Here is a 144,179-nt window from a genome sequence, read left to right on the forward strand (position 1 = left end):
GCCAAGTGAGGCTGGCAGCAGAGGACAGACCGCGGATACGCTGTTAGAACCATCTAGCTAGGTGCCACCTGGTTCTACCTCTACTACACGCTGTGACCACTGCTGCTGGGCCCTTCTCTGTTTTCAAAGATAGTTCTGGGCTGTGCCTGCCTCTCCCATCCTCTCTTGTATTAAAAATCCTACTTAGAGCTTCCAATTGGCTACATGACCGTGTGTTGGCTGTTACGGGATGAGTAGAGGAAATGGGTAGTCTCCTTCTCTTCCACGGTGGGGAGGAGGGCTCTGTCTCCCTCAAAGACCCACACCATGGGGAAAAATTCCAAAAAAAGAAGAGTTAAGGTCTGCGCAGACATGAATAAAAAAGTAAGACAAGCAAATGGACACTACAAAGTAGCAATGTGTGATTACTTGTATAAAACCCTAGGCGGTAGGAAAAAGATCAATAAGTATATACAATTGAGGAAAAATTCAAAATATATCAAAATATGTTGCTAATAATGGCACCTGGGTGGCTCAGTCAATTAGCATCCGACTCTTGATTTCGGCTCAGGTCATGATCTCAGGGTCGTGAGATGGAGCCCCACAGAGGGAGTCTGCTTCTCCCTCTCCCTCTGCTCCTCTTCCTGTTCTCTCTCTCAAATAAATAAATAAATAAAAATCTTTAAAAAATATGTTGCTAATAAACAAAACTGGGGGGCGCCTGGGTGCCTCAGTTGGTTAAGTGACTGCCTTCAGCTCAGGTCATGATCTCAGTCAGGGTCCTGAGATCGGGCCCCGCGTTGGGCTCCCTGCTCGGCAGAGAGCCTGCTTCTCCCTCTCCCACTCCCCCTGCTTGTGTTCCCTCTCTCGCTGTCTCTCTCTGTCAAATAAATAAAGAAATATCAAAATCCACAGGAGAGTTTCTAGAATACTCTCCATCTTTGTTACAATGTAGACAGAATAATTTAGAAATAAACACGTTGGTTTATGACTGGGTGATTTAGTATAGATATTTATTATTACAGAGGAAAATTTTCACCAAGGAGTGGGGAACTCAGTACCACCAAAGGCAACTCAATCATATTGGCCCAGTTTTGGTTTTTGTTTTGTTTTTTTTTTTAAAGATTATACTCTTAAACCCTAGACCTCGAGATAATTCGCATGTGCTTGGGTACAAGTGTGGAAAAAGCTATGGATCCCTTGACATTTTCTAACAGATTTGGAGGATGGGGGGTGGGGAAGCGGATGGTGAACGTCTGTTTCCTCCCTCCCCAGAAGTCTAAGTCAGTCATCTCAGCCAGGCACAGGCAGGTTAGAGGGTGGGAAGCTGTTGACTACTAAACTGGTCCCTAAAACCTCCAGCAGACTGGTAGTTAGAAATGGGCTGGGGGTAGAGGAAAGGGAGAGAGAATACTTCTGATGCCAGCATCGACTTCCCACCTTCCCGCCACTTCCCACCCCAGAAGGGAGGCATTGGTGGCTAACTGCGCCTGGCGCCCAGGGAGCGACATCTGGGGTCACTGATGTTTGGCCATTCCTCTGCCCAGTTCCTTTACTTTGTGTGCTTGGGTCAATTTCTTCTCTGTTGCCCATAAATATTTACAGCTCCTACATGCCCTTGCAAATTGGATTAATCTTAGCATATTTCTGGGACAGAGATGCCCCTGTCCAGCCTTAGTCCTGAGGAATAGGCTGAAGAATTTTTTTTTTTTTTATGTCTTTATACTGAGTTCAAGGAGAGAAAGAGAAGAAGGGAGAGAGATGGAAAGCAAATATTAAAAATTTCAAAATGTAAGCCAAATGTCAAAGGAGATAAGAGCTCAACATCTGGGGAACAAACTCGGGCAAACGGGTCTTGTGAAAGGATGGTGTCAGTCAGTACCCAGGTCAGGTTGTGAAGAGATCGGGTGAGTCCAAAAATAGATTGTAGCATAATCTCAGTTCTGGAGAATGATGTCAATTAATTTAAACCTTCTTCCGCAGGTACGGGAATGAAGGAGATGCCTTGCAGTCTTTACAACATTCAGGAAGTGAAACCCCAGATAAAGAAGTTTCTAAGCGAGGTTATTAGTGTAGATGATTACCATAATCATTCAAGTTTTATTTAGATTCATATGGTATCTTTGGTAAAGGAATTTTAAAGCAGCTGAACTGCCAGGCACTCCTTCCTTGCAAATTTTAAACTGCCTGAGGTTTCTGTCTTTTCAGATATTCACCATTTTCTGTTAAAAAAATGCCTTCCCTGAAATGTTGCCTGTTAAGGAAATTTATCTTTTCCTTCAGTCTTCGCAGGAATGCAGGCGATTAGCCACGGAGCCCTTCTCTGTCTAGCACCAGGCATCAGTCTCCCAGCCACACGGAGGCCATTTGAATGGAACCACAGAATAATCTTCAGGAGAAAAAGCAAGCTCACGCAAGTAGCGGAGGCCCATTGTGCAGAGTTAAACACGCTGGATGGAGTCTGATTGGTGGCGGGGAGGTGTGGTGTTAATGACAATGGGGGGCAGTGGTTGTGGCAGAGAGATTGGTATCCGTCTCCCCTGAGCCTTGGTAATTAGTGTTCCCTGTTACATCCTAATTAAAGACCCCGGGTGTTTTAAAAACGTTAAGTATTTTTGTTTTGTTGGCAGGAGAAGACTTTAAACCCTTTAAACCTAAAAAATAAAAAAAATAAATACAAGAAACCCCTTTAAACCTAAACATTATGGGGAACTCCAATATTTAAAACAAACAATAATACCTAAAATTTATATAGCACTTTTCATGTACCAAGTTTTATATATTGATTTATTTAATCCTTGTAATACCCTGTAAAAATATTATTGTCATCCTTATTTACAGGTGAGGAAACTGAGGCACAGAAAATGTAAGTGACTTGTCCAAGATCCCGTGGTGGTAATTAGTAGGGCTGTGAGTTGAACTTGGACAGTCCGCTTCGTGCTTATGTGGGAGTGGAGGACTCTCTGGGCTCTGGCCTCATCCCTCTCCTTCTGTTCTACGGAATTCCTTGGGCTCTATGAAACACAGCTCCAAAAGCTGCTCACACAGAAAACTGTCAAGAGTAGGGAACTCTCTTCTTTTAGGGATGAGGAAATTGAAACCTGGAGAGGTAAAGTGACTTTCCTAAGATCTCACAGCCAACAAAACAGTCGCTCACAGCCTCTTCTTCATGTTAGAGATTCACCAGATTTTCTCCTTATAGGCACACTTTGTGTATTTCCTATTGAGAAAAAATGCCTTGAGGGCATGTGAGAGTATCCTGGAGAGAGTTTAGATGGATGAAGGAACCCGATGAGCATCAAAATGATCAAAGAGCAGCTTGGGGAAAAAAATCCAAATTAATTAAATTGTGTCTTTCCTTTCCTCCTACTTATATGAAGCTCAGAATAAGATGAGGGAAAATGAGACCCAAGTCATAAATTGTCATCATTCATTTACTCAACAAATAATGACTGAGAGCCTATTATGTGTCATGGACTGATCACATGCGGGCACATACCATGTGTCACCTACTAGGTGCAGGGACACAGTGGAGAATAAGCCAAGTTCCTGCCCTCTTAGAACTCACGTTCTAGGATTGGTGGGAAGACCAATTGATTTTGCATGGAGATGGTATTTAGAGGGCTTAGAGCCAGTCTGCACCTTGGCCAGCTGTCTCATGACTGTGGGCCATCAGTCACTGGAAGACCAAGTGACAGGATGGATGGCCTAGAGAAAATCCATCACTATTTCTCAGATGTTCTTGTCTTCCTCATGGTGAACCATTAGGGGATTTGTTTAAAAGATTTTGACCTTAACAATTTTAAGCTCTGTGGCTCATTTCATATTTGTATAGTGAGTACATGTAACATCCCTTATTTCCATGGAAGCATATAGAAATCTTTCAGGACCTGATAGCATCTTTTTCTGTCTACTAACTCATTAGGCGATGGCCTATTCCCATGGATGAAAAATACAATACCTTGAAATGTTTAAACCATTTCTAGAGCTTGTGGATGATAGAAACTTTAATAACAGAAATGTGATGGTTAGTAATGTTACATTTTTATGTGGACTAAATGATAGTATATATATAACTATGCGATCATTCAACAAATATTTATTGAACAATTTTGTGTTAATTTGGAAGCTTTTGATTGCAAGTAACTGAAGCTCAAGGCAGCTTAAAATAAAGATCATTTGTTGGTTATATAACTAACAAAGGATTATTTCAAGCTTCAGGATGGGCTGATCAGGGCTTTGTTTCTTTATTATTATTTTTTTATTTAAAGGTTTTATTTATTTATTTGACAGAGCAAGAGAGCACAAGCAGGGGGAGCAGAGGAGTGAGAGGAAGAAGCAGGCTCTGCACTGAGCAGAGACCCCGATGCAGGGCTTGATTCTCAGCACCCTGAAATCATGACCTGAGCTGAAGGCAGACGCTTAACGGACTGAGCCACCCAGGGGCCCCAGGGCTCTGTTTCTTTAAACTTCTCTCAGCGCTGGCTCTCCTCTGGGTACTGCCTTTATTCTCAGACTGGTTCTCCTTCTCATAGAAAAATGGCTGTTTTATTTTAAGGCTCATATCTGCACACCACTGTGTCTAGAGTAAGAAAGCATTTCTCTCCTAACCAGCAAATGAAAGTCTGGGCTTCACCCATTAGACTAACTTGGGTCACGTGCTTTCTCTAAACTAACCACAGTGGGTAGGAAATTTGTGTTATACCAATTGGTCTAGGCTATTTAGGGTCTGCCCCTGGAGTTGGAGGAGAGGTGGACAATTCCATACAAATCGTACAGCTGCTACCCAACAGAGATGTAGATGCTGTGGGGCAACTCAATTTTGCTTCAACCTACCATTTGCCATGCACTGTGCTAGGCTTTGAGGGGATCACTGTGGACCATCCCGTCTAGCCGAATACCCATAAACAGATCTTAAAAACATTCATAGCACAACTTTGGGATTCTTAAAATATGAGGTAGGGCAAAACTCCAAATTACTCTCCTGATATTTCTAGAACGACTGCCTAGTCTCCAGTGCACAGTGAAGGAATTGAATCAGGAGTCAGAGGGCTTGTTCATTTACATCCCCAACAAGTAGATTTTGTGTATGAAACCCAGAATTAGAGGAGGCACAACCAGTAGGTTCACTATGGGGATTTATAATCTTCCTATTAGACTCCCCTTTAGATTTTCAGTTGGAAGCAATTAAGCTCCCATACTAGAAAGAATATATTTAAATGCTTAGGTAAATTGAACTAAAATAATTGATTTAGGTGATTACATTGTGCACTGAACCCAAGTCGTAAGCAGGATGGTGTATGGGAAAGAGGAGAAGGAAAGTTGTCTGGAAATATTCTCAGTAACAAGTTGTGTCTGCTGAGTTTGCTGGCTTAGCAGCCTGCACGTGTGACAGGATGATCACTGGTGGATCCTCCATGACATTAAGGCTGGAAGTAGGGATAAGAGCGAATGGAGGCATCCTGAAAATTCCATTGCTCATACTCGGGGGTATGCAAGTTCTATCTACTCACTAGGAACGAATTGTATCCTTCCCTGAAGCATGCTGTATCCCTGAAAATCTTTAAATTGCTGTCTGAGTAACACTTGTGAGCTGCATTTTATAGATTTCTAAATTACATGATGCTATAGCACCAACAGTGATCTTTGTCTTATTCACAGTTTTAGCAAAGACTGACAGAAAGCACATGAAGTTGGCTCTAGGATGATCATATCAAGCCTTATTCAGTGAAGCTCAGTACAGTCCAGTCTCTGCCTTTAGTCTACTATTCCATTCACTATCACTGCCATGACATGCACCAGTCGTTCATTGCCTTATGTTGAGATCCTTGGTCAACTTCGAGAGAACTGCAAAAATGTGAAAAATTAGGTATTGAGGTTGAAAGAGAAGAATCAAGTTTATGCTGTGTACATTTCATTACGCTTAGTTTAGAACAAATTGTACCTTTCCCCAATGAACCATAATGATAAAATAGGTAACGTGGAACAACGTTTCCTTTTCTCTCTGTCTGCCATGACATCGGGAGTGGGTAGGTGATAGTGGACCTTAGATGACTCAGTTGAGCTAGAAGGTGAAATCTTCTTACAGAGGGCAATAGGGTGTATTTCACTGCGAGGGTCAGATCCTATAAATCCTTTAGTTAAGAGAACAATGGATGGCCTCAGAGGCACAGAGGGATAGCATTCTGCCTATTAAATGTGGTTCTGCATTAATCTAGAAATTCTTTGTTGATAACCAAATGTGTAGCAACCACATTTAAATTTCAGAACACTGCAATCAGATGTGTTTACATAAAGAAGAAAAAAAAGTGACCCAAAAGCTATTAAGTGGAGCCTTTAAAGTCACGGGTAGGTGCTATTTCAAAACAAACATGTCAACTCTATCCCAGTTAAAGCAGCTAGAATCCTCTAGTCTCTTCGGGAGTTGTACTTGGAATATGAAATAGGAACTTTGTTTAGGGTTCTCCAGGCGTGATGTTTTACAAAATTTTTGCAAATACTATTTTCAATGCAGTCGCGTTTGAACAGGGCAGCGGGGGAAGCCAAGTTAGGTTAACAGATTGACCATAGAAAATTCAAGAGGGTCCTTTGCAAGGTGCGAGGGAGTCTGTGGCTTTACCATGTGGTTGTGTGGCTCCCCCGAGTTGCTCTGCCTGTTTTGCAGGGGTTTGTGGTCTGTTCACCGACACACCTCGGTGGCTGCAGGGCTGAGGCTGGCTCTTCTCCGGGCTCAGCCCGCTTGGCACGCTCTCAGCTCTGGGAAGTCCACGCTGTTTTACAAAGAGCAGGTGGGCGAGAAAGCTCAACACTGCAGGGCACATCGTGCAGCTGTGAGAGGTGGAATTCCCCTCAAAAGGATCGGCACTGCTTTGAACATAAATTCGTCATTAAAATGGAAGGATCTCTGAAGCGGTAGACGAACACAGGGCTTGATTGGTTTCGAATTAACTCTTTGTACTCATCTTTCATTCATCCTTTAAGAGAATGTCTCTGCTTCTTCCAGAGAGGTAACGCAAATAATCCTTGACATCCTTTCAAGGAGGAGAGTGCAACGTTGGAGCACTTAGGCGGCATCTGCTTTCCATTCCCCCGCGTCTTGCGGGGCTCCCGCGGGCGCGCGGGCGCGGCAGGGACGGCCCCGGGCTGCCATTCCAGCCCCCTGCTTGACTGCACGTGCACTATTTCGACAATGCTCAGGGCTGTGCTTCTCCCTGGAAGGAGGGCCGAGGCATCTGCTGCGGGCCACAGCAAGGTGGGGGTGTTGATGGTTGCTCCTCCTTCCTTCTTGCTTTCCCCCTTCTCCCCCCCCCCCCTTTCCAGGTCCCTGCTCTTCCCCGGGCTCTCTTCCTCCCTCCCCACTCCCGGGGGGGTAAGAATGGCCTTGCTTCTGTTCTTCTTGCTACTAACGGTAAAGCCTGTTCTCTCTGCTGGGGAGAGCATCTGATAACACCGTTTTCTCCGAGAGAGTCTATTTATATATCTGTTAAAAGTGTCTTTCACCCACGAATCCCATAAACAATTAAATGCAGAGCAGGCTAGCCCGTGGAAACCTTTCTGGCTACTTAAGTGAAGTTTCCTAATCCTTTTCTGCAGCAACCCGGACCCAAGCGCTGGGGCCCATTCATCTGCGGTGGCTCCTGAAGCACTTTGATCTCGGGCCTTCATTACAGCTCATTTCAGCATTAAGGATGATCTGAATTCATGAGCTCTTCCCTTTCTAATAAGTGCCATTCATATCCATCCTCAGGAGCCACCCCAGCTCACAGAAAACTGGTTCAAACCACGCGCAAGAGAATAATGGACCAGCTTCAAACACCAGTGAGAAACGGGGGTTTTATTAGCCAAATGAACCTTTGAATGAGAGGCTTCATTAGACAGGGGAGTCTCATTTTCAGGGCGCTGTTAAATCCACCAATTGCCACTCTGCGATTAGTAAGTGTGAGTCTTTCACTTTTTTCAGGTGGGAATCCCGAGGTGGGGAAGAGGCGGCGCCCAACTGTATCCAAGCAGGGCTAGAGTTGATTTGGGGTTCATTCGGCTTCATAGATTTTGAAAACCAGGGATGCTTTTACATGGCTTCCCTGTTTGATTTGTCTGGAGTGAATTGTGCCACTCCTAAAAAGAACTTACTCTTTTTTCAATTTTCTTTAAAAAAAAAAAAAAGAAAGGGAGAAATTTAATTTGGATTCAGATAATACCCTTATAACTTCTAAAGCTGTCGAGCAAAAAGAGGAACAGGTAATTAGAAGATGACAGGAGCCAGCACAGAGCCAAATGGAGGAAAAGACAGGCACACAGTAAGGTGGCAAAAGCCACCACCTAATCCATCAACAGCCTTCGCTATAATTATGTGTTGCTCTGGCTTTAGACTGGTGAAAGCACAAAGGAGGCACTATTAAAGTCTTAATTCCTGCCAGAGAAAGCTCATCCTGTGTAACAGCACGCAGTGTGCGCCAAAGGGGTACCACAATTAGCGGGGGGGGCGAATTTTAATTTAGCACTTAGTAGGAGCATTCCGCAACACGGCCAAAACAAAGGGGAAAGAGTAGGTAGCCTTCGGTTGAAAGGTCCCTTCGAGCTCCTAAGCAGCATTCCCTGCTCCTGCTCTATTGGTTCATTTTCTCCCCACCTCCCTCTCTTCTGGACCCTTCCCCTGCCCCCCACCCCAACCCTCGTCCCCTGCGCCCCTGCGCCTCCCATCCAGGCCTTATGAATGTGGCTTTCATGAAAGGTGGCTGAGGGGGCACCACAGGCCAAGCCTTCCTCCTTTGGCAGAGGGAGGCACGGTGTGGCAACAAGCTTGCTGAGGTAACCTTGAGAAAAACAGGTCGAAGGGGATGGAACCTCCACGCACTACCCGGTGTGCCCGGCTCCACGGTGGTTTCGGTGGGTCAGCCCTTCAGCCTCTCTCCAGGGGACCTCCCGATTCCAATGGCCGCCCCCGCCCGTCACCTTCCCTCCTGTCAGTACACGGTGAGAGAGCTCACAGTCAAATTAGTGGCAGGAAGAGGAGCCTTGCGAGCCCCTTCACTGAGCCTTTCAATTAAGGCTTCTGATTAGATCCTAGATTCCCTTACCACATAAAAAAGAGTGCGGGTTCTCTCACAGGAGCGGTTGTTTCTCCCCGCTGTGGCCCAGCCTGATGTTTTTAATTTTGCCCGGGCTGCAGAAGCGAGTGCTTCCACGGCTGCAGGAGCCGACACAGAGCAGCCAGGATGCCCCTTCCGCCCGGGGCCCTGCCCCTCCGTCAGGCCTCAGGAGCACAACTGACCTTGAATGCCTCAGGAGCCCCCCCTCCCCCCCACGGAGTTGAAAATCCAGGTACAACATTGACTCCCCCCAAGCTTCACTATCAATAGCCTCCTGTTGACTGGAAGTCTTGCCGATAATAGTCGATTAACACATATTTTGTATGTCATACATATTACCTATTGCTATATACACAGAGTATATACTCTTACAATAAAGTAAGCTAGAGGACAGAAAATGTAAAAAAAAATCATAAGGAAAACATATTTATAGTACTGTGCTGTGTTTATCAAACAAAATCTGTGTGTGAGTGGATGGCACAGTTCAAAGCCCTGTTTGTTGTGCAAGGATCAGCTGCGGCATGATCCCCACACATTCTGTCTCTGCGCGTGAATCAGGGTCATTCAGCCAGGCCCCCTCAGACAGAGCCATCTCTTGGTCAGAGTTCGCCCTCACTTCTGCCCCATGAAGACTGGGAGCAGCCAGTCGGGCCAAGACTTACACGTCTTTGTCCTACTATTAGTTAAGGGTGCAAATAATTTCTTTCTTTTCTTTCTTTCTTTTTTTTTTTTTTTTTAACAACTGGTTTAAAGAAAGAATACTAAGACATTTGTGTATCTTTGGTGACAATCACTAGAACAAGCTGTTACTTCTCCTTCTCTCTGTGTAAGTCTTGCCATGAGACTTCTTTGCTTCTGGGACATTCTCTGGCTAAATTCGTGTGTCTGTAGTCCTTGCAGGGCAGATACGTTAGAAATAGGGTTGTCACAGGGGCCAAATATTAGACCAAAACTGTGGAGTGCAAACTAGTGAATTTGACCCTGAATAGAAAGTCAGTGTTAGTAACCTAGTTTTTTTTTTTCTTTTTTTTTTTTAAAGATTTTTATTTATTTGACAGAGAGAGAGATAGCCAGAGAGGGAACACAAGCATGGGGAGTGGGAGAGGGAGAAGCAGGCTCCCGGGCGAGCAGGGAGCCTGATGCGGGGCTCGATCCCAGGACCCTGGGATCATGACCTGAGCCGAAGGCAGACGCTTAACGACCGAGCCACCCAGGCGCCCCAGTAACCTAGCTTTTTAACTGTTGCTCCGAGGCCTGAATACTTCGGTTTGACTCCACACAGTTTATATTCATGAAGAATTACCAGAACCTTTTCTGTGTTTGCTATGTAGACCCGTTACACTAAACCTGAATGATTAATTCTTTAAATTGACCACAGTGCGCTAAGAGGGTTTATGAGCAAAGGAACCAGTATACTCAGATCTTTGTAACTCATGATGCTGGAGAAGTTGGAAGGACCACTTTGTCCAGTTCCCTCTGGTTCCACCACAAATAGAAAGACAATTGCAATTTGCCATTCATTTCTTCCCCGTGTTTGACTTTTATGGGCCAAATATACTAAGTTCGGGACATAGGGAGGGCAGGTATTATTATTATCATTTTAGAGACCAGAAAGCTGAAACGTAGAGTGAATCCACTTAGCCAGGGTTGTATAAATGAACTTACACCTGAGATCTCCTGACTACCAGCTCTGCATTCAGCAAACTTCCCTGAAAATGCTGGCTTTCATGTCCTTTTTTTTAGATTTTATTTATTTATTTTGAGAGAGAGAGAGCATGCTTGAGCAGTGGGAGGAGCAGAGGGAGAGGGAGAAAAGCAGACTCCCCACTGAGCGCCGAGCCCGACAAAGGGCTCCGTCTCAACAGTCCATGAGATCATGACCTAGTCGGGCGCTTAACAGACTGAGCCACCCAGGCGCCCCCAGCTTTCACCCTCTTAAAAGCGCAGGTGAGTCACTGCACCTCTCTGAGGTCTCAGTTTCCTCACCTATAAAAAGGGGGCATAATGGCACCACCTCAGGGCTGTCGTGAGAGTTAAAAGAGAGGTGTGTGAACTTGTTAGAACAGTCAGTCTCATAATACATAGTGAATACCCAATAAATGTACTTGTATTATTTTGATCATTATTACTGCTATTGATGAAAAAACCGAGGATCAGATCACACAATTAAAGAGTTAGGACCACGGCCCAAACCATTGTTTTTCTTTTGTTTTGTTTTGTTTTTGCAGCTTTTGAGCCCCTTCCCTAGAAGGGGATTTCTTTTTCTTATTTCTTTTTCAGCTAGAATTGTGAATTTCCTCTGAGATTGTTGTTATTCAGTTTGGTCAGTTTCCTAGGAATATACATGTTTTAAAGCAGGATTAGTTTGCAGAAGCAGCCAGATGGAGAGCGGGTAGAAGGACTCATCCTAATACTGATTCAAACATAAATTTTAACGTGGCCGAATGCCTCCAAGTACAAGGGCTCTGTTTAGTTGGGTACCAAGTAGTTCCAACAAGTATTTTTCCTCAGGGGCACCCAGCCTGATGCAACTTCAATTGCTCTAAAATGCTATACCATTTGGAAACGAGTGAGCAGTCAGATTTGCCAACAAACATGTCTGCAATTCTAAATCCATCATTCTAGCAGCACTCGTAAAACAAGGTCCAGATTTATTTTCCACTTGCTGTTTGTTCTGCTCATTAATTATATTCATATCTGCTTCTTTGAAGTGATTGAGACTATTGGGAAATGTAAAAGAAAGCTGTATTGATTTCAGTCTTAATATCATTCCATCTCTATTTCCTTCATCTCTGAGCACTCAGGCATGTTGAGTGACATGTGGTGGCGGGTGTAGTATGTCGGGCACAGAGTAGGGCATTATCAACAGAGGCCAGGCTCTCCAGATCCGCAGTCTCTTTGGTGTGAGGGTTTAGATTTAGAACGTCTGGATTGTATTCTATGAAAATCTCCACAGCCTTTCCTTTCAAAATCAATTTCAGTTGGCAAAAAGGGGGGGTGGTGGTGGTGAGTCACTTTGAAATCACATAGCTTATTATGATCATCGTTTTTTAAAAGCTTATTACTCTAATTTTTCTCCCAAGGGAGTTGAGTTGATTTATAACCCCACCCTCCTTATCTCAACATGTGGCTGAGTTCAGAAGGGAATTAAAATTGGGGGATTTCTTTCCCTCCAGGAAAAACTGATAGAACACACCCCAACCTCATTTTCAAGTTCAGTGGGAACTTTTTTAGCCTCTTGACTTGACTTTAAAAATGCCTATGCAGCAACTAAGCTCCTACCTCACCCCCAAATTGACATATTTGCCCTGGATACTTTGGAAGCAAGGCCTACCTGGGAACAGTCTTCACAACCGTGGAGTGTAGACTCAACAACACTGTGATATAGACTGGGTCAAATGTAACTTCTTTGAGGACAGGGATTCTTATCTGATTTGTCCATTGTTGTATCCCAAGCACTTAGAACAGTGCCTGTTTCATAGCAGATGCTCAGTAAACACTTGTGAAGTGAATGAATGAGGAAGTAAATAGAGAGTGATAGCTGGGAGCCAGGGCTTTAGGGTCAAACAGACAGACCTGGGTTCAGATTGCAACCTGTTGCTCATGAGCTTGGTGACCTTGCTTAGCCTGCTTAGCTTCAGCATCACCATCTGTAAATGGGCATAAGCATAGTGCCCCCTGCTCAGACTGTTGGGAGGCCATGCCTGGAGAAGCGTCGATGGGCTTCTGAAGATGTAAATGCTCCATACTTGCTTCATATTCTTATTCTTGCGAATCCTCCAGAACAGGGTCTGAAGGTCCCCCTTGAGTCAAGGTATTTGGGGCTCATGAAGCACCATCTGTCTTCCCAAACTGTGCCTCACATTAACATGTAGGAAGTAACCCTCACCCTGTCCCGCCTTCGTCGGCCTTTCGGCGATGGTGGGAGCGGCTCCTCTGTGTCCCTGACCAGGGCTCCCATCACTCAAGGGCTAAGGGTCTAGGTCATGCCATCCCAGGCACGGCAAAGAGAGGAAGAAACTGTTTTAAGCTTGGATGACTGATGGCCTGGGATTATTATTCTTCAGCTTCCAGGACACAGTGCTCCTATTATTTCCAGAGAGCTTTCATTTATTTTTTCAATGTTGAAAGCTCAGGCCAGTACAGTGGTCTGAAACCTCATGGCAGCATATATATGAGACGATCATATTCCATTCTTGGTTCCCCTAAACAGGGTGCTACTGTTGCAAAAAGGAAGTTCCAGAGGTAACTATTCCCCTGTGACTCGAATGTGGTCAGCGGAACTGTCTTATGCAAAGTAGGCTTTGAAAAGGTGTTTGCTGGCTGCCAACACAGGAGCTGCCATTCCCAGCCGGCTGGTTTGCCCATCCTGGCCCGCATCCTGTCTCTCACCAGTGCCACCGCGTGATATGCCGGACGAGGCTTTCCTTTAGCTCCCTTTCCCTGAAACAAAAGAAGCATCCTTCTCCCACCTCTTTGGCCCTTGCAGAAGGGAAGGCGGGTGGGGGGGTGGGGACCCGAGGGAGCGCACACGTGAGTTGGTGGGACGGGATCGGGGACGCAACACGCCTAACAAGGGGGCAAGGGGTTTCCTAAATGAGTGAAGAGGGCAGAACATGAGGCCGAAACACGGAGGGAGGGGCAGAGACTGGGGCAAACTGCAAAGTGAATGTCTTGCCCCAAGGGGACAACTCAATTTCACCTCATTGTCGTGTGTGGGAATTTAGGCCTAGTGTGGCCAGATCTTTTGATTTTTAAAGAGAAGCCAATAATCCACTTTTTTTTTTCTATGAAAACTCTGAAACGGTAAACATCCACAACATTTTTATTATTATTTGTAAGTGGTATGCCTCAGAAAGAAAACCCGTATCTTGGACTTGAGATTTCTCTGAGATGCACATTCATTCTACAGTCATTTGCTGAGTACCTCGGTGTGCCTGGCACTCTTAGGAGCCAGCTGGTCTAAAATGCAAAAGACATGCTTCGTGTTTTCAGCTACCTTGTTAAAAGAAGGAGAGAGATGCAGAAATTGATATAATGCAGAAAACATGCTGGAGTGGAGAGTGTAATGATAAAGATCAACGGGCCGGGAAAGGAAGGGGCCATCTCAGATTCTGAGGTAGGAGGTTGTCAGAAATCACGAGGGGGTTTGTACTTGCCAGAGAGATGGCGGGGGCTGGTGGTGGTGGTGATTAAGGGCAGTCACGGCCGAGGGAAGAGCATTACCAAAGGCATGCAGGGGAGACCCTGCAGATCACACCTGGGAAGCCATGAGTGGGCTTGTCGGGCAGATGGCAGGTGAGGAGGCTGGCTTGGACCAGTGTGGTCGGTCTGACTTTTCTGGGTCTCAGGTTGGTCCAAAGATGGCAGAACACACTTCCACTCACCTCCAACACTCACGGCGGCACGGCAGCAGCCTGGAGGGCTGTTGGGGAACCCACATGGATATGTGTGCCTTTGGCCGTGTCCAGCCCACGTCTGTAGCCATTCTGTCTCTCTACTCACCATCTGCATTTCTCATCCCATTGTAACTGTATCCATTCAGCATCTGCACGCTTCAACACCCACCCATACCCCGTATCTGTTCAGAGTTGTGTATGCAAGCTGGATGGCAGCAATACTGATATGCTAAAATTCTAATATTAGGTAATTGGTTATCTTCCTCCAAAGTTTTCTTTTTAATACACATCTGCAAATTCATATGGATGTATTTAATAATCTTTGAATATGATGCCATTGTACTCGTCCTGTCTAATACGTTTGTTGTTCGTTTTTTCAGCGTCTTGCCTTTATCCTCTTACCTGAGTTGCACAGGTCACTATATGAAATGAACATATATGCATTGCCTTTTTCCTTACCAACTGTAACTACAGGACGGGGCAGCATGATGATTAAGAATCTAACTGGTGCCTGGGTTCAAATCCCAACTCCACATCTGATGTTGTGACAGCACAGGGTGGCTACTTTACTGTAATGGGTCGAATTGGGTCCCCTTCCCCCAAAATCTTTGTAATGAAGCTCTAATCCCTAGTACCTAAGAATGTGACTGTATTTGGAGGTGGGGCCTGTAAAGAGGGTGATTAACTTAAAATGAGGCCAGTAGGGTGGGCCCTAATCCAGTGTGACTGGTGTGTCCTTATCAAAGGGGGAAATTTGGACACACAAAGGGACATCAGGGAGGGGGCTGCACAGAGGAAAGCCCACGTGAGGACACAGAGAGAAGGTGGCTATGTGCAAGGCGAGAAAAGAGGCTTCAGGAGAAACCGACCCTGCTTGCACTTTGATCTTGTTCTTGCTCTTCCAGCCTCCAGAAATGTGAGAATATAAAATTTTGTTGTTTCTGCCACCTGGTCTGTGGTATTTTGTTATGGCAAACTAATATGTTTACCTCTCTGTGTCTGTTTACCATGTAAACACCCAGGGTTTTTCTAAAGATTAAAAGTGCTAACATAAGGAAAACACTTAGATGTATATAAGCATTAGCCACTGTTAATAGTAATGTTATTATTTCTAATGGCCCAAAGTCAAAGAAAAGAACCGTATAATAAAATTCTATCTTCTGCTGGTCCATATGCTTCTCCGGCTCTATATTTGAAATAGGCAGTTTTTGTAGGTGGATGAAGTAGATCAGTTGAAAAGGGCTAAGAAACATTTTAGCACACGGACATTGGTGAGTCTGGCATATTTTTTTACTTCTTTGTATTAACTGCGCTGTGTAATTCTAGAATTTACTCTCAAATTGGTTAGACTAGATTTCCTCTCTAGATTGAAGTAATAATAATCTCATTTGCCCCAACTCCGAAGCCCTTTGAAGTTAAACATTGAGAGAGAGGATGGCGGGCCCACTCAGCAGAGATTAGATCTTGTTTTAAACCCTAGCTGCTCTGAGAATAATTTCCTTAATTAATATTCACAAGATATCCTACACTTGAGACTGTATTTTCATGTAACCTACTTGCATGTAATTGTTCTTTGCTAAGGCTCTTCACTGCGTTTGTATCTTCCTTTTGTGTCAGTATTCAACAAAATCATTTCCATCTAAAAGCAGTGCTGAAGGGGGTGGGAGGTTGGTTGGGTCTCCCTTCTGCGTGAAAGCTAGCACACATGGGCTTTCATCTCATTTCTAAAGTTAATATTGTTTTGTGCTTATTCCTATTCTTAACTGGATACACATGGCTCCCAGACCCCGTCTCCCTTCTGGACTCAAGGCCTGGACGTTTTCAGGTGCTGCTCTCTTGTCCTCTCAGAGCACATGGCCAAGCCTTTATCAAAGCACCCTACAGCCTCCGCTGGCCCAGGGGCCTTAAAGCCTCCAAGGAGCCACATCTACGATCAGTAACAACTTCGGAGGTTATCAATGCCCATCTGTGTCAGGCAATCAAATATCCTCAACTGAAGGAACTTCACGTTATTTAAGAGTCGGCTTGCTCAAAGATCCGTGAAAAGGAGCTAAAATGACTTGGAAAGAAATCTTTCTGCATGTCTAATTTCAAAGCCTTGCAAGTATTGCATACATCTCTGAGTAAATTGAAAAATTAAAAGTCTACCTTTTAAATACATTTTTTTAAAAGGTTAAATAAATTTGCTCACTGCTTAAGATCTCCAACCAGTGACTTTTCTACATTTGCAAGCAAATGCGTCTTAGAGTAAAAGAGCACCCCCACCCCCACCCCTCAACACACACACACTCACTGGCAAAAATATTTTTTGCTTGTTTTGTTTTCGCAGCTGTTTGTTGTATATAATTTTTAAAATAGTTGATGATTCTGCCATCAAACAATCAATGGCTGAGCTGTTAGGACAAATGAACATTTACTGTTACAAAGGTGCAAAATACTTGAACACTTAAACATATAATGTGTATGTTATTATATATATTAAATATAGTATATTCTATATGTGTATTCATATTCATCTATCTATCTTTCTATCTATCTACATATAGATTCAGTAACTGCAAGACCAAATTTCTTTGGTGTGATAGATTAGAAAGTCTTACATGGGGAGGGTACCAAGTACTTTCAAGAATTTTTGCTTGTCTTGCAATTTCCTTATTGCTCTGTTCAACCTCAGCATAATATCTGCTAATAATTCTCTCTTTGAAATCATCACCCATCTGTGATTTTGCCAGCCTTAGGGACGTGACCTATGAACTGTTTCTGTGTCCGGCTGCAGGTCACTACTGTCTAAATTTGCATCATGAAGCCCGAGCCCCTTCCCTGTGACAGGACGACTCACCTGCGTGGCCATTGAAGTAATTGCCCCACCATTTTCACACCTGTCCAGGTAAGCCTTCAGACATTGTGTTGAAGACAGTTCACAAAATAAGAAAATACAGGTGACTGAAATGTATGGACATTGTTTGCTCAGCCTCACTCAACTGAGATTCAATATGTCACCAATCAGATTGCCATCATTAAGAAGTTTGATAGCGCTGCGTGGTGGTGATTCTGAGGAGATGGGCACTCTCCTACATTGCTGGGGAGTCGCTGGTACACCTCCAGTGGAAAGCAATTTGGCGACATCATTAGAGTGATAATTACTTACATATTTTGACCAGCAGTTGGTCTTGTAAGTATATTCTCACATGAGCTACATGATGTTTTTAGATTATTTATTGTAGCATTATTTGTGATAGAGAGGTTGGAATGTTCAAGAATAAGGGACCAGTCGAATAACCTGTGGGGCATCTGGGCCAAGGGGCTATAATGCAGCTACAGAAGGGAATGAAGAAGTTCTTTTCTAATCTAGAGGATCTCGAAGGTATTCTTACAAGGGGGGAAAAAAGCAAGAGGAGAAGTGTCCACTATTTATGTGAAAAAGATGAACGTGTGGGGGTGAATGGGGGTACAGAATATAAATACACAATTGCTTGTATAGACAGAGTATTGCTGGAAGGATTCTCAAGGAACTATTTACTCTCATTCCTGGGGGGTGAGGGATGGTGCTGGGTGGCTTTGGGACAAGAATGGAAAGAGACTCTCACCACATACACTTTTGTAACTTCTGGATTTTGAAATATATAAAAGTATTCCCTACCAAAAACAGTAATTGAAATAAAAATAAAACCATAAAAATCATGCTTGTGTGTTCATTTCTCTGATGTACAAATTACTCGAAGTGTGGTAAAACTAGAGAAATTAGAGGAGAAAAATCAAAATTATTAAAGGCCTTGGTTCAATGGCTCTAGGAATTGGGATCAGTTAGCTCCTTTTTTTTTTTTTTAAGATTTTATTTATTTGAGAACGAGAGAGAGAGAGAGAGAGAGAGCACGAGCAAGGGAGAGGGGCAGAGGGAGAGGGAGAAGCAGGTTCCCCACTGAGCAGGGAGCTCAATGCAAGACTCTATCCCAGGACCCCAGGCTCATGACCTGAGCCGAAAGCAGATGCCCAACAAACTGAGCCACCAAGGTGCCCAGGATCATTTAGCTTCTGAAAGAATAGGCCAGAGGCAGATTTTCTGACAGTCCTTAAATATCAGTAAGTAAGCTGGAGGACAAAAAGTTGCTGTGCTCCTGTGCTAGGTGGTAACATTAAAGTTTCAAATGAGAAAAACATAGCTCTGAAATTCCAAGTGAATTGGAGTTACCAGAGCATCACTTGCAGATTCTCTAAAGGAAAACAAAAAACAAAGAATTGGCTCTATAGTTCTTGAACCCCTTCAGCCAGATTGTGACCCAAAAGGGGTTAGAGTATGTGGGAGAGGACCAGGAAGTATTTGTAAGGAAGTTTCCCTTCAAGGGAGCTGTGGGTACACTGTGATCCTCACTCCGTCCAAGACTGGGGTGCTCTTTCCTTCACTGGATTTTAGGAGGGGTTACCAGGGGACTGGTCAGAGGACCTGGAGATGAAAGACAGGCTGGGCTTGGGTCTCGTCCTTGGGCAGATGTAGAGGACAGGGGAAGTGAAGGGCTTTGATGGCAGACTCGGAGAGTAAAGCTCAGTTGGGAATGGGCTACACATCTGATTTCTTGGAGTAAAGGATGCATGGATGTTTCCCAGGGACCAGATGTGGGCCATGTCTGAGAGGAGAACACACTAGAGCCTCTCTAGTCCTGCACAAGAGGACCCCAGCTGCAGGTCCACAAGGGGAAGGCTGCCAAAGGGGCTGCAAGAGGCAGGGTCCCAGGAAAGAGAATCTTGGAAAGGGTAAGTGTCAATCATCTGCTAATGGCAGAGAGCACAAAGCCAGCAATCAAAGGACCATTCCACTCACTTTCCTGGCCTGTCTTGCCTCCCATTACAGAGTTGGGGTTAGCATAAGTGGCGAGAAGTAGGGGAGCAAGCGATCAGGGTGGTGGGCAGAAGCTGCCCACATTCCCCTTTCCTCCAGGAAGACAGAATCCAACTACACCTCAAGGAGAAGGAGGAGGAGGAACAGTCTGCTCTTCAATTGAAAATTGAAGAGTTGATTATCATTCTATTTGCTGATTTGAGCAAACAGATTGGTTTATTATCCCAGAATGAGCAGAAAAGCCATAGGGCCTGCTGAGTGTTCATCAAGTGGCAGAAGAATAAGTTTGAAGGAGACTAGATTACAGGAGACAGAACTTTTTATTTATTTGGGAGAGAGAGAGAGAGAGAGAGAGCATGGGGGGGTATATGGTCAGAGGGAGAAGCAGACTCCCCGCCAAGCAAGGAGCCCGATGCAGGGCTCGATCCTGGGACCCAGGACTATATGACCTGAGCTGAAGGCAGTCGCCTAACCCACTGAGCCACCCAGGCGCCCTTAGACAGAACTTTTAAAGGAGAGACAAGAATAAAGTTAAGTTTTGGTCCCCTACCACATATCCAGTGCATTGGTGAGATTTATTTTCATAAAACCAATAGAACTGAATGTAAAGTGTAGTCAAGGATAGGGAAGCAGATTGGACACCATGGAGAACTTTCTTGCTCTAAAATTAGCAAGATATGAATTTGCTTGCTGTGGAAAATTGTGATACCTTTCTATTTTTTTAAGACACAACTTTACCACTACAATTTTCTTTTCTTTTCTCTTTTTTTTGTCTTCTTCTTCCCCTTCTCCTCCTCCTTCGTCTTCAATTCTCTTTTTAACAAGGTTAAAAAAAAGTAACTTAAGAAGAATTTAAAGTGAAAATTAGAACAAGTAGATGAAAATTTGGCCTAACCTGTGAAGATGGGACGTAAATGAAGTTTGGAAAATATTATTCTTAACAAGTTTTGTGAAGAAGTCAGAAAGCAAAATGCTTTGGAGTGCTACTCCAAATTAGCATTCAGAGGAAGTCTGTAGAATTCTCCTTAGCTAAAGTTTTTGCATGATTAGTTAAAAATAATCCATAGATTTATGACATTTTTCTATATGATCATTCCAATCAGTTGGGTCTAGTGGCAGGCTCGGGAAGAAGCAGTGTAGGACTCAAAATAAATAAATAAATAAAAAGGCAAAAAAAATAAAACAAAATAAAAAGAGAGAAGTGAAAGAACAGAAGGTAGGAAGGAAAGGAAAGGAAAGGAGAAAGAAAGATAGGTTCCAAGCAATGGAATATAGATTATGAGCAATTTGGGCCCTTAATTTCATCTTGATGGCTCTGATATCTCATAAGACACTTCGATTTGCACTCTTGGTTTAAAATATTAATTAAACTCTTCTGACTTCATAATTCTGGGCCTGTAATACATAGGCATTATTCAGTTTTCCCCATTATACATTTAAATGTACAGACACTATGATTTTATTTAGCTAATTTCAAGATTAAAGATTTCCTTAATTATAGTCTTCCATTAGTTCTTTGTAGTTGCTAAAACTGCACGCTTTATAGCTTAAGGGAAAATTTCTACTATTTGAGTCCTTGTTAAAAGTAAACCATGGGCTTCTGCTCCCAGGAAGATAGAGCAGGCACATTTCTCCCTATTCCTCCTACTAAGTACAGCTAAAAACCCTGGCATTATATATAAAGCAAACATAAGAAGACTCTGAAGGGTAGAGACAAGAGGGCAATCCAACTAATGAGTTCAGGACCCTAGGAACAATACAGTGGTGAGTTCCCTGGGTTTTCTTTTTTTTGCTTCATATATCCTAGTCCTGGAACTGAAGAAGTTGACAACTGGAAACACCAATGCATATAGATGGAAAAAAAAAAAGTCCCAACAAAAGTTGGCTCCCTCTAAGTGGTGGACCAGAAATGGGGCAATGTAGCAAAACAGAAAACCTTTAAGCAATAACTGCCCTACTCCAGCCAAAGACTACAGGAAAAAAATTGTGGCCCCACGCTCTCTAATAATAGTCTAGGCTGAATGGAGCCTAGATGTCCACTCTCACCGGCTTTAATGAGGTACCCCAACCCCTGCACCAAGATGGTGCCAGAGAAGGCCAAGTAGGGAGTCAGGACTTTCACCACCGCCCCACAAGGCCAATAACCCCAGTGGTGTCAGTGGATGGAGGACACATGAAGAACAGTAGGAGGCATTCCTACTCCTCCCAGTCCAGGGATCAGTGGAGGCCCAGTGGGGAACACAGTTCTTACCACTGCCCAGCAGTAATGAGGAACACCCCCATCTCAGGTGTCAAAAGAGGCCAAGAGGAGAGCTTGGATGTCTACTCCCTCCTGGTTGTAATAAGGCAATGCTCTTTCCTTTTTCCCCTACCAGAGTGGTATCACAGGCAGTTATAACTGAGGTTTAAATAAGATCCAGAGTCTCATAACATAATACCCTAAGGGTCTAGGTTTTAATAGAAAATCATTCACCATAGCAAGAACCAAGAGACTTCAAACTGAGTAATAAAAGAAAATCAATAGATGACAGCACTGAGATGGCAGAGATAGTAGACTCATCTGACAAAGTTTTTAAAGGAGCCATCATAAAAATGCCTTACCAAGCAATTATACGCATGCTTAAGACAAATAAAAAATAGGACAGTCTCCACAAAGAAATAGAAAATATAAACGTGAACAAAATGGAAATTCAGAAATGAAAAATACAATAGCCAATAATAATAATCAAAGCCAAAGGATAGGCTTGACAGCAGAATGGAGGGGACAGAGGAAAGAATCAGTGAACTTAAAGATTAAACAATAGAAAGAATATAATCTGAACAACGTAGGAAAAATAGACTGAAAAATAAAAAAAGAACAGAATCTCAAGGACCTGTAGAACTATAAATAAAACTCTAATATTCCTGTCATCAGTGTTCCAGAAGGAGAAGAGCAAGAGGTACCCAGGAAGATAGAGCAGGCACATTTCTCCCTATTCCTCCCACATGAGTCCGAATTTTGAGTATTGAAAAAGACTCCGAAAAAAAAAAATCATGAAAACTTGCCAAATTTGGTATAAGACATACATCTGTAGATTCAAGAAGCTGAGAGAATCTCAACTAGAATCCCCAAAGAAATCTACATCAAGACACATCATAGTCAAACTTCTGAAAACAAAGCAAAGAAAAAACCTTGTAAACAGCAAGAGAAAAACAAAACCTTTTCCATGCAGGGAAAACAATTCCAATGACAGCAGGTTTCTTATCAGAAACCATGGAAAGCAGAAGAAACAAAGGATGATATAATAAAAGAATCTTGGGGGCACCTGGGTGGCTCAGTCGGTTAAGCATCCAACTCTTGATAAATCTTAATAAATGGAGAGACATACTGTATTCAGAGATTGGAAGACTCAGTATGGTAAAGATGTCAGTTGTCCCCAAACTGATATACAGGTTTAATGCAATTCCTATCAAAATCCCAGCAAGATTCTTTGTAAATATAGACAAGGTTATTCTAAAATTTATATGGTAAGGCAAAGGAAGCAGAATTCTAAAACAATTTTGGTGAAAAGCATAATATAATAGGAGGAATCAGTCTACCTACTTTAAGCCTTGTTATAGAGCTACAATAACGAGCGCCGTGTGGTACTGGCATAGAGATGAGCCACACAGATAAATGAACAGAACAGAGCACCCGGAAATAGACCTCCAACTGATTTTTGACAAAAGCGCACAAGCAATCCAATGGAGGCAGAACAGCCTTTTCAACAAATGAAGCTGGAGCATTCGGACATGCATAGGAAAAAAACAAATAAACAAAACCTCAACCTAAGTTGCATGTCTCTTACAAACATTAGTGCTTGAAAATGGATCACAGATAAATATAGAACAAAAGATTATAAAACCTTTAGAACATAGTAAGAGAAAATCACTGGGGATCTAGGGCTAGGGAGAGAGTTCTCAGACTTAACACCAGAAGTATGATCCAGAAAAGGAAAAAAATTGGTAAGCTGGATTTCATTAAAATTTAAAACTTCACTCTGTGAAAAAGCCATTAAGAGAATAAAAAGATAAACTAAAGACTGGGAGAAAACTATTTGCAAAAGACATATCCAACAAAAGACTAGCATCTAGAATATATCATGAACTCTCAAAATTCAACAGTGAAGAAACAATCCATTTAGAAAATGGCCAGGGCGCCTGGGTGGCTCAGTTGGTTAAGCGACTGCCTTCGGCTCAGGTCATGATCCTGGAGTCCCGGATCGGGTCCCGCATTGGGCTCCCTGCTCAGCGGGGAGTCTGCTTCTCCCTCTGACCCCCCCCCCCTCATGCTCTCTCTATCTCATTCTCTCTCTCAAATAAATAAATGAAATCTTAAAAAAAAAAAAAAAAGAAAATGGCCAAAAGATGTGACAAGCCATTTTACTGACGAGGATATATGGATGGGAAATAAGCACAAAAAAGCATGTTCAACATCACTTGTCATTAGGAAAATGCAAATTTAGACTACAGCAATATATTACTACATACCTATCAGAATGAAGAAAATAAAAAATAGAGACAACACCAAATGCTGATGAGGATGTGAAGAAACTGGATCACTCATACACTGCTGGTAGAAATGTAAATGGTACAGCCACTCTGGAAAATAGTTTGGCAGTTTCTTTTAAAAAAAACAAACAAACATGAAACTACCATATGATCTAGCAGTTGCAGTTCTGGGCATTTATCCCAGAGAAGTGAAGAGTTGTGTTCACACAAAAACCTGTACATGAATGTTTATAGCAGTTTCATTTGTAAAAGCCCCAAACTGGAAGTAACTCAGATGTCCTCCAACAGATAAATAGTTTAACCAACGGTGGTCCATCCGTACCATGGGGCACCATTCAGCAATAAAAAAGGAACAATCTATCGATACATGCAACAACTTGGATGAATCTCTAGGGAATTATGCTAAGTGAAAAAAAGCCAATCCCCAAATGTTACATACTATTTGATTCCATTTACATGACACTTTTGAAATGACAAAATTGTACAAATGGAATGCAGTGGTTGCCGGGGGCTAATGTGAAAAGGAAGTGAACGTACTATAAAAGGGCCACATGAGGGATCCTTGTGGATATGGAAATGTTCTGTCCCTCCACAGGAACGGTATTGATAATGTCAATATCCTGGTCATGGTATTGTACTATAGTTTTGCAAGATGTTACCACTGGGGGAAACTGGGTAAAGGGTTCATAGGATCTTTCAGTATTATTTCCTATAAATGAACATGAATCTACGATTATCTCAGATAAAAAGCTTAGTTAAAAAGTCAAATGTATTATAACATATATGCATGGTGTATCAGCCCCCAATCCGCTGGTGGGTTACACACCGAGTTTTGACAGAGATTACCTCTGGGAAGGTAGATGAGTGAATCTGAGGGTCAGGTGGGGATGAAGAGAGGCCTCTTTCCACTTCACTCCCTTAGGAATTGTGTGAAAATAAATTCTTAACATGAGCATGTACTGCTTTTATAATAAAAGGGAACAAGTTAATAAAATTTTTAAAAAGTAAACCACATTCACTTATTATTACTTAAAGAGGGTCTTTTCCACACTTTTCCATGTTAAAGAAAAAAAAAGTTTTTTGGCAGAGACAGCCCTGGTATTTAGGAAATGCATTAAGTTCAGTCTTTTACAGAAGGAAAACCACGAACCTAGTCTTTCTAAAGAGAAACTCACGCCAAAACCGTTAGCTCACAAGATCCCTGCATCATGAAATGTAATTGTATTCTACAAAGTGCTTCTCAAATATTTCAACACAGTCTCTGACCCAAAGTGCCAGAGGTGATTTAGGATATGTCAGGGTCCTTTCTCTTGATCACTCATGGCAGTGGAGGGTGCAATCAGCATACCAAGATCCCCACATATTGCAGTACCAAGGGCCTGGGTGCCCAGCTGTCTCTGAGAAAACCCTAATCATTGGGAACAGCCCAGCTGAGGGACAGGAAAGGAAGCTGGGACAGTCATCCTGGTCCTTAGCAACCAGGAGACCCTGACTGCTCTTTTGTAAAGAAAAGTTCCCACCCCATGTTGGCCAACCCCTTTTGGGTGTAGGCAACGTGGTAAAACATAGAACAACTTCATTTACCAATAAGAGTCACATCGTATTCTGTCTTTTTTTTTTTTTATTTAAGATTTTTATTTATTTATTTGAGAGAGAGAGAATGAGAAAGAGAGAGCACATGAGAGTGGGGAGGGTCAGAGGGAGAAGCAGACCCCCCGCTGAGCAGGGAGCCCGATGCGGGACTCGATCCAGGGACTCCAGGATCATGACCTGAGCCGAAGGCAGTCGCTTAACCAACTGAGTCACCCAGGCGCCCTCGTATTCTGTCTTTATCCTGTAGACCACTATCTGTCATGGTTCTCCACTTGATTCACAGTGTTGTGAAAAGGAATGAGGCAATGGGTTCATGGCAGCAGGTTTGGGGTTTCCACATCTTCTGAATATTTGTGAGAAAGCGCAAATGGGAAGATGTTTGGGAAGCTCCAGAGAACATCTTTAAGTGGACAGAAACAGACTTTTGTCTGCTGGAATTACTTTGAAGCCATAGGTTATTTTAACATGCTCTTTCCCCACAGATTTGGAATCAGACCGTGGAATGCTTACGTGCAGTTAGTGACTAAAAAGCTGACCTGGCAAACGTGGGTATCACCAAAGGATAGTTGGACCATGACAAGGACACATCGTAGGTGGTGATGTCATCCTGTTGACCCAGGAGAAATGAAGAACTAGATTATATGAAGCCTATTCTCAGATTGCTTTATTCCAATGGACTCCAAATAATAATTAAAGTTACTGGTTACTGGGGCACCTGGGTGGCTCAGTTGTTAAGCGTCTGCCTTCGGCTCAGGTCATGGTCCCACGGTCCTGGGATCGAGCCCCACCTCGGGCTCCCTGCTCGGCAGGAAGCCTGCTTCTCCCTCTCCCACTCCCCCTGCTTGTGTTCCCTCTCTTGCTGTGTCTCTCTCTGTCAAATAAATGAATAAAATCTTAAAAAAAAAAAAAAGTTACTGGTTACTGAACATCTACTGTGTGCCCAGCACTTTCCTGGTACCTAATTCTCCCCAAATCACATAAGGCCAGAGTCATAGGAGATTTACAGATAAAGAGACAAAGTCTCAGAAAGATGACATAACTTGTCAACATCATACAGGTGACGAGTACAAGTCAGGATTTGGATCAGACCCAGGCCAGTCTGATACCAGAGCCCACATCCTTTTTATTCTTGAATGCCACCATCCACGCCACTGCGGTGGGGTTTTGGGAGGTTTCGCTATCACATCACTGATAGAACGTCACCAATATCCTTCAATCTTTCCTCACTTAGGAAAGTAAACAGCTGGGACAGCCATGTCCTTAAAGTGGAAAACCCTGACTCCTATGTCCCCCATTTTGATGGGCCTCCTTTTCTTGTGCTCTACTGGTGAAAACCCTCTCCCCACATCATAGAATATTTGACTGGAAAAAGCCTTAGAGATCATTGGTTTCTTGGTAGAAACAGGCCTGGTAGAAAACTGGTAAACCTAATATAATACTTACCTTACAAACTTTTGATAAGAAACTGAAGTCAGAGAGGTAACTGATGTCCTCAAAACCATGCAGCTAGCTAATGCTAAACAAGACACGGCTCAGACATAGTGAACCCAAACACCAAGTGAGATTATGATTGACTGTGGTGCTGTGGAGAAAATCCCTCCACAGAATAACATTCAATGACATCTTTAACCACTAGATCCTTCCTCCCACCTTTCTGTGTATTAGTTTGAATGTCAAAGGGAAAAATACTTTGTTACTCACACTTGACAATTTAGCAAGCACTTTTTTACACATCGTCCTACTTAATCATTAGACACTGCTATTAGGTAGAGTAAATGATATTTTCTTTTACACATGAGTCAACCAACGCTAGTGAGATTAAGTAATTTGCTTGAGGTAACAGAGCTACCAAATAGGAGAGCCAAGACCCAGAGTTATCTCTAGTACTGAGCTGCAAAGTAGTAATTTTTGAGATTGCTTTCAACATATCCTTTGTTCCTAATATTTGATTATGAAAACTTAAATATTTAAAATTAACATTTTTCTTATTATAAAAGTAATAGATATTTATGGTAGAAAATCTAGAAAATATAATAAGGCAAAATAAAAATCACATCCTATCTCATTATCCAAAGATTTCACTGTTACAATTTGGTGTAAATCTTTCCAGTCATTTCTCCATGCCTGTATATGCTAAGACAAAACAAAGCAAAGGTAAAATGGAATCATGTTGTATGTACTATTCTATGTACTGTTTCCTCCTCTCTAGCATTATATAGTAAACATCACTCCATCTGTTTCAATATTCTACCTCATATTCAAAAAGGTCACCATATTCTAGAGTATGAATGCATCGTAGCTTTATCAAGGCAATACCCTATTGTAAAACAATAGTTATTTGCAGTTCAGGTTTTTTTGTTTGGCAATTATAAGCAAAGCTGTGGTTAACAATCATTGTAACTAAATCTTTGCACACATCCCTGATACTTTTCTTTGAAAATAAATTCCTAGAATTAGAATTTCTTGGTCAAAGGGTTTGCGAAATCTTAAAGCTTTTAAGATGTATTTGGATAGTCCAAATTAAAAGTTAAGGTTAATTTGGCATGGGATCTGCTTTAGCAAATTTTTAGAGTACCTCCAAACTTTCACTAATGGCAATATCTGGATTTTAAGGCTAATTTTCTGAGCCAGACGATAAAAGATTCACAAGACTGTTCCTATTGTTTTGCTCTTTAGTGAGGACTCTAAAAAATTCAAACCTGCAGAAGAAAATCAGAACTGAGGCACACAAAGCTACAGCTTGAGATGTACTGGTCACCAACGGACGTAGCTCCACCCCCCCACCCCATGGTCCCTCCTCTAGTGTTCACGCCTTTGTGTCATCCTTTTCCTCGAGAGCTGGCATGGCCCTAGACTTGCTCTTAACCAATAGAATGTGGCAAAGGTGATGGGGTGCCATGCATGGGATTGAATTATGTTATCGCAGACTCCCTCTTGGCGGACCAGACCTAGAGACCCTCGTTGTGGCTTTCACGAAGTAAGTGGGCACGCTGAAGAAGCCTGTGTAGCTACGAACTACCTGCGGGTAGCTCTAGGATCTAAGGATGGCCTCCAGCTGACAACTAGCAAAATACTGAGCCCTCGGTTTTACGGCCACAAAGAAGTGGATTCTGCCAACAGCCTGAGTGAGCTTTGAGGTGGACATTCCCCCAGTCAAGCCTCCAGATGCAAATGCAGCTCAGTGGACACCTTGATTGCAGCCTCGGAAGACTCTGAACTTCACCCAGGTAAGTCACGCCCAGACTCCTGACCCATAGAAACTAGAGAGAATAAATGTATGTTGTTTTATACCACTAAATCTGTGGTTATTTTATACCCAGCCACAGATAACTAACTTACCCACCTACGCTGAAACCAGTGAGCTTCTATGACTTTGACTTTCACCCCTTCAGCCCATTCTCAGCCGGGCCTTGAATCCCCTCCAAAGTAGCCCCTGTCCCGCAAAGTACAGTATTTTCTGTGTGGGCTGATCCTGGGTATGATGATCTTCCAATCCAGTTCCCAGCCACCCCGGGCTCTGCTCCATACTGGAGGGGACCGACCGTGCAGGAGGCACTCTCCAGCCTCCCACCTCAAGGGCCTTGTAGCTGGGATAGGCTAATGGCGGCACTGACTAGAGACTGGAAGGTGGAAGGAGAAGCCCCTGTCTCCCCATGCTGTCTGTGTCTAGCCGGGGCTGGGTCTCCTTGGCGGCCCCCGCTCCTCAGGATAGGCCCTCTCTGGTTCTGCCCTCTGTCGGCTGCCCCTGCTCTTGGGCTCTGGGAATGCCCCCTCCCGAATTTGTTTCTCCAGCCCGTGAGTTGTAGCGGCTCCCATCTGTTGCTAATTTCTGGCTTTGCTTTTCTTCTTATTTGGCTTCTAAAGTCCTTTGACACCTGTGAAACCCATTCTCTGCATTAAATTCCCTTTGCTAGAACACTTCAAGTGGTTCCTATTTTCTGTGCAGACCCTGGGGATCCACACCCCACACCCCTGACCCCAAGCCTCCTTCTGTCCCGCACCAGAAGCATCAGCAAAATCCCTTGTGTCAGTGCCACCAACACTGCATGTGCTGCGTCACCAAGTGGTTGGTCTATGCCACGTCCTGGCTATGCGTTCTCAGGTGCTCTCGGCAGGCGCCGGGGAAACAACAGTGAATGGAACAGGGCCTCTGTCCTTGGGCAAGCGCAATCACAGAACTATAAATAATTAGATCAACGTGCTGAAGACTACAAGAGAAGTATATTCAAAGTGGGATGGGAGAAGAGATTTGGGTGGTAGAGGAGGTGGTTGGGAGGGAGATGGAAAGGGGTTCCTTTCAGAGGGAATGGCCTGTGCAAAGTTGTGGAAGCCTAAAAGAGCACAGCGGGATCTGTTATGAGGGTGGGTAGTCATGGGATCTAGCGAACAGGATTGTTTTCACTCAATACAAATTTTCCGTCCCCAAAATACCATGTAGAATTCTACCAATCTACAATTTTCCATCTGGTACCAAAGGAAAGAATCTCGTTTTGCCAGTTCATGACACTTTCTTCTTTCTTCCTAGGCTTCTTCGTAAAATATTTTCAGGTTGACAGTGTCTCTGGAACTCAGCAGTGTCCCGTGGAGAGGTCTCTGAAGGCTGTAGGGGCAGGCAGCTTGGTGTGGTAGAAATGGACGGTGGCCAAGCAGTGTGTGAGCAAGACAGACGTGCTTAGACTGGCAGGCCCACCGCTCTTTAGCTGTGTGATTTGGGGTAAATTGCTTTACTTGTCTGAGCCTCCTTCTATATAGGTATAATACCTACCCAGGGGAACAGGGGAATTATCTTGTAACGGACATTTGCTGCTTAATCTGTACCAGGCACTGTGCTAGAGTTTATTATTCATTATCTCATTTTATCCTCAGATAATCCTATGAACGAGGAACTACTCTTAGCTTGAGTTTAGAGATTTAGCGATTTAAACTTAACTTCTCTGAGCCTCGGTGTTTTTACATGTTTAGTTAAGAGAGGCTCAGAGAAGTTAAGGAATTTGTCCAAGATCACACAGCAGTTAATAGGCATAAACCTGAAAATCCATTAACCGTTACTTGAATACCACCCCACGACAAAGCATTGGCCCTTGTGTCTCGTTTGAACGGAAGGCGCAGGAATTTCTGTTCTTCCCCTTCCCACTCCCAGAGAGTGGGTACAGTGCAGTGTTATTTAATGGAATTCTCACAGCAGGAGGAACACGTTGTTATGTATGTTCTCCAGATGTCAAAACGGGGGCCTAACGCGCGTGTCCCTATCACTGGGACGTGTCAAGGCTGAGGCATGAACCTGGGGCTCAGGTTAAGCAGAAGTCCCCTGCAGACGGCATCATCATCTCCTAGTCTCGCCTCTCTGAACCGCCACAAATAAGACCCGTATTCCGCAGCGCAGCCTGAGGGCCAGGCAGAAGCTTGGTGGTGTCCCAGCCAAACACCCTTAACTTCCAACCCTTCCCCGCGGGGCTCAGGGGGTGGTGCTTTACCTGTGCTTTCTTCTCTCCTACCCTGGGATTTAGCTCTCGGAGCGAGCGGGCCGGACGCAGGGCCAGCTGCACGCCTCTGGGCTACCATCAAAGAGTTAAGGGCAGGCCTGTCTGCACAAGTGCTTGCCCGCAGAGCGTGCGACATGTCGCGCACACACACGCATACACACCACACACGCTCTCATAGGCCACGTAGAATAAACACACACACCACACACGCTCTCATAGGCCACATCGAATATACACACACCACATGTAACCCGCACCACACATGCTCATACACACCACACAGAGCCCACACCACACATGCTCTTATATGCCACGTAGAATATACACACACACCACACACTCATACACACCCCACATAACCCACACCACACATGCTCATATACACCACATGTAAGACATACACACCCACACTCACATATATCATATATAATACATACGCCACAGGTACTTGTATATACTACATAGAACACACCACACCCCCTACCCTTGCATCACACATGCAAACCACACACATAAATATATCACACACACCCTAAATACCACACACACCACATACACATAGCCCACACACCCTACAGAAACATACACCAAATCTCACACACTTCATCATGTATGTATGTCTCATACACATAAATATGCTACACACACACCTTACACACATAAGTGCAACACACTACAGCACATTATCATCCCTCATACCCTTAGACACACATGTTCACACACACATGTATTCTTCATATACATGTCTATAACACACAACACACACACATGCACCATATACTACCTCACACTTTCACATAGCACACACATGCCACACTTCACACTCTCACGTCACACATGCCACATACATATGTTCACACACTACCACATTCACACACACCACTGATAGTTATACACATCACACCAGACCACATACGCACAACACTACAATCATATCACACCTGTACCAACATATAGCACACGTCACACACATACCCCTTCACCACATACCATATATGCCACACACAAACCACACACACACACAGAAGTTTGAGTTCGTTCACATCTAGGCTTCAGCCTCAACCTTAGGGTACCCAGTCCTTCTGAGGAAAAGCCACAGACAGACCCCCGGCTCCCGGTGTTCTTTTTCTCTTCCTGGCATCATTATAGCCTTGTTGCTGGATAAATTACAGAGTTGAAGAAACAGAAATTCAACTCCCACCCACCATCGCCCTCAAGTATCGACATCGTGGATCTACTTGTGAACTTCAAAATCCAAGGTGCGACACGCTCTGTCACCGCGCGGCGGCGCTCTGGCAGCGAGCCGGGTTCCGTCCTGCGCTGTGCTGAGAATCTGGTGCGCCTCTGCGCTCTGCTCTGCTCTCCAGCGTCCACCCCGAGCGTGTCACCATGGGGGGGACCGATGGGTGTGCAGTGCTTGCATCTGGAGCACACGCAGCCCTGGGGCGGGCGGGGGTGTCAGCGTGGAAGGGGAGGCGGGCTCCCCTCGGGGAGGGCAGAGAATTCTTCCCGCGGGCTTACTTCCCGCTTTGGTCCCACGGGGAAATTTTGCCTGCCAGGCAACCAAAGGGCCAAGGCATTACGGGAACCACGCTGTTCAGGCTTTTTGGGGTGATTTTTAGGATTGTTCGGCTTTTGCAATGGTGGGCAACGAGAAGGCCTCTCCTGATCTTGGTGCTGGCTTGTCTGATTAATGTCGTCCACATAGTCATGACTTGGGTCTTATTCAACCTCGGGCGCTCCTTCCCCTGCGGGTGTGCTGCCTGAGGGTGCTTCACTCTCAGAAGGCCGTGTATAAACCATATACACCTACCTGTTTCAACAGCAGGTTGGAAGTGCCTGAGGTGGGCAGGACAAATGCTGTCACCCGTGGCCAGCCAGCGAGATGCCGCAGGAGGTCCCGGACAAAGACCCGTCCGCCGACCCCCGGGGCTGGGCCTGCTGTGACAGCACACAGTCCCCCTGCCGCTCTCCTGGGTTCTCTGTGCCAAACCTTCTCCGAGAGACCTTCCAAACTTGCCTAGGTCTGTCTCGCCACAGATTCAGGGAGGGCAGCGGGGGGAAGGTTGCCCTTTCTGCACAGCTCTGGGGGGTGCGTGCTGCCAAATGGGAGGCCAAATGTGGAGCCAAAGTGGGAGAACCGAGCTGCATGGTGTAACGATTTGTTATGTTTGGTTCAGCACTTCAAAGGCGATTAGCTTTCATTCGGGGCCAAGTCAAGACGCTCTAGATAATGCTTACAGCCGCGGCTTCTAGATTTGCCACACACGTGAAGTGGGTGGTCATGGCACCCTTCGGGCTGTTGAGGGAAACGTGAAGTGGCCTGAGGAGAGATGCAGGGTAGGGATGGGGCGCAGAAGTTTTTGGCAGGTGGCAAAAACTGGAGAGCAGCCTCTGAGCTGGCCTCGGGGCCAGTGACGGACTGATGTTAGTGCCACGTAGCAGGGTGGGCTGGGTAAAATTCGGGCCTGCAGGGGTGCGGTGGTGTTGGTAGTGACCTGCCCTTCCCTGAGACGAGGCGCCTCCTTGATAAGCTGTTTTCATTTCATTTCAATTCACGATTTCTCCTGACCCACCTCCGTCAGCCTTAACGTCAAGTCTCAGTCCCATGGCCAGCTATTTGACGCGTGTCCATCTCGAACACAGGGAGTTGGGGGCCCACAGTGAGGAGGCAGCCAGATAAGTGTTCCAGGGTGAAGGTAGCCAGACCGCTCCTAAATGTCTTGCGAAGGAGCTCGGCCAGAAACTCGTAGGAGAAGGTTCCTGCAGCGCAGCCTGGCCTGTGGTCACATTTCTGAACGCAGCCTCCCAAGAATTGTAGGGTGGGCTGAATAATCCTGCTTCCTGAGGGCGTGTATGTACCATGCATCCCCTGATTTCAAGGAAAAGCTCAGGAAATATGTGGTCCGAGGAGAAAGGAGCCTCAATAGGGTTTTTGTTGTTGTTATTTTGCAAGGATCTTGAAGTGAATGCCCACAAACTGCCCACACGATGAATAGCAGCATTCATTTCCCAGGGCAGTGAGGCCAGAGCTGGGCCTGCTGGGAGATCCCGCCTTCCTTCGGCCTCGGGCTACCTTCAGCTCCACCGCCACTTTTCCCTGATGCGGGGGCCCGGGGATGGCGGGAACTGGAGGGGAGGAGCAGATACCAGGAGCTTCTTCCCCCCCCCTTCCCCCCCCATGCGGGCTCTGACACTGCCTCCTTTTGGCCTTGGGCCATTTGCCTGGCTACTTCACCTCAGTTTCTCTATCTATAAAATGGGGATAATGGTGTTTACTTACTTACCTCATGAGTATTATGGGAATTAATTACTGTTTGTAAAGTGCTTTGAAGATGAAAAGTGTGAGGTGGCATCATCATTATTATTACGAAATATCTTCCACTGCTACCGACCAGGTTCTACCGGATTCAAGAGAACATCTCAGTTCGAGTTCTAAGTGAGACCCTCACAGCCCCCCCCCCCCGCGCCCCGACAGGCACATACGTGCGCATGCACGCGCGTGCACACGGCCCCAGGGGACTATCTATATGTGGAGAACAAACCACTTTCACCTAGAAAGTGGTCCTTCCTGTTTACGGAGTGACAGTAGTTAGGAAATTTGGTGGTGAGAAGGGGAGAGTGGCCGGTGGCCCAGATATACAACGTGATCTGTTACGTTCATGATTAAGCAGGAGCAGAGCCAGCCATCTCCACTTCAACCCTGTGCTCATGATAGACAACACAGATGTTAATGCTACTTTCGTATGGAGGATTCTTGTCTTTGTTCTTGTGGAACGAGAAACGTGGCACGTTGGATATGCAAAATCTATCTGCTACTTTGACCTTCACTAAGATGAAGTGCCGCTGCCAAACTGCCTTTCATCAGGGACCACGGAAAACAGAACATTTTCAGAATTTCAAAGTCTCCTAAAATACATTAGATCATCCCCCTCTTTTCCAATGAGTGTAATCTGACTTTTGGGGATATTTAGAGGCAGAAAATGAAGTTTTGTCAAATTGCCTTTTATTTGGGTTCTGGTATTGTCCCTTGGCTGACTGTGGGAATTTTTCTCATTCTGGATATCTATATCTGGTCGAACAATGGTTTGTGTAGCAGGTTATGCTTGTTAATGGGGCTGAATTATGTGGGGATGTCGGGGGCAAGATTATAAGAGAAAAAAGGGTCTAAACTGGGGGAAGAAATATTGTATTAGAGTCTAAATCTGACCACTACCGATGATCTCTTTAAAAGTTCTAAGTTTCTAATGTAGTGTATACAAAATATATGTAAATTTAATTTTACTATGAAAAGAAAAATAGGCAACATCCCAAACTCCAGAAGATACCATTTATGATTATGCTGTTTGTTTATATAATAATCTAGGTACCTCTTTTCCTAGTAGAGTAATTATACCTAGGAAGCCAGGAGGTAACTATGTGAATTACCCCACAGGGCAGGAACACCGGGTAGGGAACCAGCCAACTCAAATTATTTATGCAAATGGAGTGTACAAAGTCTTTGCATTTCATGGCAGATTGTGTTCTTGAAATGGGGGTTGAAAATCCAAAAGCTGTAATTCAAATGTGATTTTTAAAGAGAAACAATGGTGTGATGGGAACTTATGTCCCTACTTACAGGTGTAATGGCCAATTTGGTTTCTTCATTACAAAAGTAATTCATTGTCATTATTTTATAAATTAATTTAGAAAAAAGAAAAGATACTTTACATTTAAAGCATCCATAATTCTCCTTCCCAGAGGTAGCCACTGTTCCTGTCTCGTACCACTACTCTTCCAGAACTTAGGTGTATATAAAAAAAATACTGAACACAAGTTTTATACACTTCTAACATTTCCCTACATCAACAAAATATATTTATTTTAGTGTTGTTTGGTAGGATTACAAATAAGGGTGCAACATATCATCATATGCTTATTGGATATATATATATACACATACACACACATATATACATATATATGTTTACGTGTTTTTTTCTGATTTGAGCTTTGAGCTTTGTTCCAAGCCCATATTTTTCAAATGGGAAGTTCATTTTATTATTATTATCACTAATTTGTTAGATATTTTTTAAAAATGAAAACATGAACATATTTTCCAAATATTTTTCCAATTTGTCATTTTCACTTATAATTTTGTTTATAGCATTTCATTTTATTTTGACTTCAGAGAGAGAAAGGTTTAAATTTTGTATCATCACATCTATAAATCTTTCCCTTTATGATTTTGGCCTTGGTGTCATGCTTAGAAAACTTACTATACTCTAAAATTATGTAAATATTCACTAATAGCTTAGCCTAGAAGAATGTGTGTGTTTAGTTTTGCTGGAATTATTTGTGTATATCTTGTGGGGAGATTAGAGATATTTGGTTATTTTTGGTAGACAGAGTTCTAGGAATGTCTTTCTGTTCTGCTGGGTTTTTTCCCCTCATTTCCATTTTTCTTTCCTTCTTCTTCTGAGTAGGCAAAAAGCAGAGAGTTTAATTATTTGGCTATCTGTGACCTTTCTGGGGCTTTCTTGGACTTCCATTTCATTAGTGCACACTCCTTCCTTTTTATAACAATGATGGTATAAAAATTACATCTGTCTTTTTAAAAAGATTTTATTTATTTATTTGAGAGAGAGACTCTGAGCATGTGTGCATGAGCTGGGGGAGGGGCAGAGGGAGAGGGAGAGAGAATCTCAAGCAGATCTCCCGCTGAGCGAGGAGCCTCAGGTGGGGCTCTATCTCCTGACCCTGAGATCATGACCTGAACAGAAACCAAGAGTCTGATGCTTAAATAAGTCAGCCACCCAGGCCCCCCCAAATTATATCTGTCTTGGGGCTGCACAACCCATTCCCTATTTGCAGAGAATTTTCACCATCTGATCCCTCTGCATGTTGCGTGCCACATCAAAAGCCTTCAAAGTCTCTTCTAACACTCAAACTTAAGACTTGATTTGAATCCTGAATCCATAAAATAGAAACACTTCCTACCCTTGGCCATATCTAATGCTCAGTAGCCCCTCACAGAGCACCACTCTGTCCCCAACTCTGGATTCCAGTCTTGGCTCCTACTTCCCAGCCATGAGATGTGGAGTACCTTCATTTAATCCCTCTGAACCTCAGTTTCCTCATCTGTAAAATGGCATTAATAATAACCTTCCTTGGCTAGTTCACAACATTACTCTAAGGATCAAATGAGATTATGGTTGTAAAAGTGCTTAGTAAGCTGTAAAGCAATATACAAACATAAGATGTTATTATTTCCCTTTTATTTGACATTATAAAGGATTAAATATGATATGTGACTATAAAGTAATAAGAATCATTTTTTTAAAGTAACATGCCAGACTATAAACCCCCAAAGAAGTGCAATCCCTTCAGGAGGCCTCATAGGAAGCCTCAAATTAATTTCTATGCTGTTAACCATGCTCAGAAGGTGTTCTTAACTTCCTTCGTCTTTGGGACCATCATGGACATTCTCCCTTGGTATGACATTTTCTGTCCATTCACCTACTTCACCCTTCCCCTCCACCCTCCTCTTTTCCTTGAACTTCCTACTCAGAGGACCTGAAGGGAGATGGAAGCAATGAGAGAGAGCGAGATCTCAGGGAATGGGGATGAACGGAAGGTAAGACTAGGCTACATGACCAGACTGAAACTGGCTGCCAGAGTGAGTCTTCTGGGGTTCATCTCAGGAAAAAGACTGGCTTATACACATTTATGTGGTGTTTGTTGCAGATCTACCTTTAGGGTATCGGCGAATACTCTGTTGATAGGAATCATCAGGAAGTGAATCTTAATCTCTGCTGAAGTCTGTCTGTTCAGTCTCATTAGGTAGCATCTGGAGAATTGTAGCAGCTGCACTGGACTAAAAGTAAATAAACCTGAGTTCTGGTTCTGGCTCTGCAATAACTGAGTGACTGGGTGATATTGGACACTCAGTTTTAGTTTCCTAATTCTCCAAATAAGAACACTGAAGGTCCTTAAGGTCCCTTCCACCTTGAAAATAATAGGATTTCGGCAGCCTTCCTCATCATGGTTTTATGGAGGTGCAGACCATTTCCTACCTTTGCAAATTTGGGCAAGTTGTTTAACCTGTCTGAGTCTTGGTTTTCTAATCTTTAAAATGGGGAAAGTACCTACATCTTATAGGATGTGTCAGTGTGGGTTCATCACTTGTAATAAATGTACTACTGAGGTAGTGGATATTGATAATAGGCAGGTTATGCATACATGGGGGCCGGGGGTGTATGGGATAGCTCTATAACTTCCTCTCAGTTTTGCTTTGCTACTCTAAAAACTAGTCTCAAAAATAAAGTCTTAAAAAAAAAAAAATCAGAGCTAGGAAATGATCTGTACCTCCGTGGTGGTAAAAACTACGATAAGGAAGGCCTTTGAAATCCTAGCTCTATATGGACCCCTGTGTTAGTACAGAAAGTCTTAATTGTTACTTTAAAATTTATTTCATTTACATTAAAGGATGTAAAAAGCTGAGAAAATAACATTGTCTCTATTTGCAGATGTGTGTTATAGAAAACTCCAAAGAATCTACAAAATAACTCCTAGAATTAGTGAGTTCAACAAAGGTTCCCGGTCAAAATAAAAAAGTCAATTGTTTTTCTGTATTCTATCAAGGGAGAATTGAATTTAAAAATAAAAAGTATATACAGCGTTTACAAAACAGGTATAAATATATCAAAATATGTACAGGATCTGTATGTTAAAAACTTCAAAACAATGATGAAATAAATCAATGAAGATAGGCGTAAATGGAGGGATATTTCATCTCAAGGGTTGGAAGGCATAATGTTAAGATGCCAGTTCTCCCCAGTGTAATCCGAATCAAAATCCTAGAAAAGTTTTTTTATAGATATCAAAAAGCTGATACACACATATGGGAAGACAAAGGACTCAGATTAGCTAAAATAACTTTGAAGAAAATGAACAGAGTTGGAGGAATCCCATTACCCAATTTTAAAACTTACTTTAACACCAGTAGCTAAGACAGTGTGGGCATAGACACATAGACCAATAGAACAGAAGAGAGGGACGAGAAATAACTGATCCACATAAATATAGTCAACTTGTTTTACAAAGGTGCAAAAGCAATTCAATGGAGAAAGGATAGTCTTTCAACAAATGGTGCCAGAACATTTAGGCATTCATATGCAGCAAAAATAACCTCAATCTATAACTTACATAGTACACAAACACTCAACTACATTATTCAAAATGTATCATAGATCTAAATGTAAAACTGTAAAACTTCTAGAAAAAAAAATAGAAGAAAATCAGTGTGACCTTGGGCTAGACAGTTTTTAGCTATAACACCGAGAGCACAATTCACACACACACACACACACAAACTTGGTAAACTGAACTTAATCAAAATTTAAAACTTTTGCACTATGAAAGACACTGTTGAGAATGAAAACACAAGCCACACACTGGGAGAAATTATTTGCAAATAACATTTCTAATAAGGACTTGTAGCCCTAATATATAAAGAACTCTTAAAACTCAACAATAAGAAAACAATCCAATTAAAAAATGGTCAAAGATCTGAAGAGACACAACACTAAAGAAGATGTACAAATGGCAAATAAGTTTATGAAAAGATGCTAAATATCACTGGAAAATGCAAAATCAAACAACAAGATACCACTACACATCTATTAGAATGTCTAAAATCTAAATAATTGGCAATATCAAATGCTGAGGAAAAGTGCAGAGCAACAGGGACTCCCATTCATTGCTTGTGGGAATGCAAAATAGAGCACCACTTTGGAAGACAGTTGGCAGTTTCTTATAAAGTTAAACATAGACTTACCATCTGACTCAACAGTAACTCTCCTAGGCATTTATCTAACTGATCTGAAAACTATGTCCACACCAAACTTCCATGCAAATGTTTATAGCAGCTTTATTCATAACTGCCCAAAACTGGAAGTAACTAGAGGTCCTGCAATAGGTGAGTGGAGGAAAAAACTGTGGTATGTCCATACAATGGAATACTACCCAGCAATAAAAAAGAATAAAGATATCATTCCACACACCAACATGAGTGAATCATAAATGTATTTTACAGGTGAAAGAAACCAGGCCATAAAGGCTACATACCAAATGATTCAATTCATATGATATTCTGGAAAAGGCCAAAATTGTAGGGATGTCTTTAGACCAGTGGTTGTGAAGAAAAGTATTCTACTAGGAGAAGCACTGGAAATTTTTTAGGGTGATCAAACTAATCTCTGTGGTACTGTGGTGGTATATACATGATTCTACAAATCTGTCAAAACCCGGAGAACTTTGAAATAATAGTGAACCTTCATATATGCAACTTATAAAAAATTAAGGGGCCAAAGATCTCAGAATAGAATGTAGATACTGACACAAGAATTAATCTGTACTACAAATATATGACATAACCTTACCGACGAGGATGGAGAGAAAAAGGTCTTGATCTAAGTAACTTTGGAAAATGGTGTTTTCACAGGAAACTGTAAGATAAAAGATAAAGGGAACTGAACATAAACACTGCATTCTAGTTGGTAAAGTTGTTTCTCATGGGATTTGTTTTAACAATTCTGAAACTGCCATCTCTGTTTACTGGAACTGAATAAATAAATAAATGGATAACAGATAGTGAAAGCCAGGTTTCTTATGATTGGAGAGGGAGGTGACAGATAAGCAAGGAGGGAAAGCTAGAATGAACCACGTGGTAATGGATTAAAATTGGAGACATTAATATGAACTCATATGTTAGTTCAATATAGATACAGATGAACAGGTACAGGACTAATTATAGATTTGTGTACACATGTGGATTAGTATACACACATACATTTCCTAGCTCTGTCTGCTAAAAAGGACTGGAATGCCACCACAGTAACAATGAACACACCTACTGCCCAGATCTTGGTTTCTGATATTGTTCTCTAATAAAAGGAACCCGGGATCCCAGGAGAAATGGCTAATTGTAGGGCTGAGACAGGAAATACACAAGATGAACCTGGGACATCTTTCAGTGGCAGGAAGTAAGAAACTGCTAAAAAAACCAAAGGATGGAGGCATGTCAGAGAGACACAGGGGCCAACTTGAAAGAGCACTCACTAGCCACAACTGCAACACTGGGAACAATAAAATAAATAACGTGGTGTTGGATTATAGCTCCAAGGTCAAAACAAATAGCCTCGAATCCCATACTGATATGAATAAATGACCAAACAAGTACATGAAAACAATGAATCATGGATCACCATATCAAAAACTAATGATGTATTTTATGGTGATTAACATAACATAATAAAATAAAATTTTTTAAAAACCAAGTAAATAAATGAAGAAGAGACAAATCTCTCATACAGAAATATTCCCGGGGCGCCTGGGTGGCTCAGTTGGTTAAGCGACTGCCTTCGGCTCAGGTCATGATCCTGGAGTCCCGGGATCGAGTCCCACATCAGGCTCCCTGCTCAGTGGGGAGTCTGCTTCTCCCTCTGACCCTCCTCCCTCTCATGCTCTCTGTTTCTCATTCTCTCTCTTGCAAATAAATAAAATCTTAAAAAAAAAAATTAAAAAAAAAAAAAGGAAATATTCCCAGTAATTTACATAGCTTCCTGTCCCTCCAGGTGGTGGAGTTCAACTCCATCCCCTTGAGTGCGCTGTGCTTAGAGACTTGCTTCCAAAGAGAAGGATAGGAAAAGAAGGGAAAAGTCACTTTCCAGGGAAGAAACTTGGCCAATACTACTTCAACCAGGTCATCAAAATTACTATTATCAGTGATAAGTCATGTTGATAGCAGGCACTCCTAATATGAGGTGTGATGAAAATGGGACTTCACCTCCAGAGTCTTCCTCCCCAGACCCACAGTCTTAACCTGACCGTGAAAAAAAAATCAGACAGATCCAAGTTTGGGAGGCATTCTACAAAATGCCTGACCGTACTCCTTTGATGCCAAGGCTGTGAAAAACAAGAAAGGTCTGAGAAACTGTCTCAGTCAAGAGGAGAACAAGGAGACACTACAACTAAATGTAAAAGTGCTACCTTGATGGACTCCTGGTACAGAGAAAGGACATTAGGGAAAAATAGCGAAATCTGCATAAAGTGTGGAGTTTAGTTAATAGTGATGTCTTGAGGTTGTTTGAGCAGTTGTAGCAAAGGTTCCGTAGCCATGTCAGTGTGAGCGATAGAGGAAATGGGCGCAGAGTGTATGGAAATTCTCTGTAGTATCTTTGCAACTTTTCTGTAAACTAGCCTAAAATAAAACATTTATTTAAATTTAAAAACATATTGAAGGAAAATATTAATCGTATAGGATATATTATAAAGAAGCATGTATAGAGTGATCTTCATTTCATATAACTAAAATACATGAGTGTGTGCTGAGGAAACCAGATGTGTGTGTATCCAGAGATGTGACTTTTATTTCTCCTTTCTGCTTGTCTGTATTTTTTAAATGCTGTACTTTACAGCAAACAGGTATACTTAAATAATTTAAAAAGCTGTACTCAAATCAATCAGCAGGAGACCGTGATACCGAGCAGTGGGAAGAGGTGAGATGGGTTCCCCCTGAGAGAACAGACGCTGTGTTTGTAGACAAGCATCTTTAGTCTGACTCTGGAGACAATAATTTTTTTAGACACTAATCCCTGAGTCTCCATGATCATCATTTCTGAGTCACAGTGAAGACTGGTTCCATCTTTCATTTTCCTACCTTAAGAAAATTGAGACTAAGTGACTCAAGCAAGGCCACATGGTTGGTTAGCGTGCTAAGCCATCCAGATGTGTTTTATTTGTACTATACGGTGTTTCAAAACTATTTGAATACGAATGCCTTTAGGTGATGCCTCTTCTCTCTGTTTTGACTACAGGAAGCTCAGTTCACAGGATGTTTCTTTAACTGCCTGGCCCCTGGAGGAGTTCATGGGCAAACCCTTGATTTAGGTAAAGCAACAGAAATGAAGAACTGTGTATAGGATTCGGAGTTCTGAGAATAAATGAGGAAAAAGCAACTTCTTTTTTAATTCAAGGAGAGGATAAAAGGGAAGTTCTTATCCTCGTGGGTTAATTTCTGACTAGAACTGGAATAAAGATCCAGCAGGCCGTGTGCATGTCACCACCACTGTGAGCGGAGCCCCTGGAATTGTGCAGTGCACAGACTGTGTAGCCATATGCAGCAGCTCTGACTCTCCCCCCTCCCTGTCAAACTATAAAAATAGTGCATTTTATAATGTGGTTTAACGCCCTATTTTAATAAGGTGTGGTTTGGAAGAACATCTCAATTCAACACTCCACTCAGTCATCATCATCATCATGACCTCATAATATTTATTGAACATTTACTATGTGTCAGACTCGATGTTGACTCATTTGTTCCTTCTACTGGCCTCAACCAGAAGTTCTAATGTCATCCCCATTTTACAGATGAGAAAATGGAGACTTGGAGAAATGAAGTAATTTACCCAGGATCATGCTGTGGAGCAGGGATCTGAATCCAGTCAGTCTGACTCCCACCCACCTTCTTAACCACCAAACCATATGACTTTTCACAAATCTCTGCTTCTTCTCTTCTTCCATGGACAGCACAATATAAGGTTCCAACTCCATAGTGTGGAACCCTTTCCAAGGTGCAGTACGTTTGTGAAGATATTAGAGTTAATGATTTTGTTTCATTTAGAAATAATTACTAGTAATTTTAATCTATGCAACTCTGATTTTTCTGTATCAATAAATTATTACTTATATTATCACTAATAATTTCTTCATTCCTTTACTTAGGTGAAAGTAACTGTATTTTGACCTCTCATTTTTACTCTGTATTAAATTTTGCTTTTCAAATTACGTTATTTTCTTGATTGTTTCCGATAGATGCAATATTTTAATATTTGTCATGCATACTTTTTGTATAATGGTTTATGATAGAGGTCAGTGTTTAGAATTTCATATCATCATAGTAGTCTCTTTTGTATTCAGAACTGATGCAGATATTCTTAAGCTGTTAGGAATCTAGCAACACTTTGGTTATTTGGATACTAATTATATTAAAATCTATTAGCTAATTTTCCTATTTAATCTCCTCCTGCAATGGGCAACATAACCAAATGGATTTCCAAGGAGGACATATTGAAGCCCAGATGGTTTTTTGGTCTCTCTCAGGGAAGTCAAGTGCTTAGGGAAAACTAGAGAATTACAGTATTTGAAAGGAGGGAAAAGGGAGGTGTGTCCAAGAAAACAGTGTCAAAGCTGTTGAATTCGGTGCCGAAAGCAGAAAGTCTGCAAAAGTTTCCCTGGGTCAAAATCAAGGCCAAGAATTTTGCTGATGGCTGTATTTATATCACCTTTTGAATGTGCAGGACAGAAGCTGCTACCAGAAATAAACCTTTGCTTCTCAAGTTATCAAACACGAAGACCTTTCCTCTCCTCATTAAACACATCCTCCATGAATGAGCTGAACATATTCCACAACTTCTAATAACTCTCAGATCTGCATCTCCAGGTGAGGGCTCTCTCTGGAAACCCAAACCTGTGTCCTGTGGTTCACCATATCCTTCATTTGGATGCTTTACTGGAACCTCAAATTCTTCCAACACTAAGCTGTCATCACCAGCCCCTCCCCCCACCCATGTGTTGATAACAATCAGAATAACAACCGCAACTCAATTCTACCTCTTGTATTTCCAATTTAAGGCCTGGAAAATCCAACCAGCCAACCAAATTAGCCCTCTCCTTCCATCTACAAATATAGCCAATTACCAATTCATAAAGATTCTATTTCCTCAGTATCTCTCACATCTGTCTCTGTCTCTTACTCCCAGGGCCATCTTATGTGCCCATCCTCCTTCCTCCACTATGGGCACCTTGACAACAGACAGTGTCTAATCCAGAGCTGAAACAGTTAATGGGCCCCTCATGCCCATCACCCAGATAGTGCCCAACAAAACGTCTGTTTGTTGTTGGAAAGAAGGAGAAATGAATGCCCTGCTACAGAATTAGTATTATGGAAAATGTGCTTGGTTTTGGTCATTTGAATCCAAAGTGGAGCGATTTTGTTTTCTTTTGTTCTGACCCTCCCATCTAAAGGTTTAAAAGACCTTTGGAACATTTCTTGGATTTATCTGAAAGAATTTTCCCTAAACTTTAAGACTATGTGAAAGTTAAATTTCAAGCACGCACACTTATTTTTAAGCCAGTTGAGTCATCTGTGCTTCTGGGAGAGGCAATTTGTATCTATCTCTTCTGACTCCAGGCTTGGGCCTTTAGGTGTGGTGTTTCTCTAACAGCCTTCCTCAACCAGTTTGGCAATGGAATTAAACCCTAATTGTTGTAAAGTATCCATTGTATAAATTGAATTAACTTCTCTTCTGTGCATCTTCCAGAATGGCACTAGCTCTCTGCCATCCTTGGAAGGACTGAGAAAACAGTCACTCAAATCATTTTCTGTTTTGTGGTTCACAAGAAGAACCCCGGTGGAGAAAAGCTTTAGTGTCTCAAAAGAGGCCTGAGGAAAAATTTCTCATTAGAGACCCTCATAGATGGAGATTCTCTACATAATAGGTCAGTCTCACCTTTCCCTTGCCAGCTCATTCATTCACTGCCTCTTGCCCCGAAAAGCCAGAAAACCCCACTAAGCAGTGGATCCGATGCCAGAAAAATACTCTTGCACTTTATCATCTAAGTCCTTTTTAAACATTCCACCAATATTTAACCTTAAGACTGGAAATTTAGGGGAAAAAAATGCAACCTTTGCTTCATTTGGAAACTCTCTTTGCTAGGAAGTAGGCTGGCGTGGAAGGAATGGGCATCAGGGAAAGCTGTGTTTTCTTTTGCTTCTCTTTGGGGAGGAATGGTTAGGAGCTGTGATGGCAGACATGAAAATAAGCCCAGGCCTTACAGCTGGCATCCTTTGAAAGGCCTTTCCTTGACCTCTGTTCCCTAGGAAGAGGAAGGTTGCTAACAGGAACATCACAAGGTTCCATCGATGAAATGTCTCTCCAACCAAACCATGTATGATGACAACTAGTGGGTGGAAAAATTTTCCCCAAATCAGGACTGGCTATCCGCCCTCCAAATTACTTCACAGCATGCCAAAAGGTTATCTGTGAGGAACTAGGAAAGGAAGTGTATTTGAAAACATCACTGGGACTTGTATACAACATCTTAAGGTGTTTGATCTTTTTATGAACTGTTGACAGCTTTTTTGCCATTGAAGTCTATGTGAGAGTTGCCAGCCAAGCAAAAGGAGGGAGCAGGGCCAGAGTGCCCTGAGAGCTGGTTAGATCACAAGATGTGAGACAGCCAGAGAGAGGGAATAACCCAGAATTCCAAGAAAAGCTTCAGCATCTCTATTTGTAGTTTCAACAAGACCTATTCTGGCCACCCAAATGCATCCCTTTTCACTTCCAGGATCATATGCATTCATTCAAGGATCCATGCAAATGGTAATTCCCAGAGCACCCAGAGAAGTATGTAGTGGCTGAGGATTATTAATAATCACTCCAGTGCACAAAAACAGTAAATCGATCAGTCCATCACCAAGCAAACTCACTTGAGTTTCTTAATGCCATGACAATTGCTTAACTGGGATAGTAACTCTGCTTAATTGGGATACATTTACCACTACTTTGGCTAGGGTGTCTTTCCCCAACTCTTGGTGAGTCTGTCTGTCTGCACTTCATAATGTTCTCCTACTCCTCCCCATGTAGGAGGGAAGGGTTCTGGGTTGCAGCGCCTGCCTGAGACTCCATCACTGTTAGGAGATTAACAAGTCATGAGTTGGAGGCCCTTAGCTTAAAAATGCACGTGTAGTATTCCTGCTCAGTACTGACTCTAGTATATACTAGGTACTTATAAGTCAATAATAATACCAAGTTACCCTCATTCTTATGGACAAAAGAATCTTTACCCAAACCTTCTCCATCACTCCTACTCTTAATCTTGGTTTCTATCCCCTCCTCATTGCTCCCTTTATATATATAATCTTTCCAACACAGGCTTTGCATTTCTCCTGCAGCTCAGCTCACAGCTTATAACACACAGCTCTTCCCCACACCTCTCTCCTTAGCTCTTTCCAAAAACTGACCTTGTGTCATCATGGTTATCTGGGTTGTGTTCCCATTAGTGACCCATTTTATATGAGCAGCCATAGACATTGATGTAAATACCCAGCTCCTTTTCACCGGTGTCTCCTGGTCACTATCTCCATCACCCAGTGCCCGTCTACCATCCAGGCCATATCATGGCAAGATGATTCCATTTGTGCTATAAATCCCTACAGTCTCAGGAGGATCCAGAGCTCTAAAATCATAATAGTCATACTGATATTACAGACAGCCGAAGAATAGCACAGAGTAAATAAATGACTTTTCTGGAGGCTCTAGTCCATCAGACATTCACATTTTGGGGAAGGGGACAACGAGTCCTACATTTCCAAGCCTGTGTTGCAACCACCTGACCACACTCAACAACCATAGGGTTTCTTAGAAAAGCCTGATTTCCTTCCAAAACAATCTGCTTAAAACAAAACAAAACAAAAAACAAAACAAAACAAACAACAACCCCCAAAACAACTTAATTATTTCTTTTGCTTCATTCAGTAGGCCTCAAATTATGTTTGTTTTTTTTAATAAGTTTGACTCATTTTCATATTAAATTGCTTGATCATTTCTTTTAAGTTAGTAAGGAGTTTCTGTGCTTTGAAGTACAGTTTTTGGTTTTTTGTTCCCCTTCAGGGTATGACAAACTATTACATTGTCTTGAGAATTGAGGATAAACTGGATCAGAGAAGGAGAACAAGTGGAGCTCAGAAACATGATTTCTAAATAACAATTCCCATGTGAGTGCTCCTACAGCATTTCCCTTTTACTCATGTTTTTGTGTTGGTGTTTTTGTTGTGGTCTAGACTGGGACAAAAAATGAAATACTAGATCCAGATGTGAAATATATCTTTTGAAACTGATGTAGGCACACACACACACACACACACATCTAGTCAAAGGGCAATAGGGCCTAAATGTTTCTGTAAAGACCCCCAGATAAGACAAGGAGTAGTGAAGGGACCTCATCTTTACGGATCTCACAAACAGCTTTTTTAAAAAAGTACATCTTCTCTATTACACAAACGATGACATTGGTAGATTTTTAGTTTTAAGTTATTTCATTGTAGATCTTAATTTCCATGGTTTGAGAGAGAGAGTGTGTCATGGGGAGAGAGGCAACAACTTTAGGGTTGGCAGATCTGAGCTCAGGCCTGACATTAAGCTGTTGACCTTCAACAAGTAATTTTTCTTCCCTGATTTTCAATTTCTCCCTGAAGCAGAAAGAGCAAAACCTACTTGACATGGTAACCGAGTATTAAATGAGATTATGTACATAGCACAGAGTGCTGGACCCATCTAGGCCCAGCGCTCATAAGCAAATGAGCTCCTCCAGGCCACCCCATTCCTAGAGAGCACTCACAAGGTTGTGGCTACTGTCTCTGGTCAAGTGCACAATGGTGCCCCCTGCTGCCAAGGCAGCTGACCCAAAGGCAGGAAGTTTCAGATTTAGCAGGGCTTACTACTAAACATCTCATCAATAATACAGTCTATATCATTATATAATACTCTGTACTCCTTGGATACTTAATGTACAAAAGTGTCCACTGGATGACTAGATCTAGTTGGCCGAGGTGGACAACCAATGCATAGTCTCCTACTAGACTATAAACCCCATGGGGCAGGCACTGTATGTTCTCCTCAACTACTCCATCTCCAGAACTCAGCACAATTCCCCGGCCGTGTAGATACTCAGTAAATATTTTGTGGAATGACTGAATTAATGAGCCCAGCCATGACCTAAGAAGAAGTCATGACTTGAACTTTTAAAGGGTTTCCCCATGAAAAAATGACAAAATTATCTGGAAAATTCATTCCCCTAAATTTTAGTAGGATCAGAGAAAGCGATTGTTAGTGACCTTGCTACCCTGAATATAGCCGTTGCTCTTTTTTTCCACCCAGTGTCATTGAGTAGACCTGGGTTTCTAACTTCATGTTGAGGCAAGCTATGAATTACAACCTCTTTGGTTTTTACCTTCTTTCCAAACCCAATCAATACTATCTTACTTTTTGATTCGTGTGAGAAAAGAACAGTAGAAGTAGCTGTCAGATGAAACACGTTCTAAAATGGTCACCATCAGAGGACATTTATTGAAATCCTTGGCATGAAAGGATCAGTACTGAGGAACACTCGTGGTTCTTGGGCTTCTGAGTGGCTGGAGGGTTTTCAGTCCTGAACAAGAGAACCATGTCAGAGGGCACTGGCAAGAACTGATATTTTTAAAATGTTCCCTACTGTACCATCAGCCAGGATGGGTGTAACTGAGTCAGAGGCCAGAAGAGCCAGAGGAAAGGGAAGGAAGCAGGGTGTGTTAGCCACATGACTAAAGTGATAGGGCATATGTTCTTAAGCAGGAAAAGACGTGTAGGCTGAACAAAAATGTAAACACTGGTGGTGTTTGGAGTATTCAGGAGGGCTGGGAATAAAAAACTCTGTGAGTCTGGTGAAAAGAGGGTGGCTTTGATGTGGAACAGATTTTCAACTGTAGCAGAGTTGCCATCTCTTGTGGTTGCCAGAGAATATTTAAAGGAAAACGAAGAGGGTGTTCTTTGCTTAGGGGTGGCTCGTGAGGGGAAGAACCCTAAGTGTTTTCAGGTTGAAGGAGAAGACACTGTTAAGAATCGAATGGATACAACACATCTGGTTAGTAGCCACCAGATGCTGCCAGGCTGTTTTGGCAACTACTGGACCTCTAGTTTGATGACCGGCAACCTCTGTGGTGGTGGATACAGCTGAGGAGTCTGGAAGATGCCTCTCACCAGCTGAAAACCGGGTTGCTGGTGGGCTTCCCTAACCAGTGCATTATTCTCCCTCTGGGTCTCATATTGGGTCTTCACAGCTGCAAAGGAAGGGCAGGTAGCCTCCTAGAGCAGATCATCTCTGGGGGGAATGAGGAAAGAAGCATGACCTTGCTGCAGAAAGCTAGAAAACATCTGTAGGAAGTTCCTTCTGGGGCTCACCTCACAGCTACCTGAGCAGGGCCATATTCAAGCTGTGTGAACGTAGGAAGAGTCCTACACTAAGATTGAGGGGGCCTGGATTTTATTGCAGCTCACTTACTATCTTTGTAACCTTAGGCAGATCATTAGATCTTTCTGTACCTCAGTTTCCACATGGAGGATAGAACTAGATCATTACTATGGACTCTTAGGTTTCAAACCTCCATGATTCCATGGTTCATAGCAAAGTCAAAGGTTAAGTTCCACTCTTGCTTCCCTGTGTAATTTTGGGCAAGTTTTTACTCTACCCAGAGTCTCAGGTTCCCCATCTGTAAAACTGAGTAAATCATACTAGTTTTACAATATTTTGAAAACTTACAGAGGAAGGGTATTATGCAAATGTTAAGTACCATCAAAGCCTTAAAGGCAATTACAGTTACTTAACTTTTTAACATCATGTTTGTGACTGAAAATGAGTCCCTGGTCATTTTACTTGAATAAACATTATTTGTTTTTAACTTGCTACAATTTTGACCTGCTTGCTCAAATCCATTCTTGTCAGTTTGAGTTGATTTGTATGTCCCCTTTACTTCCTCTTGTAAACTCTTCTGTCCTGATTCCATCTTCTGTAGAGGAGCTCGTGGAGCCATAGTTTGAGTCAGGACCTGGTATTCCAGAGACTTGGCTTCTAGATCTGGCTCTGCCATTACAAAGCTGTGTGTCCCCGAGCGACTCATGTCATCTATTTGAGCCTAGTGTACTGGTCTCCAAAAGACAAGGAGATTAGGCCAAGTCATTTCAATGGTCCCTCCCAGCACCAGTGTATAACTTTAGAAAATGCTTAAGGCAATGGAGAAAAGGATGAGGCACAAATCATATATATGGAGTCCTCAATCCTATAAACCCATCAGAGTTGAATTTCTACAATGACCAAAATCATGGTGCTTAGAGTAACTTACTATACAATCCTTGGTGGCAGTGTTAAAGCCTTAATTCCTGAAATATTATTAGTATACTGCTGTGATAATTATATTTGTGGGGTTCGAATTCCAGCTATGAGACTACACACTGCTCTTACTGTGGAAATGCTATGAGGAGGAAAAAAGGAATGGAAGTCTTGAGATTTATACATGTCATTTTGAAGTTTGGATTCAGGCTTACTTGTATTTAAAGCAAATAAGTTGTACTTAAAATGGAAAACAACCTTGTTTATCTTTGAATGTCTGTGGTGGAGAGTAGCTTTAGTTGGTTTGCCCTTTCAGGAGCCATCTCCCCCCATCTGTAGGGTTGGTTTGTGCTCTCAGCCACTCACTGGCTTTTGTGTCTTTCACAAGTTCTGCCATGTACCAAACACTGGCTTGGAGGTTTCCTTTGGGTTTTCTAGAGTTGTTCTTACTAGTGAGGCAGAAAGACCTCTCTTCCCGGTTTACATTTTTAGCCATTGATTGGAGTTCTTGTATGTGGTTTTCTTTTCTTGGACGAAGTATCCCTATATATGCTCTATATTTGCTGGAAGTGTTAAACTACTTCCCCAAAACATGCATCGCCAGTTTCCCTGCAACAGGCAGCCAAGGCTGCTCTGGGCCTTCTCTGGGCCTTCACATAAAATACACTGTTCAGTGATCTCTCCAAGGTTGGCCATAAAGTCTCCATGATGCCCAGTCAAAGATTTCAGAGGTGTCTCTGGTGTTCGCCTCCCTCCTCTTTCTTCCTGCTTCCCTGCTTATACTGCCAGGAAAAGGTCTTGTTACCTCTTAATCTAGTGTCAAATCCTACATGAAAAAGGACCTCCCCCACTCCTGAATTTCATTCCAGGGGTTCTATCCAGTGACTCAGTAATTTGTTTGATGTTTTCTTCTTAACTGATTTTCTCTTTTGGACAATCAGGATGCTGAAGAAGGAAGGTCTCAGGTGTTCTTGAGAGAGAAGAGATTTCTTTGGTTCATGACTAAAAGTATCCATCACCTAAAACTCAGTGCTCAAAGTTGAAATCACAGTGTTTTAGAGCATTGACGTAAGTCTGGCATTCGATTGCACCACCTCAAGAGTAAAAGTTCAGAGGACATGGTGAATTGTTAAATTGTTGGGATCATAAAAACTATTTTCACCAAATTTAACAGAATTGGATGGGGGGATGGGTTAGCCTGGTGATGGGTATTAAAGAGGGCACGTACTGCATGGAGCACTGGGTGTTATACGCAAACAATGAATCATGGAACACTACATCAAAAACTAATGATGTAATGTATGGTGATTAACATAACATAATAAAAAAAATTTAACAGAATTGGAATATAGAACACTGGCAGTTGGAGGAAAGTGGACAATTGTATTGCTTAGGACTTTTTTGGTGTTAAATGACAGAGACTCCATACTTAGAGAACTTAAGCAAAGAAGTGGTCATTATAGACTCCCAGAACCAAATCACAGGCAGGTAACCATGGAGCTGCCCTCAGTGTCACTCAGACCCAGTGACCTGAACACCCCAGGAATCTGTCTTCTCCTCCCTTCTCTCATCTTGGCTTCTGCTTCAGGCTGGCCCCTTGCTCACCAACTCTTTCACATGTTAGGGATATAAGGACAGGCAGCTCTGGGGCCACATCCTTACAGCTAGAGTTCCAAATGGAAAGATACCTTTCCCTGCCAGCTGCTGTATGGAAAATCTCAGAGAAAGGCTTGGGTTGGCCGGACTCCGTTCATATGCTCATCACTAGCTCATCCCTGTGGTCAGGTGGGTGGAGCACTCTGAGTATCTGCCACACCAGAATTATAAGACAAGTGGTTGTGGGGTGCTGGGGAGAGTGGAGCAGTTCACCAAGGCAGGAGTATGGGCAGGGCAGGTGCTGCTACTGAAGAAGGAGGAAAGGGTTCTGGGAAGCCCCAGAAACAGTTACACAGAGAAGCAAGAGTGGAACTTAGCCTATGACCTTGCTGTGAACCATAGAATCATAGAAGGTTTGAAATGTAAGAGTCCATAGTAATTATCTGGTTCCATCCTCCAAGCATGAAAACCAAGGTGCAGAAGGTCTAAGGCTAAGGCCACAAACAGCAGGTACCATTACAGAGGGTCAAAGACTATTTGCAGTGTTCCTCTATAGCTTGGGCTTAATTTCTGGCTAAATTTTTCTTTTTTTTTTTTAAGATTTTATTTATTTATTTGTCAGAGAGAGAGAGAGAGATTAAGCGCACAATCAGGGGAGCGGCAGGCAGAGGGAGAAGCAGGCTCCCCGCTGAGCAGGGAGCCTGATTCGGGACTTGATCCCAGGACCCTGGGATCATGACCTGAGCCGAAGGCAGACGCTTAACCAACTGAGCCACCCAGGCATCCCTCCAGCTAAATTTTTCATCTAAAGTACATATTTGGTAGGTTTGAGCTTTGCTGATTTCCAGTGGGGCAGAAGAGTAAAATAGACAATACAGTAGTTGGCAATTTACTGGACATTTGTCTACAATTATTTCACCTGTAGAGAGATGGCTATTATCTGGAAACAGGATTGATTTAACTAATAAAATCTCAGAATCTTAAATTAAAAAACAATAGAAATATAAGTGAATCATTTAGAAAATGTAAGCTGAAGAATTTAAATTACATAATAATAAAAAAACCTTTATTAACACTGATATTACTTCAGTAATTTAGATTTATTTCTTAGTTATCCTTTATGAAATGATTAAAGGGGTGTTTGATGGCTCAGTTGGTTAAGTGTCTGCTTTTGGCTCAGGGGTCCTGGGGTCAAGTCCCACATGGGGCTCCCTGCTCATCTGGGAGTCTGCTTCTCCCTCTGCCCTTCCACCCTGCTGCTAGTGCTGTCTCTCTTGCTTTCTCTCTCTCAAGTAAATAAATAATAACTTAAAAAAAGAAAAAGAAAAAGAAAAACAAGTGTCCCTAGTAAATAATTAAGCTTAAAAGTTGTATTTTCTGTGTTTTGTTTGTTTGTTTGTTTTTAAACAAGATTATTTCTAACTTACAGACTCTGTTTTCATGACTGGGTTTCATATAACTTATTTGGTTTTATCAAATAAGCTAAAATGCTGAACACATATGTTTTTGAGATTCTAAGAGTCTTACCTCTAAATATTAGACATTCAGGCTCATTATTTGAATACTTGGAGCTAGACAGAACTTTACATTCTAGTTTAAATTCTGATCTACCACTTAATAGCTCTGTAACCTTGGGCAATATTACCAAGTTCTTGTCTATAATATGGACATAATAAGAGCTATCTCTTAACAATAATGGGAAACTCAGTGAGATCAGCTGTGAAAAAGTGCCTGTTATGTATTAGGCCTCAATAAATTTTACTTTTTTCCTCCTTTCTCCTTTAATTAAGCAAAGAGTTAAGTTTGAGAAAAGCTAATCTCTTACCTCAGACACTAGCCAAAGTTTGAGTTAATGTATGAAGACACCATCTAATGTCTTTTGTATGAAGATAGTAAGTAAATTATAATCTTAAGAAGTATACTGACCCTTTTTAATAGTGCACTGAATTTGCTCAAAATAAATCAACTGTCTATAAAGTTATCACAAAACATTAATAATAATGAAATAATATGCAACATCTCAACACTGAAAATGTAACAAGTATGGGCAAATGTAGGTACTGATATTAGTGTTATTATTAATGACAATAGTAATGTTAAGGCCACAAAGCAAGTCTCAATAAATTCTGGAAAATTTAAATCATATCAAGCATCTTTTATGACCACAATGGTATGAAATTAGAAATTACTTACAAGAAGAAAACAGGTAAAACCACAAAAACATGAAAATGAAAAAACACGCTACTGAACAAGCAATGGGCCATTGAATAAGTCAAAGGAGAAATTAAAAAAAAAACAAAGCAATCTAGAGGCAAATGAAAATAGTAATACAACATACCAAAATCAATGGGGTGCAGCAAAAGCAACACTTAGAGGGAAGTTCATAGCAATACAGGCCTACCTAAAGAAGCAAGAATAATCTCAAATAAAAAATCTAATTTTACACCCAATGGAACTAGAAAAAGAAGAATAAACAAAGCTCAAAATTGGTAGAATGAAGGAAATAATAAAGATCAGAGCAGAAATACATGAGTTAGAGACTAAAAAGACAATAGAAAAGACCAATGAAACTAACAACTGGCCCTGTGAAGAAATAAACAATATCAACAAACTCTTAGCTAGACTAACCAAGAAAGAGAGAAGACTCAAATAAATAAAATTAGAAATGAAAGAGAAGTTACAACTGCTACAACTGCAGAAATGCAAAGGATCGTAAGAGACTACTATCAACAATTAAACACCAACAAACTGGACAACCTAGAAGAAATGAATAAATTTCTAGAAATAAGAATCTTCTAAGACATCTTCCAGATTCATGAAGAAATAGAAAATCTGAATAGGCCAATGTCTAGGAACGGATTAAAATAATAATCAAAAAGCTCCCAACAAACAAAAGTCCAGAATTAGCTTCACTGGTGAATTCCACCAAACATTCAAAGATTTTTGATACCTATCATTCTCAAACCCTTCCAAAAAACTGAAGAGGAAAAGATTTCAAGCACATTTTATGAAGCCAGCATTACACTGATACCCAAACCAGACAAGGATATCACAAAAAAAGAAAGTTACAGGCCAATATCTCTGATGAAGATAGATGCAAAAGTCCTCAACAAAATTTTAGCAAACCAAATCCAATACATAAGAAGGATCACACATCACAATCAAGTGGGATTTATTCCAGGGTTGCAAGTATGATTCAACATCTACAAATTAATCAACATGATACATCACATTAATAAATGAAATATAAAATGATATGATCATCTCAATAGATGCAGAAAAAAGCATTTGACAAAATTCAACATCCATTTATGATAAAAACAAAGTAAGTATAAAGGGGATATATCTCAACATAATAAAGGCCATATATTACAATCCTACAGGAAACATAATCAATGGAGAAAAGCTGAAAGCTTTTCCTCTAAGAACGGGAACAAGACAAGGATGCACACTCTTACCACTTTTATTCAACATAGTATTGGAAGTCGCAGCCATAGCAATTAGGCAAGAAAAAGAAATAAAAGGCATTCAAATCAGAAAAGAAGAAGTAAAACTGTCACTATTTGCACATGACATGATACTATAAATAGAAAATCCTAAAGAACAACCAAAAGACTGTAACAATTAATAAATGAATTTAGTGATGTTGCTAGACACAATATCACTATACAGAAATTGGTGGCATTTCTATACAGAAATAACAGAACAGCAGGAAGAAAAATTAAGAAAACAATCCCATTTGGGCGCCTGGGTGGCTCAGTTGGTTAAGCGACTGCCTTCGGCTCAGGTCATGATCCTGGAGTCCCGGGATCGAGTCCCGCATCGGGCTCCCTGCTCGGCAGGGAGTCTGCTTCTCCCTCTGACCCTCCTCCCTCTCATGCTCTCTGTCTCTCATTCTCTCTGTCTCAAATAAATAAATAAAATCTTTAAAAAAAAAAAGAAAACAATCCCATTTACAATTGTATCAAAAGAATAAAATACCTAGAAACAAATTTAGTCTAGCAGGTGAAAGATATGCTCATTGAAAGCTATAAGACACCAACAAAAGAAATTGTAGAAGACACAAATAAATGGAAAGATACTCTATTCCCTTAGGTTGGAAGAATTAATATTGTTAAAATGTCTATACTATCCAAAGAAATCTGCAAATTCAATGCAATACCTACTAAAATTCCAATGGCATATGTCAGAAAACTAGAGCAAATAATTTTAAAGTTTGTATGGAACCACAGAAGATCCTGAATAGGCAAAGTAATCTTCAGAAAGAACAAAGTTGGAGGTATCATGCTCCTGATTTCAAACTATACTATAAAGCTATAGTAATCAAAACATTATGATATTGGTACAAAAACAGACTCACAGATCAATGAGACAGAATTGAGAGTCCAGAAATAAACTGACATACATATGAACAATTCATTTATGACAAAAGAGTCAAGAACATACAACGGTTTTGGGAAAAGTGGACAGCCACGTGCAAAAGAATAAAAGTAGACCACTATTTTATACCATATACAAAAACTAACTCAAAAGGAATTAAAGTCTCAAATGTAAAACCTGAAAACATAAAATTCCTAGAAGAAAATATAGGTGGTGAAGTCATTGACATTGGTCTTAGTGATGTCTTTGTGGCTCTGACTACAAAAGTAAGGGAAACAAAATAAAAAATAAGCAAATGAGACTAAACCAAACTAAAAAGCTTCTTCACAAAAAGGAAACCATCATCAAAATGAAAAGAGAACCTACTGAATGGGAAAAGATATATGTTAATCATATACCTGTTAAGGGATTAATATCAAAAATATATAAAGAATTCACACAATTCAACAACAAAACAAAGAACCCAATTAAAAAAAATGGAAAGAGGATCTGAACAGACATTTCTCCAAAGAAGATATACACATGGCCAACAGACACATGAAAAGATGTTCAGTATCATTAATTATTAGGGAAAAGCAAATCAAAATCACAATGAGATATGATTAACACCAGTTAGAATGGCTATTATCAAAAAGATAAGAAATAACAAGTGTTGGAAAGGATGTAGAGAAAAGTACACTGTTGTGGAATGTAAACTGGTGCAGCCAATATGGAAAATAGTATGGAGATTCCTAAAAAAATTAAGAATAGAACTACCATGACCCAGCCATTCCACTTCTGGGTATTTATTCAGAGTACAAAAACACTAATTTGAAAAGGTATATGCACCCTTATGTTCATTGCAGCATTATTTAGGAGAGCAAAGATATGGAAATAGCCTAAATGTATATCAATAGCTGAATGGATAAAGAAGAAGTGGTATATATGTATACAATGGAATATTACTCAGCCATAAAAAAGAGTGAAATCTTGCCATTTGTGACAACATGGATTGACCTTGAGGGTATTATGCTAAGTGAAATAAGGTCAGATGGAGAAAGACAAATACTGTATGATTTCACTCATATGTGAAATCTAAAAAAAAAACCCAAACAAATAAACAAACAAAATAATACAAAAACAAACTCATCGATAGAGAGACAGATTAGTGGTGACCAGAGGGGAAGGGGGTTGGGAGGTGGGTAAAATGGCAGAAGGGGTCAACTGCATGGCGATGGATGGTAACTACCTTGTGGGGATCACTTTGTAGTGTAAACAGATGTCGAATTATAAAGCTGTACACCTGAAATTTATAAAATAAAAAAATACCGTTAAAAGGAAAGAGTCAAACAGAAAGAAGGTGTAGCAGGTTTCAAGTTGTAAACTATCCTAATTCTACATGCAGAGAAACAGAAGGTGGAAACACACAGGATGTGAAACATTGGAACAGGCAACCATCCCATTTATAGGTCAGGTTGCTCAGGGCAACTTCCTGAGCCTGTCTTTGCTGAGGTGCTTCTGGTGATAATAAAACGTTCCCTGGGGTGTCTGAGGGGCACTCAGGTGAGGTTCTGGGTTGCAGATGCAAACAGGCTTACAGAGTTCAGGAGAGCCTGGTCTAGAGCATCATCAGCTGCAGTTGCTCGCGGCGGCCAGCCTTGAGGGCGGTCACTGCATGGCTCCGGGGATTACACACTAAAAATGACCACTGCTGCTTACTGTGCAGGGCCCCCAGCCAGAGGTGGTCTCTGCCCCTGCAGGGTGGATTGTAAACACATCCTTGATGATCCTGAAAGACAGGAACAAATACAGAACAGTGACAGGCCCCTTGCCCTCTAGTCTGAAGTCAAACAATACATGAGGAGGACAGCTTGACATTCGAGGTCAGGATGGCAAGAAAGGGGGAGATTTTCTTTTATTTATTTATTTATTTATTTATTTATTTATTTAAAGGTTGTTTTTGTTTTGTTTTGTTTTGTTTTGTTTGACAGAGAGAGACATAGGGAGAGAGGGAACACAAGCAGGGGGAGTGGGAAAGGGAGAAGCAGACTTCCCGGCAAGCAGGGAGCCTGATGTGGGTCTCAATCCCAGGACCCTGGGATCATGACCTGAGCCGAAGGCAGACGCTTAATGACTGAGCCACCCAGGCGTCCCAGGGGGAGATTTTCTTAAGAACTAACAGGACATCAAATATGGAAAGGCTGTTTATAATAGCCATGGGAATTCCGTTGGAGAAATGAGGCTGAGGAGGAGCATAGAGGGTAAGAAATGTGGGGCTTCCTCCAGAAAGAAGGGGTCCCCCGGCCCCTTTCGCTTACTTATTCTGCTTACGCATCACTTCCATTTGCTCATTCGTGGCCAGAGAGCAGAGATTTCGCAAGAATGGGGTTGCCCTCACTTTTTAGTGCCATGTTACTTGAAGCAGTTAATATGTTTATGGATAATGTCTCATTACTGCCTTTTAAGTCACATTCCAGACCCCCTACCTCACTTCGATAATAACACACCTGTCGGCATGACTCACTGAGCCCGCGCCCTCTCGGTCTATCACAGGCTGCTCTTCAAACAACCTGCATGGCCATCTGCCTCTACGCTGATAATGTTGTGCCATAAAACACGGGGGTGTCTCGGGCTCTGCTCCCCTCCCCTCTGCCCAGCCAGCCCCACGTTCCTTTCGGCCGGGCACCTGGTCAAGCCTCAGGAGGCCGATGCAGTCCCCAGGACTGTCAGGTGGATGTTCCCCCTTCGAGATGCGAGCCCAACCTGCGGCTGAGAAGCCGGAGAGGGGGAGGACCATTCTTGAGTCAAGGCCACCCCCTTGGCTTCAGTACCTGGTTTAGAAGTTTTATTACATGGGAATGGTGTGGCTCAGGGGTTTGAGAAAGGGGCGGTAAAGGGTGCCTCAGGGTTTTGGTGCTGGGAGTCTCCCCAGGTTGGTGGGAATCCAGTCCTGCAGGGTAATGACCAGATATTATTAGGCTGTGTGAAGGGGGTGTAAAAGGGAACCGGAGGCTCCATCCTGGTGAACAAGTGTGGTCCCATGTCTAACGCTCTCACACATGTCAGGCACAGCAGAGAAGCCAAAAATAAAATTGCTTTGGAAACCATAAATCTTTTTTTTTTCCCTCAGAGTAGAGGCCATACTATGGGAAGGAGATGTTAGGGGAAAGAAAGAAACCAATTTAATGCAAGTTTAAATCTATTTATCAATAAGATGAATCCCATAAGTAAATCTAGTAGGTAAATGTGAATCAACTACTGTTGGAATTTAAATCTCCTGGTGATATTACTGGTTTCAAAGTACTATTTTTGCATTATCATCAAAACTTGATAAATCTCTAATTTGGTTATGTAAAATCATAGAAGATTTTGAGAACCACAATTTATCTGATGCTCTTGGGTCTTGAATATACATATACCTGGCCAGGACATGGGTGTATGTTGTGTGTATGTTCTTATAGGCTTTCCTTAACCACACCCATTGCATCAATAATGTCTACTTCTGATTTTTCTTTTATAGAAGACAGAATATCTGATCTATTATGTATCATTTTTAGACAACTTCTAATAACAATTACCTAACATATATATATTTTTAAAGATTTTTTAATTTTTATTTATTTGACAGAGAGAGAGAGCACAAGCGGGGGGACAGCAGGCAAAGGGAGAGGGAGAAGCAGGCTCCCCACTGAGCAGGGAGCCCGATGTGGGGCTCGATCCCAGGACCCTAAGATCATGACCTGAGCCGAAGGCAGACGCTTAACCGACTGAGCCACCCAGGCACCCCTGTATATGTGTATTTCTTATCGTTTAAGCTAAGTTTATCATAATATTATATTATTATTCTTTTAATGCTTATCATGATACATTAGAAATTTCAGTGCTAGTTTACACAAACTTGTTTGCTCTACAAGAAGTCCTTTTACTTAGGAGTAGCTAAAGTATTTAAAAAAATGTTGAAGAACATATTCTCACTATCAATAGTAGTTACTTCTGGAACAAGCTGGGGATTGCAGGTGACTTTTATTTTCTTTTGTTCTCCTTTCCGTATGTTCCAAATATTTTCACAATAAAAATAGTTTATATCTGGGGCGCCTGGGTGGCTCAGATGGTTATGCGTCTGCCTTCAGCTCGGTCATGATCCCAGGGTCCTGGGATCGAGCCCCACATCGGGCTCCTGGCTCAGCGGGGAGCCTGCTTCTCCCTCTCCCTCTGCCTCTCTCCCTGCTCATGCTCTCTCTCTCTCTGTGTGTCTCAGATGAATAAATAAAATCTTTTAAAAAAAAGTTTATATCTGAGGAGTGCTTTCTCTATGTCGAGTTCTGTGTTAAGTCTTTTACATTCAGTAGCACATAATATTTTCACAATAGCCTTCTTATAAGGTCCTATTATTATCCTCACTTTACACATGAAGAAATTAAAGTTTAAAAGAGTTTAAATAAATTTGTCCAAGGACTCATACATGGCAGGGTCAGAATTCAAACCCATGTATATCTAGTTACAGAACTTGGGTTATTAGCCACCATGCTAAACTTCATTTCTTTTGTACTCAGAAACACACACACACATTTTTATTCTAAAAATAAGCCATAAACCCCACTGTTGCTTTTAGCATATAACTTGCATGACAAGTACTAAATGTACACCCAACTCTCCAGGCATAGTTACTAAGATTAGAGTCCAACAGCTGATTAAGAAAAAACTTAGGAATTACTTAAATTGAGGCTCATCATTTTTAATCAGCTTCAAAGTGTTATTTGTCCATGATGGCCACTTTTATGAAACTCAGAAATACATTAGGAAAAAAGAGTTAAGAAATAGGCATAGAAATTATTCAAATAATGAAAAATAAATAAATAACATTATTTTATATTGAATATTAAATAATATTTAAGAAATGACCATGTAAATTTGTTTTGTTTTTGCCTGAAGAAGAAAAGGCTGCAGGAAGATTAAACCACCATTTTAAAATAGAGTCAGAACTCTGGCGTGGTTAGTGGGAGCAGCTGTTCTCCAATCTCAAACCACATCTGGAATATTATGTTTAGTTCTGGGTACCACATTTTAAGAGATACCTTGATCAACTGAACTGTGTCAGACAGGGGTGAACAGGATGGGATGTACCTAGAAACAGTAACATATGAGTTTCAATTGCTGAAACTCATATGTTCCAGGGAAAAGGCTGGAGGGAAACAAAAGATCTGGGTCCAAAGCTATGAAGGTCTGTTGTGCTGAAGAGGTATTTGGTTTGTTCTGTACATGCCAGAGGGCAGGAATAAGACCAGTGAGGTCAAGCATCAGTTCGATGTAAAAAGAAATTCAGGGTCTAATAAAATGGGCTGTAGGTGAACTAATGAGGGTCCCTGGGAACTCATCAAGCAGAAACAAGAGTGTCTTCTTGTTACAGGAGAGGTGGTAGAACTACCTGTGGAGATGGTAGAATTTTCTTAGTTATGAAGAAATAAGAGGTAACTTTTTTTAGGGAATGATTTGAGGGTTCTTTTATCAGATACCGGTGATACATCTTATATAACTTTTCTGTTCCCTTCTGCCACACACTTCTTTCTTTTGTTCAATAAGCATGTCTCCAAAATTATATGACATGGAGCTGCCTTCTGGAAATTTGCTTTTTTTTTTTTTTTTTTAAGATTTTATTTATTTATTTGAGAGAGAGAGAGCATGCACATGAGCTGGGGGGCGGTGGTGGAGGGCAGAGGGAGAGGGAGAAGCAGACTCTCTGCTGAGCAGGGAGCCTGATGCGGGGCTTGATCCCAGGACCCTGAGATCATGACCTGAGCTGTAGGCAGATGCTTAACTGACTGAGCCATCCAGGTACCCCTGGAAATTTGCTTTTAAGCACTGATAAATATCCCTTTTCATAATTGTTTATTTAACACAACTCACTAGGAGATAAAGGGGGGGGGGAGAAAAAAAAATCCCACAACCTTTGAAAACAAGTAGATAACTTTTTAGACAAACATGAACAGAGAGCTGAGAACTAGACTTATTCTCAGTTAAAATTTTAGTGTCCCATGTGGCCTTGAGTAAATGAAGTTACTTAAATTCTCTGTGCCTCAGTTCCTTCATCAGTAAAATGGGTATAATAACTCTTGCCTCATGGTTCTTATGGGAATTAGTGAGTTAATGTGTGCCCAGTTCTTTGAGGTATTCGGATGAAAGGTGTTGTGTAAATACTAGGTATCATTATTAACATTTAATGACCATATCTATTCTTAGGATACCAAGTATCCTAAGAAACAAAAGCTGTTACAGGCCACAGACAAGCTTTCAAAGACAGCTTCACAAGTGTCTCTGAATATAAGCTAGAATTATCGAGAGAGCTTTGTGTCTTACTGTCTGCTTAAAAATTGCAGTCGCATAGATTCAACCCGATCATACAGCTGTAGATTCAAGGGGTGCTTTTGAAAGTCTTTTTGCTGTCTTCAAACTAGTTTTCATTACTACTTTTAAACTAGTAGTAATTTTGGAATCTTCAAATTATTTCATTTTTCTTGTCTCATTATAATTATCATCAGTGAAACCCTCTCAATAGCATATGCTATTTTTTTTTTCCTCTTGCAAACAGTAGTTTTGTCCTGAATGTGGGGAGAACACATAGGAATATCTGTTGCCCAGGGTGAAAAAAATAGAGCCTGCCTTGCTTTGTCCTTTTTCCTGGTGGCCCCTTGCCGTAACATCCTGCTTGAGTCTGCTTCTCACTCCACTCCTTGTAGTTTTCAGAAACAGCAGAAGTTGGTGGGGAGTAGGAAAGGGGGAGGTCCTTCTCTGATCTCAGAGAACAAACTTAAAAGATAAACATTTAAAGAGAAGAAAAAACAAGTACAGAAAAAGGAGCAACGCTGAGATCCCAAACGGCTCCGTTGTCGGCTACGTATAGGCTTCAAGATGCCTGGTGGAAGAGTCCTTCACCTGAAAAAGCAGATTACCCAATAGAAAAATGGGCAACAGTCATGAACAAACAGGTTGAGAAAGATGATTGACTGATCAGTAAATATGAACAGTTGCCTGGAAAAATGCAAAACCAGCAGAGACACTGTTTCTCACTTTAGGTCACAAAACATTTTCACTTAAAGAATACCAGATGTGGAGAAGAGAGTGATGGAATATTGATGTTGGGAGTATAGATTGATACAATCCCTGGAGAACAATTTAACACCATCTAGTAGAGTTAAAGATGGGCATACACTCAAGTGCAACATTTTCACTTCCAGACTTACACTCCAAAGAAGCTCTTGCACATGCGTACAAGGAAATGTGAACACGAATGTTTCACAGCTCCATTGGTTTGCAATGGTGAGAAACAACCTAGATGGTGGAAACAATCTAAATGTTCAGTGAAGGGAGGCCTGTAAATATACTGTGGTGTATTCATACAATGGAACACTATGCATTATACAGCAGGGAAATTGAATTAACTAGAGCTACAAGTGTCACTCTGGATCACTATAGAAAACTCTCAAAAAACACCAGTTTCGGGACCAAAAAAAAAGCTGTGGAAGTATATAGGAAAAATATCGTTTACATGAGGTTTAAAAATATTCAAAGGAAGATAATTAGTGGTAGAGAAATTCAAACTCCTAATGTGCATCTAGAGTAAGAATTCCCAGTCTTAGAAGTCTCTTTGAAGTTAATAATTCAGCACTTTCTTGAAATTTTCACCCTGCTAGTGCCAAGTAATTGCTACAATCAAGATTTCTGTACAATTCAGTAGGAATGGGCTCCAAGGGTCCCAAACCCCTCCAAGATATATTTGTTCTAACCCACAGCTTTCCAAAAGAAACACAATGTGAGCCATGCGTATAACTTAAAATTTTCTAGTAGCCACATTTTAAAAAATGAAAATGAACAGGTGAAATTAATTTTGGTAAGATTTTACCTAACATACTCAAAATATATGTAATCAATAAAAATTTTTAATAAGCTATTCTAAATATTTCTTATACTAAGTCTTTAAAGTCTCGTGTGCATTTTAAACTTAGAGTGCATCTCTATTTGGATGCTAAATTTTCATTAGAAATACTTGCTCTGTATTTAGATTCATAAAATATAGAATTGCAAAGATAGATTCACATATCCAACTTATTCCAAACATAGATCAAAACTGTAATAACTGAATCAAGTATTGGTTTTTAAATTTAAATTAATTACTTGAAATTGAATAAAATGACATATTCAATTCCTTAGTTTCACTTGCCACATACAACAGCTCACTAGCCACATGTAGCTCTTGGCTACCATATTGGACAGAGCAGGTCTAACCTGCTGTACCAAGAAACTATCTATATCCACCTACCTTTCCTCTCTGGAATTCCTCTTTTCATATGACGAATATCAAACTAAAAAAGTATAGAATGGCTTTTCTGGACAAAGGTAGCTACACAGAGCCACCTGCGGTGAAAGGGTCAAGGTCATGTAACCATAGGAGTCTAGCCTGATTCATATGCTTAGCTACCTACTTCTAAATTCTCAATTGCCTGCTGTAGCTCTAGTCTCCCGCTACACAAAACTGGGGAGTATTCCCCAAGGTTCCGTGCTCTTGAATCAACTCTGTGCCTGGAGTGCCTGTCTTAAATTGTTTAGCTCCCCAAATGCAAGCCATTGGGTTTTACTAAAACACCAGCGCCTTTCCAACTTTGGCATTTGGGCATTCTCTGGGACTCCCTGGTAATTTCTAGATTGAAAAATTTAACAGAAAAATCTAAAGGAACTCATCTGAGAAAAAATACACAAAGGCTTGCAGAGGAGAGATGGTAGGGCCCTCAGATGCTGTGATGATAAAGCAACAGTACAGGGAGGCAGAGAAAAAAGAATATTGGAGTATTCAAACCCAAAGGGAACCTGTGAAATTTAGGCAGATGCCAGGGGAGTGTGATTTGGCACAATAGGGTGGGAATCACTGGGATAGAGCCTTAGGACTAGAAAGTCAAGCTGACCAGAACCTGAAGTGAAATATGTCTATACTGTCCTTCTGACTGCCACTTGGGAGTCCAAAGCAGTAGGCAACATGCCTTGTTGAGGAACAGCAACCAGAGTATCAGCGGTTGAAATGGAGGGCTCTTTGACTTTTAAATGAAAGTGTATCAGACTCTACAGCGTTCTAAAGTATCCTCACACTTTTGTTAAGCTTAATGCCAGCTTATGCACACAACACATTCACTCACACCCACATTAAACAGAACCATAGAAAGGGCATAGAATTGTTCCTTAAGAAAACAACAGCAACAAAGCCTTTGAAACTATTGATAATTAATAAGCCAGGCTGTAGCAATTAATATGTGCAGAGATGGGGCGCCTACTGTTCTCCGAGCCATAGCTCTTTTAAAATACTCACCCTGTAATTTATGAGTGATATTTAATACCTCAGTGACCATAAACCTCAATGTTTTATTACCACTGCTTAGCATACCTTTGATGTGCTGCCCAGCACTACACAATCCAAAACAAATTACTTTCAGGAAGCTGGATATTATATAAATGCAGGAAAGTCATAAATAATGCACAGGAGGAACATTTTCTGTGGGTTCTGACATGCCACAATGGGTCTCTGTGAGTCTGCCTTCTCAAGCATCTCATCGGCCCTAAATGAAGGGCAAGAGTGCTGTCCATCTGAGGAGTATTTGTCAGGCATGGTGGGAATGCTGACTTCCGGGCACCATGGACACCATTTTTTAAGCCTATAGCGGAAGCTTATATAAATCAAATGCGGACCCTTCAGGAAGCAGACATTCTCATGCACTGTTATCATGAGTGTGAATTTGTATGTCCCAGTTCGGAAGGCAATTTTGGCTACATCTTGATGAGTACACCCTTAGATCCAGGCAATGTCACTTCAGAAAATCTGTCCATAGATAAACTTGCACATATGCAAAATTAGTTATGCTGTCTGTGATGTTGCCGTGTCATTCATTGAAGCAGTGTCTGAATTGGCAAAATATTGAAATGAGCCAGAAGTCCACCGATAAGAGACTGGTTAAGCAAATTATGATACATCAGCCCAAAGGAATACTATGTGGCCAATGTAAAGAACTGGGAAGATCTCTATGCTTAAGTATCTACAAGATATATTGTGCAGTGAGAAACACAAGGGGTAGCAGGGTGTGTATGGTACTCTAAGGGTTCAAGAACTAAAAAGTCAGAAAGGGCGCACCAAGACAATATTAACTGTAAAACATGCCCACCATTCTCAAGCTTAGGAAAACACAAGGAGGACAGAGGAGTTGTCAGAACCGAGAAACTTAAGGAGACATTCCACGGAGCTAGGACTCAGACGTCTGAGAAGGGGCATCACCTGGCTGGTGCTGCAGTCTCTTCGGGAAAGGAGGGCGCAGACACTAAGACGGGTTCTGGGGGTGCAGGTACGAGCTGGAGTTGGGAACCAACTGTGCCGCCATGCTCCCATCTTCCTGCCGTCCAATCTTCCTTTAGTATATTCATGGAGGTGAAGTTGACAGGCAGTCGGTTAGTAACCAGCACACTGGATTTAATAAAAAGTGGCCTTGTTGGGCACCGGCACATACATGTGGCTGTGGGAATTGATGTAAGTTATGATGAGCTTCCCACCATACTCTGGAGCTGCCCTTTCCCACCATAGCCTGGGATGAGCACCGGCACCAAGAGTGAGGTTTAGAGTCACACCGATAGATGATGTCTCTTCCGTGGGCCAGAGGCTTGGTGGGCTTTTGTGTGTGCATTATTTTTATTTGCCCCTCTGATCTTGCTTATGATGAAGAATATCACTGCCACTTTACACATGAGAAGGTTGATGGGGAAAAAGAAATCCTTCTAAGTAGAGGACCTCTCCTCCCCTGTATTTCTCCCACCTACTCCTTCCGTCAGCTAGTGGAGGGTTAGTTGTATTAAACAAATCAGTGGGTTCAGCCACTCACCTGAAAGCACCCCTTGGGTCTTATTTGGGATGGATGAGGTGGCAGCCACGCTATGACTGAGCTATTGCACAGTTGTAGGGGAAACAAGTTGGGGCTTGCTCCTTAATCCCAAAGCACCTGGCTCTGGGGAAGCTGACTTATCAAATGCCTGGCTGTCTGCACTCTCCAGCTTCCTCTTTTCTGCATCCATCTCTAGGTGCCCAGTCCTGAAAGATGGCTCAGCCGCCAAATGAGCTTTGCAACAGGAAAGACAACAGTTGACACCATCTCCTTGAGTCAACAGCTGTGGCCCAAAGCAAATAAAAAGATAGCTCTGTGGTGTGATTCCAAAGGAAATGCTTAGAGGAGTGGGTTTTACACGTCTTCCCCCAAGGGCAGAATTGGTCTATCACAACAAGTTTTTATTTATTTATTTTATTTTTATTATTATTTATTTTTATTTTTTTTAAAGACTTTATTTATTTATTTGACAGAGAGAGACACAGCGAGAGAAGGAACACAAGCAGGGGGAGTGGGGGAGGGAGAAGCAGGCTTCCTGCCGAGCAGGGAGCCCGATGTGGGACTCGATCCCAGGACCCCGGGATCATGACCTGAGCCGAAGGCAGACACTCAACGACTGAGCCACCCAGGCGCCCCTATCACAACAAGTTTTTAAAGCATGTTTGTTAATCGTGTCAATGCCTTGCCAGCTCCCCACCACCACCCGGTGTTTCCTATTCAGGTCAGGGAACACCCCTACACATATTTCTCTCATGATGGTGACTGGAGGGAGGGCTAATTTCAGTGTTTGTCCTCTTATCTGGAGACCATACTCCACAAAGGAAATTCTTAAAAATCAAAAATAAACTTATTTACCAATAGCTATGATGCCAAGTGAATAGTAAGCAGCTCTTAACTGGGTTTTATAAATAGAGTAGAAAGAATATTTTCACAAAGCAGATAAACAATAATAAATTAACCAAGACATAAACCTTGCCCTTCAACTGGCTCGCTTGGATAAACAACACTTGTGCCCTCTTTAATAAGTCCTATCATAAGAAAATTCGAACTTACAAAATAACCAAATTGGCAAAGGATTATTTGCTTTACAAAGGAATCTCTGAAAAATAATCATAAAGCATTCTTTCCCCAATAGGGTTCCCTTTCCCCAAATCCCTTTCTGTTCAGTTACCTATACGTTTTTAGAGGGGAGGGGGGAGGGGGGATGGGTTAGCCTGGTGATGGGTATTAAGGAGGGCACGTACTGCATGGAGCACTGGGTGTTATATGAAAACAATGAATCGTGGATCACTACACCAAAAACTAATGATGTATAGTATGGTGACTAACATAACATAATAAAATAAAATTTAAAAAAAAGAAAGAAGTCCAATACTCAATACAAAGGGTTTTCATTTTACTGGTGAAGCTCTCTTTGAAACCCAGTATTGAATCCTGTCCCCAGGTCTGAGTATTTCTCACTTTGGTTTCATTTCTCTTGCTTCCTATGGAAGCCTAAACCGATGGTCCAGTGATTTGGGGGTAAATTCCCCAAGCCTCTCCTCCATGATCCTCTGTCTGGTGGTGTTCCCCCCAATCTTGCTATTCTTGAGACTTCTCTGGGTGACCACAGAGTAGACATAAATATCTGTTCCTTGGGTACATAGATTGAACTTGAGTCATTACCACCTAACATGTAGAAGGTAAACTGGGTTGTTTCACTTTCAATTGCAATGTTACTTTGGACAAGAACTAAAGAAAAAACATTTGAACTTAGAAAAGATTGGAATCACCTTCCCCCCACCCCAGTACACTTGTACCCCCCACTCTCTTTTTCTCATAATATTTTTATATGAAAATGTATGTACTGAGATGTTACCACAGACTTCTCAGACTTTTATCCAAACCCACAGACCTCAATACTGGGCAAAAAATTTGGCAAAATTAGATAGTCTTGGTAGATTTCTAAAGCCTCCGGTTTCCAACCAGGCTAGAAATAGCATCGGGAAAAATCCTTTTGTGTGATGTGATGGTTTTGTTGCCAATCCTAAGTCACCTTTCAATAGGGTTAAGGTGCCACAGTTAAAAATGTTAACAAAATAGATTAGACTGTCAGAAATTGGAGTGAGTTTGAATTGTGTTAAAGATTTGTGTTGTCCTTGATTTTACTTGAAATGATTCCCCTTGCACCAACTAATGATGGATTTGCCTAGAAATGTAGGTGTTTAATGCCATTGTCTGTTGCTGGGGGGCCAGAGAGGCCCAGTGGGAAAGACCAGCTTCTTTAGCGTCATGGAAATTCTCAGTAAGATGGTCAAGCACACACCTACTACTGTCCACTTGTGACAAGTAATGCCCATTTCAAATGGTTTTAAAGTAACCTTTATAATTTCTCCATCTGTTTTCTGTTTCTCTCTCTCCCTCTTCTTCTCCTCTCTCTCTAAATGTATATATTTAATAAAATGTAAATTTCCTGAGAGGTACTGTTGCAGAGAGCCCTATTATTAATCTGTAAGTGGAAATCTGATCATTGAGAAGTAAGGTAATCTCTCTCCTAACAGCTGGGTGGGCCCTATCCAAGTTTGAGGAGGCATTTAGACCACCCAAAAGCAACCATAATGCCAATATATTTTGAATATAAATGTAAAGTAAATGTTAGCTTTCCCATGATTTGTACTAAGCACAATAAACATCAAGTGAGTCCAGAAAAAGCCAAGGAGCTTTAAGAAATTTGCTTTGATGATATTAGCTATCAGACAAAGATATCAGACTCAGTTCCCTTATGAACCCTTACATATTCTGCTTCTCTCAGGTCAGATCTAATAGCACCGAATGTTGAAAAGGCTCTCAGTTGTTCTCTCCACATGGGCAGAACCAGCTGGTCACTGGCAAATAAGATGAATCTCTCTGCAAGTGAGCAGGGTTCCACACCTGGGAGACAGTATTCATCCTGATCTATTTATTACCCCATGTACAAAAATTGTTTTTCCACTTTGTCTATATGAGTTATTAACTCCTATGTAGAGGCCACAATCTTCTTTCCTTGTTCATACCCCAACTACATAGAATCTATTTAAAAATATAGACAGTGAGAGCCTAAACATTTGACTCAAATGAACTAGGGTATCGGCAGACTGTGGAGACACAAGTCAGAAGAGGGAAGAAAACATGAGCCACAGCAGGAAGACTGGAGCTAAAAGAGTGAGGATGAGCTCTGACTTCTAAAAAGCAGGGACGTTCATATTGATTAGAGTTGGTTTCTCATGGTGTCAAGCCAGTGAATAAGGGTTCTGAGACAGACGTCAGAGACTCCAAGGCATGCGGGGGCAACGTGATGAGTGAAAAGCAGTCTGGATGATGTGGTGAGCTGAAAGCATACACTTTGTGTAAATGGGGGCGGGGGAGAGGGGGAGAGAAGCTACTGCACTCCAGGCTATTGATGCCGGAAGGGACACGGCACCAATGCAGTTAACTGATTCTCAGGAGAAGCTAGAGTTCCAAGAATTGATGAGAACTCTCCCTATTTTTTTTTTTTTAAGATTTTATTTATTTGACAGAGAGAGACATAGCGAGAGAGGGAACACAAGCAGGGGGAGTGGGAGAGGGAGAAGCAGGCTTCCCCGCAGAGCAGGGAGCCCGATGCGGGGCTCGATCCCAGGACCCCGGGATCATGACCTGAGCCGAAGGCAGACACTTAACGACTGAGCCACCCAGGCGCCCCCGAACTCTCCCTATTTTTAAATGTTACAAGCTAAATTTTAAAAACATCTAAATACCAGGCAGGCCAAACAAAACGCTTCCGTGGGCTGCCAGCTTGCAGCCTCTGTTCTATGGGATGGCCATCTTGGGGGAAGCCTGCAGAGATGGGCAACATGTCCTCATGGGGACGCAAGCACAGAATGAGTGGTTAGACTATAACACCGTGAAGGTCCTTTCCAACCCAGAGACTCGCCCGGCACTGATAAACTCAGACCAGGGGTCAAATTTGCTGATGACCATGGATTCTCGTCCTTACGCTAGCAAAGCATGAACTCTACTCCCACAGTACTGAGTACCACAGGTGCCCCAGTCCCTTCCTGGATTTTCAACTCAAGCATTTCTTACTGGTCTCAAAGGAAGCCCATGAGAACATAGTTAAAATTAAGCCAGGTGCTTTGATATTTATCAAATACCAGAGGTACAACTTTCTCTTCCATAGGAGAAACTCAGAAAATTATACTTAAATGCTTTCAGTAACAGGAATCATTTACCCAAAATGTCAGTGCATGGCTAAAGCCTGGGACTTAACAAGTGAATGGAGTCACAAACTTGGTACTTGGGTGGCCCTCACTGAATGCTTTACCAGATGTCACTTGCAAAGCAGCAGGTCCCAGACCTTTCATGGACACCTAGAACCAAACTAAATCTGAAGAACAACAACAAAAATAATGTTAATATTTTAAGATCAGGCGTTTATGGAATCAAAGAACCAAGACAGAAAACTATAAGAAAGAGAAATTTGTGACCCATCATCTTTTTTATGAACTATGACCAGTGCTTTCTTTCTCGATGCACCACCTACCAGTCCTCTGTTATTCAGAACCTCCTGGGCTCAAGCCTAGCAGAGAGAGGGGACTATCTCTCTCATCACCATCGTGGGCCACATGTAGTTCTTCTGAATATGGGTAGATAGGCAGAAAGCAGTTCATCCAACAGGTTCAAGCAGCTGCCCAGAGACTTTCAAATTATGAGACCTGGGACATTTGTCCTGGCCTGTTCTAAGACCTCATACCTGGGCCACATAGACTTACTTTTTATAGGCACCTGTAAGTCATATATTTAGAAATGAATGTATTGTTTCTTCATTTCCCTAGAGAAGTGGCATTCCTTTTTTTTTTTTCAGTATTCATTTTTGGTTTTCATTGGCTTTGTTATTCTTGGGTGTGAGATGGTATATAATCCTTTTATTCTTTTATTGAATAAATATATCAGGCACTGGAAATGTAGTCAAGGCAAACTAAACTGGTAAAATCCTTACCCTTAAGGAGCTTATATTCCAGTGGCCAACACAGCGCTTATATTTTTTGTGTTTCAGAAAATGACACAGAGAGCTTGTGCTGAATTTTGAGCTTCAGTAGAATAATTCATGTTGGGGACTCTGTCGCAAAGAGCATAGAAAAACATATTTTCCTATTTCATGGTACTATCATCAGACTTCCATGGGGTCCCAGAAGGGAAGTCAGATTTTAAGGGACAAGTTGATCTTCTTGGAATCTTGGGAAGGCAAAGTGATTGAATCTCTTGTAAGCTTCCACATGGGAGGTGAGGGACCAGATATATTGAGAATCTGGCAGAACTAAGGTAAATTATCTTCTGAATTGATTCAACTATTTGTAGCAAGCCCTTCTGCGCAAATTTTCACGACTTCTTTATGGTAATTAGTTTCATGGATTATTGCCAAATGGCATATTTTTCCTACTCCGAGCCCCTTTCTAAACACTCCTGGGAATGTCTGAAATATGAGATAAGCACTCTTAACCCAAAGTTTTATTAAAAAGTTTAATTAACACAAATGCCAAGTGACACATTGATTGCTATTAAGTAGGTAGACTACATGTAAATCTGTGAACTACTGAGTGACTATAAAACCCACTTCCTTCAGCAAGCACAGAGCTTTATTTCTCCTCCTGAGCAGGCAGGAGAGCCCTCGAGATGCACTTGCCCACCATCAGCCTCCTGGGTTCTCAGGACTTCACTGCACGCCATGAAGCTTGGTAGCTTGGTAGTGGTAGGGAATCACCCTGAACTTGCTCTCTGTCAAACCTTCCCTCCTTCGCACCAGCCCGACCCCACTCTGCTGGGTCCTCTGGCTTTCATCTCCTTCACGCTGCCTTCTGGGAAGCCATCGGCCTCAGAGAAACTCTCTCACTTGTCTAAACCTCGTCCCTACCTGAGAAATACACTTTTACTGGATCCTCTCTCAAGCCTCCAGAATATGGAAAATTACTTAATTTTTGTCTTTTTTAGCACAGTCCCCCACTAGAAACTTGGTTCTTCAAGGGCAGAAACCATGTTCTTATACATCCTTTTATCCTCAGCACCTAGCACTACCTGGCACATGGTAGGGGCTTGATTACTTACAGAATGAAAACATGAAGGCTTTGTCCTGTTTTCCCATATTCTCTTTTCTGTTTTTAAAAAATCCTTTTGGAGAGAATCTTCCTTTCCCACTGTGTCTTCTGAGGGTCTCTACCCTTCTGAGGGTCTCTTCCCACAGCCCTCCATCTCCTCTTCAGATGATTCCTTATATCACAATCATGTTAAATAAAAATAGCCCAGCTTCTCCACCTGTCATTAGCGGAGTGACTGAAGGAAAGGTCTAAAAGATCACCTGGAATTTTAGGTTACCATGAAATGAATGGCAGAGTTCACTACACATTGCTGAGCAATTCCAGCTTGCTCAGTGATCAGCAGGAAATGTGAATATATTCACAAACACTAGCAGATGAGAAGAGAGAAAATGAATATGGACAAACAAGTAGAGTGAAGGGAAGGAAGTGGAAAGAACAGAAATCAGAAGGGCTTTGGTAACTGCATCAGTAATCTATTGCCCCAAGTGCCAGCACTTGGGGCAGAAAGAGCAGTGGCATGTACGTGTTTTTGCCCCAGAGTCTGCCCCAGGGTCTGCTGGGTGGTTTTCCTGATCTGGGTTGGGCTCGGCTGAGGCGGCTGGATTCGCTCACATATCTGCAGTCGGCTGAGCCAGCTAAGGGCTGGCTGCCCTCCCATGGCTTCAGCCTGTAAGGGGCTCTCACTCCACGGACCGAAGCACATTTCCAAGGCCAGTGTAGATGCAAGGGATGGAGACATATGCCTCATCTCTTGATGAGAGGAGCTGCAAATTCACATTACAAAGGGTATGGGCACAGAGAGGCCTGGAGAGTTGGGGCCATTTTTGCCATCAAAACATCACCCTAGGAGAGCCTCGGTGGCTCATTCGGTTAAGTGTCTGCCTTTGGCTCGGGTCATGATCCCAGGGTTCTGAGATCGAGTCCTGGTCAGGCTCTCTGCTCAGTGGGAAGCCTGCTTCTCCCTCTTCCTCCATGATCTCTCTTGCTTTCGCTCCCTCTCAAATAAATAAATAAACTCTTAAAAAAGAAAAAACCACACAACATCACCCCAAGCCTCAAGCCCCATTTATGAGTAGCAAGGCACACATATAACTGTCTTGAGTTCCTCCGGGAGCTGATCCGGAGACCAGAATCCGAGTGCAAGTGGTTACTTTAGATAGCCACGCTGGGAAACACTGGCAAGGGAGTGCGGAAGTGAAAAAGTGAAGGAAAGAGCCCTCCTTTGTTATCAAGCAAGTTCCCACTGAGGGTAACTGAAGACTACTCTTGCTGAGTAGCTCAGAGCCGGTAGAGAACACATGCCTTAGAGGGGTCCCACTGAAGGAAGAGGAAGCCGGGGTATTTATATGCCGGCTCTTCTCAGTCATGGGCCACAACTGCTTGGGGGGTGGGGGGGGCGAGGTGGAAGTGGTACATCCGTGCATGGGGACTTTGGACCTGCTGCAGGAACAAAGTAAGCTCCAAGGTCAGCCAGAGAGAGTCTTTAGGCCAAGAACTGCCAACTGAGAAGTCTAGCAGTATGCACTGAAATGGTAAGGACGAGAGGATGTGGCAGGACGCTGAGCGTGTCCGGGACAGCGCCCGACAGCTGCGGACTGCAGCAGAGCCTGCCAAAGGTTATGGGGTAGCTAAGTGGAAAGACTAAACGGGCACATCCAGTGTTCCGTTATGGACAAATTCCCTCACATCTCTGAACCTCACTTTCCTCGATAATAGGTACTTCATAAGCATTTTATGAAGATAGAATTGAGATCATGTGTTTACAGTGCCTGGTAGATACATAAATGCTAGATGTTAATATCAAGATGTTTTTGTTTCCATTTATACCTTTCTCAATAATGTGGGCGGAATCAACTGCATCCTTTAAAATGTTTGCTTGGGCCCCCATGCTGGGGCCATCCTTTGGCATCTGCTACAGGCTCCCAATAGCAAAGGACAGAATAGAACTTAGAAGTCGAAGAAATGGCAGTGTCTTCACATAGCTTGACGACACAGGAAGTGTTCCCACAGGCAACTTCTCTACTTCACTGAAACAGGACCAACACCAGCCAAAGGCTTGCAGTAGAAAACTGCTCCCTCCTGTGCGCACACGGAATTGAATATGCACCATGGCAGCCGGTGTACTTTGCTGGGGAGGCACTCCTTTTTTTAAGATATTGTTTATTTACTTGACAGAAAGAGAGAGAGAGAGAGAGAGCGCAAGCACAAGCAGGGGGAGTGGCAGGCAGAGGGAGAGGGAGAAGCAGGCTTCCCGCTGAGCAGGGAGCCCGATGCGGGGCTCGATCCCAGGACCCCGGAATCATGACCTGAGCCGAAGGCAGACGCTTAACGACTGAGCCATTCAGGCGCCCCATCGGAAGGCACTCTTTCCTCAGCCTTTCTGGAACACATCCAGACCCATGCTTATCTTGTTTGTTCTTTACTGATGACCTTTCATAATGGGCCCCCATTCAATGAAATCATATTTCTAAAATAGAATTCCCTTTGTCTTTGAAGTCTGTGCTTCAGACTTTCTGCTTTTTTTCATGGAGCATAGGGCCACTCCAGGTAGGAGGACAGCGGATCCAATGGATGCAGACTGTGCATGCCATGCAGAGAGGGCAAGGCTCAATCCCCACGCACACAGGTTCTCCGATGTGGACCTACTGCTTCCACTAACCACCCAGAGGCTTCATTTGATTGTGTTGTACAAACTTCACCAGTGTGCTTGAAGACACTAATTTGGTTTCCACTGGAGAACTAGAGAAAAACTTTTTCACAGCATCAAAACCTGCAAGAGACTCGAAGAGATTATTTGGGTCATTATATTGCCTCTAGGCAAATCCTTCTGGAAGCCATCTGTGTTAGATGAGAACCGTCTCTACTGAAGTGTCAGGGGGATCACTGGGTGTCCCAAGGGTACCACTGTGTGGAACTGTGCCTTTGGTCTAAAGAGAACCCCTCCTGTTACTCTATGATTAAAAAAACAGTCCTTCACCCCCTGTCTCTGGATAGAGTACCGTCTTCTCCATAGAATCTATTCTATTTTTGAAATATTTTTCATGTGTTCTCAGCATTCTCTTACCAGCATTTGCTCACAGCTTTATTTTTCTACTGGTAATAATGTAGCTAAGGTAGCTCTTTCAAGATTTGCTTTGAGTACTCGGTAAACTTTCTTAATTGTGAAGTCCCCAACTCTGGACTTCAGGAAACCTGGGTGACCGTGGAAGTATGTGGGGTGACAGGGAAGTCTTCTAGGGTTGAATTTTTTTTGGTAGAGTTAGGAGGGGGGTTCTTCTTGTCTTCTTTACTCCCATTTACAACCCTCCCTCCACCAACACCAATGATCACAAGAATGCCTCTAGCAGAGAATAAAGCCTTTCTTCCACTCCATTATTAGAGATGAGACAAAGTGCACCTGTTTCAGGGAGAGATATTGCCAGGGTTTAATTCACATAGACACACAGATGATGGACATCAGGTCTTTTCCAGTTAGTTTTTCTTAGGAGTGGTTGCATACAAGGGTACCTCTGGTAAGAAAAAAGGAAAGAGGGGGTAAGGTGTTTGTCATTCTTTGAGGCCATTCTATATCTTTTAAACATCCTTCCTATGTTTTAGGAATTTCCTCTAATATCTGTCTTGCTTTCCCGGTATTGAAAAGTTACTCAGTTTCCCAGCAATCCTTGTAGCTGGGCAAAATCTTACATGGTGTCAAGATTTCCATTCAGAAAGAGCACTTTGAAGAAGGACATCACTGAGCAAAGTTGGTGGTGAGGGCATCCATGGGGGGTGGGTAGAGATGTTAAAAGAATTATTAGGGGGCCAGCTCCAGATCCTCAGTATGAACTGCCCTGACTGGCCCTCTGGGGCTTCACAGAAGCAATCCCATGGCAGGGTTTGAGCACTCCTACTACCTGCAACTGCAACCCATCCCCTAATAAATTAATTTTCTGCTTAGACTAGCTGCAGTATGTCCTGTTTCCATCTGGAAAGATGGACTGATATAGGGTTGTTTCAACAATAGCATTCCACTGTGGATTTGCTTCCATTCCACTAATACTCAGTGAACTTTTCATTCTGTTGAAATTCCTACCAGACTCTTCAAAGATACCACAGCCATTTCCCTGTGGAGACAAACCCATGCGGTCTGGGCATTGATGTGGCCCTTTTAAAAATTATAAATAATTCTCTCTGATACATCACTTTCTGGGTTTGGAGAATTAACACAACAGAGAAAGGACAAAAAGAGCCCCATGTTTTGAATTCTGAGTTAGATAGCATGACCTAAATCACAGCCTGGGTCCCCATAAGTTTTCTGCAAGTTTAAGAGAGAGATGTCTGGTGACAACGGGCTGTGTAGCAGGACAGCCGGTGCCTCTAAAAGTCCTGCTACAACAGGAGTTTTCAACTTTGGCTGCACATTAAAATAATCTGGAAAAATTTTAAAATACCCATGCCTGGGACCCACCCTTGGGAATTCTGTTTCAATTGGTCTGGAGTGGAACCTGGGCATCTGTATCTTCTAAAAACCTGCCAAACGAATTCTCAGACCATGGTTGAGACCCCTACAATAGGATGAATTCAGGTCATACATACAAGCTAGAGTTTTTTTGGTGATATCACTGTAACTACTCGCCACGTCCTGGTATAGATACGTCTCAGTTTATACAATTGGAATGTTTATACATGAGAATATACATTAAATGATATGTTCACAGATCCTGAGAGTGGCAAAACCAACAATAACCCATTCAAGTGGCAGCCACCTTAGTCTGAGGGACATTGTTCACCTGATCTGCCCAGTATGCTCTCCGGGAGAGCGACTCCATATATTGATTGGATCCATCTGGTTTAGGTAAGTCTCCTCGGTAATATCTGCAGCACTTCAGTTAACATTGAACTTGATAAAACTAACAAGAGGGCTAGTTAGAAGTGACCCTACTTTGTGGCATGCATTTGATATCTCTTACTAAATAGTTAATGTAGAAACATACACACATACACGCGCACACACACACACACAGACAGACACATACACATACAACTTAAGTTAGCTATCAGTATGAACAATAATGGGTTGTGCAGAAGATTTAGCCCTGGGTTAGCTTGGAGTCTCGCCCAGGAGGCCAGCAGGCTCCAAAGGACAGATGTTCCTGGGAAATAAGTGGTTGCCGAGCAGCAGGGGGACTGCTCAGGGGTGGAAAACCAGAAGGCAAAATGGCACAAATGGGGATCATTCTAATAGCAAAGTAACAGAAGTCAAGAGACTAGAATCAGGTATCAAATGCACTTAATGCCAAATAAATCAGTTCCAATGAAGACAGGCACAGAAGTGAGTGCAAGAATGAGAAACAAGTCACTAAAAGAAGGCAGGCTGGGCTGAACCAATGCACACGCAAGGCAAGAACTGGGGCCAGTTAACCAGAATGAAGTTCAGGAAGGAAGGAAAAATAAGGGAAATATAGAAGACTTGATTTAATCCAACTAAAACCCCAAAGCTTAGGCAACCTGATAGGGGTGCCGCATGCCCTGGTGTCCCCGCAGTCCTTGCCCTCAGGAGCAGCTTCTGATCCCTCTTCATGAGTGTGCTGATGAGACACCTCACCGAGAGGGGCTGAGGCCGTCTTTCTCCAGGACTGGGTCCCGGTCCTTTGTAAAATCGCCTAGCTCTTTGTCTTCTTATTCCTAGCCCTGTCTAGTTGGTCTGCTTGTTTTGGTAAATACCCGTCAGTCGGTCACTTCCAGTACTAAAAAGGATATAGAAATGACAGAGCACTCCCTCAGGCTCTTCATTTGCAATTACTTCAAGCTCAGGCTTTTCCCCTTTCACGACACAGGTTTCTGCCACTTGATTTCTGTTTGCCACGCTAAATATCATTGAAATGTAGCTTATGTAAAAGCCATTCTGAAAATGTACAAGACACATTAAAACAAAGATATGTGTTTATTAAAAGACATAAAAGAAAATCCAGATAAAGACTTTCCTGCCGGAGAAGACACAATGTTGCTAAGGTCCATGGAGAAACAGACAAATACATGAATGAAATGGTAGTAAAAATGCAGAATCACACCCACGTGCACATGACAAGTTCAGAAATGATCAATGTGGCATTTCTAACCAGTGCCAAAAAGACATTACTTAAAGTGTTAGGACAGTTGTTCATCCAATTGCGGGGAAGTAGATAGATCCCTGCCATAAAGCTCAGATCGGCCACCGTGGACAAAGAGAGAGGGCTGTCCAGGGTCATCTGCAAGGTCGCTGGACACCGCACCAGTCTGCATTGTGCAAATGCCTTCTATTGAAACGGGAAGAAAGGGGGAAGATTAAGCCCAGATTGGGGCTTCTGCCCCTTGTAGTAAACCAAGGACTGGGCTCATTGAGGACGACCTCAGAGAACTTACAAGAGCGCTCCGAAAAAATACACACCTGACCAAGGCAACTGGTAAATTTTTCCATTAGAAACATCCTCGTAATATCTAAAAATGTGGGCGTAGGTTCTTTGAAGGCCTCCTTAATGATTACTGAAAAAGTGATACAGACCAGGGATCAGCAAACTCCTACCTGTAGGCCAAATCTGGCCCTTGGCCTGTTTCTATAAATAAGCTCACTGGAATGCTGGTGCACCCATGTTTAAACACATCACCCCCGGCTGCCTTTGTGCCCTAACAGCGGAGTTGAGTCGTTGCAAGAAAGACCCTAGGGCCCACAAAGCCAAAAATATTTACTATCTGTCCCTTTACAGAAAAAGTTTGCCAACATCTGACAGAAACCAAATGTCCTAAGCGCTAACATCTTAGCAAGAAAGCAAGGTAGACTCCTGTGGAAAGAGCTCTGAACTGGGAGAAAACGGAAGGTGGTCTGGTTTCTAGAATCAGACCTGCTCCCTTCAACTTACCCATTAGACAAGCGCAAACTTGGCTTTAAAGTCATCAGGCCTCAGTTTCTTCATTTTTAATAACAGCATTAGAGTAAGATTATTTGACATCTAAAGACGGTAATTCCAGAATGGTCTCCATGAATGAAAAAGGGTAAAATTCATTTACGCTCTTACATTTCACTGTCAAGGATGTATCTTATTTTCAAAGAACAAAACTGTTTTGTAAGACTTGCTGTGAAGGAAAGAAAGGAATTTAGAAGACCGAAATCCTCACGTCTGAGCACAGATGAGAAATCAAATTGCGCCTCACATTTTCCAAGGCTTTTATTTTAACTCTTCACACACATCAGTAATCTGACTCTTTGCCATGGAGAGACAATTGCATGTATTTGCATTTTGTCTGTGTGTGAGAATTTAATTTTTTACAACCCGCTGTGTTTTCCAGGCCCTTTAACTAATAGGCTTTTATCACCTTATGATTGCCTGATTTTCTCTTAATTGCTTTATGACAATACAATTTATTTGGATCACTCCCACCCTGCGGTTTTACTTTCTAATGAGGACTTTCTGAATTTTATGTGTACGACTAGGCATCAGCTTAATTTTTTAATCCCCCCTTCTTCCCCAGAAATGGAGAAGTAAAACTGGAGTGAGGCAAAAGAGCTGGAGGGGGCCCTTCGTGCTTCCCTGTGTGGGGAAATGTGGGCACATGGTGTTTCCACTGTCCCAATAAGCCTCGGCTCCTGTGCACTCTCGCCCTGGAGGCCTTTCCTGTAACCCCCACACGGCCCTTGGAGGCTTTTACACACACGCGCACACGCCGTGGACAAGGAGGACCAGCTGGCCCAAGGCCATCTGGAGGGGCAGAGGCCCTCCTGGTCTGTGATTTGGACTTTATCTCCCCATACACAGTATTTATTAGGTTTTTCATTTGGGTATAAGTGGAAGAACTCATTGATTTGAGAACAACCTGAAAGGGTTCAGAACTGATTTTCAGAATAGCCATTTCTTTTCCTTTGTAAATTCTACAGTTAAGGCTTCTAGCAAGCCATTTGGTAAGTGTTGACACACTTTGGGTTTACTCAGTTCAGCTCAACATGAAGGACTCATGCATCTCTAGTCCTGCCTGTCACTCGGTTCTCCAAGTTAAAGATCTACCAAGATCCCAGCCAGGGAATCCTACTAAGATGGGGGCAGCAGTGGACAGGACGAGACGCATAGCCCATTAAATACAAAGCAGATCACGATCCACTGCTTTTGTAAAGTCTCTTAATGATTTGATAATAGCTCCCATTTCTTGAGAGTCCACCTTGTGTCAGGTTCTTTATCTACCATTTCATTAAACCTTCAAGCAGGTTTAACAAGATGATAAGCTTTATTCCCATTTATGAGATGCACTGACCAAAGGGACATAAATGATATATGGCAGAGCTAGCGTTCATGACCAGTATGTTTTGACCCCAAAGCCCTGCTCTTACAAGTGTCCACTTGGTCTTTCTTTCAAAGTACGTTCTCCTGCATTAGCCCATTGGATACTAGAGCTCCCCTGCTAAGGTGGCAGGGCGGGCATCCCATTCTCCCTTTTTGTAGAAGACTGAAGAATAAGTGTTGTTCCCCAAGCTTACAAGGGAAAGAGTCAGAAAAGGCAGGCTTCCTGATCCCTGATCTGGCTCCTTCCATAAATAGGTCTACTTTCTTTTAAATGAAAACCTGTCATCAAACTGGAAAGCCTAGTGCAATGTGAGCTTACAGAGGGGTCAGAGGACCTGTGCGCTCACACATCTTCGCTCAGTGACCAACAGGAGATGGGAGTCTTCTGGTCCCGGGACCAGGAATCAGCTCTAAGATCTTAGAGTGAGGGCAGAAAACAGAGGGACCCAAAAGAACACCCCGGCCCACAAAGTGATGGCTAGGCAGTTGGGAGGAGGAGGAAGACACCGGCTAATGGGTTGAGGCCCCAGCAATGCCGAAAGGCGGGCAGGAGGTGAGATCGCCTAGGGGCCAATGAGGGTGTCACTCTGTGATCACTGAAGTCCCCGGTGATGACCCAGAGTGTGCAAAAAAAGGCCAACTTAGATTCAATGGGCACAATTTTAAAAGCACTAACACGTTTTACACACACACACACGTTTTAGGAGAATGATGGCAGTTGGCATTTATTAAGCTATTGTCCGGTGCCCAGCACTGTTTCAAGCCCTAGGCTCACGTTAGCACATCAGGTACCATGACGACCCTTAGGTGACACATGAGAAACACAGAGAAGTGACACGGTCGAGTCTCCTCGCTGGTGAGTTACAGAGCTGGGATTTGAACCCAGGCAGTTCTGTCCCACAGCCTTCCCTGCTAACTGTCACTTTCTGTATGGCTGTCACTCAACAAGGATGCCTGCATACCCCCCACCCCAGAGTCCACCTTTCTGAATCACTAAGCAATTTATTGAATGATACTTGAAATGTATGATTTTGAAATCCCACTTACAAAACTGTTGAGTCACATAACTAATGAAACTGTTTCTGACTTCACAGAACACATCCGTGTTCTCAGACACCAAGTAAAATCACCTCCACTTTCACCACCGCAGTTGAGACAGATTTAAAGGAAGCAATCAAAAAGTAATATTGGGAAAATGTTGGTGTACAAGCAATAAAGTCATATTGTTCTGAAGAGAAGTGAAATGTCTATTTCCTGTGAAACACATATCCCTTAATATATTCCCAGTTTGTAAATCCGCGGTTGAAGAACAGTGAAATTCAATGCCAAATACCACATTAAAACAAAACCATAATGACCAGGGTTCGGTTCCTAGAAGAAAGTGGTGCTGTTATCAGTCAGAAATGATAAATAATGCAAAGAGAAAGCTTTGAGATTCCAGCCCTTCTAGTGCGAGGCTCAGATCTGAGGCAGTAAAATGGGCCCCCCCGGCTGGCCCCACAGAGCCGTGGGATAATGAGACTGGCTTCCAGCCACAGCTGTGGGTTACCCCAGTCCCTGAACCCACAAGTCCCCACCGCAGCTTTTCCCCTGCCTCGAGGCAACCTTCAATTTCAGAAGGGCACAGAATCAAACAGAAAGCAATTAGTGTGGCAGAACCTTGAAAAGAAACCAATAGCCAGGATCTAGAGTTTTCTACAGAAAGCCAGGATTTCCTTATTTGCAGGGAGAAACAACAAGAACAATTAAAAGTTTCAAATCATGTACAATTACTTTCAAGTCGGTTTTGGTGAAACATAAATAAATTTCATATCAGAGCTTGAGCCCAAGTCCGGTGTTGTTTGTTTGTTTTAGGGAACTCTGCTTTCATCTTTGAGGAGGATGTCATAAAAGCACATTTCAAAAAATTACCATTGGCACCCAGTTTCCTATTTGATTACATTTTGGCACAGAGCCCTGCTAGTAATGTAGAGCCCCTATCTCGATCCCTCTGATAGAGAAAGAATCAGATGTACTACCTCCCTCTCACCACGCTCACCCCCTACGCTGGAACAATCTGAGACTGTGGAAGCTACAAGAAATAACTGGAGTTATTTAAGAAAGTCGGTACTTTCCGTTTCAGTTCACCTCGGGCAAATTCATCAGGCCCCCTGGAAACAGCGACACTGAGAGTGCTACAAGTTAGAAGCACCAGATACCAATTATGAGCCGAGAACTAAATGCCATAATTAATGAGACATACACTTTAATCTAAAACAAGTCAAAAATGTTGCTGGATAAAGAAAAAAGTAAAGCAAAACTCCATAATTATAATAAATTGGTGTACGGAGGATAGATTTCTCCACCTATCAAACAACAAAGTTATGTCTTTGAGATACTAGTCGAGGGCTACAACTAACATTTAACTCGGAGTAAAGATCTCACGTTAACAAACATACGAGTCAATTGTACGTTTGAACCTCGGAGATTTATGCACATCAGCGGCAGCCCCCCACACCAATTTCAAATGGATGCTTAAAATCAGAGTGTATACTCTTGTCACAATCACCATTTGGATGCAACGTCTCATGCGTATTTTCCTGACTCACGGCTTCCTGGTTTCCTTTGTTCCTTGCAGATGAGTTGATGGCTAAGTGCATTGGATATTTTTCTTACGGGCTCTTTTGTGCTTTCCCTGGAAATCTGTTAATTTCAACAAAGTCCTTTTTGGAAATCAACACTAGATGCATTACCTCTCCATCGAGGGCAAGACTCTCCTCTTTTATAGCCTTCTAGAATATGTGCAAAAAATATTATCAGACTCCCATGCTTGAGGGTTTGTTTTTCATCGTCTTCGTAAAGATTGGTGAGTACATATGGGGAAAGATGAGGAGGACGAAGGGACAGAGAGAGAGAGAGAGAGAAAAAAAATATAGAACCATTCTCTGATAATTTTAAAAGCTTCTGCCAGGATCAGGGCAATATGAAAAGGGGAAAATAGACCGATAGGCGCAGGGCTTTGTGATCATAAAATGAATGTGTCAAGGTTAAAGTATTCCTCTAATCCCAGGCGGCAGGAGGAAAGCTACTGCTAATAAAGTCCTTCCACGCAGTTCTTTTCAGCAGCTTGCTCTTGACAAATGGAAACACGGGCACAGTCTGGAGACCAATTACAAATCACTCTTCTGATTCCCTTAATCCCTTTGTTTCCATTTCTGATCAAAATAAATTTTTTAAGACAGTAAAAGGAAAGAACTTATAAATAGTCTAAATCTTCAGCTTAACAGAAGGACCTTGGCTAGAGTTGTTTCTCCCCCTCAACCTTTTAAGCCACTCAGTGACCCCTTCCACATCTGCCTCCAGATGCTAGGAAGCCCTTGCTCCTGAGTAAAGTCAAGGCAGCAATATGAAGACAGTGATGTCTGTATTTTCTGTGTGACTGATGGGGTCATTAAATGACCCCAAACCTAAAAACAAGACCTTGCTTAAATACCTGTTTAACTATGAACAAACTTGGAGGAGACCATCCATTCCTGTTACTATTTCCAGTTATGATGATGACAATACCTAGCATCTACTCAGTACTTCTTATGAGCCGTGCAATGTGCAAAGTACTTTATACTTACTCTCATGGTAGCCCTATGGGGATAAGTATTATACAGTATTTTTCAGGAGAGAACAAGCTTGAAGATAACTAGCCTGGGTTCACAGCCAGCACATGGTGGAATACAGACTCAAGATCTTAGGCAATGCATTGTAAGGCCTAAAATTTCAACAGCTGCCTTAGTGTATCTGAGCCCCTTCGGGGTCCCAAAGGCTTAAATATGATATCCCCTGCTCTCACCAGATATGTCCCAGCCCCTGACCCCGTAAGGAAAAGCTTCCCAACTGGCCAGCTGCACCCTACCTAGTCCTCAACCTAACGGGTTTTACCACCTTGCAAAATTATTCGAACAAGCCAATGACATCCTCCCATGGGAAATAGGGGGCACCTCATCCTCTTGTTACTACAAAGCCTGCCTTCCACAGCCCCTTCTGATTCACTCTGCTCCCAAGGGCAACTCTCATGTGGTCCTGTAGGGCATGCAGTGTTCTCCTCCCCCAAGCTGTATGTGTGACTAATGAGGAGGTGGTCAAAACAAGCAGGTGACTCAAATCCCTGAGACCTTAACCACTGTCTATACTGTCTCTTTCTGCCAGTCGGCCAGAGAGAAGGAGGGCCTACTCAACAGTAGGGTTCTCTCACAGCAAGCTTGACCTCTCTTTCCACACGTGTGCTGCCTCCCTCACCCCTCCCCTGCTGCCAGGGTGGTGCTGCTTGGGGACAGAGTCAGTACCTAAGAGGCAGAGAGGCCCACCAGAGAGCTGTTGGGTGGCTGGTAGTTCTGGCTGTGATGGGAGCTGAGGCTCTGGAGCTAGTGGCCAAAATCTCTGAACCGAATGCATCGTGAGGCCAGATGCTATTTTCAAATAAACAAGATCATTTCTTTGAGCAGATCTATCACCAAGCTTGAGGATATTCACCTCTTTGGTCTTATCTGGAGAAAGAAACCACCACAAGGTAGAGAATGATTCTCATAGGTGAGCCTTAAGTTTTAACCCATGTAGGTGACCTGAGGACTTAACAGTTGAGTTGAGCCCCAAGAGTGTCCTAGACTGTGTAGCTGGGAGCAGAGCCAAGACTTGGAAAGTCGCATAGTGAAGAGAACATGATCTAGATCCACGCCTCTGCTTAAGCATTTGCTAGCTAAGTGAACTGAGAGTTATTTAATGTTTCTAGTTTCAGTAACTTCAGCTGTCAGACAGATGTTATGAAGATTGAGTAGGATAATGACTATCAAGAACCTAGCACAAGAAAGGGAGGACACAAGAAAGGGAGGACACAAGAAAGGGAGGACACAAGAAAGGGAGGACACAAGAAAGGGAGGAAAGGAGGTCCCGTCCCTCTTTTGGGGGGCTCCATTCTAGGTTTAATGTAACACCAGGTGCCTGGCTGAGTAGACATTAGACAATGAATCAATGTTAATATGTGGGAATAGTCAAGTTCTAAGATTCAGATGCGTTCAAAGTCTGGAGAGGCAAATCTCTCCCTCTTACAAGTTTTGGCCAATGTCTGTCATAATGCCTCTTTTTCTAAAATTAAACTCAGGGCTAGAGGAGTTTTTTGGTTTTATTTTGTGATGATATGTTTGTAGTGGTTGCTATTTTATTTGTATTTGATGGGTTCTATTTGTGTTTATTATTTTGGAAGAGGGATTATTTGTTTTCAGTAGGTTTTCTACCTTTGGTTTGAAAGGCAGCCCAAACTTTTTGAAGGATAGGGGTCCTATAGCAGCATATTAAGGGATAATTTGCATATCTTAGCATGCTGTGCACTTTCTCGGCCCTCAGTGTTCTCAATTATTGGGTTACATATGCTGTAAATTCAGTGCTAGTGAGCTATTAGTCGTATTTTTATAATTATCTCAAGTGTATAAGTAATGCTTCTGTACAGTGTTACGAGGTGGATTTAGAGTATTTGATTTCTAAGAACCGGGGTTTCTGATGATGAGCTTTTTGCCTTTAGTTACTTGTCGGTTCCCAAGGGCCAAAGTTCCCCCACCTACTCTCACTCTCCGCTTCCATGGAGCTTCAACCCACCTTACTAAATTCAAATTGATGATATATTTGCTTAATCTCTCATCTTGCCCAGATTCTTGATGACGACCGGAATTCCTTGGAAAGACAATCCAGTTGGCTGCTTTCCCTCGATAGCATTAGGGAAGTTTGAAGTGTTGGGAGCCCATCCAAACTCTCATGGTGGTAGCAGGGTCTAGCACAGTCTTTCTCCCTGTGCTTTGGGATAATGTAGGCACTATCAGTGACTCACCCCAGCAGCTCAGAGAAGCCAATTCAATAACGCCAAATCAGGACCACGCCATTTCCTCAGGGCAGGGTGTGCCTCGACAAGAAGAGTAGGTGAGGTGAATACCTCTGAAAGAACCCCCAAACAGAAAGCATGGCCTTCTGGGTTCTCTCGATCATTTCTCTGAGTGTTTCTCTTAACATCACTTAGGGGAATCAGAACTGTTTTCTTTAAGCAGAATGCTCCCTGGAGCTCTGTACCCTCCCCTCCCCTCCTCTCTTATAGTCATGTCCCTTCCACGCTGCAGCCACTGAACTAGAACACATCATCAGTTCAGCTGTACAAACTGTTTACACAACAAGGTGAGGGAATCTCAAAGTACAGGTGACACAGAGATTAGGTGAGGTGCAAGCACAAAGCCCAACATTACTCAGTTAGCTTGGCAGAGGTTTAAAGCTTTTGGTTCCACTCAACAAACATTAAACAGCTCCTTGCTCTCCCTGTTTCCTTCTCCAACCCCGTCTCAAACCCTAGTCTTTTGTATTCACTATCCTGTCTTTATTCTTGCTAAGATTTTTAGTCTTTCATCCAAAGGCTCTATTTTGTCTCCTGGAAAGACAAGGGCATATTCTGTCTGGACAATACACCAGTCCACTTAGCTTTAGAGCAAACCCTTCTTCTAGAAACCTCATGGACCTTGACTCTCCCTTCTGAAATTGCCCACAAGTCTCTCATTCACTGGGATTCAGAATAGCCTCATTATCTCTGTCAAGCTCTATCTCAGTCTTGGTCATCTTGGATCTTCCAAGATCACTCTGTTGACTCTTTATCTTACCCCATGGTCCTCTGAAAAGGTCCCGGTTTCCACCTGTACATTAGTGGATGCCTCTATTTCCATGTATATGAGTTATTAACAGCATTCAATAGCTCCACCCTGCCCAGGCATGTCCTAGTAAGGTTGTGCATCTCACGGCCTTTACACAGTTGGACCTCTACACATCTCAGCCTCCCTAAAGACTTCTGAAGGGGTGAGGATTTAGAGTTTTACTCCAGAATTCTGAGGGGAGAGGGATAAAAATATCTAAATCTACCACAAAATTTAAAGAGCAGGAAAAAGTTCCATCCATTCATTTAGTCACTCCTTCACTTGTATACCTACAAGCATCATTCATTCATTCAGCTCTCTGCTGGATCCATGCCAGGTCCTGAGAAAGCAAAGGTGCCCAGCAACCCAAGTCCAGCAGAGGAAACAGAAGGGCTTTGGGTTCAACCATGTGTGGTAAATGACCTATGGAGAGAGGAGCAGTGCATTCCCAGTGGGGAGAATAAAGAATTCTGTCTACAAGGGACCATTTGAGAGGATCTTTAAAAGAAGGAAGGAGGGCGCCTGGGTGGCTCAGTTGGTTAAGCAACTGCCTTCGGCTCAGGTCATGATCCTGGAGTCCTAGGATCGAGTCCCACGTTGGGCTCCCTGCTCAGCGGGGGGTCTGCTTCTCCCTCTGACCCTCTTCCCTCTCGTGCTCTCTGTCTCTCATTCTCTCTCTCTCTCTCAAATAAATAAATAAAATCTTTAAAAATAAATAAATAAATAAATAAAAGAAGGAAGGAGAAAGAAAGAATGAAAGAAAGAAAGAGAAAGAAAGAAAGAAAAAGACATATAAGCATGTTATAATTGTATGGGGGGAGGGGATGGGAGTCAAATTATACTTATGATCCTATTATTCTTTTTTTAAAAAATTGTCCCAAATATCCACATGCATTACTTTGTAGTTAAGGGGCAGAAAAAAGCATTGTTTACAGAGTAAGATTAAAGTCAACCCCAGGTCACCCATTAATGACATGGAAGAGAGGCTGGGTTTTGGTCTCCTGCTCTATTATCTCTTTACATCCCTCAATTGTATAATTCATTTATTTATCCTTTCCTTTACTCACCCATTTTCTGTCATTTCCTTTAATGTCTGTGGCTAATTCAGTTACTGTTTGCTGAATATTCATGTGCTCTTCTCCATCTCCCTGATTCTCTCAGAGTGGGATGGAGGAATACGACTGTGAACAGAAACAACATGTCATGTCCAGGGTGAGGCAGTTAAAAGCCAGAGTGCCTTCTCCCTCTCTCTCTTACCCAGCAACCTTGGAAGCCATGTGTGGAGAGAACAGAATCATGAAATGGCAGGAACCTGGATTCCTGAGTCTCTCAGAGGAGGTGAGTCCCTGCCAAATGGCGCCGGACTTGGTGTGAATGAGAAACAAACTTTCACTGTGGTGAGCCCCTGACATTTGGGGGCTCGTTTGTTAATATAGCCTAGTCGAGCCTAACCTGACTAATATGATTAGTCTATCTCCACAGCCTTCAGAATATGAAGTATATTTTTGTAAAAATGTGGTAAAGCTAGTATCTTGAGAAGATATAAAATTCTTCCTCAATCTTTTCCTTCTTACTACATTTCTTTTGCTCCTTTTCTATTTAAATTGGTTTGCGGTTGTTGTTCCCACACAGTCAGTCAACCAAGAGGCACATGTGAATTTACTTGTGCAGAATACGTGTTAGCCTACATGCACCCTACCCTGAAGAACTAGCTCCAGGTAAACACATAACAAAGATATTTTAGGTCAAATTGCTCTGCCTACCTGAATCTAGGGTCCTTGTATGCTGTGGAATATCATTTCCTCAGCCCCACTCAACTGAGAAGTCTCGTGGGCAAAGACTCCGGAATGCAGATTCAGCCCCAGGAAATACTTACCGCAAGGAGGAATGTCCACGTATGACAGATCAGAGACAGGAAGTGACACAATTTTACACTCATGCCCATTCCCTGTCTGCTCCTGACTCATCCTGTTCCATACACCTGCATTGCACTAAAATTCCCTTAAGGTAATGGAAATGCCGTAAGACTCTCTATTAGTATTTATATTCCAATGCTGCATAATTTCTCTGTAGTTTATTTATCCACATTTTTGATAGGTATGCATGTGTATAGGTATGTATATATGTAAATACTTTTTATGAAAAAAATTGTCGTTAAAGTTAAATCACTTCATCGGCCTTGCTAAATATTTTGCTGCAATGTTACAGGATTTTCTCAGATAACATCTACCACACCTTGTAACGGTAACATCAGGACTTAACTTCTGAGTTTAAATAAATGCTTTATTTGCTTTTAAGCAGGCATAATACATCATATCACACAATTAATTGCTTATCACTGTTTAATTAAGGAGTCATCTTCCCCATTTCACCTGATCCTGCTCAGTTTCCAGCATGATCTGCTGCTTAAAGCTCAAGGGGAGAGGAATTCGTGGCCATAAATGTATGACAAACCATTCATGAGCCACTCCTTGAAGATATTTTTCTCCAATCAAAAGTTATTTGGGGGGCACCTGGGTGGCTCAGTCGTTAAGTGTCTGCCTTCAGCTCAGGTCATGATCCCAGGGTCCTGGGATCGAGCCCCATGTCAGGCTCCCTGCTCGGTGGGGAGCCTGCTTCTCCCTCTCCTCTCCACTCTTGTTCTCTCTCCCTCAAGTAAATAAATAAAATCTAAAAAAAAAAAAAGTTATTTAGGGGCGCCTGGGTGGCTCAGTTGGTTAAGCATCTGACTCTTGCTTTCAGCTCAGGTCATGATCTCAGGGTCATGAGATCAAGCCCCAGAGTGGGACCCTGCACTGGGTGTGGAGCCTGCTTAAAATTCTGTCTCTCCCTCTCCCTCTGCCCCTCCATCCCACCCCATCCCTCTCCCCACTCACCTGCACATCCTCTTTCTAAAAGAAAAAAAAAAGCTATTTAAATGAAGGGAAAACTCTCTGACAAACTCTTCCCTCATATACTTAACTTGTGTTACACAGCTTTCTCATTTTGTTCATTTTGGCCATTAAGTTTCCTTTTAAAGTGCATTAGTTTCTATAGAAACAAGAATGTCACTAATTTGGGAAAAGCTTAGAAATGTCCAGACAAAATGTAGTATACAGTAAATTACTGAAATGTTTTGAAATGTGTCTCCTGGTTTGGTTTGGGAAATCAAAGGATTTCTAGAAGATCACTGTGGTTACCATATCTCTGATATAAATTTATCTGAGAGATTATACACTCACATTTGGGCCTATCCCTAACTATTTTATATAATCCTGATAAAATATTTCCTGAGAACTAAAACTCTTCCTTAAATTTGTTACATCACTTGATTATTTTGGAAAAAATACCAGCTGAATTAAAAGGAATTGTTTACTCCTACAGCAAAATGCAACTGTTGGTATTCTGGCCTCACCTGTGTTTGTTTTATTAGCCTCAAAACGTTTTTTTTAAAAGATTCACTGAGGGGTGCCCAGGTGGCTCAGTCAGTTAAACATATGACTCTTGATTTCAGCTCAGGTCTTGCTCTCAGGGTTGTGAGCTCAAGCCCCGTGTTGGGCTCCATGCTGGGTGTGGAGCCTACTTAAAATAAATAAATAAAATAAAAATAAAGATTCACTGAGATTTGCTCTAAGGATCTTCAAACCAGGGCCTGTCAGAGATGAGAAAGACAAGAATATAGACGAGAGAATACAGACATTTCTTGAGCAACTGTGTCTCTCCATGGTTTTTGACCAAATGAAACCGACACCTCCATCCAATCTTTAGTGGACTGAGAGCTTCCCAAAGCTTAGACACAGGATGTCTCCGGCTCTGAAGTAAAACTCCCTTAGCCAACCTGAAGCACAAAACCCTGTACTCTTCGAAATGATTATTTTTGTGCAATCTGTCTTTTTTGCTGATTGCTAATGAAGGTTATAATTTATTCATTCATTTGTCAAATGTTTACCAAGTGCTTACTATATATCAGGGGCGGTTCTAGGTGTTGGGAATAGAGCAGCAAATAAATGAGATCAAAATCCCCAACCCCACAGAGCTTACATACAATAGTGCATAGATATACCTGAGTAAAATAAGTAAAAGAAAATATTTGATACGTTAGGTGGTGATAATTGCTACTGATGAAAATAAAGAAGGGAAGGTGTTATAGAGTGTTGAAGGGGAGGGTTTTGAAGGGGAAGGTGGAATTTCAGACAGGATGGTCAGGGTCTTTATCTCCATTATGTAACATCCTTCTGGGTTAAAAGGTTATGTAGGGTTTGTACCCAGAACCACCTCTACAGACATATTCATACAGACATATCTACTCCAGATAAATTGATGACTTTCTCTAGCTTTGATTTTCTAATTTTTCTAGTTCTGATTATTTTTGAAATATAGATATAACAAAGATATTTTGAGTCTTTATTGAAATTTCAGGGTGCTATTGCTGTGCAATCACTCATTTTACAAATATTTATTAAATACCTACTATGTGGCAGGTATCATTACAGTATATTGGTGAGGATACTTTCAGTAGCATTTAAAAATAAACACTACTTAAAATAGCTTCAAAATAAAGGAAATGCTTTGGTTCATGTAGTTGAAAAGTACAGAGATGGCGTTAGTTTTTGGCTCAGCCTGACCCAGCAGCTCCTCAATATCACACAAGGAGCCTACTTTCCTGCCATCTCTTTTTCTGTTCTGCTTTCTGTGGTTTCTACACATTCCTTACTTGTCCCAAGATGGTTGCCAGCAGCTCCCACAGAGTTTCTTTGCCCCATAATTCCCAGCAAAATCCTGAGATGCATTGTGATTGGACCAGCTTGGGTCACATGCAAACTTTTAAGCCAATACTGTGGCCAGAGGAGGAATGCAGCTATTGGCTTAGCCCAGGTCATATGAGTCACCCCTCCAACCATGGTTATAGTCAGTTTCTCTGGAACTACCCGATTAAAAATGGAAAATGCATCCTATTGAGAAGGATGACTTTGGGAATAAATGCCACGTATATGTCTGAATTCAGGATTTAAAGACGGATGAAATTGGCATAGTCCCTGCCACCAAATAATTTCCAATTTATGTTCATGTTGCTCTTTTCATTATTCTCATTCACTTTTGAACCTAAGAGAAATGTAATTTGAGATGGGAAATAAATATTTAATAAGCACATAAATAAGAATATATGTGTGTGGTGTGTCTTCTTGTCTAGGATCTAGGGTCTGTATGCAGTTAGCTCCATGTGACCTGGTTGCCTATAGCCTATTATGTGCAGAAGTCAGAAAGCTGTGGGCCATCATCAAGGAAATGCAAATCCGAACCACACTGAGACATCACCTCACACATCTTAGAATGGCTAGTATCAAAAAGATAAGAAATAACAAGTGTTGGCAAGAATGTGGAGACAAGGGAACTTTTGTGCACTGTTGGAGGGAATGTAAATTGGTGCAGCCACTATGGAAAACAGTATGGAGGATTCCTCAAAAAATTAAAAAATAGAACTACTCTATGATCCAGCAATTCCACTTCTGGGTATTTCCCTGAAACAAACAAACAAACAAAATACTAATTTGAAAAGATAATGTGCACACCATGTACCTGCAGCATTACTTATGATAGCCAAGATACACACACACACACACACACACACACACACACACACTGGTATGTCATTTGGTCATTTAAAAAAAGGCAATCTTGCCATTTGCGACAACATAAATGGACCTTGAGGGCATTGTGCTAAGCGAAATAAATGAGACAGAGAAAGTCAAATGCCACATGACCTCACTTATATGTGGGATCTAAAATGAAAACAAAACAAAACAGAAACAAGGTCAAAGATATAGAGAACAGATTGGTGGCTACCAGAAGGGGTGGGCATGGTGAGAGAAATGGGTAAAGGAAGTCAAAATGTCCAAACTTCTAGTTATAAAATAAATAAGTCATGGGGATGGAATGTACACAGCAAGGGGACTGTAGATAATAATACTGTATTGCATATTTGAAGTTGCTAGGAGAGTAGATCTTAAAAGTTCTTATCACAAGAAAAAATTTTTTAACTATGTATGATGATGGATGTTACCTAGATTTATTGTGATCATTTCACCACGTATACAAATATCAAATAATTATTTTGTACACCTGAAACTAATACCATGTTATATGTGCTATATGTCAATAAGAAAATAAAATAAAATAGATTAAAAAAAAAAAAAAGCAAGCAATGGATCCTCAAGATAGCACTTCTTCCCACCTTGGACTAAAGCAGGAAAACCTTCCCTGGCTAGGAACATTCAACTGGGAGCTGACTCTAGAAACTTCATAAGAGATTCTAATGGAGTTTCTTTAACACTTTTTTAGAAGTGGGGCTGGCCCACACACCACATCAGACCAGGAATGACAGAATTCTGTTTCGTACAGCCTTAAGTCAGCTGCATCGGTCAGCTGCAGAGGAAGTCTGATCGCCGGGGGTCGTAGCCAAAGGGAACTAGGAAAATTCAGGAGGGTGATGGAACTGGGGAGCCATGGCAGGCCAGAAACAAGCCAACAACTACGTGCCATCACTCGTGGCAGAAGAGACCACGCAACTGCAGGGAATGGCTGCGAACAGCGAAATCGGGGACATGAGACAGAATCCTATGGAGAATCCCAGGACAGCATGGGTAGCTGTGTTATGACATGTCCCCAGTGGCAAATGCAATGACACCGCCCTCAGTGGCCTCACAGCAAGTGTGGAGTAACTTAGATTCGTCCAACTATTAGTTTTATTGTTATTTAGGGAATGGACCTCAAAACCCACAATTGGTTGCTCAACCTAAAAAAAACATTTAACCTCCTGCTACTCCATAAATAATCACTACCCGTGTGAAACTAAACAGGAAATGAAAACGCTTGGTTCATCCCTGGAGAGATGCCACAGACATGCATTGTGAGAGCTGCCGTTACAACATGGCTCATTGACTCGGGGCCAGGTGCCCTGGTTGGTTACCATGCCCTCGGGGACAGCAATAAGGTACAATACCTGACTGTGATCTGACTTTTCGCACTTAACAAGCTGAATAGAATTTGTGTGGGCGGTAAACTATTGTTTCTGAACCACTTGCAGCATCCTATCTGATGTCTGCTTTAGTTTGGTATCATGTTTGCAAAGCTGAACATTGTTTTAGTCTGGATTTGGTGGGAATCTGTTGCCACTAAATCACGGGCCAGTTTTTCCTCCTACAGGTACATTCTTTGACTTTGATACATCGGTGAATATATCTGTCTCATGTGAAACCCTACTTAGATTTGATCATTTCTTCTTCCCTCCTAGCTCCCTTTCAAGGAATAACAGCAGTTCCTGGGTACTGAGTGTGCTCTCTGTGCCAGATCCTGTCCTAAGCTCTTTGTGTGGACAATCTTGTTTCATTCTTACTAAAGCTCTAATAACCACGTGCGATAATCTTAATTTTTCCAATGAGGGAATGAAGTTCGAGAGTTTAAGTGACTTGCCCAGTGTCACTTCACTAAGAAGTAATTACTCTGAGGTCTTTGTAACTTAAAATCTGCAAAACTGGGAGTATGGTGTACTTTCTACAAGGCTGCCAAGCATAGAATCACTGTTTCTTTTGTGTACTCCTAAGACATGGAGTTTAATGAGCTGAGTGGAAGCTGTGTTGACTCACCCTGACCTGCTATTCTACCGACTCTTGGTGCCATCAATACCCTAGATTGTCCCATCTGAACGGTGGGCCCAGACATGCAGTGGGTGAGGAGAGAGTCTCACACAGGAGAACGAGCCAGCCGTGTTGTTCGCTAGATGCCCTCTTGGTGCCTACTCTGTTTGGAATCAGTCAGTATCATACTCGGCCAGTGACTCTGACCTAGAGCGTTGAGTGTCCTTGCTAATTCAGCTCCTGGCAGAATATTTTAACTGCCCACCCGAGGAATTTCTGGCTCCTAGAAATCATTTAGGATGTCTAGAAAGTGTGAGCTCCTCAATGGATAATACCATGCGTTGCAGTAAACACCTTCATATGCGAAGTATTAAAATTCATGGACTCAGCTCAAGCTCTCCTTCATTACATATTCAAGCGTATTAGCTGTTGAAGCCAGGCTCACCCTTACCTCTGCCTTTTTTTATTGTCCAAGCTTATTTAATGTAATGTTTATAATGATAAATAATCACCAATATGACTACACATTTCCAGATTTTATGCAACCAACCAAAAACAATGAGGTAAATAATTGTGTGGAGTCATAATATGTAGTTGAGTGAAAAATGTTAATACAGAACTGTGGGTAAAGTCAGTTCCCATTTCGAAAAATGTGTTTATATACATATATGAATAAGAAAAAAATAACTGGAAGTATTTGTAATACTTACTACTATGTGTCTCTACACAGTTTTCCCAAAATATTGTGCTCATGTTGCTTCCTTTTAAGCATCACATTTACAACTTGGAACAAAAATAGGTCTCTAGGTTGATAATTTAGGACTGCTAGTTCTCCAGCTTCTGGATGTTAGCTTTAAAATCTGTAGTTTGTTGAATTTGAGTTCTGCTCGCTTTCTCTCTCTCTCTTTTTTTTTTTTGGTGTCATCAATGTTTTCAAACTTCCTGTAATTCTGAGACATTCTTTCAATTCTGAAGAGAAGAAAAAAAGAAACCCAAAAGAATAAGCTGGGAGATTCTCTCAGGGTGCTGGAACTACTCTTAAACAGACAGATGTACAAAAAGATGGGCGAGGGGTTCAGCTTCGGGCCACATGGCTGATTGGGAGCTCCAAGGTACTTTCCTGCTCCAGACCACTCCACTGCAGAACTATGGCGGCCTGGAGTGACTCAGCAGTGGGGCAGGGTTGGGGCGGAGTGAAGGAGGCAGTGCGGAGGGACTGGGGGCAGGGATGGGTGTAGGCTGTGTTCTGGATGTAGGAGTGTATGTAGTCTTCAGTGTCAGATCACGTACACACAGGATAAAGTGATTTAGATTTCTTCAGACTGGATACCAGACCAACAAGTATTAAAGTTCCAGAAAGATTTCTTGTGAAGAGTTTCAGCATTGTATATAACAGCTCGGTCTTTTTGGAGAAACTAGAAAATCACTGGAGTCTCTTGGAAATACTATAGATGAAATAAATATATTATAATTTACTTTTTAATGTCGTGTTATCATATTATTACTCTGTTCAGCAAATATTTCTTGAGTACATACCGCATGCCAGGCTCTGTGCAAAGCAGTGAACAAAACAGACAAGGCACATGTCCTTGTGGGACTTACAGTCTAAATGTGTTCTGGTCAATAAATGAAGGAGTACTAGACATGTATAGCTACTGATCACTTAAAATGTTGCTAGTCCAAATTGAAATGTGCTATAAGCGTAAAATGCATACTGGATTTCAAATACTTGGTATAAAAAAGTTAAAATCTCAATTTTTTATATCAATTACATGTTGAAATGATAACAGTTTGAATATATTAAGGAAATATATTAGGGAAATAAAATATATTAAAATTAATTTCACCTGTCTCTCTTCACTACTTTAAGGTGGCTACTAGAAAATTTTAAATTATATATTCAGCTTACATTAAATTTTCATTGGACAGTGCTGGAATGGGTTCTCAAACCTCCCTTCACTCATAATTATATAAGAAGCTTAGAAATATAGATTTCTAGGCCCCCTCTCCCACCCCACCCCCCAGATTCTTATTCCCTTAGCCTGGGCACGGGCTCTGGTGCTGGCATTTCTTTTTAAAACTCCCAAGTGAGACAAAGGGCCGATGTTCCAGGAGCGGTAAGAGTCACAGGGCCCACTAAGGTAAGGCTATGCCCTAACCATCTGTGAGCCAGCCTCTAGTCATTTTCTGAGGGTCCTCTTAGCTTTTAAAATATGTCCCCCAATTGATACACCTCTCTTCCAGAGGTGGAGCTTAATTCCCCTCCTCTTCTGTGTGAAGACTTATGACTGACGGCTAACAAATCAAATGTGGCAGGAGGAACCACATGTGGCTTCCAAACTGGGTCATAAAAGGTACTGTGGCTTCCCCTCTTTCTCTCTCTCTTCCATGATACCCCAGGAGAGGCCAGCTGCCATGTTGTGAGGGCACCCAAGCAGCCCTACAGACTCGGACACAGAGTAAGGAACTCAGGCCTTCTGCCAACAGCCAGTAGGAACTTCCCGGCTGTGTGAGTGAACCACGCTGTAAGGAGATCATTCCACCCCAGTCAAACCGCAGATGACTCAGCCCTGACCGACATCTTGACTGCAAGCTCCTGAGAAACTCGGAGCCAGAACTCCCCTGCTAAGTGCCTCCCGGAGTTTTGCCCCACAAACACTAGATGAGATACTTCATGTTTCTTCACTCCGCTAAGTTATAGAGAGTGCAGTGTCCACGTGATGTGGCACTGGGCCTCCCTGCTCCTCATCATGGCCTCCCCAAGGCCGCCTGCCCACGGTGAGCTGCCCGAGCAGCTCGGAATGGATAGTGAGAGGCTGTAAAGCTCTCCCTCCCAAGGTGAGGGCCCGGTGACCACAGCCACCTACGCTGTGACGATGGTGCATGCACTCGGGGGGCATCGGGAGGAGAGACTCAGTGCTGGCCTCAGAGCTCACACAACCCAGCCCTCTGGGAGCTGCACTCCACGCTGCAGCTCTGATGCCTTGCTGGGGGGCTACACAGCACAGCATCTGGTGGAAAGGCACCAGGACAATTTCACGTGTCCTCTGACCTTTGTTACGGGCATATGAAATTTGCCCCCGTCCTCCTCCCCAACCTGATTTCACTCCCTCAGCCTCCATCCTAAAACAAAGTTCACCTACAAAAACAGGGCTGCTGAGAAGCACACACACATCTGTGCGCCTTTTGACTCCTGAACACAGTCTCCTCCCCTAGACATTTCTCACTTCCCACCAATGTCCTCAGACCCACAGCTGCACTTGCCTATGATTATGATTTTATCCTTACTTCTGGTATTATTATACAGCCCCATTCCCCTCTGCCTCCCCAAAGACAGTCCTGCCACCCAGCTCTCCTACATTCCCTGGCACACAGAGTCCTCAGGGGGAAATCCTACAGCGCACACTTCTACACTGGGGAAGCAGTAAGGAAAGCATTATGGCAGTCTTGGTCAATTATAGAAACAACTGTTGCAGATTCATGGTCTTGGTCAAGAAATTCTGCTCCAGTTGTTTTGGCAATAATAACAGTAGAGTAATAATACTTAACTTCCTTTTTTGACACCATTATTTTAAGTTCAATTCCTTCAACGTGAAGTTCTTGAAGATTTATATGGTAAGAATTTAGTTTCAACTCACTGGATCCCCCAAGTTGTTCTAAAATGAACACCTAAGTATCAACATCAATCAAATGCTTCATGCTTTTTTTTCCAGTGCAAAAGGGGAAACAAAGATTACCTTATTCTTAAAGGGTCTTTTCTCCATATTTTTGCCTGGCTTGAAATCAGACTCGCGTTTTAAAAAGGAGCGATTAAGTACAGACTTCTGTTTTAACAGGATGTGTTTAAGTCAGCCAGGAGCATTCTCCCTGCATTGAGTCAAAAAGTCTTAATCAGAAAGAAAAACTGATTTATTGTCTTGACACACGTGACCCTGATTGCTATGAGGCGCTATCCATGTAAGTGTATGGTATTTCAGCTTTGCATAAATAACCTCTCCATTTGTTCTATGAATACTCAGGTTTGAACACAAGGGCATCTGACTGGAGGTTGCTTGTGTTGGAGTCTTCCACTTTGCTGTCAAAGGCGAATTCACATTTCTTTCCCCAACCACACCCTTTTTTAATGCTCCACCCTGCACCTCTCCAGTACTCTCTTCCACCCCAAAGAGATAATCCATGTATTTCAAAAGATTCCTCTTTAGCGAGATGATAACTGGAAGCCCACCAACTTGCCTTTTGGGCTACTAGGCTTCACTCCTTTTAACGACAAAGGAGAAGTCCACTAATGATGTTTACCCATCTCAGCCTGTGTTTGACTAATGTTTGAAAGGGGTTTTGTTATCATAAGACATTCCTGAACAATCACTCTCGCGGAACATCAAGCACACGGAAGGAGAGGTGAGGGTCAGGATGGGGGAGGAGGATCAGAAAGAAAGGCTTCCTGGTTCAATCCTCCCCGCTTGCTCAGCACCATCTAGTGGGGGATTCCAATGTGACTTTAGGAATGAGAAAGCTCAGCGTGGTCCGAGGAAGAAGAGGATCTCTTAGTCCTCTCAGACCACATGCAGTCACCCCACTGTTCATCTTGTGTGGGTTATACACATTTTGAATTATACACAGCACACATTTAATCTTGCTGTTTAATCTTATATTGTCTCCAACCTGAGATGTGGGACTCCTTAGCTCTCTCTTAATGTGTGGGCAAGGAATACAAATAATATTAATACAATCAAAGCAAGCAGTGCCTGGGAAAAGATCAGACAGCATGCCAAAGTTAGATAAAATAGAATGCTCTTCTCATGTGGCTCCTTTTTATAGTTGTATTATCTTTAAAATTACATTGTTATAACATAAACTGGTATGTATGTATAAATAAATTGTCTAGATAATTGAAATTTTAACCACCATAATGTTTAATATTATTACTTTCAGAGGATTATGGAAGAAAACCTCACATGAATCTCATTTACTATACAAAATCCTCGGGAGCAACACAAAACGGCCCCTATTACTGTTAAGTTCTTGTGTCCCCTTTCCACCGTTTTTCCTCCTTCTCACCTTCATCTACTGTAATTCTACCTTCTCCTAGCACCCTGCTGCACCGCATTTCTTAATTGTTGGCTTCTTTTAAACTTAATGGTAGGCAAACATGAAACTAAATTTTGTAGAAACATGTCTAAATTCAGAGAGAGACCCTCTATAACTCACCTATGGGTAAAATGTACCTGTCCGTGACAACACTTTTGACTTTCTTTTTCTGCCTAAATATCCTGAGCTGTCAGAGGTCTTCCAGAAAACGAAAGTGGCTGAATAAGTCAACTTCAAACAAGTTAAGTGCGGTAGATTTTTGACACACTGTTGGTTAAAAGACATTCACCAAAATATGTGTTCACATAAAAAATAGAGAAAAGGTCCAATTCAGTTGGTACAACAATCTAAGGAAATACATATTGGATACTCCCAACAGTCTTGTCCTGCAAATTCCTTTCATGACTAATTTTTGGTCTGTGTCCTTTTTGAAATCAAGTGGGTGTAAATGAGAGCTAACTGGACATTCTTTACTTTCTCCTCAGCTTCAGACTCCCTTGATAGGACAGAGTGGCAGGTGATCCAAGCTGACAAGATAGTTACTTATCCGTGATATTCTAATCCAGTTCTAGGATGACAAATGGCTCCCTAGAAAGCAATAATAGTTGTACGGCATCTCTACTTACAGGTTAGAACCTTGGTTAAAACATGATGTCAGGAGACTAAGATTCTGAATGGGATTCCCCTCTCTGGGGCAGATCCCCTTCTGTGAAGTCTAAGGTTTACACCACTTGGCAAGTTCTCTTTAAGAAACAGAACACATTACAATTAGGTAAGAAAGAAAATATTTAAGAATAACTCCAAAGAGGTCATGAATGCTATACACATCACAAAATCCAGATTAATAGAGTGTTTTTTATTAGCTACCTGACACTTCTCCAGTATTTTTTCTACTCCTTTATAGCCGCATACTCTTTGATTGCCTCTATGAATGACAGTTTTGTTGTATAATTTTCCATAATAACAATGAAATATAACTCAGTCCTTCCTGTAGCATTGGAGCTTTTGGCTTGGTGAAAAATTAGATCAAGGAGAATAAAGATGCCCTCTATGAAATGAAACATGGAATCTCTCCCTGTGGACAAGCTTTGCCACCTGAATGAATAAACCAAGAGAACATTGGTTAATGTGGGAGGATCCAGTTGGGGCTATTTTGGAAATGGTTTTGGTATCTTCGATGAAAGGAGGCAGCACAGCCGAGTGTTTAGGAGCTTGGTTTACTTATAACTATGTGACTTTGGCAAGTAACAATCTGTCTCCATGATTCACTAATACCTAACTCATAAAGTTGCTCAGGGGATTAACTGAGAAAGGTAATATGACATACTTAGTACAGTGCTTGTTTTGTTGTTGGTTAGCTTTGCTCCTGAATTGTTTTGCCTTAAATATTAACAAAAAACCAAAAATAAAAAATGCCCCAAGTGATGCTGATCCACAGTCAACATTGAAAACTACCAGACCACACTTGTACCAAGAATTCAGTTACTTTGATGGGAGATGCCTTGGAGGTGAGGTGAGGAAGAAAACAGTGAAATAATTCCTTATATAGTGAAGAAGAAATGCATTCATTTAAAAGCATGTTTGCTGTCACAAAAATGATGGTTTGAAAGACTTGTTTAGTCATGCTTCCAAATCTAAAAAAAAAAAAAGATTATAAAAAAAGTGCTTTAGAGCAAAAATATTCAAATCAAGTCAAATGTAGCTGGAATTTACCAAATTTCTAGTGCTCCAAAACTAAAGTTTTTCACTATAAAATGTATTTTTTTAGAAGATTTTATTTATTTATTTGACAGAGAGAAAGAGCACAAGCAGGGGGAACTGCAGACAGAGGGAGAAGCAGGCTCCCCGCTGAGCAAGGAGCCCAATGTGGAGCTTGATCCCAGGATCCTGGCATCATGACCTGAGCCGAAGGCAGAGGCTTAACCGACTGAGCCCCCCAGGCGCCCTACAAAATGTATTTTTAAGGGGCCTTGAATGTGATGCAGTATCCAGTGCTTTGTTTTCTCTGTAGAACAGGCTTGAGTTTCAGACAGATCTGTGTTTGGGTCTGAGTTTTGCCACTCACTCTCCATGTGACTTTGGGAAAATTATTAACCTCTCTAAGATGGTTTACTTTTGAAAAAAAATTAATTTATTTATTTGAGAGAGTGCATGCATGGGGGGAGGGGCAGAGGGAGAGAATCTTCAGGCACACTCCGAATGAGCAGAGAGACTGATGTGGGGCTTGATCTCACAACCCATGAGATCATGACCATGAGAGCATGACCTGAGCCGAAACCAAGTGTTGGATGCTTAACTGACTGAGCCACCTAGGTGCCTCAAGGTGGTTTACTTTTTGGTAAAATAAGAACATTATTTGGGTCTACCACATATCTTTGCTGCTAACCTTGAATGAGAGTGAATGTCATTCTTTTAACGCAGTTCTGACACATTCTGAGCACTTAATAAAATTTAGCTATTATTATCTTATCATTTTTATTATTTTTATTTGGTTGGGAGTGTAAAGTTTTTATTTTGGTTTGTATGGAACCAGAAAAGACCTTGAAAGCAATCTTGAAAAAGAAAGACATAGCTGGAGGTATCAAAATCCCAGATTTCAAGTTTATTACAAAGTTGTAGTAATCAAAACAGTATGGTACTGGCACAAAAATGGACACATAGATCAATGGAACAGAAATATACCCACAATTACATGGTCAATTAATCTTCAACAAAAGAAGCAAGAATAGGAGAATATGCATGGAAAAAAGTCTCTTCAACAAATGGTGTTGGGAAAACTGGACAGTTACATGCGAAAGAATGAAACTGGACTACTTTCTTACATGATTCACAAAAATAAACTCCAAATGGACTAAGGACCTAAATGTGAGACCAGAAACCATAAAAATCCTAGAAGAGAGCACAGGTAGTGATTTCTCTGATATCAGCCAAAACAACATATTTCTAGATAGGTCTCCTGAAGCAAGGGAAGCAAAAGCAAAAATAAACTATTGGAATTACATCAAAATAAAAAGCCTCTGCACGGGGCGCCTAGGTGGCTCAGTCATTAAGCATCTGCCTTCGGCTCAGGTCATGATCCCAGGGTCCTGGGATGGAGCCCCGCATCAGGCTCCCTGCTCCGCGGGAAGCCTGCTTCTCCCTCCCCCACTCCCCCTGCTTGTGTTCCCTCTCTCGCTGTGTCTCTCTCTGTCAAATAAATAAATAAAATCTTAAAAAAAAAAAAAAAAAAACTTCTGCACAGCAAAGTAAACAACCAACAAACTAAAAGGCAACCTATTGAACGGAAGAAGATATTTGCAAATGACATGTCCAATAAACAGTTAGTATCCAAAAATATATAAAGAATTGATACAATGCCAAAAAATCCCCAAATAATCCAATTAAAAAATGGGCAGAAGAGGGATGCCTGCGTGGTTCAGTCAGTTAAGTGTCCAACTCTTGATTTCAGCTCAGGTCATGATCTCATGGGTGGTGAGATCCAGCCCTGCCTCAGCTCGGCACTCAGCAGAGAGTCTGCTGGAGATTCTCTCTCTCTCTCTTCCTCCCCCGCCATGTGCATGCACACACACTCTCTCTCTCTCTCAAACCAATAAATAAATCTTTTTAAAAAATGGGTGGAAGAATGAACAGACATTTCTCCAAAGACAATATGCAGATGGCCAACAGACTGGTGAAAAGATACTCAACATCATTCATCATCAGGGAAATGCAAATCAAAAGCACAATGAGATATCACCTCACATCTGTCAGAATGGCTAAAATCCAAAACACAAGAAACAAGTGGTGGGAGGATGTGGAGAAAAGGGGACCCTTGTGTACTGTTGGTGGGAATGCAAACTGGTGCATCCACTGTAGAAGACAGTGTGGGGGTTCCTCAAAAAATTAAAAATAGAACTACCTTATGATCTAGTAATCACACTACTGGTATTTAACCAAAGAATACAAAAACACTAATTCCAAGTGCACCCCTATATTTATTGCAGCATTATTTACAATTACTTACAAGCCAAATTATGGAAGCAGTCCAAAAGAATGGATAAAGAAGATGTGGTATATACATACAATGGAATATTATTCAGCCAAAAAAAAGAAATGAAATCTTGCCATTTGCAACAACATGGATGGAGCTAGAGAGTATAATACTAAGTTGAAATAAGTCAGTCAGAGGAAGACAAATACCATATGATTTCTTTTATATGTGAAATTTAAGAAACAACAACAGTAACAACAAACGAGCAAAGAGGAAAAAGGGGACAAACCAAAAAACAGACTCTTAACTAGAAAGAACACACTGATGGTTACCAGAGGGGAGGTGGATGGGGGAATGGGGGAAATAGGTGATGGGGATTAAGAGTACACTTATCTTGGTGAGCAGTGAGTAGTATGGAAGTGTTGAATCACTATATTGTACACCTGAAACTAATATAACACTATATGTTAACTAGACTGGAATTAAAATTAAAATTTTTAAAGTTTTTATTTTGGCTTTTGTTTTTTGTTTATGATAGTTTTATTTCCTCTAAGAGCTATACTGGGTTCATATCTTATCTTGTTGGGCCTTCTCATTTATAACTCAAACCCTGAGGCACTGACAGAGATTTAAATACCCAGTGCGTTTAACAAAAAGTGAAGTGTATGGGCAGGAGTGTGTGTGTGTATGTGTGTGTATGTAAGTGTTCTGTTCCTTGCATTCAGCATACCTTTAAAATAAATTGTACTAAGGGCACCTGGGTGGCTCAGTTGGTTAAGCATCTGCCTTCAGCTCAGGTCATGACCCCAGCATCCTGGGATAGAGTCCCACTTTGGGGGCTCCTTGCTCAGCGGGGAGTCTGCCTCTCCCTCTGTCCCTCCCCCTGCTCATGCTCTCTCTCTCTCTCTCAAATAAATAAATAAAATCTTAAAAAAATAAAAGAAATTGTATTTATATATGTAAGTGGCCAGAAAAATAACGGCCAAGAAATAAAAATTAACTTTTGGAGCATTTCTCAGAAGAGTCTACTTTGCAAGTGTCCATGTATTTCTATAACATTCCAAGATGCTCCTTATTAACTAGTACAAGCCACTTAGCTTCCTGGTGACTTGAGCTCCTCATATGTGAAATAGGAATAAGATATTTAGTAAGATTTACAGAATGTCATTCATTCAATATGTTTATTAGGTGTAACAGTGAATAAAACTGACATGATTCCAGCCCAGGCCTCACGGAGCTTACAGTCTAATAAGAATGACAGATACTGAATAGTGTCATGAGCAGTATAAAGAGTACTGGGCACAGTGGGAAGGTACAACATGCTCGTGTAGTCTAGTCTGAGGAAGTGGCATTTGGATTTGTAGGAGTTAAAAGTTTTTATGAAAAGAGGATTGGAGAACAGAGTAAGAATTGGTTACATGGAATAATTCATTCATTCATTCGTTCATTCATTCATTCATGTATTTATTTAACAAATAACCGACAAGAGGGATAAATTCCTGACTTCATAGAGCTTACTAACATATGCATCTCACCAGCTGCAATGCCTAGTACACAGTAGGAAGTCAAACTGAAGGCTCTTCCATAAGCCTCGTGTATCCATACCCATTACCTCTGCTCTCATCAAGTTTTATCAGGGCTATTCTAGCAGCTGTTCCTATTTAGACCACCTGCTACACAGCTATCAAAGTTATCATCCAAAACTACTTACCTTTTAATGCTCTAAGGGCCATCTCTGAATTTGGAGCATTTATTTTTTTTTAAGATTTATTTATTTTATTTTAGAGAGCGAGCGAACAAGCATGAGGGGAGGGGTAAAGGGGAAGAATCTCAAGTAGACTCCCCGCTGAGCACGGAGCCCGACAGAGGCTCAATCCCAGGACCTGCCTGAGATCACGACCTGAGCGGAAACTAAGAGTCGGATGCTTAACCGACTGAGCCACACACGTGCCCCTGGTTGTGGAGCATTTAAATGGAGGAAATTTCATCCAACTGTTCCACGGAATTCTAAAAATGAGGTCTGTTTCCTTGTGGGTTGGTTACTGTTGGCCTCGATACACCCTGTATTTGGAACACCCACCATGAGAAGAATAGAAGTTTTCTGAGCTGTAAGTTTGAGGTGGCCTTAATAATAGTCAACTGCAATCTGTGTTTGCTCTGTCAGGGCTTAAAATACATCTCCAGCTTGAAATGTCTGGACCAAAGATCTGGTAATTGCTTATGGGGTCAGTAGGTTTCCACATGGGGTGCCAAAGCGTTGTAACAGATAACCCAAGATCAGGCTGAGTCGGGAGGAAAACAATGAGGCAATAGAAGCAGGCTCGACAGGAGCTGTAATTTGCTAAAGCAATATGGGTGCCAGATTCCCCCTCCAATCCCTACACCAGATTCAGCCTATCTCAGAACAGTCTTAGAGCCTAGAGACTATTATTTAATGTGTAAATTTTTTACTTCCAGCATTCAGCTGTAGTTTTGATGCACAGAAAGTGGATTCTTTAAACAAGTTGCCTAAAAGTACATTTCAGTAGATTTACCAAAGAGGAATCACCTTCTGTGATGATTTTGTTTTTTATTTGGCTTTCCACAAATCACTATTGAGAGAAAAATTCCCTATGAAACTGCAGGGGTGTGTGTGTGCGTGTGTGCGTGTGTGTGTCTGTGTTTAAAAAGAGATCTCTAGCATAGACTTTGAAAATCATATTCATTTAAATATCTAATTTTAAGAATATAGACATTTTCCTTTTTCCTGTATTATTTCTATAGCTGAAAAGTTAGATTATTTGGGGGCAAAGAAAAGTGAGGCTGAAAAAAAAAAATGTTTCTTCAAATCTCCAAATTCTTCATGGAACTTGGCCTGTGATGGATCTTCAGCAAACACAACATTTAGCAATGGAATCGGCTTTCTTTTCTTCTGTCTCTGTTAGGATTCTCCTGGTTGCAGAAAATACAAATCAAACTGGTTTGAACAAGTAAGGTTTATTTGCTCACATAAATGAAGGATCCGGATTGAGCCAGGATTCATATTTCTTTCCTCTGTTTCTTACTCCGTTCTCAGGCCAAGTGATCAGGATAGGGCTTCCAATAGCTTCTGAGCCTTTTTTGTTCCAGCTTCTAATTAGAAATAAAGAGCAAACGTCTTCCGCCCAGCATTCTTAGCATACTTCCTGTACTTTGCGCCAACTGAACCCACACGGGTCACGTGACTGGTTAAAGGCATCTCGGTAGTCAGGCAAATGCAATGCGGTGATTGGCTCGGGGCCGAGTCATGTGCTCCACTACTGGGACTGGACGTAGAGCCGTGTGGGGAACAGGTGAGCAGAAAGTGAGGGAGGAGTAGATGCATACGGTAAAGCCACAGTTGTTGCTGGAAGGAGGGGAAGTTGATGCTGGGGAGACAACTAATACTTTGCTTTAGCTTAAATCCCACTTCTTATCAAGTTCCATCCACCCACCCTCCTCCGGTTCACGTATCATTCTGAATCCAGAGATACCTTGGGGGGAGGGGGGGGTAGAGGGAGGACCTACTTCTATTCCTTTCCTCCTTCCGAAAAACAATTTTTAGCTTTCCATTACCTATAGAGAGCTTCTCAATCTGGGATACATCCCTCCAAAGATTGTGGCAGTACGCTAGAGACTAAAACATAGAATAAACGGATACCTTCCTTGCCCATCACTTTTACTGGAAGATTTAGAAAAAATACCCTAAATGTATATTATCAGATAAATTTATTATGGAGTAGGATTGAAAAAGCCACACGAATTCAGATAAACCACGAAACTTCAAGTAAATTTTCTGCCTTCAGTTGTGTGTTCAGTGCTTGGTCCCATGTTGCCCTGGTATGCATGTGAAACCCCAGATTCCTAGCGTGGCCCCCTGGGGTGTTGGCAATTACACACCATCTCTGTAGCCTCATCTCCCTAGTCTCTTCTCACACATATCTCCTGCACCCCTGAACTTTTCGCTATTCTCCAAATGTTTCTTTTATATGGCTTTACATGTTTACTCATATTATGCTCTTTGTCAAAGATGCACTTTCCCGATCTACTTCTACACCCGGAAAACTTTTATTCATTCTTCAGTACCCAATTGAAATATTATTTCCGCACCAAAGCACAATATAATTAAATATGTCCTTTGTGAAATTTGTTTCTGGCTCTTTGGCCATGGGTCATCTCTCAATTTTTGATTCCTAGAATATCTTATTTATGCTACTGTTACTACACATAGTACATTATATTGAAGTTAGGTTTGGGGGGGCTGTGTCTGTCTCTTCCCATCAGACTCTGGTCTCTGTCATAACCCCATCATCTAACACACAGCTGGCAGTATATATTGATTGACTAACCTGAAAACTGATATTGCTCATCATTCTTATTTGCACTTGCAATGTCTAATATAAGACCAAAGGAAGTACTCAAACATATACTGAATGAATTAATACCAAATGTAAGACTCCTTTTTTTTTTTTTTTTATCTTAAGTAGGCTCCATGCCCAATATGGGGCTCGAACTCACAACCCTGAGATCAAGAATTGGGTGCTCTACCAACTGAGCCAGCCAGGCGCCCCAAGACTCCAATATTTAACACCAGATCCTGGAGGCATTTTAAGCTTTTTTCTTGAAATTAAGGGAATGGGTAAAGTTATCAATCAGAGAAAAATGAGTAGTAAATTACAATGGGTCAACCTCTTGGGCAATACCAGGAGCCAAGGGCAACCACTTATGGGGGCCTTCTCTCAGAGCAACCCAAGTAATAGAATCAATTCCTAATGGAGAAAGAGGACCAAGCTTGAGGGCAGTGGCTCTGATTTAATGCAGATGCCTTTGGTTTCAAGCAACAGAAAAACTCAATGTACCAATTTAAGCAAAAAAGGATGTTCAAGTACAATGTTAAATAGACTGCAAATATCTGGTATCTAGGTTACTTCCATCTTTCCTTTCTTCCAATCCCAGCATATCTGCTTTGTCCTTGGCTACCTTTATTCCCGGTTATAAGATGACTTCCGGAGTTCCAGAGTTTTCTGTCATGCAGGCATGACAATGTCCAGTGGAAAAAGGGGACTATCTCCTTTTCGTGACTTTTTAAATAATAAACTATTATTAAACTAAATAATAATAAACTATTCCCAGATTTCCTCTCACATCTCACTGGATAGAACTGAGGCACACGCTCACACCCAGAGAAATAGACAACCAGGATTGGCTAAGCCCAATCAGTTCGGAATTGGGAATGGGTGCCAACAAAAGATGTGTGAACATCTGAATAAAAGTTGGATTTGGGTTGCAATAAAGAAAGAGAATTTACTGTAGGGCAGGTGATGAACAGGGTCTTTTATAGATTCCTTTGTCATTTGCTGGTGGAGAATAATTTTGGAGCAATGAAATTGTTGCAGCCCAAAGGTGGGTAAGATCCTGCTGTAAGGATTTCCAGTTTAGAAGGACATTTAGCTACATTTAAGAAAATCACGTCTTGATGCTCCGTGATGGAGGTAAGATATGCAAGTTTATATATTTTATAATTATAGCTGTATAGATTTTAAAATTTGCCTAGAGAAAAGATTGGAAAGAAATAGTCCAGAATGGTGGTTGTGTGAGTTGGTTTGAGGTAGGGTGATTTTTTGCTTTCAGAAGTTTTATAATGCAGTTATATTACTTCAGACTTTGTCCTATATTTACCCTCTTCAAACCTTTTAAAGCCCTATAATAATTGCCTTGGCTGGTGACTTATGATGAATGTCTGACTAAACCTGTAACAATCATATTCAAATATAACTTTTGTTGGTCGTGGATTTTATTTGGAGCAAAGCAAATTTTTTTCTTTTGTTTTGTTTTGTTGTTGTTTTTTTTTTTCTGATTGCATTTTGTTTTCCTCTCTTCTGGATCTGAGCCATGCTTTCCTTTTTCTGAGCTCCTCATCATGGCTGTATGTCCACCACAATATCAATATCCATGATAGGATTCCCCAGTGCATTCCTTGTCCCTGCCATGTGTACATAGTTCTCACCATTTCCTTCTATAACATCCAGAATCACGTGGGAGCTCTGGGGAAGAAAATGCCTCCTCAGATGTGACCAGGAGAAACCATCTGTCTATAGAAAGCATTCTCCCACTATGAGAAAAGATTTCTTTACTTCTTGGGCTTATTCTACCTTCTCAGGGACATATGTGTATTAACTGAACCAGAAGGGATTATTTAAATTTCTTTATTTGTGATAAAGGGAGGGGGGGATGGTCATCAGGTTGATTTCCCATCACATTTTTAGCAGGGAAACTTGGTTTCCTCCCACATCAGGGAGAAATCTGGTGGGTCTACCATCATTTCATGTGACGTTAAGCAGCCATGTTGGTCAAAATTTGAAAGCAACTGCTCATGCACACCTGGGTACTCCTTCCCTGGGTCTCCAGGATACCACACTCTCTCGGATCTCTTCCTACTCTACTGGCCACTCCTACAAAGTACCCTTCGCTGATCGTCCTTCATGTTCCAAACTTCAAAATATCAGAGTGCCTGAGATTTCAGTCCTTGGGCCTCTTCTCTACTGTATCTACATAACATTCCCTCTCAGATCTTGTTCTCTGCCTGGCTTTAAATACCACCTCTAGGGACGCCTGGGTGGCTCAGTCGGTTAAGCGTCTGCCTTCAGCTCAGGTCATGATCCCAGGGTCCTGGGATCGAGTCCCGCATCGGGCTCCCTGCTCCGCGGGGAGCCTGCTTCTCCCTCTGCCTCTGCCTCTCTCTCTATCTCTCATGAATAAATAAATAAAATCTTAAAAAAAAAATAAAAAGATAAAAATAAATAAATAAATAAATACCACCTCTAAGTAGATGTTCCCAAATTTCTGTCTCCAGAGTGAGCCACTTTCTAAACTCCATATAGCTCCTCTTCGACGTCTAATAAACTACAATTTAACACGTCCAAAACTGAACTCTTGATTTTCCCCCCTAACTGTACCTTCCCCCACGATTTTTCTCAATCTCAACAAACAATGAATTTACTTCTGCGGCTGTTTGAGGAAAAGCATTGGAATCATCTTGGATCTCCTCTATCAAGTTCTTTTGCCTCTACCTTTAATATCTGTTCATAATCTGGCCACTTCCTACCACCTGCACCCTCACCTTAGGGCAAGTCACACCATCTCTTGCCTAGATTATCAGACTAGTCCCCTGACTGGTCTCTCAGACTTTTGTCCTTAACTCCTACACTGTATTTGCCACGAAATAAACTGTCCCTTCCTAATGTAAAGCAGGTCATGTCATTTCTCTGTTCATCACCCTTGAAAATGCCCCATCTCACCTGTGAAAATAAACTCCAACATCCTTACCATTGTGCCATATGCCTAGAAGGCCCTGTGGCATTTGTCTCCCTACTACTATTCTCACTTACGCTGCTAGGCCCCTCCTGGTTTACCTTGCTTCAGTCAGGGTTGACTTATCTGATAGGTAGGAGGCACACGGCCTTAGGCCCACAGTGCTAGCAAGAGTCCACAAAGCCATTTGATTTCTTTTAAAAACAGAAGAAAAAAACGGTCTAGGTTAAACGTAGTATTTTAATATATAATATTAATATATTTGTTTTTATACAACAAAATCATAAAATAGAACTTTTAGTAATTTTTTTTATGAAAGAAGGGGCCCACGGAGCAAATATGCCTAGGGCTCATTAAAATCCTAATGTATTTGAGACCCCTGGGTGGTGCAGTTAAGCATCTGACTCCTGGTTTTGGCTCAGGTCCTGATCTCAGGGTCATGAGGTCGAGCCCCGCAATGGGCTCTGCACTCAGCATGGAGTCTGCTTAAGACTCCCTCTCCCTCTCCCTCCACCCCCACCTCTCTAAAATAAATAAATAAATAAATAAATCTTAAAAAAAAAGAATAAAATCCAAATGTAGCCCTAGTCTAGGCTGAATTCTGGGTTGGGCTAGGGAAGTCTTTCTGTTTTACAAAGTGGGAAAGCTGAGGAATCATTCTCTCCTTTTTGGTTTTGCATCGCCCGCATTGGATCCTGTTTGTCATTGCTCAGTGACTGTGTTCCTTGTGCTCAACCCTTTCCCAAATGACTTCAGAACCCCACTCACACAAATAATGAGGACCTGCTGTCAAATAAATGGAATCCCACCTTTAGGTCTTAAGACATAGCCACCTACACCTTCCTTAAGGATCTCCACTTGCCTCCTGGGTGCAGTGAGAAAACAAGGGGAAATTACCCTCAAGGAACCGAAAAGGGAAGACCACGAGACTCGGAGTTCCATCTAACTGATGCCTAATTAGCTGCTTAAACAAACAAAACAAACAAACAAACAAAAGTCCTTGGGACACCTGTGTGGCTCAGTCCGTTAAGCGGCTGCCTTTGGCTCAGGTCATGATCCCAGGGTCCTGGGATCGAGCCCCGCATCGGGCCCCCTGCTCAGCGGGGAGCCTGCTTCTCCCTCTCCCTCTGCTTGCCACTCCCCCTGCTTGTGCTCTCTCTATCTCTCTGTCAAATAAATAAATAAAATATATTTTTTTAAAAAGTCCTTACTATCGCGTGTGCCCAAATTCCTTTAAGAAAACAAGCCTTATATTTTCAACCTCAACATTTATATGACATTTTTTGTTCTTTCCTTTTATAAAGATTTTCTATGTGCTTGTATCTCAATGAAGGTAAAAGTTCACCTTTAATTTTCTCCTCCAATAACTATGGTTTGTAAATATGGGTAAGTTATAGGACATTGCTATCACAACCTGGAAATCACCTATAAATCTAACCAGACCAGTACCTTTACAAGAGATCAGAGAAATGGCTAAAACACCCTCTCTGGCATTAACTAAGAAGAAAAATTTTGGTAGGGAGTTCTAAGAACATTAATAAATTGGTTTAGCAAAATCAGTTTCATTTGTAATATGCATACATGAAAATTTACCCATGGTGCTTCATCTTAAAGCAATCTTAATTTAGCCTTTTACCTCCATTTTTATTTTCTGTAAAAATAGGCTCTTTCTTTTCTTTTCTTTTCTTTTTTTTTAAAGATTTTGTTTATTTTTATTTATTTGACAGAGAGAGAGAAACAGCATGAGAGGGGATAGGGTCAGAGGGAGAAGCAGGCTCCCCGCTGAGCCGGGAGCCCGATGTGGGACTCCATCCCAGGACTCCGGGATCATGACCTGAGCCGAAGGCAGTCGCTTAACAAACTGAGCCACCCAGGCGCCCAAAAATAGGTTCTTTCTAGAATGATTTTTACTACTGGTCTGCTTACTTGCTTTTCCATCCTCCGTAATGTTTAGGAATGAGTCACAGAAACATACTTGAATACCTAGCACTGAAAGCCATTAAAAACAGAATATCCATGTCTGAAATATGTTCCTGTCTGGATGTACATGCGTGAAATAATTGGACTCTCAAAATTCTTTTTATGCTCTTAATTCAATGAAACAATTCATAAAGGAACACACTTACATTTCATAGCTCATTTACACGTTTGCCTTTCCTAGTGTTCTCTTTCTGACCAAGTTTCCTCCCAGCTAATACCAGTTCAAACTGGTGAGGCTTCAGACAAGCTGTTAATCAACGTTGCCTGTACCACAGAATGATCAGAAGAGCTTTAGAAAAGATATGACCTGGCACTCTTCGAGACTCTGATTCGATGTATTTGGAGTATATATATGCCCAGCTTGGTTATTTGGTTACCATGTCATCAAAGCAGATCACAAAGGAGAGGAAAAGCCCGCTTTCCTTCCGCCTGGCTGCCTTGACACCTAACAAATTATTTTTTTTACCCCCAAAAGGAAAAATGGGGCTAAAGAAACGTTTACATTTAGTAAATAAAACATGCTAACTCTCAAGAGGTGGTTGGCCCCTTAAACAGCATGGCAATGCACAGAAAGACCGTTGGGCAGGTCTGCACGTCCTTCATATAAACGTCAACACGTACTCTAGGTCCCAAAGTAAATATTTTTAATATTGTCTCATTCTGGACTGTTTAAACATGCACTATATCAACTATATCACTAAACATGCACTATATCAGTTTAAACTGCATATTCCTAAAGTAATAGCATGAAAGTTTCCAGGAGCTCATTCTGTTTTTTCACTAGACATTAATTCTTCACTACATGTATTTCACCTCTGAAAAATCACATCAGTAAAAGGCTGCAAGATGTCAGACAGACCAGCACAGTATTTCTAAGGGTTAAGACCCAGATCATTGTTAAAGAAAATAACAAAAAGTTTTCCACACAGATATGAGCCAAGCCTGACCCCGTGTCTCCGGTCTCTTCCTGGTCTCCAACAATATAGGTTTAGTACACCCTGCCACCACTTTCCAGGAATGCTCAGCCTCTGACAGATGTGACTGTTCATCTTATTTCTCAGAAGGAAGTAGATGGGGCAAAAGAGGGAGGTGGGAGCTCCTTTTTACCTCCGCCATATTCATCTTCCAGTCCTTCCAATGGGAGGGATGAAAGCAGGCCCACAGGAAACGCTTTTGCCTCCCATGCCCTTCCCGTGCCACGGCTGAGAATCCAGTGGGGCCATCTCACTAACCCCCTGTCAAACCTTTTGTTCCTGGGTCTCCACAGAGTGTGGTAGCAGAAACAGTCGTTCTCGCCTGAATGAGGACATTTTTAGGGATGGTTTAGGTGGGGCGGAGAGGAGACGGGGAAAAATGGAGTAAAAAAAAAAACAAAAAACGTTCTGTAAAATTTTTCTTATGAATCTGGATTTTAAAAATTATACCGCAGCTTTTTTCTCCTTTTGGCACTCTCGTCTCCCAATTGGTTTAAAATAAGCAACAACACCCTCCTTTGTAGTCTCTCTCCTCTGTGTGTAGCCCTTGGTTTGTGAGAGGAAGTTTTAACCCTCTATGAGGTAAATGCCAGGAACCATTTTAGGATGATTTACCAGAAGTCAGTCAGGAAGCTGACATGTGATGCCTGTTTGTAAAGGAAGAAGGACAGAGCCAGGGCATTTTATCTTGCTGTGAGAACCCACACTGACCTTTGATACAGAAACAGGTAATACTTCTTATTCCAATATCACACTTTCAAGTGAGGAATGTAACCTCACATCTGACCACTCCCATATCTTTCATGGCACAATAACGAGTCTACCTTGGTTTCATAGGGAACCACGAACTCTGAGAAATGCTGAAGAAGCTGCCCCAGTCCCTACTTTCACTCACAAGCACAGACAAGCTCAGTGGTTTTCTTATGGTCACCCAGCGACACAGGCGGAGAACCCAAGCATCTTCTTCCGTCATTTCGGTGCTCATGCATTACCCAAACTGCTCCTTTTTCTGGGAAATAGGCATTTTAAATTGTAAGCTACTAGAAGACAGAGACTGTGTGTTTTAACCTGAATGGTAAAATGGCCAACCTTTTAAAGAAATGGAAAATACCTACCTGGGAGACGAGAGCTCTGGAATTTGGGCTTGACCGTTCCACTGGCCCTGGCAAGTCATTCAGTAAAATGAGAGCATTCGATTCTATGAAATCTAAAGGCTTTTTAGCTCTATGATTGTGCACTGAAGAAACATTCATCAACGAACACGAAAGGCCAAATACCAAAGGCACAAGCCTTCCCATCATGGCTACCTCCCCACTCTTCCCTGCCCTGCCCAGCACACCCTGCTCTGCTTTGACAGACCCCACCCCCCGGCCCCCCAACCCAGCCCAGAAACTCTAACTGGCCCTGTTTTCAACGCTTCTTTTCCAGGCTATGTGACTTGATCACTCTGGTGCCTTTTGGTTATGTTTTCTCACTCTTGAGAGATCAACATAATTGTCATTTTCTCCATTTACACTCAGAAACCCCAGCAATGGTGTACAGACCTAGAGGAAGGGTTGTTCGTCTTGAGAGACAGGAGAAAAATAGCGTTGTTGTATTTCTCCATCCATGTTTTCAGAGCCCTTGAAAGAGCAGCATGCTTGTTATTTAAAAGGTTATGATATTCAGAAAGAAAAAAATATCGTCAGGGTACAGTAACTGCGCTGGGTTTTGCTCCAAAGGCAGGAAATAGCTTGGCCAACCTGAAAATAAAATATGCTTCTATTAAGCAGCTAAGCTTGTTAGACTCCCAGTCTGGTGGCAGGAACAGCGCTGCATACATAATGCGGACGCGCCAATGCTTGTTCTTTTTCCAGAAATTTAAAAAATCATTTTTCCTATTTTTTAACTCCACAGAAAGATTCCAAAATACAAAACAGATTTTGCTCCAACAGTTCAACCACCTTTGTTCCTCGGATTTATTATTGTTTTTTTCTTTTTTTCTTTTCCCTAACAGACATTATGCAACAGGACTCTCAGGGAAAAGGAGAGCTCTCAGTCCATCAACTTTCTACTGCCTCCGGAACCCACTTTTTCCAGAGAAGATTCTAAATGGGTCACTTCCCTCGTGTGGCCTCACTACAGATGCCATGCCCACGCTTGTCCCTTATCCTATTTTCAGAAGTGAATGGCCAACTCAATTCCATAAGGCCTTGCCTACATCCAGCCAAGGTCACGGTTGGTACTTAAAAGCCGTGGTCTTTTTCTCCCCCCAAAGACTAGCTTTTATCCCTACCTCCACCCTTCCTCCTTTTTCCTTTGCCCTCTCCTTCTTCAATGGGGCTGTGTTATGAGGGACCTGGCCACACACAGAGAATATTACAGGAATAAAACCTGGAAAACAGCACACAGTTATGAAATATTAAACTTAAACTTCTCTTTATTTTGCTCCCTGAATTCTCCTCCCCCTCCAAGAAAACACAAACCTTGACAGATCTGTGGCTCATGTTATCTTCAGCTGTAAAAGCCAGCTGAACCAACAGGGCGACTCTCTCTCTTTCCTGCTGCCTAGAGGTTTCAAAAGGAGCTACTGTAAAGGAACAGTTCCTTCTCTGCCCTTACGGACAACTTTCGTTGAGGAAGCCGATTAAGCTGGAATCAGCCTGATAAAGAACTCTATACACTGTAGAGTTTTATACTAATGAAATCTGTTAACATCAGGAATTCTTGCATGCCAATTAAAGAGAGTAAGGGCAAAGACAAGAAAGTTAAAATGCTAGGGCCAGGATACCGCCCTCTGCTCTTTTCGTCGTGATCTTTAAAAAAAAGAAAGCAAGTTCAAGGATCCGTCCATTTCTTCAGTCAGCCTAACCTATGAACTTCAGTGGGAATTTGGCCTAAGGAAAGATTACCTCATCAGACATTGATTCGGCTAAAGCCAACCCATTTCGAGGTGCCACCCATTAATTTCTTGACTGCAAATAGGAATTTTGCCCCAGGCCAGAACTCACAATTGGTCCCAGTTGACCTGAAATGGATTTCCACAAGTGGCTGGGGAAAGGGAGTCTCTCTTTAGGCTCTCTCTCCTTTGGTCCAATCTCTCTTTCTTTATTCCCTCTCCTGCTTCATCACATTAATAGCAGAGCACTCAAAGAGCTTCATTAGTCAATGGCATACAAACAGCTGCTCAGAGGATTTGCGACTGGATTGATCCTGACGCTGCTAGGATGGACGGCACAGGACTGAAATGACTGTGCTTTCCAACTTGGACAGCATGCCCTTTTTTTCTTCCCCATCTGATGTATTCATTCAATGTTCGCTTCGTAAAGACAGTGTTCTTACACAATGGCTCTCTGCATATGATCGAAGTCTTGGTTTATACATGTTTGTATATAAATATAAAATGGCTCTTATTTTTTATTCCTGAAATGCATATTGAACATGCAAGCTACAAAAGAGAGAAAGCTTATTAAAGTAGTATATTTAGGTGTGATGGCATGTGCAGCTTTCCTAATCAAGCATTAACCATAGAGACTGGAAAACTAATAGTTGTTTCATATATCTGGGAAATGGGCTGATGTTTTGCTAAGATTAATGAGTAACTCTTCCTTTCTCTCCAGTTTTTGAGGCAAATTTTCAGACCCTCTGTAACATATAGTTGAATTCAGGCTGCCCTTGTAAGACTTAGAGACCCAGAGGCTAGAAACCAAATTATTTGTACCTCAGAGAAGCAGTCCCATTGGTGCACAAGGAGGCATGTAAAGGATGGTCTTTGCGGCATTTATTGACCGTAGCTAAAACAACAACCTGGAAAACACATAACTGAAAATCATAGGGGAATGGCTAAATAAATAAACTATAACTTGTCTTGGCCACAGAACACTATAAAACAGTTTTAAAGAATGAGGTAGAGTTCATGAACTAATAAGGACCCATCTCTAAGACATAGCAATAAAAAACCCCATCCTGATCCCTTATACATTGTTGGTGAGAATGTAAAGTGATCCAGCCGCTATGGAAAACAACATGGAGGTTCCTCGGAAAATGAAAAATAAATCTACCATCTGATCCAGCAATTCCACTTCACATGCAAAGGAAATGAAAACAGATTTTGGGGGTGCCTGAGTGGCTCAGATGGTTTAGCGTCTGCCTTCGGCTCAGGTCATGATCCCAGAGTCCTGGAATCGAGTCCCGCATTGGGCTCCCTGTTCTGCGGAAAGTCTGCTTCTCCCTCTGCCTCTCTCTCTCTCTCATGAATAAATAAATAAAATCTTAAAAAAAACAAAAAACAAAAAAAACAGATTTTGGATGAGATACCTGTACTCCCATGTTTATCAACAGCGTTATTCACAAAAGCGAAATGGAAATAACCCAAAGTTATGGAAGTAACCCAAATGCCCATCCACAGATGGATGGGAAAAAAAGATGTAGTACATATATACAATGGAATATTATTCAGCCACGAGAAAGGAGGATATCCTGCCATTCGCACTACACGGATGGACCTTGGGCACATTATGCTAAGCGAAGTAAGTCAGACAGAGAAAGACAAGTACCGTATGTTATCATTTATATGTGGAATCTAAACAAGTTAAACCTGTAAAAAACCAGAGTAAAATGGTAATTACAAGGGGATGAGGGGTGAGGGTAAGAGTGATGGGTGTTTAAGGGTACAGACTTGTCACAAACAGCAAATAAGCCATAGAGATCCAAAGCACAGTATAGTGAACATAGACAATATTGTACGATAATTACATAATGTGATCGATATCACTACATTGGCAATCACATTACAATATATACATGTATCAGAGTAACACCCTGTATACCTTAAACTTACACAATGTTACATGTCAAATGTATTCGATTTAAAAAAATTTAAAACCATAGTATTTATTTATTTATTTATTTTTAAAATATTTTATTTATTTGACACAGAGAGAGAGACAGCGAGAGAGGGAACACAAGCAGGGAGAGTGGGAGAGGGAGAGGCAGGCTTCCTGCCGAGCAGGGAGCCCAATGCGGGACTCGATTCCAGGACTCCGGGATCATGACCTGAGCCGAAGGCAGACGCTTAACAACTGAGCCACCCAGGCGCCCCCTTAGTATTTATTTTTAAAACACACTTACACTCATAGAACAATACTGCATCGTTTCTACCTAGAAGAAGGTCCATAAAGGAAACACAGTAGACTGGTAAGACTTCCTTGGGAGAGGCTGGGAAAGAGTTTGGATTAAGAATGGTGATGACAGGGGAGTTGAGCCTTAAATGTAATATTTTCATTTTTCACAAAGAAATTGTATCCATCTATTATTTATGTAGCTTAAATTTAAGTCCTTTGAAACACAGTATGAGGAGGTTGAAACATTTTTTTTTTTTTTTTTTTTTTTTGCATTGCTCTATTTAACAAACCCTTAATATTACTTCCTGAAAATCAGCTATTCTTCTTCCGGAGGCTTATTTATGCCTGAGGGTTCTGTTCTAGTAGAGCAATGGGAGACGGAGGATAAACAAACTGGAATTCGAGCTATGTTTCAACACAGAATAAAGCATCAGTTATCTCCCTTTTCCACCCTTTCTTGGACCTGAGCCCACTACTTCTCAGTGGCCACCCCACCCACCCTGAGAGATACAGAACCCCTAGAACTGGGAGGCCCTTAGAAATCTTTGCTTGAACCCCTTGTGTTAAGGTGAGGGTATTGGTTTGCTCAGGTTGAATCCATTGCTCCCAGTGACTAATCCTGTCCTCTACCTCGGTTTAAGCCCTCCTCTGGGAGTGAGGCGACCCCCGGGGTGGTCTTCTCTTGTCCAGCTTCGCAAACTCCTCCCATTCATTTCAACAGCAAAGAGCTGTTGCTTTGTCAGAACTGTTTATTTCAGTATTCCAGATTTTCAGAAGTCAATTCCTTTAGTTTCTCCCTTTCTCCTCCTTTCTTTGCTTTGTCTCTCGGTCTTTCTCTCGGTCTCTCTGTATTTCTGTCCCTTTCCAAATGCACGCTGTCCCTTAGGGTTCTCTTTATTTTCTCACAAGGTATTCTATAAAGCAAATTTTTGTTATGATAAATTTCAGTAATACTACTAAAAAAAAAGCTCTAAAAAAGTTAAGACCAGAAGGTAGATTCAGTTTTAATGAACTGTTCTTCTTTTACCTTGCTTTTATGTTACTCCTTTTTATCTCTTCATCAATGAAACTGTATTCCATCAAGCCTCGGGGTATGATAAATAACTTACAAGGATGCACGACTGTACCTAACTCACTTGACAGGGTGACTCACAACCCTGATAGGTATTATCTACATTCTTTAAATGGTTTCCTGCAGGGGTAAACCTGTGCGCACCCAGAAATACAAAAGCACAGGAGAATAAAATGTCCAGAGGTGACTTGTTTGGCCCATCCTTATTTCCTTGCAAGAGGTTGCTTAGAAAATGCAACTATTTTCAAAAAAGCATGAGCAACTGAGAAACAGATGTTCGCATTCTCCCTGGATCTGGAGCCTTCCAGGATGGCTCAGCAAACAGCCCATCTCTCAGGGTGTCAGAGCCTTTCATGGGCTCCAAGAAGAAAGGCAGAGGTCATGCTGGCTGAAGTGAAGGCACTGAAACCGTGCCTTCTGGACCTTGCTTAAGAAACCTTTTTGCCGGGCGCCTGGGTGGCTCAGTTGGTTAAGCGACTGCCTTCGGCTCAGGTCATGATCCTGGAATCCCTGGATCGAGTCCCGCATTGGGCTCCCTGCTCAGCAGGGAGCCTGCTTCTCCCTCTGACCCTCCTCCCTCTCATGCTCTCTCTATCTCATTCTCTCTCTCAAATAAATAAATAAAATCTTTAAAAAAAAAAAAAAAGAAACCTTTTTGCCAAGTGCTTTTCCAAAGAAGTGGGAATCCCAGAAAGCGACATTTCTCAGGTACAGAATCCTCCCTTTGAACTTGAGAGTCTTTGCGCATTTTCATTTACTTCTGCTTAAACAGACACCTGACCAGTGTTTATCAGCCCAGCACTTGCTGGGGCCTTCTCCCTTCGAAACCATGAAAGGAAGCTCTGGTAAAATTATGATTTTTTATACCTGACAGGCTGTGACCTGTAGAAAGCTCTGAGTTCTGGCAGAAAAACAAAATCAATTGAGTTTCATCTAAACCATTCTTTGGCTTTCAAGACCCTTTGATAAATCTCAGACGGAAATTCTTCAGTCCCACAGAAGCTCAGGAGGGTAACCATACACTTTGATTTTTTACTTTATCATGTCATTGAAGTGGCATTTTTATTGATCAGTTGCTCGCTGGATCAGTGGTTTTATTAATCTGCTTTTCTAGTCAAATAACGTGACAGGACTTCATTTAAAACTGATCGTAGTGTCTGTAACTGGGCACCACTTGAGCAGTGACCATAGGTGACTGGAGTCAACATTTTATTACAAAGCCCACACAACAAGATAAAGATCCAGTCGAGTTGGGAAAACCGGGAAACTTAACATGGCTGCCATTGTCAACTTCCCGAGTCACTGCAACAACTGGCTTTTTTGCCTAGCGGGAGGGGAAGGGAGAAAATTAATGCACCCTCCACACTCCAACAACAGTGATCTTTCTGAAATACAAGTTCTGTCATGCCTATGCCCTGCACAAAACCCCACTGCTTTTGGTATAAAGACCAAAAGACTCACCCCAGCCTCCAAGATCTTCCAACACTCACCTACCTTTCTAGGCTCATCTCTTGCCCCTCACACTGTCAGCTCTGCCACCTGAACTCCTTACAGCTGAAGAAGTTCATCAGCCTCCCTCTTACTTCTTGGCTTTTAAGCATGACAGTGCTTCTGCTTGGAATACCCTTTCTCTATTCTTCAGCTGGCTAATCTTTATTTGCCCTTCAGGACAGTTTTAACTCTAGACTTTTCAGAAGTTCTTGGCATCTAACACACCAATTTGAAATCTCCTTCTATCTTTGATGCTCGATTGTAAATTTCTTGAGAAAAGGGACTGTGTCTTAGACATCGGTGTTTAACTCTATTGCAATAGACTTCATAATGCATTAGACAAAAATTTTCCCCTCCAGATTATTTATCCTCTCTCGAAATGTATCGTATGGGGTCTTGTCTTCCCAGCCAGAAAAACATCCATGAGAGCTTGTCTGGCCCATTCACAACACATAGCAATTTGGGAGAACATAGTAAGCATTCCATAAATATTTTATTCATTAACTCTATCTGCAAAGCCTAGCATAGGGTATAGCAGATACTCAGAATTCATTGAATCTAAGGTATCACTGATGGTGAGAAGCATCGCTATTTTATATACCATTAAGAAACCGGGTAAAGCCTCCAAAATTATGACATAATGCTTATTGAAACCATGACACTATGCTTTCTTATTACTTAGACATTTTTCTAGTTGGTCTAAGAGAACTGCTTAGTCATAGATATTTATCATATCATTCTTACATATACGTAAAAAGGAAAATATAAGCAAAATAAATTGATTCCATTTTCTAAACTTTTTCATATTCAGAGTCTAAAACTCTGCTGCATCACATTTTTAATTCAGAAAGGTCAGCGTCCATGACGTTTCCCACAGTATCAGCTGTGCCACCCTGAGTGTTGGTGTTGTACCATTTCCTTTTCTTTTCTTTCTTTTTTTTTATTGACAGAGAGGGAGAGAGAGAGAACATGCACTAGCAGGTGGAGTGGGAGAGGGAGAAGCAGACTCCCCACTGAGCAGGGACCCCGATGTGGGGCTCGATCCCAGGACCCTGGGATCATGACCTGAGCCGAAGGCAGACGCTTAGCCAACTGAGCCCCCCAGGCACCTCATTAAGTCACCCAGTCTTTTTTTTTTTTTTTTTAAGATTTATTTATTTACCTAACACACTAAGAGCCAGTGTGTTTTCTGCTACAATCTTAGAGGGGCAATTAGTGGACGGGGGAAGGGGCGGAGGTCTGAAACCTTGCCAATGTGTAAATGTACCTGCTACAAAGATCAATCCTTAGCTCACTTTCCTGGTCACCAGGGATATTGCGGATGGTGGTCAGGAGCTCCGTACCCATATGATGAATAAAAAAATCCTTAAAAAGAAATAAATATTTATAAATAAATATTTCTTGTTTATTTTAAAGATTTATTATTTATTTGACACAGCGAGAGAGGGAACACAAGCAGGGGGAGTGGGAGAGAGAGAAGCAGACTCCCCACTGAGCGGAGAGCCCAATGTGGGGCTCGATCCCAGGACCCTGGGATCATGACCTGAGCCGAAGGCAGACGCTCAACGACTGAGCCGCCCAGGCACCCCATTGTTGTACCATTTTCTTAAAAGTGTGCTCCACTAGTATCTCTTGGATTTTCTTCCAAGCCATTGACATCCACCATTTTGCAGGTTTGGGGGCTAGTGCCTTGTTGATCTTATCAAGTGTTAGATTTCAAATGACCACAGTTCATGTGCCTTCCTCAAATGGTCCTTAAAAGTCAGTTGACAGAAACACAGAAGCGCTCAGTTATCCAGCTGTTCCACAGGGAATGACCGCCGAGTTTACACCATGTTTGCTCTGGCTGACAGCAATGTAAGTCACAATTAATGCAACAACCTACCACAATTTTAGAGTTAATAAACTGAATAAATGCCTCACTTAGAATTGATGCAATATAAAGGTCTGTGCCTAATAGGTATTGTTGAAAGAGTGAGACTAACAGAGAAGCATTTGGAAAAAGAGTTCTAGGAAGTTAATCCCCAAGGAATAAATAATTTCATATACAATTTCTACTTTCATTGATGCTCAATTGTAAATTTCTTGAGAAAAGGGACTGTATCTGAATATATACTGTGTACCAACCCTAACGCTTAGTTCTTTTATATACATTATCTCATTTAACAACATGTTCATAATTTCCAGGTGTTATAGTCAGTTGCCAGAGTGAAATGTAGATCTACTTTATCTATCACTTTGTCTCCAGAATTCTCCATTCACCTGGAAATAACTCATATCAAATATCACAATCAAAACTGCATAATCAGAAAATACCTTCACAAATCAGCAAGGAAATCATTAGGCTTATTGTCAAAGATATTCTATAATAATTCTTGAAGACTGATAATTGATGTCTGGCTTATTTTTTAATTAAAATATTTAATTAACTTGAAGTTTCCATAAGTTTTCAAGAATCAACTGTTAAATCAAAATGCAAAGACAAATTGAAACTCAGAGACGGAACAAATAGCTAGAAAAGTTATTTCTAGCCTTAGCTTTGAAAAAGCCTGGAATGTTGCAAATAGTTTCAAAAGGTATCTTAAAATTGTCAGAACAATTATCAAAACAAAATCAAATTTAATTCTCTTGGACTTAAAAATACAGGCCTACTAGGGTAGGAATTAGAAGACTGGGTGTTATACTCCAAAAGCAAGAGAATTACGAAGTTGAGTAAAACCTCTACCCACATGAATTTAAGAGAAAATCTCCTAAAACCAGAAGAGGTGTATGTGTGTGTATGTTTTTCCAAAAATAATTGATTAATGCATCAGTATTATTCAAAGCTCATCTGACAATGAATCTTTGAGCAGAGAGGTTGTCTGTCCCATTATCTGTTAATCTCCACTTCCTTCTGGCCGCAGAGCATTGGCCCCACCAAACTGCCCAGAGACAGCTCTGACCTACGTGCAGTCAAACCATCCCACTTACATCCTCCTCCAGTATTATTTGAAATTTGGGTGGTTGACACCTGAGGAAGAAGTGGGGAAAAACTCCATGGCAGGCCTGACAGTATGGAGGCTAATTTCTAAAGGGCAGAGTAATAAAATGTCATTCACTCACACAAACCCCTGTGGTTTTCAAAGCAAGAGCCAGTGTGTTTTCTGCTACAATCTTAGAGGGGCAGTTAGGGGCGGAGGTCTGAAACCTTGCCAGTGTGTAAATGTACCTGCTACGAAGATCAATCCTTAGCTCACTTTCCTGGTCCCCAGGGATATTGTGGATGGTGGTCAGGAGCTCCGTACGCATGTGGTGAGGGTGTTGCTTTGGGGTTTTTGTTTGTTTGTTTTTAATATGAGACTGGGTGCTCTCAACTTGATAGCCAGGCTAATTTACATAGCAGCACAAAGGCCTGCATTTTGCAATTAGTTCCCAGTTGAAATGGAAATACCCTTACTAATTACCTGAGCAGGACTCTCTGACTGGGTTGGAGATTAAAGGGATTTATTCACCTGCGGAAAGGCCAAGGTGAGAGATGCCCACTCCTCTGGAGAAGGAAGGAATCTACAAAAGCAAGGAGAAAAAAGGGAGGATGGGGGTGAGCGACTCTCAGGAATGGAGCTCCAGGGCTGCTGGCCTGTTTTTGTCCCATCCTGGGGCTTACATCCCAGCAGGCCCTGCGGGCACACGGCGCCTAGAGAACACAATACTTTTAGGGGCCCACGAACATGTTTTTATTTCTTTATAAATCAGTAGGAAGAAAAATGAACTTTTAGGTTGAGGAACATATTGTATCATATAATACTAATATATCTGTCTCTGTTGCAAATTAATTTTAAATTTCTTCATAGGAGGAAGTGTCTTATGCCCACAAAAGTCATAAGGGGGTCCTGCCTGTCGTATTAGGTTAGTTAAATGATATGAAATTGCTGATGACCCACAGTTTCAGATGCACAAAACAGGGAGTGACTAGTCAATGGGTAGAAAATGTCAGTTACAAGAGATGAGTAAGTTCTAGAGATCTGCTGTACAGTCTAAAGTCTGTAGATAACAATCCTGTATTGTACACTTTAAAAATCCATTAGGAGGGACGCCTGGGTGGTTCTGTCGGTTAAGCGTCTGCCTTCAGCTCGGGTGGTGATCCCAGGTGATCAGGGGATTGTGCCCCGCGTCAGGCTCCCTTCTGAGCAGGGAGCCTGCTTCACCCTCTCCTACTCCCCCTGCTTGTGTTCCCCCACCCTCTTTCTCTCTCCGTCAAATAAATAAATAAAATCTTACAAAAAAAAAAAACAAAAAAAAACCAGTTTTGACCTAATACCTATGTCTCAGAGGATCCTTTGCTAGTGTGTAGAAAATCTCAACTCTAGCCGGGCAGGCAGGGAAAGTAGAGAAGGCAATGCTTTCTTTCTTTTCCTCTCTCCTTCCTTTTCCTCTCCCCACCTCCCCCCTCTCACCTCCTTCCCTTTTCTCTTCTCTCTCACCCTCTTTTTTCTACTTCTCTCTCTCTCTCTCCCAGACTTCTAGGATTTTTCTTATGGAAACCGAGGAAGGTTAGTCACCTCCCATCCTAGGGCCCCCAGTGGACCTTGGACTGTCCCAGGCACTCACCCTGCTCCTTCCACCCCTCAACGCCATCTCTGCTGCCTTCCTCAAGGAAAGTCCAGATAAACTCAGATCAGGGATATGCTGAAGCTCTCTGGGGGCTGGGACAGGAGGCCAGGCCCAGAGACAGACCCATTCGTGAAGCTTTCTTCTTCTTCCCATACTCTTGCTCCATTCTTAGTTCCTGGGATCTTTATCTGGTGAGAAGGAGGAGGAGGAGGAGGAAAACGGATTCTATACATTTGTTTATTCTCTACAACATCTCCCATCATTCAGTACAAAGATTTTGATGTTAAAAGTTGAGAATTTGCTTTTTTTTCCTTCTGATTTCATCACTGACTACTCCTAAAGAAAATGAATGCCTTCTGGTCTAGCTGCCCAAATAGGGAAGTCATCAGGAAAATAAGGTAAATAGGTAAAGAAGGAAGGACTATGGCATAGAGCACATCAGCTATCACTTCATCTATCACCCACTGCAAATAAAACTCATTAGGGCCAAATCACAGAGATGACTGTCCTAGGGGATGAGGCAGTATGTTATCAATACAAACATTAAAGAACGATAGGGCCCTACCCTCAAGGAACTACAGTTTGGTGCATAAAAGCCACATGCGTAAATGACACATGAAAATGAACATCAATGAAGAGGAAAGAAGTACTACGTGGGTATTGATAGAGAAGTTAACTAGGATCCAGATGCCCCTTGGTGATGAAGTGAGCTTTAAATCTATGCCATGGGCATCTCGAATGATGGCGGATTGCCCGCTCTCGTCTGTGGCCTATTGAGAAGGCTGAGTGACATCTGTTAAAACCCAGCACAGAGGTGTGGTTAAACATTTCAACTTAGAGAAGTCCTGCAGGTTCTGGAGAAAGAGGATACCTGTAAGCCAGGTGGTAAAAGAAAGAAATGACTGAACTCTCATCCTATAGAGCTGTGAATGGAGAAACAGAAGACTTTATGGATTTGGCTCAAGGCTTTCATTTACCTGAAAATGTCAAAGAACCTGTACTGTGTGCCTGACTTTCAGAAATTCTAAGAGAAGAAAATGAAGAGAGCCATTATCTGGCTCCTATTTAGAGAACGACAAAAGCAAAATGGTTCCCTTCTTAAAATACAGCCCACGTCATTAGTTAGAACAAGGATTACAGAGGAGAAAACACGGAGTCCATTTTGTGCCAATTTTAGTTTGGGCTGAAACGGTGAGGTTGGAAGTAAGAGGTGGAGCTGGGGAATGGTAAAGCCTTAAATAACCAAACATGACTAATCGTTGAGTTTAGCCTGAATGAATTCACTCTGCAAACATAGGTGTCATCAAAACATAGCTTATGCAAGGCCTGAATGGGAAGCATGTCACAACATATAACTACAAATCCATTCTTTGTCTGCAAGGTCACAATCAACTGTGCATTTGGTATGGTCGGGTGACCCGGGATGGTTGCCCCAGGTGATTTCAACTTGATGAAAGTAGACAAAGGTAAGCATTTTATTAATTGTATTGTTAAAAGTGAATCTGTGTGGGTGCCTGGGTGGCTCAGTCAGTTAAGCGGCTGCCTTCGGCTCAGGTCATGATCCGGGGGTCCTGGAATCGAGCCCCGCATTAGGCTCCTTGCTCAGCAGAGAGCCTGCTTCTCCCTCTCCCTTGGCTTGCCTGCCACTCCCCGCCGCTTGTGCTCTCTCTCTCTTTCTGTCAAATAGATAAATAAAATCTTAAAAAAAAAAAAAGTGTATCTGTGTAGTCAAAGAGTTTGTTGTTGTTATTGTTGTTATTTTTCATTCAAAGAACACACTAGGACAGAATACAGCTACCTTTTAGGACAGACTTGGATTCATATTCTAGTTCTGTATTGAGCTAGCTACACGAGGCACAATTACTTTATCTTAAAATGAAGCCCCTGCTAGCCCTAGAGTGCTATTACACTCTTTGGTTATTGTGAAGAGCTGAAAGGCACTTTCCTCTGAGAAGGTGGGAGAGCATCTGAGAAAAAATGTAAGACACCATTAAATCCACTTACCATTGCATGTTAGAAAGAAAAATAATGAATTAAGTAGGCATTCTGTGAATTTATTTCCTACTCCCTTCTTTATCCACTAATCCCAGCCTTCAAAAAAATAAGTGAATACATTAAATATAAAAAAAATCCGCCAGGTAAGGGTGAGCCATAGGACATTCAAACTTAGTACTTTTCCACTGAGCCCACACACCAAAGAGGGCATACAGTTGTAAGTCTTGACACATGCGTGTGGTATTCTGAAAATGGGCAATGCATTTAAGAGACCAAACTATATAAATGAGCTGTTAGAGTTTGGTCTAGGCCAGAGTTTCTCCACCTCAGAGCTATTAAAATTTTGGACCAGATAACTCTTGGTTAAGGGGCTGTGATGTGCCCTGCAGGATGTTTCGCAGCATCCCTGGCCTCACCAGATGCTGGTAGCAAACTGCTCCCCCTCCCAGGTCTGATTGACAAAAATGCCTCCAGGTGTGGCCAAATGTCCTCTGTGGAACAAAATCACCCTCAGTTAAAAATCACTCATCTGGACAAAAGGATGAGGTGGATTATGACACTTTTTTTTTTTTTTAAGATTTATTTATTTATTTGACAGAGAGACACAGTGAAAGAGGGAACACAAGCAGGGGGGAGCAGGAGAGGGAGAAGCAGGCTTCCCACCGAGCAGGGAGCCCGACCTGGGGCTCGATCCCAGGACCCCAGGATCACGACCTGAGCCAAAGGCAGACGCTTAACGGCTGAGCCACCCAGGCACCCCAACATTTACTTTTGATACCGTCTGTTCCTGCTACCTTTCCTGCTCCTCATCCCAGGCCTTTTTTTTAATTCATCCATTGAAGAGATATTTATTAAATGACAATTATGTGGCAGGCACCATACTAAGAGATGAAGGATAAAGTAGTGAACCAGAAGGAATGGTCCCAACTGTCATGCAGTTTACAATTTTGTTAGCGAGACAATGTGAAGAAAATAATTATAAAATAATATGTACAAAATATACAAAATTCAGAATTTTATAAAGTGCATATAATAAAATGTACAATAATATGAACCAAACAGAAGTTCAGGGAACCTACATAGGTAAGTAAAGCCCCTGCTTCCCCCAACCTTGTTAGTATTACAGTGAATGGTTTAGAAAGGCATAAACCTACAAAGGGAATGGTAGTGGGAGAGGAGTAGAACAATAAAAATCTTGAAAAGCAAAATTTAGATGGATGAGATGAACTTAATAAACTAGAGGAAACTGAAATAAGACTCAAAATAAATCATATCGTCATGATGCTTAGTAACACTGAGGTCAGAGAGGAAAACCTAAAACTTCTGCAGAAGAAAAAGAAAAAACCAAACAGATCACATACGAGGATACATGAATTAGAATGTCATCAGACTTTTCACTAGCAGCACTTATAGCTGGAAGAAAATAGAGCAATACCTTCGAAGTTCTGAAGAAAAACTCTTCCAACCAAGAATTCTGTACTTAGCCAAATTGTTAAATGACTAAGAAATAGAATGAAGACATTTCAAGACATTCTTTCAAATTACTTGCCATATGTTCTAGTTTTATATTGCTATAACAAACGACCTCAAAACTTAGTGGCTTAAAACTATATGTCACAATTCTAAGAATTTGAACAGAGCACAGGGAGACAGACCATCTCTGCCCCTCCATATCTGATATCTCAGATGGGATGATCAGAATATCTGGTCGCTGGCCCATCATTTTTCTCTTCCTACATAGCCTTTCAATGTGTTTGGTATGGGCTTGCTCACAGCAGATTAGCTGGACTTCTTACATGGTTCCAAGACAACAAAACAGAAGCTGTCAGTTCTCTTAAAGACCAGGACTTGAACTGTCATACTCTATTGGCCAGAGAATTCACAGGTCAGTCCAGATTCAAGGAGAGGAGGGGGGGGAAAAACCTCTTTCAATGCACTAAACCAGTTCTTAAATAGACCAAGAGGTGTGTGTCAAGCCAGCAAGTTTGGGATTGAGTTGAAGAGTGAAAGGATCTGCATGAAAAGATAAAAAGATCTATCTTTATACCTGATAACAAGAAACCAAATGGATGAAACCTGTGTGACAGACTGATTTGATTTTAATTGAAATGACAGGGAAGGGACATGAGATGAAATGTATTTAAGAAATTGCTTTGGACGGCTGTGTAGAGGATGACTTGTGGGGAACAAGGATGGAAGCAGGAAAACCAGCTGGATGCTTACTTGGACTGAGAGTAAAGGTAGAGAATAAGAGAAATGAGCAGATTTGTGATCAGTTTTGGAGGGTTAGCTGAATAGATTTGCTGGTGGATTGGACATAGGAATAAAAGAAAAGAAAGAATCGAGGGTGATATCTAGGTTTTTAGCTTAAACAACTACGTGGACACTGATGTCATTCACTGAAATGGTAAAGAAAGGGAAAGATTTGGGAAGGGAATAAAAAATTCTGGCTTGAAATGATTATAAGTTATCAAATTTCATATCAAGGAGGAGGCTGGCTATGTAAACATGGAGGTTAGTGGAGCTGATGAAATATGTTTGGAAGTCATCATCTGGGTGGTTTGCAAAACCATGGAAATGGATGAGACAGAGATAGAAAAGAATAAAGAAACTAAGACCAAGCCTTTGGAATGCTCAAAAATTCAGGAGCTGAGCAAAGAAAGATCATCCAAAAGGAGGAAGACAAAGGCTGTCAATGGTAAAGAAAAAACGCAGAAGAACATAGTGTCAGGGAAGCCAAGTGTGCTTTAAGAACATAGAGTGGTTTATATGCTGATTGGCCAGTAAGATGATATCAAAAGGGATGCTGGCTTTTGTATTTGGCTAGCTGGGATCACCTTAAATCTTGGTGACAATGGAAACCATAGTAGAGCAGGTTGAGGAGGAATGGGATGGGAGGGGTTAGAAAAAATAGGATTCGAAGCAGTGGGTAGAGAAAGGATAAGGAGCCAAAATTCCCTTAGGAAGAAAAAAGATCCAATAACTCTTACTCTTTTCCTGAGCGATACAGAATTAGGAAAATGTGTACATCAAGGTGACTTGTGATGACTTGATCTAAAAGCTATTGTAGGAGAAGCAAGATAGGAGCAGTGGCTGGCCCCAGCACTAAGACAGAAGGTAAGTGTGATGGTACTTCTGGAATGGATAGAAAAAAGCTGAATGAGTCCTGACCTACCCAACCTGGATTTACCTAACACCCTCATAAACAGTGTGGGTGTGAAGCAAAAAGATCTGGTTGCTAAGAACTATAACACGAAGGGATTAGCCGGATTCTGGCCATAAATTCTCTTGTGATTGGGCGTAACCCAGGAAAAAGTAATTTTCCCTTGAAAAATTTCTGTGAATGAGAAAGGCTTGTCTCTACCCCCTTAGTCCTGGTCACAGTCAGGACTTAGTCTTGCCTGTCCTGGTCCAGACTTAACTTTCAGAAATAGCCAGGGAGAACCAACCAGGAGCATTAGCAATTCTAAATCTCTTCGCTCCCACTAGCCCAGTGGTAATTAACAAAGCCAAAGCCACTAGCTTCACCTTGAGATTGCTTAGCCTAGGCAAGAGTTTTACTCCAGAGGGCCCTGGCCACTTGGTTGGAATTTTATTCCAGAGGGCCCCAGCCACTTGAGCTGGGAGCCTTCCTTTTTAAAAAAAAAAAAAAAGATTTTTTTTTTTTTAATTTTTTTTATTTGAGAGAGAGAGCACAAGCAGTGGGGAGGGGCAGAGGGAAAGGGAAAAACAGACTCCCTGTTAACTGTGGAGGCTTATGAGGTGAGGGGCCAATCCCAGGATCCCAAGATCATGACCTGAGCCAAAGTCAGACACTTTACCGACTGAGCCACCCAGGTGCCCCCGGGAAACTTCTTCATTGAGCTTGGGAGCAAATCAGCCTATTCTTGAAAAGTGCTATCACTGGACCACTTTGGAGAGAAGGAACTTATTTCAGTTTTTCTCTTTAGAGGCAGTCCCCAAGACCAACCACTTTCCAACCACCAAGCCCTCCACTGTCGTCAGCACACATAGAACCAACTGGACCTCAGGTTACAATACGAACTCAGGGATACCTGATAAAGAAGCAGAAGCTACGGATGTGGGGGGATATGTGCTGTCCTTCCAGACTTCATTATTACTGATTATTACATATTATTATCTGAACATAAAGAGCGCAAGAAGATATGGCAGTTACACGTGGTTTGATATGGCTTGTTCGCTTTCCCTTTTTCTTGACCTAATTCCAATGTCAGGACAGTATCATCAAAAATGAGGCTCTGTTCCTACCCAATTTCAAGTCAAATGCATTTTTGCAATAATTATAGAAAAGGATCTATCTGAACATGATCCCTGGAACATACTCAAGGCTCACTAAATGTTGATCTTTGGAAGTTAGTGAAACGCTGCATAGGATGCAGGCCATGAGCACTAACAGAGTCAAAGTTGGCTGGTTGATATCACAATGGATGTCTTACACCATGCTTTTTTTCCTGACACCTGTTTTGAGGTATAATGTACATGCCATAGAACGCACCCTTTTAAAATGTACAATTCAATGATTTTTTGTAAATATATGGAGTTGTATAACCATCACCACAATCTGGTATTAGAACATCTCCATCACCCTGTAAAAATCCTTCATACCCATTTGCAATCATATCCATTTCAACCCAAGGCCAGGCGACTGCTAATCTACCTTTTGTCTCTATACGTTTGCCTTTTTAGGACACTTCATATAAATGGAATCATAAAACACAGACTTTTGCATCTGGCTTATTCCGTGTAACACAGCATTTCTGAGGTTCATCCATGTTATAGAAAGTTCCTTTTTATTACTAAATAGCATTCCATTGTATGGACGTACCACATTTGTTTATCCCTTCACCAGTTCATGGACATTCGACATGGTTTTTAAAAAATCCTTTCCTGAGTGTGTTTGGTTCAAATGTGTCATAAAATTACCTTGCAGATGGACTGTTTCCTCCCTGCCTAAATAAAGGTAATTATAAGCACTTCCTAAGGGAGACCACCAGCATCTCACTGTGCCAAGGGCTTATGTCGGCTGCCCCAACAGGCTATGATACAGACCGTGGATAGATAAGTGAGCAATGATGCAGTTCTACTATCTTCTCTCTCTCTTTGTGGAAGGAGGGATAGGAAAATGAGACTTATTCAGAAAATCCACAGGTGGTCTTAGAGCATTTGTGATACCAAGGCATAAGGGCGTTGAATTCTCCTAGGAAAGAAAAATGAAGAAAATTGGAGGCAGCATCAAGATTGATGAAAGTCCTAAACAACAAGGGGAGGAGAGCTTTGCTTGCCCTGGATGGGTAGGAAGCCTGAAGGGGAGCAGAGTTCTTGCTCTGAGTTAGTAGAGCCCCAAAAGCTTTATGCCTGGTCTTGAGGCACCAGCTGGTCCTTTGTGGGGAGGAAGAAAAACACTGTGGTATTATTCAACGGTACCTCCACACCAGTCCCTGGGGAGACTGTTCCAAGTTCCTTTAACAGCAGGGCCAGTAAAATTGAAAGAGTAAGACTACCTCTTGGGGACCTAAAATATCTGTGGCCACTAAACTAAAATATCAGGTCAGACCACCCAAGACTTCCAGAGTAGTATGCACTTGGATTGAGAGGTTGGCTCCTCCAGCAGGGAGCAGGCGGTGGTAGAGAGCAGAGAGGCAGCCCCACGTAGCTGGCAGCCGTGGGAGGAGATGGGCGGGGGGGAGGTGGGCAGCCGTGGAAGCAGAGCTCAGAACAACAGCAGGAAGACTATAACGGCCACGGAGGGTCACGTGGAAAGGGAGAAGCCTCCCTGGTTTAGAATTCTATACTACAAGTCAGTGGGGGCCTGGGGAAACCCAGGACCATCACTACCAAACCTGGGAGGCAGATCCAGGCACCTCAAACATGCCCTGGGCTTTCCTGCCTCTGGGTCCTGAGGCTGTTCCTGCTGCCTGGAACATTCTTTCTTGGGCTTCAGTAGGAGGACCAACTTCTACTCTTCAGTTCGGAGCTAAAACGTAGCTCATCAGAGAGTCCACCACTTGTCAGAGACGCCCAGTGACAGCCTATCACAGCCCCTGCTTTCCTTGAGACTACTGCATTTCAGTGGTTCTCAAATACACATTTCCCCCCACATTTTAACATCTCTAAGACTGGGATAAATCACAGTTTAATCGGCCACAGTCTTTCTTAATAAAGGGTTAAAAAAATGATGTATTGGGGCACCTGGGTGGTGTAATAGGTTAAGTGTCCAACTCTTGGTTTCAGCTCAGGTCGTGATCTCAGGGTCGTGATCTCAAGGTCATGAGATCGGGCCCGGCATCCAGCTCCGCACTCAGCACCCAGTCTGCTTAAGACTCTCTCTCCCTCTGTCCACACCCCTCTCCTTGCACGTGGGTGTGCTCTCTATCCTTTTCTCTCTATAAATAAATCTTTACAAACAAATCAATCTTTTTAAAAAAATGCTGTATCTTAAAACCAGTGGCATCTCTGTTCAATAAAATACAGTATTCATCACACTCTATGAATGTTGTTTTGTTTGTAGGTTTATTGCTTGTCTACCCTATGAAGCGGCAAGCTTCTCTGGAGTGCGGACCACACCTGATTCACCTACCCAGCACGTGGTACAATTCTTGGCACATTGCATACACTCAGTAATGATGAATCAAATGAATGACTCAGCCTTGCTATAGGATCTCCGCCAGAAAAACACCATACACAATACTATGTATAATCAGGTGACATAATAAGCTCTTCCAGACAAAATCAAATATATATTCTCATTGTCAGATTCATACGGACCCAGTAGTCGATCCCGAAGTTTGGGCTGTAAGTACTGGTTTTAGGCAGAAACTCCCCAACAAGCAGATATCTGAAAACAAAGCACACTTCTATCTGTCCAACCAGAAGTAGCTGGCTTTTGCATTATACATTCCTCAGAAAATCACTTTTCAAAGGGAGATGTTAACAGAAAGTATTCACACAGCCTCTCGCAGTGTAAAACCAGGGTGCCTTGACAAGTATGCGACTTTTGCATTTGAGGACAACTCATTGTCAAACATCATGACCAGTTTCTCCTGCTTAATACTATAGTTAACGCTAATCCTGTATTTATAACCTTCTAATCTATTTTCATAGACACAACAGATTTGGCCTTACTTCTTCATCTGGCCCTGACTTAAATAAGTAGAAGAACCAGGGGGATTGGATCTGGGCGAAAAATAATTTAATAGTTAGCAAATATTTCAGGAAATGCCGCTTAGAAACAGAGGAAACGTAAATGGATTTCAATGCATGGTTGATCCATTTGAAAATTTTCCTCTGACTAAAAGTCCTTCTTAAAACTGATGCAAAGTTCTGGATAAATCTCTTTATTATAAAAGTCCCCAAGAGTGAGAATTTAAATACAAAATTATGCAAACTGAGAAAAATGGGTCATTTCTGACACTGCCTCATTCTAGGGTTTTGAGCACAATAGAGCTGAGAATGAAACCATCCCAACTTCACAATACCACCACGTCTCCCTCTAGCATTCACATGATGGTTCTGAAGCAGTTTGCAAGGATAAACACAGAACTGATTCTGATCTTGGGCAAATCATGCTACTGTGGACCTCAGACATAATTTCTGCTCTGCGAATCTGACTTGTCCAAGTCCAGTTTAATTGTCATCTCTGAGAAACCTTCCAGACCTCCCTGGTCACCATCAATGTCTCCTTCCTCTTCTGGACACCTCTAACATTTTGCTTCATCTTCCACCGAAGCAACTACATAGTCTGCCTTGTGGTATCGATGGGTGTGTATCTATTTGTCTGCATCAGAAGGCTGTGAACTCCTGGAGTCGGGACTATTTGTAGTCACCTTTAGGTCTGGCACATGGAGGGTGTCTCGTGCCTTTGCCCTATCAAATTGAATGGCTTTATAAGATCAGCCTTGACTTATTATTCTGCGTATGTTCCCTAAGGTATTTTTGATTTTGTTTTTAAGTACTAATATTCCAGATTCGAAAAAAATCCTGCTCTTCTCCAACCCTCATGGGTCTTCGTGTGTGACCTGGAACAAAGAGCTGGGTTCAGCCCAACTCAGCTCAAAGAGTGCCTCGAGCAGTTCATACCAAGTTCATGTCCTGAGGTATGATGGTTGGCTGGGGCTTCACTGTGCCCTGGGCGGAGAGCGCTTCCTACAAGATCTTAGAGATGAAAATCAATTCCCTTTGGTTCTAAGAGCAGAGGCCAATGCTGCCTGTGAACTATGCAGCCATCCGAGCATCATGCATATCCGCGCAGCCTAATCCCGGCTCTAACGCTCATTTTCTGGGTGATGATATGTGGGTGCCCGAAGCCTCGTGGTCATTAGCTCGTTGGTCTCTAAAACGAGAAATCGAATGTTAAAGTGACTCCATAAGGTGGACTGCTGTGAAAACTAATAAAAAGCATTCCCAAAGACTCTGAAAAGGTCCAGAGCTAAGTATAGTGACAACAATGCGGCCAGAGGCCTTGGACCTGTGCCAGATGCAACTGGTGTGGCCACTCTTTCCCATACTGTTCCCAGATGATGAGGGTTTGGCTGAAGATCCTGCCAGGACCCGCCACATCACCGTTCCCAGAGGGAGTTACAGGGTCCAGCCTGGTGTGTGCCGAGACAGCCCCTGGGAAGGATGGGACCCACAGAGGCATTGCTGATGCTATTCCAAAAATCAAATTCACGAACGTTCCCAGCTCTAAGCATTGCTTTGTGTGTATCAGTGCTTCTGACCAGCAGCTCTTCATTTGTGATAGAAAACTCTTCAAATAAAATTCTTTTTACTTTACCAAATTTTTGGTTTCAGGGAACCTAGCTGGGGGCAAAATTTCAGTCTTATACCTACATAATGCCTAAACTGTTGGCCAACTGAAGCATTTCCTTGGAAAATCAATCCAACCAAACTGTTTGATGTTGTTTAGCCACACCAGTTGATTGGCGTTTTCAACTTCCTAGCCAGTTGCTTTGGCATTGCTTAGATGAAGCCCAAATTAATTTTGCTCTTGGTCACTGTTCATAAAATCTGAAATCTGAAAGTTCAGCCCTAACCACCTCACAAAATGGGCTGTCTTGTTCTTGACCTCATTAACAAAGGACTCTCCTTCCAACTCACACCAACCTGGGGGAGGAAATAAACCAGACAGCCCGAATGACGACAGAGAGGGATGAAATACCCCCTCCTCGGGACAATGCCTTTTCCTGTTTCTGGAGGCTCCTCCTAAACACTGGTTTCTGTATCCGTTACTCTACCAGGATCCTCTTTCACATCAAAGTGTCCCTCCTTGGGCTTCACAAGAAGGGGCATAACCTTAGCGTCTACAGGAAGGAATTTTCTTCCCAAAGGAAAGGGAGAAACCACGTGTTTGGGGCGCTATAAAATTACACGCCACTCTCCTTGTTTTTAATTTAATAATCATGCACACGAAAAGTATAGGCAGGCCTTGAGATACTACAGGCCAAACATTCAGCTCCTAGACTCTGATAGTTCCAGTTGAAAGCATTAAAAAAAAAAAAATTAAAACTCTAGCCATTCAGTCTTCATTAATAATATTAAATGCCTGAGTCAGGAAAAGTTTTTGTAGAGGATACGATTCTCTTCTACTTCAAAAGCACATGAAAGGGCATAAGCTGGACAGATTTTAAGGAAGAGAGGTTGAAGAATACCATGCATTCCATCTCAGACCAGGCTACTGGGACCCTTCTTGGGAGGTCTGCGTTGAAATCCAGTTTTCAATTGCTCCATGTAATTGGTGATGGTAGGAGGCTGTCATTGGTGTCATTATCAAAAGCACTTAGTACCTAACATATCTTATGTGTGGCAGATGCTTGAATAGGCATGGTCCTCTCTTTCTGGGGCCTTTGGTCTAAAATGGTGCTCATATCCTTGGGGACATGGGGTAAATATCAGAACCTTAAGCAGGAGAAAGCTACATCCAATTTTTTTTTTCTAATGTATAATTTGGGGGTGGGGGTAGAAAAAATGAAGCTCAACAAATTTTTAAATGATGGGCTATGTGGAAAAGACAGTTCATTGTCTTTGGGGTAGGATCCTTTTAAAGAGTATCACATTTGGGGGGTGGGAGGTATTGATCAAAAGATGGCATGGGTGTCAGAAAGTGAAGAGATACTCTTCTAAAAGTGTTCATTAATCCATTCACTTGCTCATTCAGAATTTATCAACTACTTTCCAGATGCCCAGATGTGTGGCTGGCACTATGAAAGGTATAAAACAGATAGACTCATCCATACCTTGAAAAACTCACACACTCAGGAATCCATGATGGAACAATGTTACCATGTGGAAAGAAGGGAATTATCCCAATCCAGACAAACACAATTGGTCATGTGGAGACAGGGTTAGAGTGATTCTGAATCACTTTGGGATAGACTAAGAACTAGGCTTAGAGACAGACAAGCACAATTCCTCATTGACCTTAAATAACTCCAAGGCCATCTTCCTTGCTGTTCTCTCCCTCGCTCTCTGACGAAGGGGCAGAAATCAAGCCCCGTGGCTTATGAATTTCTTCTCACAATTAGGAGAAGGTTTCTTCACCACTGTAGGCTTTACTCTTGGGCTAGGGAAAGGAAACACTGAAAACGAATCAGCTCTTCCACGAGGACTATATGGTCATATCATCATTAGAAGCAAAAAAAAGGAGAGAAAAGAGAGAAAATGCAGTGCAAGGCAGAAGAGACCAGATTCCACTCCACCAAGGCCCCCATTGTCTCTGAGAAACCCGTGTTAACGTGAGTAACAGTGACCCCTTCACCCCTACACTGACAGAGAAAGGAAAGGAAAGGAAAATCATTGGCAAAGCGGTCAGGCCCTCTGAGCTTCAATGCCATTATCTTACTTAATCCTCACAAATTGCTTACCAGGAAGGTGTTAACAACTCTCATTTCTTGGATGAGGAAGCTGAAGCTCAGGAAATTTAAGTAACTTGGCCCAAAGTCATATTGCCAGTAAGTACTAGAGCCAGGAGTTAAATTCAGGGCTGTCTGAGGCCAGAGCTCATGAATTTTCCCCTGCCCCATACGCACCTCACTCCATGTATGCACACACACACACACACACAGAACAATGCACGCACGTATGCCCAGCCCCTAGCTGGCTGCAGGATAGATAGTCCTTTAACAACTTCTACCTGTTCAGCCTCTCCAGGGATACATGAGTATTTTCCAAAGAGATTTTCCTCATTTCTTTCACTCACCCAAATTCTTAACGATTTCTATAATATTTTTATAATAGCAGCCAGGGTTTATTTTTGAAATGGACTACAGACTGCTATCTGGAGTGCTTCCGATGAATAAAATGAGAAACTTCTATGCACACAAAATACTGCAAAATAAAATATTTAAAGACATGTGCATCTATTTTTATCATTCTGATGCAAAACTATACTATATTCTATTTATAAAGTTTATTTCCTTACATGTTTTCTATTTTTTCCCCCATCCTGTCATTCTTTTTCCCCTGGTAATCACTAATATATCTAAGGAAGAGGAAGCAAGAAGTTGTACCACCTGTGCTTACTAATTATAGTGTTAGGCCTGGGTACTTTATTAGAATGCCGATTATCTCTCAAGCGGCTAACCCTACCTTTTTTCCTTAGAACTGGCAACAATTTAGATTCAAACATCTTCATGACAGGCAATTTTATTTTATGTGGCACACCAGAGGAGTAAGTTGGTTTGGGTGTGTTTGGTTTGGGGCTTTTTTTTTTTCCCCCTTTCCATTTTTGGTAGAAGGTTGTGCTTCAGAAAAGTATGTTCAGTTGGCCTATATGCCACAAGCCCGAACCCCACAGATAACAGCTCCAAGAAAAAGCAGGGCATTCTATTTCTGTGACTGATTTCATTTTTGGATTCCCTTTGAGTCTGCCAATAAGTCCCAGATGTGATGCGTTGGTTTTACGAATGCAAGCTACCTGTGTGTTGGGAGCAGAAGGAGACCGCTAGGTGGGGCCACCCACAACTGACAGATGGCTTTGGTCACTGATGATATTGGCTGCATTAAACTCCACTTGGGAGAGAAAGAAACCATAATGCCCCTTAACAATTTCCTTCGCTCCACCCAGTCATTCTACTGCAGAAAAGAAGATTTGAGAAGTCAAGACTCCAACATCACATGTGCTACATTAACATCTGGACAAGGGCTTGGGGTGGAGCGCCTGGTTTGTGAGAATAGCCAGCAGAAGGTCTGGCTGGCTGGTTATATAAACTGAAACTACTTCTCATTCAACTAAAACAATTGGTAAATAGAGGTGCCTGCGTGGCTCAGTCAGTTAAGCATCTGCCTTCAGCTCAGGTCATGATCCCTGGGTCCCGGGATCGAGTCCCACATCGGGCTCTGCTCAGTGGGGAGTCTGCTTCTCCCTCTCCCTCTCCCTCTCCCTCTCCCTCTCCCTCTGTGTGTGCTCATGCTCTCACTCTCTCTCTCGCTCTCACGCTCTCTCAAATACACAAAATCTTAAAAAAATTGGTAAATATAAGGTGCCTGTTATATATACAAAAATATTACTAAAAGACTATAACTATGTAATAAATTTTAATATACATGGCTTTTTTTCATGAAGAAATGCTTGGAAAAAGTTTCTGTATTCTGGATTTGGGTTCCCTCAAGAAAAACAATAAATCGAAGTACCCTAGAGTATCATGTCTGACCAAGACCACGGCACATGTGAAGGCCAACGCAGTCCAGCCAAAGTGCAACAGTATCCTGAAAAATTGTTGTGGTTATTGTTTGAGAGTTCTTCAGTAAAAATGTTAGAGCACATTTATATGCTCTAGTGCTTTTTTTTTTTTTCTTTCAGAATTCCCTGTTTTCTGTCCAGAAAAGAACTTTCATAATTAACACAGTGGAGTTAACTAATTCCCCAGGCTTCGGAGTCTTAAGGATCCCAGGTTCAAACACAATAATGACCTTTGTTCGGCAAGTGAGTCGACATCTCGAAGACCTCAGTTTCCTCACTTGTGGAATAGTGCCTAGGTTACAGAGTTGTGAGGATTCAGTGAGGTCATGTCTACCCAGCACTTCACACAGTGCCCGTTAGGTGGCCGAGCGCTCAATAATTGTCAGCTATGAATATAATCATGGCTCTTCCCCTCCTCGATTCCTACCGCTTCCTCTCAGCCCACTGGCCATATTCCTAACATTCTAACTCCTGACATGTGGGTTTTATGGGCAGCATAGTGAATGGTTAAAAGCATGGACTCCAAAGTCCCGCTGCCAGGGCTCGATTTCTGTCTCCCCCATTTGCTGGCCCTTTGACGGATAGGGCAGGTTACCTCACCTCTCTGCCATCAGTCTTCTCTCCTTTAAACCAGAGGTGAGGGCACCTGGGTGGCTCAGTTGGTTAAGCGACTGCCTTCGGTTCAGGTCATGATCCTGGAGTCCCGGGATCGAGTCCCACATCGGGCTCCCTGCTCGGCAGGGAGTCTGCTTCTCCCTCTGACCCTCCTCCCTCTCATGTGCTCTCTTTCATTCTCTCTCTCAAATAAATAAATAAAATCTTTAAAAAATAAATTAATAAAAAAAAATAAACCAGAGGTGATAATAGTATCTAATTTCTAGGGTTATTGTGAGGACGAAACGAGTTAATACATGTAAGCAACTGAAAACTATGCCCAGCTGTAGTAAGCTCTCAGTAACTATTAGCCGTCATTATTATTTGTATGCCTATTAACGCAATAGGATCATAACCTCCTTGAGTGTCGTTGCTGGACTGCAATGTTCATGAAGTCAGCTTTTGTATTCACAGTATCCCCTGGCACCGAGCAGGACCTCAATAAATATTAATTTCAACCACCTCTTATTGTAGACTGTGAAGTGGCTTTCTAACAGCTCTCTCACTCTGTGATAGCTCCCTCAAATCCATCCTAACTGGCCCCCAGGTCTGTCCCAATCCTCTCCTACCTGCCGGGCCCATCTCATCCCCCATTGCTCCCCTCAACATACTCTACCTCCCACAATCACTGATCTCCTCCACCAGCCAAGAACTGCAGGGAGGGAGGTCGCAGCCCCAGCCATTGGGAGTGAATCATTATTCTTTCAGACCCGTCATGGCGGTCTCGGTCTCGTTACTCTTGCCGTTGACTGACTGAGGAGGCATGGACATAAATGGAATTTTGACCAGTTCGATGTGAGAACAAGCCTTCGGAGGAGAAGGGAAGTATCTGAAAAAGATCTTCC

The sequence above is a fragment of the Mirounga angustirostris genome, unplaced genomic scaffold (genome assembly GCF_029215605.1).
Source record: "Mirounga angustirostris isolate CCGP_5_RB_7025 unplaced genomic scaffold, mMirAng1.0.hap1 SCAF_2, whole genome shotgun sequence".
NCBI classification, from domain to species: Eukaryota; Metazoa; Chordata; class Mammalia; order Carnivora; family Phocidae; genus Mirounga; species Mirounga angustirostris.